Source organism: Arvicola amphibius, chromosome 7, assembly GCF_903992535.2.
Source record: "Arvicola amphibius chromosome 7, mArvAmp1.2, whole genome shotgun sequence".
In the NCBI taxonomy this organism is placed as follows: domain Eukaryota; kingdom Metazoa; phylum Chordata; class Mammalia; order Rodentia; family Cricetidae; genus Arvicola; species Arvicola amphibius.
The window spans coordinates 91,526,323-91,650,292 of NC_052053.1; the positions used below are offsets into that span (position 1 = coordinate 91,526,323).

Genomic DNA, 123,970 nt, shown 5'->3' on the forward strand with positions numbered 1-123,970 from the left:
TCGGAACTCCAAAACAAAGGTCAGCAAGCTATTCCCTTAAAGGACCAGCCACTTATAGTCCCTAGACTGGTCCAGTGGTCAGGACATTTTCCTTCCTCATTCTTTCCAGCATAAAAGAAATCCATCAGTAGCAATTCCATGGAATAAGGGCACAACAGAGGTGCCTGAGTCCCTCCCTCCTGCCTGGACCGTGAGTCTGTGCTTATGCACCGCATGTCCTCAGTATGGGACTGAAGTGTTTGCTGAACCTCCTGTCCAGGAGCAGTGCCGGGCTGCGTCAGCCGGCAGGAATGCCGAGGAGGAGAAAGGGATGCTGGCCAGCCTCTGTTCCCAGAAACCACGCCTGCTCTTCTGCTATCTGGCTTCCTTGACTTCCTTCCCCGTGGACATCCTCCTCCCCCTTCGCCAGATGCAGGAGCCCCAGGACAGTGCTGGAGGTGGTGGCCTTCTCCTCTGTCAGGTCCCCCTTCAAAGGGTCACAGAAGGAAGCTGCCAACTCGTCCTCCGGTCGTCCGGTGCAGTATTCTGGTCCCTGCAGGAACCGCTGTCCAGGCTGACCCCAATCTGTTTCGGTGAACTTTCTAGAGAGAAAGGTTGTCGCCATTAAGTGTCTGGAAACACATAAACAGTCGGTCTCTTTGTGATGGGAGCCTAAAATAACCGGGTGACCTGATTTTCACCCTCTGTTGAGAGCAGAGATACCGTTGAGGGTGGAGAGACCCGGTCCTCTGTTTCCTGGTGACAATGTTTTCTACTCTGGACCCAATTCTTTTCCTTCCTCTTTATCGTTGTTCTTCCTTATTCCTCGATCAAATCTTTTGAAGGGGCTGGAAAGGAAGCTGGGCTGGTGGAGGACCTCTTAGACATTTTATGAACACACACACACACACGCACGCGCACACACACACACACACACACACACACACACCGAAAGAAAGAGAAAGAGGGAGGAGAGAGAAAGGGAGGGGGGGAGAGAGAAATGCCAGAAGCAGGAGGATCAGAAAGTTCAGGGGTTATCCGTGGCTACATAGCAATATTCAACCTGGGCTATAGTGAAATCGTGTTTCAAAAGAGATTGAAATTGTCCCATTAGAGTGAACTTGTAGGGTTGCTGGGGTCTGTGATTCTAAGCCTTTGAAAACAGAGGCAGGAGGCAGAATTTGAGGCCAGCCTGTTTTTTTAAAAAAATGAGGAATTTCCCATCCAAGTCGGTCCACTATTCTGCCTTATTCAATAGAGAATAGGGGACACTTTGGGAGGTCTTTTCCCAGATGCCTGCCTTTCTCTTAAGAAATTCCTAGGTTTTGCCGGGCAGTGACGGCGCACACCTTTAATCCTAGCACTCAAGAGACCAGAGGCAGATGGTTCCTTGTGAGTTCGAGGCTGGCCTGGTCTACAGAGCAAGTTCCAGGTCAGCCAGAACTACACAGAGAAAACATGTCTCAAACAAAAACAAAAACAAAACAAGAAAAAGAAATTCCTAGGCTAGTTGGGGCTCCCCTGTAATCCACACACTAGGGAAACTAAATCGAGATTTTTGAATTAGAAGCCAGCTGGGCTTCATAGCAAGACCTTATCCCAATGTATACACAAACAACAAACACTTAAAAATCTTTACACACACCTGACGTGGGCCTTTCACAGCCGTGTTTACGTGTGTACTTTTGCTCCAGGGCCTTGTTCATTGGGTCTGGGTGTAGATGACTCAAAGCCAGATCTTCATATTCTCTTTTCCAGGTTTTGAAATGAGGTTCCTGTAGTCCTTGTAGACCTAACTGTCTAGGACACAGGAAATGCTCTGCCATTGGAGAGCTGGGTAGATGGAAGCAGAGAGAGCGTTGAAGACCTGATGCAGTTCTCAGACTGTAGGGTGAGGTTGGAGGAGCAGCAGCACCCGGCAGCAGGACAGCTCTCCAGATCCTGTTCTCTCGGTTCAGGAAAAGCGGCTCTTGGGTCCCTTGGGACTCACACTGAGCATGGCATACATCTGCCTGAATTGAGATGTGTTTGAGGGACAATAAGGGACAACCTAGTCGGGCAGTGGTGGCTCAGCACTCAGGAGATAGAGGTAGGAGGATCTCTGTGAGTTTGAGGCCCACCTGGTCTACAGAGGGATTCTAGGACAGTCAGAGCTACACAGAGAAACCCTGTTTGAGAGAGAGAGAGAGAGAGAGAGAGAGAGAGAGAGAGAGAGAGAACCTAAATGGTAGTGGTGGCTTACAGCCCCCGGACAAGTTGTTTCCTCAGGAAGGATGGAAGAGGTAGAGCAGGGCTTGCTCACTTCAGCTGTGTCGCTGAGGACCAAGGCTCTTTCTATCAGTTGGCATTCAACATGCTGATTTATCATGGTGCTTGTTGTCTCGTGGTCACAGTATAGCTCCCATGGCTCCAGACATCTTGTCCTCCCATCACAGCATCAAGGAAGCAGGGAAGGAGCCAGAAGGAAAGGGGCTTAGTCTTTGTTAATAAAGACAAATCTCTCCTACAGGCCTTGCACAGGGCCTGCTGTGTCTAGATCCGGGTCGCTGACACCATACAAGGAAGGACGGAAAGGTGAAGGTGTGGCAAAGGTGAATTGGATTTCTGTTATTACCTTAGCCCAGTTATGAATCATGACTGGCAAGACTCTGCTCTGAGATCAAGGGTTTCCTCCCTGTACCCAAACAGAATAAGGAAGGGAAGGGAAGGAAAGTGGGTGTTGGGGTGTGTGTGTGTGTGTGGCATTACTAGGAATACAGTACCCGCCACATCTTCACCAAACTTTCTGTTCCACTAAAGCTAACTTAGCTGTCTGCTTTTGGTGCTTGTCACCAGAAGACTCTTGAGTAAGATGCTAAAGGTGAACATCTTCCTAAAGTTGTGTGCACCTGCACCTCCAGTTTCTCTGCTATGACTTAAGAATGAGGCTAGCTTTCGTCCATAAGCTCAGAGCCAGGCTGGTCACGACAGTGAGACTTTATTTCCTTTTTAAAACGGGCAGGGAAGCTCACATTATATCTCCAGTGATTGGGAGGTAGGGGTGGGAGGATCAGGAGTTCCAGGCCAGTGTGGTCTACAAGAGATCCTATCTTAAAGGGGGATGGAGAGGAAAGGGAGAAAGAGGAAAGAGAAAGGGAAAAGATAAGCCAGGTGTGGTGGCACACACCTTTGATCCCAGCACTGGGGAGGCAGAGGCAAAAGGATCTCTGTGAGTTCGAGACCAGCCTGGCTGGCCTACAAAGAGAGTTCCAGGAAAAGTCAGGGCTGTTTCATAGAGAAACCCTGTCTCAAAAAAATAAAAATAGAAAGAAAGGAAGGAAGGGAGGGAGGGAGAAAGAAAGGGAGGGAGGAAGAGGGGGAAAAGGGAGGGAGGAAGGAAGAAAGGGAAAATGGAGTGGAGTGAAGAGCTGAGGCTGGGGAATAGCTTAGCCAGTAGATCAAACCCTGGGTTTGGTCCCCGGCATTGCAGAAACCACAGATGTGCAAACGTGTGAGCTCTTCATTTGGGAAGTAGGATGAACAGAAGCTCAAGGGCATCTTTGTCTACTTAGCAGTCTGGGGCCAGCTTCAAATGTCTGAGACTCTGATCCCTAAGGGATGTGGAGGAAGCCAGGTAAATAGGTGGGAGGAAATGCATCCTTCCCTACGACTCAGTTTATCTAATCTTCAGGTCTCAGCTCCACACCGTCTCTTCTTATAGGTTGAGGGGGTCCTGATCTATGAGCATAGATGCCCACCAGGGAAGGGTGACGTCAAGGGTTCAACTTGGGGAGCCTTTCTTCCTCTCCACCAGGACAGTGGGAAAGCATCATACAGATACAGATTCAAGCTTTCTGTAGGTCAGTTGCCCCCGGACTGGAGCAGAGGTCTATGGTTGTCCATCATATTCGAGCCACATCCTTTGGGTCACATCAGAACGTCGTAAAGGTTAGATGTTTTCAGCTGACTTTACTTATTGTATTAGAGTAGTTCAAGAAATGACTGTGCAGAGTGTCTACTAAAGCCTTGGGCTCTGGTTTTTTTTTTTTCCTCCACCGACGGCCAGTGTTTGAGTCTCTGTCACCTATTAATCTTTTAAGAGACCCAGTGTCCTCATTATCAAGGTCACACATGCAGAAAGTGAATGAGAGGTTAACAGTGCTTGCAGAGAAGACCCAAGTTCTATTCCCATAACCATACCAGCCACCTAACGACCCATATAAGTCCAGCTTTAGGGGATCCGACACCCTTTCCTGGTCTCCCTTCACACCTGCACACAAGTGCGAACACACACACACACACACACACACACACATACACACGTAAAAATAAAAATCTTTTTTTTAAGTGAATAGACCAACAGTTCTAAAAAAAAAAATCATGGTTATCTCACTTCCTTTCTCCCTTCCGCCTTCATTCACTCCCCTGACTCCAACAAGATTTCACATGGAGCCACGCTGCCTGTGAGCCTCCTGCCTCGACTTCCCTACTGTTGTGATTACAGATGTAATTACAGATGCAATAAATGTAAACAGACAAAACTAGTCCCGAAGAGGGCATGGTATACTTATAATCTCAGCACTCAGGAGATGGACACGGGCCGATCAGCAATTCAAGCAATTCCTCCTCTACAGAGCTACCCCAGGCTAGAAAGAGACTCAATCTTAGGACAAGTACACAAAAAGCAGTGTTGTTTTAAGGTTAAAAACAGCCTATTCATTATCAATGAACAGGACGTGTGTGTGTGTGTGTGTGTGTGTGTGTGTGTGTGTGTGTGTGGTAGCTTAGATTTATTTTCTTTATTAAGAACTTTCCAGCCGGGCGGTGGTGGCGCACGCCTTTAATCCCAGCACTCGGGAGGCAGAGGCAGGCGGATCTCTGAGTTCGAGGCCAGCCTGGTCTACAAGAGCTAGTTCCAGGACAGGCTCCAAAGCCATAGAGAAACCCTGTCTCGAAAAAAAATAAATAAATAAAAAAAAGAACTTTCCAGAGGGGCCTGGAGAGATGGCTCAGCAGTTAAGAGCACTGACTGCTCTAGCAGAGGACCTGGGTTCGATTCCCAGCACCCACACAGTAACACACAGGCTCATGTAACTCCTGTTTCTCAGGATCTGATGCCCTCTTCTGACCTCCACAGGGATGAGGCACACACAGCAAGAAGACATACATGAAGGCAAAACATTGATCCAATAAAAATAAAGATAGAAAAAAATTAAAAAGAACTTAATATACCATAAAACACATAGTATAGAATGCAGTGTTTTTCAGTATACTTAGAGTTTCCCAACCATCACCGTAATTTAATATAAAACAGCCTCATCCAAACACTGGACACACTAACAGTCATTCCCTGTCCTACCTCCCTCTTCCTTGGTACCCCCCCCCCCATACTCTAGTCTCACCTAGGTCAATGAAACCACTCCTGTGCCTTCTGTCTTGGCCACTTTTAGAAGCATCTGCATTTCCTTGTGTGTGTCTTCTTGGACTAGCCCAAAGCTTCAGAGTTTCTTGTATCCCATATCATGATCAGTATCTCACTCCTTCTCATTGCTGAATAATATTATTTTATGAACAACTCTTTTTAATCGACTCATCAGTTGATAAACATTCAAGCTGTGTCTCCAAATTAACTGTTGTGATTATGAATATCTGTATACATGTTCCTGTGTTGATGTAGTTAGTCAGTTTCTCCTGGGTAGAGATGGAGGAACCAAATAGCAAGATTATATGATGGCTCTGTTTCACCTTTTAAGGAGTTGGACAACTATTTCCCAAAGTTGCTGCTGCATTTTATATTCTCAACAACAACATACAGGGTTCCAATTGTTCCATATTTCACCAAAGTTGTTACTGTCTGTCTCTGTTTTAGCCATCCTAACGTGTTTGAAGCAGCATCTTATCGTGTTGCATGTTATCCATTTGTCTGTCTGTTTCTTTTGTGGAGTTTTTTGTTTGTTTTAGTGAGAGAGTCTTATTACACAGCCCAGGCTGTTGTGAGTTCACAATCCTTCTGCCTCAGCCTCAGTGCAGGAATTACAGGCATTCACCACCATGCCTGGAAGTCCTTTATTTGACCTTCTCTTTTTAATTGCCCTGGCTAGAAGTTGCAGCTCAAATGTTGAATACAAGTGGTGACAGGTGACCATCCTATCATGTTTGTGATCTTGGGGGGCAAAATCCAGACTTTCACCACTAGAGTAATTCCAGCTGTATGTGTTTTTTAAATGTCCCTTTAGGGATTGAGGGAACTCTGGCTTTTCCTACTATGTCTGATGTTTTATCATAAAAAAGTTAGATTTTGCCAAAAGCTTTTTAATGTCTATTAAAATGATTATATGGCTTTTGTACTTTATTAGTATGTTGTACTTGTTAATTGTTTTAGTTATTAAAGTGAGCTTGTAGTTCCCCTGTTATTAGGTTTTAATTGCACTTATAAATAGTTGCATCATTAAAACAGGGGGAATACTTAAAAGTAGAAAGCCAATTATCCACAACAGGACCTCAAGATTTTGTGGGTTTCAGGACAGCCAGGACGACACTGAGAAACCCTGACTCAAAACAAAACAAAGAGAGAGAGAGGGGAGAGAGAGAGAGAGAGAGAGAGAGAGAGAGAGAGAGAGAGAGAGAGAGAAATAATTCCACTATAGATCAGGCATAGTAATTTATGTTGATAATCCCAGTGCTCAGGAAGCTGAGGCAGGAGGATTTTGAGTTCCAGTCTAACCTGAGCGGCATAGTGAGGCTGTCTCAAAGCAACAAAATGTAGCAATCCCACATGAGCACATGACAATTGAATGTGTGTTGGTTAATTTGGGCTGTCAAATTTGATTAAGAAACACTCAGAGGTCTGGGAGATGGCTCAGTAGGTAGAGCACTTGCTGTATAAGCATGGGGGGTTGAGTTCAATACCTGTCTTCCCCAACAAGTCAAGTCTGCCATATCTGTAACCCCGCTTCAAGATGCAGAGATAGACTGGCCTACGAGCTAACAGGGCACCTAGCCCAGCCAAAAGGGCAAGCTTCAGGTTCAGTGAGATAGACTATCTGGGAATGAAGAGAAGGTGGAAGAGAACATCTTTCTGTGACTTCCACACAAGTGCGCACAGGCACATGGGTACACAGGCATATCCAGACTCCCATGTAACTACACAGACATGCACCACTAACACCATCCCCATACACATGCAACCACCTAGGGGATAATAATAGCCCACCGTGGACACAAGTAATATACATATATCAAAATTCATCAAGTTATGTATCTGAATATTTGCAGTTCTCCTAAGACCTCTTTTTTAGGGGGGAAGGGATTCGAGACAGGGTTTCTCAGTAGCTATGGAGACTATCCTGGAACTCACTCTGTAGACCAGGCTGGCCTTGAACTCACAGAGATCCACCTGCTTCTGCCTCCTGAGTGCTGGGATTAAATGTGTGTGCCACCAACACCCAACTTCATTAGACCTCTTAACTGCTAAGCCATCTCTCCAGTCCCTCATTAGACTTCAATAGTATTATTAAAGAGATTTTGATGAACTGGGGATATAGCTCAGTAGATTCCCCCCCCCCCCGCCACACACACACACACACACACACACACACACACACCAGCATACACAGAGACTGAGTTCTATCCCTAGCACTGCATAAACTGGGTGTGGTGGTTTATGGTTGTAATCCCAGCATTTGGAGAAGAGACAGGAGAAAGAAACATTCAAGGTCATCCTTGACTACATAGTGAGTTTGAGAGCAACCTGAGCTACATTACACCCTCTCCCATTCAAAACAAAAGAGGATTCTGCTGAATGAGTATAATAGTTGCGTGCTTCCAGTCCCAGTTTCACACATGCGCGTGCGCACACACACACACACACACACACAGGTACACACACACTTCAATCTACCTTTTTTGGTACAGCCGAGCTGGCATGTTTAACGCACACTGCAGGCACCGTCCAATCACAGCATCCTCTCCACCTCTCAGTGAGTCCCTATCCTGTTGTTATTTCCTCCTTATTAAAACAGTTCCCATTGGAGACAGGCAGGAGACTTTCCAGAAGGTAGTAAAACTTACAAAGCTCAGGGAACTGAGAAATTTTTTACTAGATTCACAAGGCCCCTTTCAAAAGATTGTACCAGCCGTGGGCTGTTGGTAAGGGAGGAAGCTGTCCCGTGGTACTGCGGGTCAGGTGTGTGGGGGTAACTTCCCTGGGTTGTCACCCATGCTGGGCTGGGCTTTTTGTGACTCAGCTGCCTTGAGTCACCTTATGCTTCTGTGTGTCACTCCAGTAAACCCACTGTTCACTAAGTTAGTCTTGACAGTATTTGCTCATTTGGCTGGTGCTTGGTGTCCTGTCTAGAGAATAGGCTCTCATTTACAGCTTTCCTGGAAATGTCACTCAATAGCTGTTGGACCCACTTCCTGGTGTTGGCTTTCCCAGGTGGTTTTCCTGTGGGAGCCAAATGGCTGTGGTCCATGCCAGCCTCACATTTACCTGCCACACCTCTCAGTGCGAACAGGTTTCTTTCCCTGAGCCATGAGTGAGTCAACCATACCCCTGCTCTGTACCTGAGCCATTCTCAACTCATCTTTAACACCTGACTCCTAAGCAGAGACGCAAGAATGAGGCATACTAGGGAGAAAACGCTCAGAGTGGTCAGTGTGGGAAAGGTTGGTTCGGTGAAATAAAGTGGTCTTCTTGAACTCAATGATTAAGCTTTAGGAGCTGTTAAGATGTAAGAGTGTACCATGCTGGAAATATGAGAAGCTCAAGGGCTTTTAAGAGTATTTGTGTGTGTGTGTGTGTGTGTATGCGCGCGCGCGCGCGCATGTGCATGTGCCATGGAGCATTTGTAGAGGCCAGAGAACAACTTGTGGGAGTCAGTTCTCTCTACCCACGTGCATCCTGGGGACGGAACTCAGAGCTGGCAGTAAATGCCTAGCCCTGTTGAACCACGTCATGCTGTGGAATATTAGCTGAAGATGTGTTTCATTTGTTTATGCTGTGGAATATTTGTTTAATGCTGCAAAGATGTCTTGTGTGCTTTTATGTTGCATACGTTTAACTCTGTGAAGCAGTCTTACTTTGCCTGTCTAAAACACCTGATTGGTCTAGTAAAGAGCTGAATGGCCAATAGCTAGGCAGGAGAGAGGGATAGATGGGACTGCCAGGAAGAGAGAATAAATAGAACAGAGAGGACGGGAGGAGCGAGAAAAGGAAGAGAGGAGGATGCCGGGGGCCAACTACACACCACACATCCAGCCAGGAGTAAGAAGGAAAGAAAGGCATATATAGAAAAAGATAAAAGCCCAAAGGTAAAAGGTAGACAGGATAATTTAAGTTTAAAAAAGTTGGCTAACTGGGCAGTGGTGGCACACATCTTTAATCCCAGCACTCGGGAGGCAGAGGCAGGCAGATCTCTGTAAGTTTGAGGCCAGCCTGGTCTAGAGAGCAAGCTCCTCGACAGACTCCAAAGCTACAGAGAAACCACATCTTGGGAAAAAAAAATAAGTGATGAGAAACGGCACCTTGGCCTTTAAACTACTGTTCATGGCCATTTTTTATTGCTCTACTTGTTCAGTTTTTGAGTCAGAACCTTGTGTTACTTAGGCAGACCCTGAAGATTCCTCAAAGTCCTGAGGGATCTGCCTCCACCTCCCTGTTCCTGAGATCACAGGCCTGGCTAGCTATGCGTCTCTCACAGAAAAATTCCATCATCCGAGGAAATACACAGAGCACATTACCTAGAAAGAACATTCCTTCCTTGTGGCTTTCCTTTTTTTCCAAGGGAGGAAAGATTTGTTCTGTCTCATTGTGAGTATAGGCCATCTTGTCAGTATGGTAGCTGACAGCTCAGGGATAGGGACAGAAGCACAGGAAGCCAGCTCATGTCTCTGTGGATCTGGAAGCAGAGAGAAGCTATATGGCTTCTTGTTGTTTTTAATCTAAAAGCATTTTTGGGATACCCTATTGACATTTATTTCACATATATAATATATAAATATATTACAACGTATGTACATTTTAGTTTATTTTTCGAGACAGGGTTTCTCTGTGTTGCTTTGGAGTCAGTCCTGGAACTAGCTCTTGTAGACCAGGCTGGCCTCAAACTCACAGAGATCTGCCTGCCTCTGCCTCCCGAGTGCTGGGATTAAAGGCGTGCGCCACCACCGCCCGGCTACATGTTAGTTTTTTTTTTTTGTTTTTTTTTTTTTTTTTTTGGTTTTTCGAGACAGGGTTTCTCTGTGGCTTTGGAGCCTGTCCTGGAACTAGCTCTTGTAGACCAGGCTGGTCTCGAACTCACAGAGATCCGCCTGCCTCTGCCTCCCGAGTGCTGGGATTAAAGGCGTGCGCCACCACCGCCCGGCTACATGTTAGTTTAAAAAGTTTTTCTATGCTGGGAATTGAATCCAAGGCCTCTTGTATGCTAAATGCCTGAGTTGCGTGCCCACCTCTCTGGCACTTTAAATTGACAGCATATGGTATTCTTGGAACAAGTATGGTTGTATATGAGTCCTCTGTCGCTATTAATGCTATTTTAAAAGATTTGTTTATTTTTATAGGTTGCCTGCGTGCATGTATATGTAGCACAAGCATTGGTTGTTCCCTTGTGGGTCAGAAGAGGGTGGAGGATCCCCTGGGACTGAAGTTGCAGATAGTTGTGAGCTGTCCTGTAGGCACTGGGAACTGAATCCAGGTCCTCTGCGAGAGTAACAAGTTCTCCTAAGGATCCATCTCTTCAGCTCCTATCAGTACCTTTTTCACAGAATGAATTCTCAGTGTATCCTTTCAGTATTTCCGTCCCTCATGCAATCACACCCACAGCAGACGTCTACTGATTGCTTTAGGATAGTGATTTGTTAAAAATGATGGTATCAGCTACTTTAGCAAATTAAATAAATGCAGATAGTTACCATACAGCGAACTTAGAGGGTATTTTTAAGATTTGGACAAGAAACAGTCTATAACTAGTGCTGTCTGTAACAGCAATAAAAAATTGCTGAGCATCTCCTAGGCATCCCTACTGCCTGCCTCTTACTATACGCCTATCTCCAACATGGTCAGTATAATGGCTACCTGTTGTTTGCACCAATACAGCATTCTTTTTTGTGACATTGCCCCTCACTCATCTCTTTCAATTTGGAAACCACTGGCCTCAAAATCGTGGTATAGGTATAGGTACAAAACTTAGATGGATGCTGAGAACATTCTGTTCCAGAAACATAGGTGGACATGTTGTGTCTTTCCACAAGGGCGAAAGTTATTGAATAATAATAAACTCATAAGCTACAATGGTTTCATTGGCTTCCATCAACCACATGGTCTTAATTTCTCTTGATAGTCGGGTGTTAGCAGACACAAGTTCTTCTATTCCAATCTTTTTTTAAAAAAATTCATTTATTTTTGTTTTATGTGCATTGGTGTTTTGCCTGCATGCATGTTAGTGTGACCATGTCACAGATCTTGGAGTTACATACAGTTGTTCTGGAGGTGCTGGGAATTGAACTCAGGTCCTCTGGAGGAACAGTCTGCGCTCTTAACTGCTGAGTTATCTCTCCAGTCCTTTCATTCATTCTTTCTTTCTTTCTTTTCTTTTGTTTATTTTTATTTTTATTTTTTTGAGACAAAGTTTCTCTGTAGCTTTGGAGCCTGTCCTGGAACTAGCTCTTGTAGACCAGGCTGGCCTTGAACTCACAGAGATCCGCCTGCTTCTGCCTCCAGAGTGTTGGGATTAAAGGCGTGCGCCACCACTGTCCGGCTCCAGCCTCCTCCTTTCTATTTCAATCTTTTATTATTATTATGTTTACAGTATTCTGTCTACTTGTTTGCCACATTACAGATGGTTGTGAGCCACCATGTGGTTGCTGGGAATTGAACTCAGGACCTTAGGAAGAACAGGCAATGCTCTTAACCACTGAGCCATCTCTCCAGCCCTCTATTCCGATCTTAATTACTAATATTGGTGCCCAGATCAAATATTGAATGGTAACCACACACACACACACACACACACACACACAGGCTACAGAGTGACTGTAATAGAGTTAAATAGGCCGTGATGGATTTCAAGTAGTTCAAAGAGGTAGAGGGAAAGATGCAAAGAGACTCACTGCAGCGGTGATGCTGAGGTCTTGGCAGGAAAGCTGCTGGAGGTACACAGTGTTGCTGTACCACCATCGAGTTAAGCCTGGACCACACGCTTCAGTGGAGCTGCAGAGGCACGGGACTGACAGAATCAAGGTGCGGGACCGGCTCCAGATACACAGATGGATGAATGACCGCAGGTCAAGTAAGCCTCATCAAGCAGAGGAAACTGCAGAGAGCGGAGGCCCCAAGGATAGTCAGGAACTCACCAGCGTGCTTCCGCGTGCAGGTGCCCCTGCCTGTTTATTCCAGGTCCAGTCTTAGCACAGAAAGGAAAGTTGTTTTTCTTTGCTTTTGATGCTGGGTTGGAACCCAGAGTCTCCACATGCTAGACAAGCGCTCTCACACTGAGCTAGGAACAGCAACTTCCGGTCGGTTTTGAGGCGATTCTAACGAAAGCGGCCTTTCCAGGGGCCATGCCAAACCAAAACAACTGGAAGGGAGCCTGTGTTCATTAACCTTTGCCAACTTAACACAAACTAGAGTCACCTGAGGTGCTCCATCAGACGTCAGGCATGCCTCGTGGGACGTTTTCTTGATAATGATTATGAGGAAATGCCAGCCTACTGTGGGGTGTGCCCCTCCAGTGCAAACACTCCGGGGCTGTGAAAAAAGCAAGCTGAGCCAGCCATGGGGAGCAAGTCAGTATGTAGAGTTCTTACATGGGCTCGGTTTCAGTTCCTGCCTACAGTGCTTTTCTGCCTTGATTTCCTCTCCTGGCTTCCTTCAGAAATGGACTGTTACCTAAAAGTGTGAAGAGGAAATAAACCCTTCCCTCCTCAAGTTGGTTTTGGTCAGTTTTTTTTTTTTTAACTATAGCAAGAGAAAGTACCTATATAAGATGCCAAACCAAGGGTAGGAACATATTCCCAGGGCCATTATAAGAGCACCTGGATCCAGTCTGGTGAGATGAGCCAATAATGAATCTCTCCTATGCTTAATCCAAATTGAATCCAGTTTCAAAAGTCACTACTCTGAATCTCTGGAGCCAGAAGCAAAAGTCCACTTCCTGAAGCTGATCTCAGATGGTTGCAACATTTAGCTGGCTGAGTGCCCACAGGAAGCCCAGGGTGGCAGCTTGGGGTGTGGTGGTTGGATAGGAAGCTCTGAGGTGCATCAACAGCAAAGAAACACAGGAGCAGAGACCTGCCACTGGGACAAGCTCTGGCTCATTCCCAGAGCACATCTCTTACCTCAGAATTTCTATTGTCAATGCTTTATACGGCACAGACTAAAATCGCTCTCCTGCATGCTCAGTGGGCACCCTCTAGGTGTGTAATCAGGAACCATTTATCCCTCCTAAAGTCTCATATTTACATGCAATTGTTGGACCCTAGCATCCAAACACTGAGGAGGAGTTGCCCCCAGAGACCACCTCTCACACCACAGTCGATGTAAAAGCATGAGGATTTTATTAATTCTGTCATGACAGGGTCGCCCAGCATTCAGGAAGCCGAGAGACCTCAAATAGCTGGCACAGGCTACTTTTAAAGGAGGGTTGTTCTTTGACTATTATGATTGGCTTATTCGAAAGGGCTATTACCAATAATTGGCTGAAGAGCTGTTGCCAGATCAGATGAGGTAAGAGGTCATTTTGACCGTGTTTCCCAGGGGACTGAATCAAAACATACGTATATGGGTAATTGTTCAGGAACTGAGTACGTGCATGTGTAGCTGTTAGGTCCTTGGTTCCCAGGAGAGGAGGGGAAGCACTATGGCACAGAGGCTGAGAGGATTCACAATTGTCAGAAATGGCTTCAAAATTGTCTTAAAGTCTTACATTTCCTCCTCTTATTTGGTCAAATATCTCAATCTTGAGATATTAGTAAATTTGGAGAACTAATTGGATCTGTACACAGAAATTAACAAACCAATGTTGTAGGCCCATCATAGGACACCAGGTCCTTTCATCCTGGGACTTGGGAGAGTTAGGTTTGCCCCCAATCACAGGGCATATATGGTTGAAACTGCCAGATGAGGCTATTTACAACTTGCAGGGTGAACAGAATCCCTATGTCTTTTTTTTTAGATCATTTTTCAGTGGAAGTGATTGTGATTTCAGATTTTTCTGGTGTGGTACGGTGAGAGACTAAGTCCTTTTTGCTAACCCCCAACCAGGAGCCATTGACACTGGTTTTACATCCCCAGGCAGTGTAATAGAATACTTTAGCCCCTCCCCCTAGACAAATATATCATTCAGAATATTTGCATGCAGGATAAGAGTTTCCAGGGGTTTGCTCAGTATCCTTCCAAGAGTCTTTTGCTAAAACACACAGGTCAAAAGTTAGCTGGGGGAACCAGGTATCCAGGGGATGAACTCCAGTGGCTAGCCTTAAGGCTTGTGCAGTCTCAAAGTTAGTCAGGGTCCAGGTTAAGTCCTGAGGTATAAACATCAGGGCAAAGATCAGCAAGCCTGGCAGAATCAGGCCTCCTTGAGAGGATTTTGGGTACGCTGAAGCTTTTATTTGGATGGTCCTGGGTCGTCCTATGGAGGTGCAGGCTTGAGGTGAGATGTGTGGATCCAGGCTGCAATACTGTCCACTTTGAGGGCAGTAGGTGTAGGGTCCCTTCCAGCGAGGTTCAAGGTTCTGGGACCGGTGTCTCCAAATGTACACAGAATCGCCAACCTGGAACGGGTGTGAGATTTCCGGGTGCCTGGGCTGGTGTTGGGAGGTGCCGGCAGAGAAGCTTAAGGGAAAGTAGCTTAGTCCAGCGGGCAGCAGCAGGGATAGCTAGGGCCCCTTTAGGAGGGTCTAATCTGGCCAGCAGCAGCAGGCCCTGGTCAGATAGTACTAGGTTCTCTATCTTAATGGTGAAGGTGGCACCTAAATCTTGCTGCTGTATTCTGTTTGAGAAATACCATCGCATGCCCCAAGTCCTTCCCGACACCCATGGAGACAGTCCTGCTGCTCGCCCCTGGGAGACAAGTGGGGGAGATGTCACAGGTCCCTGTGCTCCACATGGAGCATTGTTTTGGGGAAGTATAAGTGGCATCTGTGTTCTGGACCCCTACACCCGAATATTTCCTCCAGGGGAAAATCTTCTGCCAGCCTCCAGGGGCAGCTGTGGGGGATATGCATCTCGGATATCCCAGGAGGCTAGCCCTGCTACTAGTTGACAGGAATCAGGGGTGAGGGCAGGGGTATCAAAGCAAGGGCTTGAGGAGGCATGGATTGCAGGTATGAGCAGGCAGCTGCTGTTCTGGCTGTGGGGTGTTGCAGCTTTTCTCATGTCCCTCCTGATATACCCCAGGGGTCAATTCTGGAATGAATGTGAGATTTCCAGGTGTCAGGGTGGCCAGGGGTCTCTATGCCTGGGCTTGGAGGTCTGGAGAGCCTTCAACCGCACCTGCAGATCGGGTTTGTGAGCAAATGGGTCAGGAGGGGCCTTAGGAAGCCAAGCGGGGAGGTCCCCCATATTGGATCTCATAGGGGGTTAGTCCAAGCTGAGACGGGGTGTTTCCCACACAGAACAGGACTAGGGGGAGGAGCTGTACCCAGTCTTTGGTGCCAGTTCTTAAGGCTAATTAGTTTTTTTCAGACCCGCCAATCAGAATCTGGCAATAAAAATGGAGCTGCTCCCTACCAGCTGGAGTATTGAAGTCCCATTTGGGCCAAGTCAGAGGGAAGGTGTCCCATCCTCTATCTCGTTCTGTGATTGAGTTGGCCTGCTGTCAGCTCCTGGGACATTCTTTTGAGCTTCAAAGAGAACTCACTGTTTTTCCTCTGTGGTTAGGAGCACCTGTAAGAGCTGCTGACAATCATCCCAAGTGGGCTGATGGGTAACCAGAACAGATTCTATAAGCCCAGTTCTGAGAGCACGCCTTTAATCCCAGCACTCGGGAGGCAGAGGCAGGCGGATCTCTGTGAGTTCGAGGCCAGCCTGGTCTACAAGAGCTAGTTCCAGGACAGGCTCTAAAAAAAAAGCTGCAGAGAAACCCTGTCTCGAAAAACCAAAAAAAAAAAAAAAAAAAAAAAAAGATTAGAGGCAGAAAAAGGCGGTATTGTAATTGGCCTACTACTGAGCGAAGGGGAAATGCTTGGGAGGTCACTTTCTCCCTAGCGGACATCCCTCCCCTGTCCCAGTATAGACACTGAGTACTGAAGTTTTCAGGGCTAGGGCCTGACCAGCGGGGCTCCTCAGGAACGAAGTGCTTCCTCGGGGGGGGGGGGGGGGGGGGGGGGGGGGGGGGGGGGGAGGGAGAAGTCTGCCATGCTGGGCTGGATATCAGGAAGAACCGGAGGTGCCTCTGGATTCTGGGTTTCTTTCGCTCCTGTACAGGAAAGAGAGAAGACAAAAGGCTCGGGGAGGGGCTGCCATCGCCTCCTCCAGAGGCTGGGCTGCTTTCGGAATCAGGGGAACTGATGATGGCCAGGGGGCCGGTGCCAGGTTCTGAATTCCTGCAAGTGGATTTTAACAAAGACAAACCAACATAAAAAAAATCACAAAAACACAAAGAGACAGACACAAACTCAAAACCAGAAGCTGGCGCTCTCACCACCACTCTGGTGCAGAACTGAAAATACACAAGGACAAAAAGACAGACATAGACTCAAAATCAGAAGCTGCGCGGCAGCAGATCCAAAAATACAGATGGAGGATCTGGAGAGCTGTTGCCAGATCAGATGAGGTAAGAGGTCATTTTGACCGCGTTCCCAGGGGACTGAATCAAAACATACGTATGCGGGTAATTGTTCAGGAACTGAGTACGTGCGTGTGTAGGGTTCAGAATTGTCAGAGATGGCTTCAGAATTGTCTTAAAGTCTTAGACAATCATTTCTTCACATAGCCCAGTGGTGCTAATGACACATATAGGGAGACCAGAAGAAGGCCAATGATGCTTGTCCTGCTTCAGGAGATGCAAATATGGTACTGAGAGTGGAGTCTGACATCTAGGGAGGACATTAGTCTCTTTCCTTGGCTTATTATATTAGGGTAGGGATAATGGAAAGGGAAAAGGCCAGCCCATCCCTTCCAAATCAAGTCTGAAGACAGGCACGGTGTTGTATCCCTGTAATCTCAGCAGTTGGGGAGGCAGAAGGGTCAGGAGGTCAAGGTCATCTTTGACTATAAAAATCTAGGGTTATCAAGTGAATTCAAGACCTGATTGGGCTGCATAACACAGCATTTAAAACAAACAAATAAATAAATAAAAGGCTAAGGTGATGTCTCAGTCTACTAGCAAGTGTGACAAACCGAGTTCTTTCTTCAGAATTCTCTCAGCTTTTCAGCGCAGTGCTGAGTTTTTGTAATGCCAACACTGGGAAGCCAGACACAGGAGGACTCGTGAGGTTCAGTAGCCAGCCCACCTAGCCTAATTGATGACCTCCAGTCCCCTGTCTTGCTGGGCATGACGGCACATGCTTTAATTCTACTATTCAGGAGACAGAGGCAAGCAGATCTCCGTGAGTTCAAGGCCAGCCTCGTCTACAGAGTTCCAGGACAGTCAGGGCTACAGAGAAAAACCCGGTCTTTAAAGCAAAGCAAAGCAAAACAAAACAAACAAACAAAAAAAGAAAGACCCTATCTTAAAGGAGAAGGACAGTGTTCCTGAGGATGACACCCAAAGTTACCCTCTGACCTCCATATACATGTACACCAGCACACACATGAACACACACACACACACACACACACACACACACACACACACACAAAATACCCTGAAAGTTTCCTGAGAGTAGAAACCTTGCTCTTCCTGCCTACCATTGTGACACCTAACACAATAGCTAACAAAACATTATTTATTGATGAATGGATGGCCAAATGGAGAAATGAATGAACAAAGCATGGAGGACCTGGGAAGGAAGTGCTATATACGCTCTTAACGCCAAGATGGCCTCCCAGCTCTGAACTTCCCATCTTTGTGTTTTTATTTTGTTTTATACAGAAGCAGCTGACTTCAAAAAGGCTCCTTTCTGTCCTGTGAGTCTTTTGCGGTCTCACTGATGAGGCAGGATAGAAAGACAGGGAAAGCTAAGGGACGTGAGGAAGGGAAAAAAGACCTTGCTCTGGAACCTAATTGGTTCTTGTTGATGGACAGTTAAGATAGAATTGCCTGTAGAGATAATGCAGATTTTCCTAAAGCCACCTCAAGGTATTAAAAACAGCAAAGAGGGGAGGTATGGGTGGAGGGGAGGGGAGGGAAGGGGGAGAAGGAGGGGAGAGAAAGGGGAGAAGGAGGGGAGGGAGAGGGGAGGAGGAGGGAAGGAGATGGAAATTTTTAAATATAAAAAAAAAATAAACCATGAGGAAAAAAAAAAAATCAAAAAAAAAAAAAAAAAGAAAAATACAAAATTTTAAAAGTGCAAAAAAAAAAAAATAAAAAATAAAAACAGCAAAGAGCTCTGTTCTGAATATTTGTAACCCTGAATCTGCCTGTATTAGCATTCTCCTTACCCCTAAATTTAGACAGTATACCTCATTAGACCGCAAAATAAAATTATTTTTTTTAATTTATTTTTATCGTGGTGTGCATGTGTATATGCGTGTGCATGCTTGAAGGTGTGCAAGTATGTTCTCACACCATGCACATGCAGGTGCCTGTGGAAGTAAGAGAAGGCGCTGAATCCCTGGGCCTGGAGTCAATCCCCAGCTCCGTGAAGTCCGTGTGTTCCACTTCATACACGTAGGAATTGAGTCATAGAGAGTTAGACTGCTAAGTCACAAGGTTTGTGAGTGCTGGAGCTGGGTCTTCAATCCTCCTGGATTTGACAACAGAGTTCGTGTTTGTGATCACTCACTCTTTGAGAATTCCAAAGCCATGTGACACAGGCCGGCTGATCTTATAGGGGTGATGCGCTTCCAGGAAAGCTTCACAGCTGAAGTGACTCGAGCCATCTTGGAAGACAAGGAGAGCTGAGTTCTGGTACCGAGCATGAGACTTTGCATATAAGTTCTATAAAATGAGGAGCAGGAGGTAGCTTGTGGATCTGGAAGGGACAATTTTCCTGCTTTTGTGGAGTCCAGGGTGTTTCCCACTGAAGAGTCCTTTTTGGGATTTAGCAACGGCCTATTGAGTAATCACATCCTTTGTGTATTATATCATGTACACACAACAGTCTAGCAAGCGATGAAGTGCAGGAATTAACCTGAGATGATGAGGCAATGAGGGCTGTGTGTGTGACTCCTTCAAGGCCACAAGAGGTGAGTAAGTGGCAGAACAAGATAAGGAGCTGGTGGTGTCCTGTGCTTAGGAAGAAGGGACAGGCTCTTCCCAGGATCCAGGCTCTGTTCTGCCCAGCTTGGCACATGTGCTGCTGTGGGTCCTTCCCTCCGGAACAAACTCCCCTGTACATTCAGAAACAGTTTTATGTCCCACCCACCCTTCAAGGTCCAGCTAATTGCACACCTTTCGTCCAAGCCTTTTCCACATTCTCTCAGCTCCCTACCTAAGTGTCAATCAAATGTCTTAGCTCTTCTTTCAACCAGATTTCTGCCTTGAATACCTCCACTGCCTGTGGTAATTTGATTTGTTACTGTCATCCAATGTCCCACTTTGAAATTCCTATTGCCTATTTCTTCTTCTCCTTCTTCAAAAGTTTTCCCTTTTATTTTAATGTCATCTTAAGATTTTCCTTTACAATGGTATATCCTTTGAAAACAAATTTTAAATTTTTGTTTATTTATTTGAGACAGAGTTGCTCTGTGTAACATCCCTGGAACTCATTCTGTAGACCAGGCTGACCTTGAACTCACAGAGATCCGCCTGTCTCTGCCTCCTGAGTGCTGAGATTAAAGGTGTGCACCATCTCCATCACCACCCAGCAAAGAATTATTTTTTTTATTTTATATGTCTGAGTGTTTTGCCTGCATACATGTCTTTGCAGGGCATCAGATCACCTATATAGATTCTTATGATCAGTCAGTGGGTTCAGGTACTCAAATCCACATCTCTTGGAAGAGCAGCCAATGCTCTTCAATACTGAACCATCTCTCCAGCCCCATATCTTGTTTCTCAGTGGAGTGTAAGCTTCATGAGGCAGACACTTCTTTGTGGGTGGGTGTGTGGCATGACAGTCAGATGTCAACGTTCGGGTGTCTTCCTCACTCATTCTCCACTTTATTTTTGAGACAGAGTCTTTGACTGAACTTGGAGCTCCCCAATTCAGTTAGCCTGGCTGCCAGATACCTCTAGGAATCCTCCTGGCTCCATGTCATGAGCACTGGGAGTTTAACGAGATGCTCAGAATCCGAGCTTAACTCCTCATGTTTTCCTGGCAGTCTTCCGTTGATTGAGTCATCCCCACCCCCTCATATTTAAGGCAGGGACTCATATATCCCAGGCTGACCTGGAGCTGGTTTATAGCCAAAGGTTGTCTTGAACTCCTGATACTCCTACCTCCACCTCATGAGTGCTGGCATTATATCCATGCATTTCCATGCTTCACTTAAAGGCATACAGAGCTTTAAAAGAAAAAAAACTTTAAAAAAAGATGTATTATTCTATGTGTCTGAGTGTTTTGCCTGCACATATGTATGTGGACCAAGTTCATGCCTGTTGCCCTCAGAAATCAATGTAAGACTTTAAATCCTCTGACACTCTGAGCCACTATATGGGTGCTGGGAACCAAATCCAGGTCCTCTGTATAAGCATTAAGTGCTCTTAAGTGCTGAATCCTCTCTCCAGGCCTCATATAGTTCTTTCTGATTACCGTATTCACTTTGGGATCAGAATGCTTGTGACTCGAAAGTAGTTCTGTGCTCTCTCCACTTTCTGTTAGACTGGTCCTCTCCTAATTCGAGCAAAACAAATACCTTGCCAACTCATTTCTAAAAGCTCCAGGGGAGTAGGAGCTGTGTGATGTTGGGGTTCACATAGATGCGTTCAGCAATTAATAATAACCAGCACTTAATGAACACTTACTAATTGCTAGGTCCTGCACAAAATACATCACATACATTAACTCATTAGATTCTCTTATGGCAACTATTATTATCCCCCAGAGCAGAAGAAGACACATAGAGGTCACTCAGCTAGTAGGTGAGGCAGCAAGAATTCAAACCAAGAGTGAGTCATACTCTTAATCATGACACTAAAAATTTATGGGTAACTAAAGTTCTCTGTAATGTAGAACGATTTCCTTTCTTTTGCTACTGGTCTGGATTAGGTATTTTGATAGGTGCACAACGCTTTACTAATGTAATACTTGCAAATGAGTCCATTAAGCAGGAAGAATTTTAAAAAGAAGTTGACTCATGAAGTAGTGAACTCCTCAAATTTCAGTTCCGGTTATCAGATCTGAAAAGAGTACAGGTCTCCCGACTTTCAAGGAAAGTCTTCAGAGGAAACTGTATAGGGGAAACCCGGATAGAAACAAGCGATGCGCACTTGAGACGTCTGCGTAGCGCTCTGTGAGGAACGGTGAGAGACAGTCAAAAGGGTTATTCTATTAACACCCACAGAGGAATTTGCTAATGAAGTAAGGGAGCTGCCTGTCTTGGGCTTGGATTCAATCCGAGAACCTCTAGGGAGAAAGGGCACAGAGGGCAACCACCACCTGTGCAGGAGAACCGGGAACCGGCTCTGGAGATGGGGTCAGCCCATGTTTCTTCCTCCACACGCTAATTGGCTACTTCTTTCCGGGCTCCGCCTCCTCCTCAGTCTGGACCATTAGGCAGCAAAGCTCCACTTACGACCTGTCTAGGACTCCAATCAAGTGCCCAGCTCTCTAGTTCCTCCGAAGAAGCCCCCTTGACGCTAGCAAGCCGCTTTTCTCTCGCCCTTGATTGGCCAGAAGCAGCATGAGGTCCGCCTCCCTAGCCTTTGGATTGGTCAGACTCTATCAGGCTCCGCCCCGTGGTCCCTCCGGGTGCCCGGCTTCAGCGAGCCTGGTCTTCTCCGCTGGCCCCGCCCTCGCGTGACGGCCGGACCGGGAATTGGCAGCGGCGCTGCAGCCATTTCCGGTTTCGGGGAGGTGGGTGCGGTGTGGAGCGGGAGTTGGCGCCGCAGCCGCCTCCAGAGCTTGCCGTGCTACCGGGTGCTGCCGGGACGATGCGGCCGGAGCCTGGCGGCTGCTGCTGCCGCCGTCCACTGCGGGCGAACGGCTGCGTGAAGAACGGGGAGGTGAGGAACGGGTACGTGAAGAGCAGCACCGCCACTGTCGCGGCTGCCGGCCAGGTACGACGGGACCGAGAAGCCGGGCGGGGCCGGGGCGATGGGCCGGGACCCCGCGAGCCGAAGCCCGGGCCAGGCCGGGGCGGACGGGCAGCCGCGCGGGAGGCTCTCAGCGGCCGGCTGGCGGCTGGGCGCGGCTCAGGTGCGCTGGCGCCCGGGACCCGGCATTGACTGGGCCTCCACCTGAACGCGAGGGAGACTCAAGGGCAGCGCGGGACTCAACAACCATGTGGGGCTTCCCAGTTATGCCGCTTCTCCAGTTATTCGAGGCTCCCCATTTCTATCCGGCTACCCAAGCCTTGCGGGCCTCCGCCTCCCCAGCGATGTGGCGCTCCCAACCATGCAGGACTCTCCAGGTCTACCTGGCTTCTTAGATGTGCGGGGTTCCCGAGTTCTGCCCGACTCCCCAGTCTCGGCTGGGCTCCCCAACACGCGGGACTCCCTAAGTCTGCCCGGCTCCTGAGCTGTGTGAAGCTCCCCAGCATTTGCTGTTCTGAAGGGCCCTCCCGGTCCCTGGAAGCTGGGCTTCCTCTCCTAGTCCCGATCCTGCAAGCAGTGCAGGCCTCTCCCACTGGGAAGCAGAGGAACGCCCTCGGAGCCCGGCGGTACCTTCTCTAGGGTTCCTTCTCGGGTCCCCTCAAGTACATGCTTCCTGTAGTGTCTTGCAGCCCCGACAGGAAGAGTTAGGAAAGTTAGGCAGTACGGTTGTGGAAGTTCACCCAGGCAGCCTCTTCCTACCCCATTCTGAACTTCCTTTACCAGGAAAACCTTGACTGTGGACCCCCCTACCCCTCTCCCCGGGTGTCTTAAAAGTTGTCCTGTTGTGCGATTGGTGAGACCCCATCCCACCATCCAGGTTAGATTAGGTGGCCCCTTTCACCAAGCAATAGAGCTATGGAAGAGGGCATTGCTTAATCCACTGGTAAGTTGTCATGAGTCCTTGTACTAATTAACTGAAGTTGAATCATCAACCGTATTCATGCAGTTCTAAAATACCTTACAGAGTTCTGAATTCCTGACAGCATTTTGTTTATGTGTGTGTTTATTTTGAGACATGGTTTCTCTGTGTAACAGTCATGACTGGCCTGTGTTGTAGACCAGGCTGGCCTCGAACTCATAGAGATTCTCCAGCCTCTGCCTCCCAAGTGCTGGGATTAATACCGTGTGCCAACAGGCCTGGTTTTCCTGACAGTGTTTTTTTAAACTAGCCTTTCATTTATGTCTACTGACTCCTCTACTGAAATATGTTTCTAAGATGAGCTTCTTCAAGAGATGCAAGATGTAACGTTGCTGGAAGAGAGTGCTGAGATGATTTTGACTTTAACACTTATAAGTCTTGTGCAGATACCAGGAAGAAGAGTTTTAAACCCCTTAGCAGGAGTGAGTGTGATTATTGCAGTTTTGATAGGATGATGACCTTGCTTTGGCAGTAACATAGATACTAACCTGTCCCCTGAATCAGTATTGGTGACAGGCCTGTTAACCCTGTGCCGTGGAAGGGTTTTCTCCACGTAGAGATGGGTTATTGAGACGGTGGGGAAGTGCGGAGGCTTAGGATAGGAGTGCATAGGAAAGACTTGACCTCCCTTGAATGTATAAGGTGTTAAGATTCAAAAGATTGGTTTCCAAAAAATGACTATGGTAGAGAGGGTGTGATAAAAGTCCCATTTGTGGTCCAGGATTGGTGTCGCTGGCCTTTCAACCCAGCACTCAGGAAGCAGAAGCAGGTGGATCTTTGTGAGTTCAAGCCAAGCCTAGTCTGCATAGTGAGTTTGAGGACAGTTGTGAGCCATGGAAAAATTCTCTGTTTTCACTAACAGTGTAAGGTAGCTAATGAGACAGCACTGTAGTGATATAGAATGTATCAGAGAAATTGAACCTTGGAGATAGAAAATAATGGGTAAACTGGTGAGGAAAAAGGAAGTCCAGACCAAGCCAGCTATGTGTTAGAGACGCTTTCTGTCTGAATGTTCCTTTCAGTCACTAGATATTCTGACTAAATAGTAAATCAAGTTCTGACCTCCTGGAATCCCAACAATTTAGCATTTGTAGGCATGGTATTTCTTCAGAGACTACCAACTATTAAGATGGAGAAATACCAAGTTATTAAAATGAAATATAAAAATCTGTGACTGTAGCAGGGTGTGGTGGCAAACACCTGTAATCCTAGCACTTGGGAAGGAAGCTGGGGCTAGAAGGAGGAATGTTCAAAGCCAGTCTGGATTTATATACAGTTAACTCAGGGTCCCCCCATCCCCCAAAAAGTTTGTGCTTGTTACATATGGCTGGTTCTTTTTTGTTTGTTTTTAATTCATTTTTTTGTGCATTGGTGTGAAGGTGTCAGATCCCCAGAAACTGGAGTTACACACAGTTGTGAGCTGCCATGTGGGTGCTGGGAATTGAACCAGGGTCATCTGGAAGAACAGCCAGTGCTCTTAACCACTGAGCCATTTCTCTTGCCCCAATTACTGGCTTTTTAAACCTACTTTATCGAACATTTTCACTCAAGGCTCAGTGGTATTTGGAAGAATGTTCTAATGGAATGTTCTAAGGGGTGCAATATCCTTACTAGAAAACTATTTTTCACAAATAATTCTAAAGCTGGTATTTCATTTGTGAGGAATAAGAGCTCTAAGTTTATGAGACGAGAATGTCCTAAAATAGTTTCGAAGTTGGTTGTGTTGAGTTAAATGTATGGGCTCTAACCCCCTACCTATCTTTCCTTGTATCCTGGGGGTGGGAAGGGTATTGGGAAATACTGCCAATTCTGTCTGAAAAGACACAGTAAGATACTAGGTATATAAGGGTCATGCTTTCACTAAAATACTAAATATCACATGGCTGGAATGTAAATTGTTTCCTTGCCTGTCTTAATGTTGCTTTTTAATGGACTGGAGAGAAATAGAAACTTGTAGACTTTCTGCAAGTTTGCACAACGGGAAGCGGCTACTTCTGATGTTTGTATTCACTCAACCTTCTGATGTTTGTATTCACTCAACCGGGTTTGCAGCGACTCCTGAGTTTGATAAGTAGGTAATGTGGTGAGGAAGTATTACGAAACAGAGGTTACTACTGTTCAGTGATGATGGCAGAGGAGAGTTACAGTTGAACAATAAGCAATTAGTTTCCTCTCGCCATTAAAGAAGGGGGAGGAGTGTCAGCCTTTATTGAAGGTGTGGAGGGTGACTTGTGGCCTGAGAACTATCTGGCTGCATTAAAATTGGGAAGAACCTTCAGGATGTCTTTGTAATTCAGTGTTTATCTCTTTGCACGATTTTCTTAAAACCAGTTTCTGTGTTTTGGGTTCTTGGTTTGTTTTGCGGTAACAGTTGATTAATAAGCAAATGATGATTGTGCATGTTATCACATTTAAAAAAAGACCTGTTCTGTATAAAAGTTTAGATTTGGCCTCAGATTTTGGTTTTGTTTTATTTTTCAAGTTAGGGTTTCTCTGTGTATCTTTGGAGCCTGTCCTGGAACTCACTCTGTAGACCAGGCCGGCCTCAAACTCACAGAGATCCCCGTGCCTCTGCCTCCCTAGTGCTGGGATTAAAGGTGTGCACCACAAGGCCTGTCAGATTCTCCTTTTTTTTAAACCAATATGAGCCAGTATGAAAGAAGAGAAAGGATACTGTTATTGAGACAGCTTTGAACCTAGCTTTCTTCCATTTGGGAGTAGTTTTGATGAGAAATTAAGAAGGATAAATGACTTCTAATTGCCAGAATCAGTAAAATTCAACCAGAAGGGAGCATTAGGGCCTAAGTTATGTTAAATAAAAGTCAAGCATAGTGGAAACAAGTGTAATGTGAGAAGGAGATCCACAGATAACTAAGGAAGGGTGGTTTACTCCCAGCTTTTGTTTCCACTGAAGGGAAACAGTGATTGGGGATTGATTATGAGATAGTAGGAACCGGAATAGTAGTAATAACCATTATACATCCCGGATTTGGCAGAATAAGACAACTTAGGCTCTAGGCATTGCAGAAGTAATGTGGTAACCACAGAAACCTTGAGACAAGTTTTTGTTTCAAATGCATTTTGCCCCAAGGGGAAGAACATTTGGTTTTTGTTAGCTGGATCCAATCATTTGTGGGACTCATCTCTTTAATAAGAATTTTTAGGCTGGGCTCTGGTAGTTTACACGTTTAATTCCAGCTCTGAGGGGTGTGGGGAGGCAGAGACAGGTTATCTCTGTGAGTTTGAGGCCAGCCTGGTCTACATAGTGAGTTCTAGAACAACCAGAGCTACACAGAGAAACCCTGTTTTGAAAAACAAAACAAACAACAGAAAAAAAGAATTCTTAAGAAATCATAAACCATTTGGTTCCTAAGATAGTATTTAAAATGAGTGTTCAAGGAGGACAGACTTGCCGATTTGTTAGGTGGGCTCAGGTACACTAGAAGCTTGTCACCCTCTAAGCAAGAGAGCTAAATTGGCTGATTCAGTTATTGAAAGAAGCAGTGTTTATTGGTAGAATAGGCAATTGAGAGGGACGGGTAGAGGCAGTGTTTGCATGCAGAATGGTTGTTCCTTGATTAAGTAGATGGTTTGTGCTACAAATCACTTGCCTCCTGAGTAGTTTCTAAGAAGCTTCTATAATTTGTGATTTGTGCATATTAGGAAAGCCCTTTGCTCTTGACCTGCTTAATCTCAGACATTTAATTTTACATTTCTTATCTTTAATACTATTTTTAATACCCTTAATGAAGTTAAGGCTATTTTTCTTTTTAAAAAAATTCTTACTCTTGGTTGTAGAAATGGTGCACATTCACTGTAAGAGCTTAAAGCATTGAAACTATTGTTTTCTGTCTAAGTTCTTAAAAGTCAATTGATAGAAAAATGCAAAAATTGTATCTATGTAATGTTCTGATAAATGTATACATATGTAAATTGTGTTTAAGTCATGTTAAACATGCCTATCTCTTGAGTATTTTTTGCTTTTTGAGACAGGGTTTCTCTGTAGTTTTGAAGCCTGTCCTGGAACTTGCTCTTGTAGACCAGGCTAGCCTCAAAACTCACAGAGATCCGCCTGCCTCTGCCTCCTAAGTGCTGGGATAAAAGGTGTTTGCCACCACCGCCCAGCTTCCTCCTGTTTCTAAATGCTGGAATCACATATAGCACCATTATACTGGGACTCTAACCTGGGGCTTCATGCATTTTAGGCAAGTACCCTACCAAATGAGCCATGTCCCTAGCCCAAATGTGATGATTTTGAATCAGTTTAAATAAGCCTCCCCCCCCCCATTTGAAAACCCTAAAGCAAACATTTGAGATTTTACTGTTTATATTATGTGCCTGCATGTAGTTAGAGTTCAGGAGATGTTATTTGAAGCTATGGCACTTACAGGGTATATAGAAGATGAGAAGATGTCCTTAAGCTAGAATAGGAGATACCAAGGTCATTAAACTTAACAATCATAGTGCTTCTTGGAAAAGATACACACAGGGTTGAAGAGCAGGCCTGCGAAACACAGTTGGGAGGAAGTGGTTCGAGAAAAAAACCAGATACATAGTGGCTGTTTCATTAAGGAGGGTAAGCAATGTTTTCAGACAGTGAAAACGTATGAATAATAATAGTAGCAGAGAGGACTGGGGTGTGGTGCAGTTGTAGAGTGCTTGCCTAGCATGCACAAAGCCCTGGCTCTATCACTAGAACTGCAGGAGTGGGGGCAAAAGGCCAAAGAAGTTTAAGGTTCATAGTGAGTTTGAACGTGAACTACGTAAGACCCCATCACAAGAAAAAAGAAAACTGCACCATTTACAGAGTACCTACTGGAGGACCGATAGGAGAAATGTGTAATGCTGTCTTTGTGGTGTAGCACTGACCTTACAAGCATAATCTCACAGCATCTGCAACAGCCTGCACTAGGCCTTCACAGGCCAGTCATGATGGATAGGGAGGGGTTCAGGGTCCTTCATCTTCTATGGAACTATTGGCTTTTGATGGATTCTGAGGAAGGAATAGTTATTGACTTCGACTGTGTGCAAAACGCAGAAGCTAAACCTGTTACCACACAACTATCCTGGTTAAAATTCAAAGTGTTACAAAAGACATAAATGGAAAAAGGACCTGTAGGGAGAAGAAGTGTAAAACGGGAGGAAAGAGAAGCTGGAAGATGAGATTAAATAGAGCGAATGTACTATATACACGTATGAAACTGTCAAAGAATAAACTTAGTTTAGTTTAAAAAAATGAAATGTCTTTCTAGATAAATAGTATCCCCATTTGCAGATAAGACTAAAGTCCAGACATCTAAGTTACTGAGTTTGGAAGAGTCTTGGCTGTATTTAGTTTTTCTGACTCTACCATAGCATTAAATTCAGAATTCATTAGTAGGAGCTAGACAGATGGCTCAGCTGTTAAAGAGTACTGGCTACTCTTCCAGAGGATCTCAGGTTCGATTCTCAGTACCCACATGACAGTTCAGTATCCATTCGTAGACTTGGGGGCATTAAATTGGATAACTAAAGATGATAATTGATTTCATCTCATGAGAATTGGTTAAAAGGGGATGGGTGGTAGTTGAAGCCATGGAGTTGGTAAAGTGTGTAAAAGAGGGCATGAAGCTAGAAGAGGAGAGATCACAGATAACAATACTAGAGAGCCATAATGCCTCTCAGATGACACACATCCATGCATCACACATGGAGTTTTGAATGTGCAAGAACACAGTTGGAAGGAAGAGGTATGAGATGAGCCCATGGAAACGGAGGCTGGCCTTTTCTTGGAATTTGACTGAAGTGCACTAGCCTCTCCTACTGCATGCCACGCATAGTAGAGAGAATAGTGTGAGCCTTTGTGTGAACATGCAGCTGTGCCAAAGCTGGCCATGTTTTTTCAACAGGAAACATTTGCAAAATTGTGACCATATCTCCTTTTATCAGATAAAATCCCTAATATTAGGCAGTATCTTAACTATCATGTGAAATGGATTGAGATTAGCTTCCAGGGCTTACTGGAAAACATCATTTGACATGATTTTTATGTATTCTACTGTAAACCCACAACAGAAGCCTTCAGCTTTTCATGGATGGAAGGTGTCCATTGAGATTCCTGACAGAGCAGTTTTAGGGGCCCCGTCCATGGCGGTGAAAGCATACGGAGCAGTTCATGCAGGCAGGAGTGCCTGGTAGGATCGTGCTGACCTTGTGGTGGTGGACCAGGAAGCAGACAGAGCTCAAGGTCAGGCTGTAACCTTCAAGGCCTGCTCCCATGAGTGATTGCAGCCAGCTTGGGACCACGAGTTCAACCGCAGTATGATTTTTTTTTTAAGCTATACATTTTTCTTCTCTCCCTTCCCGTCCTCTCCCCTTCCCCTCTACTCTCTCCTGTGACCCCCCCACACTCCCAGTTTACTCGGGAGATCATGTCTTTTTCTCCTTCCTATGTAGATCCATGTATTTCTCAACAGTATGATCTTGTGGCGACTGTCCTGACTTCCACTGTAGCAGTTTCTGCTTCAGTCAGGCATGAGCACTCCAGGCTCAGGCAGGAGGCTGAACAAAGGCAACCAACCCTGCCACATACCTTGCTCTCTGTCTCAGCTGTACACATCCCTAACATGTGCTGATCCCGTCATGCCACCCTCTTTGCTCGGCCCTTCCCTTGGCACAGGCTAGTTGACTGTAGCTGCATGTGCCCATTTTCTTGTCTAGAACACCTTTTGATGTGTGGGGTGGACTCCTAAGGCCACATCTGTGAGTTGACCATAAGGAATCCAACTACCCTCTCACCGAGTTTGAGTTTCTGATGAGAGTCTGAAAGGTGACTGACTGCCACGAGAGAAGGTTAGGAGAGCTCTGCTCCTGAGGCCCGGGGGTGGGGGGGTGGGAGTGAGGGGGTGGGGGGCTTGCTGTGTTTGCCTTTCAGAGTTGTTTATCCTCCTCGTTGTCTCCCTTACTGCACACCACCATCCTTTCAATAGGTTGCCTTTTCATGTAGTTTAGCTGGAGCTGTCTTTGTTCCTCAACTGAAATGTGACAAGTACAATTTCCCTATAAGTTCAATTACAATTTTCTGAACTGTTGTTTGGTATATATTGGGATAGTGTAACCTTTAAATGCTTTAGGGCTTCAAGGTGTATGTGAGCATGTGTGCTAGTTTTTGTTTTTGTCAACTTGACCCAAAACTAGAGTTACCTGGGAGGAGGGAACCTCAGTTGAGAAAACGCCTCCATCAGATTGACCTGTAGGCTTGTAAGTGTGGCATTTTCTTGATTGTTGATGGCTGTGGGAGGACTCAGGTCACTGTGGGTGATGCCATTATTGGGCAGGTGGTCCTAGGAAGAATAAGAAAGGTGAGCCTGAAAGCAAGCAAGTAAGCAGGTTTTTTTTTATGGTTTCTCTCTCTGCTTCTTCTTGAGTTCCTGCCCTGACTTCACTCAGTGATGCCCTGTGATTAACACATATAAGTCAAATAAACAGTTTTCTTTCCAATTTGTTTTTGTTCAGCATTTACCACAGCAATAGCAAAATAATTAGAATACATACTATATTTGAGGAATCAGACTTTACTCACCTGATATAACTACCAGTTTGCTGCTTTGTCCATAACGTAGGTAAAGATAGATACCCTCAAAACTCCATAAGACCACAAATCAAAATTCTGTAACTGCCTACTGTTTGTCAAATTATGGGGAACAAATTTAAAACCACCCTAAGCAAGGCTAACTCTTCTATGATAAAGTCACAAAACAAAAAAGAAGCAATAGATTATTTAATACAGACTTTCAGGAAAATTGACTGTTTAAGGACAAAGAAGTCTAGTTAGGGCTTTTCTCGATGCCATGTTGTGGCAGGACTACTCACTGCTCTACTATGAATTCTCCCTGTTTTCGTGTTAGTCATCAGATCGTAGGTTCTCAGTGTCACATGGCAACCCAGACCAGTCATGCAGTTAGGGGACGCCCACGTGTTAACCTCTGGCCAGCGGGAAGTGGTCAAAGCGAAGTGCACGCATCCTCCTTTATCTTCTCTCTGCCTCTCTGTGGACTGCTTGCAGATGTAATTGCAGAAGAAGCAGCCTGTTAAAAAAGGCGCGAGGACAGGTTTTATGGTTGCTGGAATTAGAACTAGACCTTTATGATTGCAAAGCAAATGTTTTAAAACCAAGCTACGTTGCAGTCCTTTGTGCTTATTTTTTTAACTTTCTCAAAGCTGCAAAAGTCCTTTGTCCCCCACCCCCATCCCTCAGACAGGGTTTCTCTGTGTAGCCTTGGAGTTTGTTCTGGCACTCACTCAGTAAACCAGGCTGACCTTGAACTCAGATCCACCTGCTTCTGAGTGCCGGGATTAAAGGCTGCACCGCTACCGCGCCCAGGTCCAAGTACTGATAGTAAAGGAATGGACCTGAGCCTCTGCTGAAGACCACTGGGTCGGTGGACTACCATAGCTACTATAGCTGGGGTCTGAGTTGATGTCTGTGGCCCATGATACCACCAAAGCCACACAGATGCCCAGGGTCTAGGCCACAACTTGTAGCCATGTTGGTGTCTGGGGCCATGATGTCATCTGGGCCCTTCTGCTGCCTAGGGCCATTTCTCGGTAAGTGTTCCTGCAGCAGCCAGGGTCTGAATTGATGTCTGTATCTCCTGTTACCACCAAGGGCTGTGCAAATGCCCAGGATCTGGTCTGCCACAGGGCCATGATGACTTCTGAACCCAAGCTGCCACAGAGGGTTATGTCTAAGGTTTGTGTTCCTGCTGTAGTTAGGGTCTGTGTTGATGTCATGGCCTGTGTTACCATAGGAACTATGTGTGTTCAAATTCGAAGGCCGTGCTGAGCCTGCCTGTCCCTTACTGGCCCTAGGATAGCTGGTTCTGCTGCTCTGTAGCAGGAAAGTTTGCCCTGCCCCTCATGGGAGAGCTGCGGGGTGGGAGGGGGAGGGGAAGCATGGCCTGGAAGAACTGGTTCTGCCCCTCATCTGACCACCTGAGGGGGTGATCCCAATGGCTCAGGCTGACCAGGTGAGTAGCTCAGTTACCACCCAGACCCACATCCTGGGCCTTAGGTTGGCCCACCCTAACATCTACTCTATATATGACTTGCTGGAGCTTGTGAAGGGACTGGTCCTTTGGAATCCAGGGCAACAGTAGGATATCCTAGAGGAGTTCCGGTGAGGGTCCAGTGAGGATGGTGTGCCAGAGGCCTTTACCAGACCACTGACTCATTGCAATGAACATTTTTCGAATGGGGCCGATGGACAAAGGGTATACTGTGTAAGATATAGAATAACAGGATGACACCTGATATCAACCTCTATCTGCACATCCATGCACATGCCCCATTGCACATGCATACACTAGTCACACATACATACACACACATGCATGTGCAGGGAAAATTTTAACCTTTACTTAGTGGCTTGTGCTTTGATTTTAGGGAAATTGTTATATACTTCAAGATCATAAATTTTTAAAACATGCTACAATTTAATTTTTGGATTTACATTTGGATATTTAATAATCTAGTGTTGATTTTATAGTATGTTATTAGGTAGGTATCTATTTATTATTTTAATTTAATTAATGTATTTGTTTTGAGACATAGTCTCTATGTAGTTGTGGCTATCCTGGAACTTACTATGTAGACTAGACTGGACTCAAACACAGAGAATCTGTCTTCTAAGTGGTAGGATAAAAGGTGTGAGCCTCCATTCCTGGACCAGGGGGTCTACTTTTTATTTATTTGCACATACCAAACTATTTCAATTCATAGAAAAGCAGTCTATTCTTCAGTAATTTGAAATGCCACCTCTATCACTGATGCAATTTTGTATTCACAGTGCTCTTTTACGGAGTTTTCTGTTCTCTTCTATTTCCCCGTTGTTTAATTAAAATCCCATGCTCACATCACCGTAGATCTTCAGTCACTCTGTCTGGCGTGATTCCACCTGTGCCTTTATCTTCAAAATCACCTCTGTCTTCTTGGTGGTTTGCTTCCCGACATTTTGGAGCCAATTTGTTCAGAAAGATTAGGGTTTTCAGTAGAACAGTCATGTCAGACAGTCTGTTTGACAGCTAGTTTGGGGAGCACTTTTCAGTCTGTTGCCCTAACTGTTCTGTTGCTGTGAAGAGACACCCACAATGAAGGCAACTCTTAAAAGAAAGCATTTAATTGGAAGGTTTCTTTCAGAGTAGTCATTGTCATGGTGGGAAGCAGACAGGGATGGTTGTTAAAGCCAGAGTTTTACATCCTGATATACAGGCAGCAGGCAGAGACAGACACTGAGTCTGGCATGGGCTTCTGAAACCTCAGAGCCCACCTGCAGTGGCACACCTTCTCCAACAAGGCCACACCTCCTAATCCCTCCAAGCAGTTTATCAGCTGGGGACTAAGCATGCAAATAATGTGAAATAAGGTGGGGTTCATTCTCATCCAAACCACACACACACAAAGTCCGATGTTACAGACTTATTCTAATTACAGGAAAATCAAGGGCCTACCTAATTTTCATAATTTCTCTGCCTATCAAAGAGACTGTTGTGGAAACACACTCAGAGCATGACATATACCTTGTATGATTTGCATGGAGCTCCTGGCTCTTCATCTAGTACATGTGGTGTGCAGTAGGGAGAGACATGTGGTATGCAGTAGGGAGAGGGTAATCCCAAGGAAAGATCATTTCAGCAGTCCTAATTTTAAAGAACATTAGAAATGTGTGGGATTCCCTTACTGCAGAAGGCATGATAACAACAGTTCCTGGATTGCTGAAGAGAAACAGGTAGCTCATATTGGACATTAGGTTTATCTATTTTACTTTGTTACATGTGGGAAGGTGTGTGTTTGTGCATGTGATGCAGAGGCAAGAGAATACCAGGTATTTTTCCTCAGGTGTTGCTTTATTATTTTATATTATTATTACATATTTATTACCAACATCATTATTTGAGACAAGGTCATACTATGCATCCTTGACTAGCCTGCAGTTTACCACGTAGATTAGAATGGCCTCGAATCACAGAGGTCCTCCACCTCTGGCTCCCGAGTACTGGGATTAAAGGCGTGCACCACCACTGCCCGGCTCAACTTAAGTTTTTGAGAGAGGGTCTCCTACTGGCCTGGAGCTTACTAAGTAGGCTGTCCCGTGAACCCCAGGGATCCACCTGTCTCTTCCTCCCTAGCACTGAGATCAGAAGTAATACTGCCCTCCTTGGCTTTTATGTGAGTGCTGGAGCTGGAACTGAAGTTCTCCCCCCAGCAACTGGACCTAAAGACTTAAAAATAGTATAAAGCATCCACTAGGTGCTCAGACTCTGACCTCCTAGCATGCAACTGGCATGCATTCATTTGCTTGATGACATTGTACTTACATGAGCTTGTATTCATAACAGAAATGTATGCCTTGATTTCCCCAATAATTATTTTGCTATTTGAGCAAAATATGGTTAACTCTGCATCCTTTCATGGGATTCTTGAAAACCTACTCAGAGTCAGTTCGTCTTTCTAAGTCATTTTACAGTATAATTAAATATTGCTTGTTTTTTCCTGAGACCAAAGACAATTCCATACTTTAGGATTTTTTTTTTGTAAAGGACATATAAGGATAGTTGGCAGAATTTTAATAATGTTGTAGACTAGATACTAGTACTGTATCAATTATCTGATTTTTTATTATATAATACAATGTCCTTTTATTGTTGTTGTTATTGTTGTTGATTTGTTTTAAACAGGGTCTCTCTGAAGTAAGTCTTGGCTGTTCTGTATGCCAGGCAAGCCTTCAGCTCAGAGAGATCCTCTGCCTCCCACGTCCAGGAATTAAACATGTGCAACATCATACCGGCAGTTCTTGTTTTTAATAAATAATGCCCTCAGGGCTGGAGAGATGGTTCAGTGGTTACGAGCACTGACTGCTCTTCCAGAGGACCCAGGTTCAACTCCCAGCACCCACATGGCAGCTCATAACTGTCTGTAACTCCAGTTGCAGGAAACCTGACACCTATGGCAAAACACCAATGTATATAAAATGAAAATAAATAAATAAATAATGCCCTCAAATATTAAAAGGTAACAATAACTGTAGTTGATTCAGAGATGGCTCAGAAAGAGAATTTTTTGTCTCCTTATCTCTGTTCTCCTCCCCTCCTCTCTCCACCCCTTATATTTCTCAAACTCTCTGCTCCTATGCTGTATTCTCCAACTTTCTCTCTCTTTCCCTCCACTATTCTTCCTCTCTCTTTCCTTCCTTAAAGAACACACACACACATTCACTATTTTTTTCTTGAGTCAATGAATCCCTTTAATTTTAGCCCATGGCTCTAAACATCTGAACTCCACAAGACTTGTGAAATACACTACAGCCTCTACAGCCTTCTCTCCTGACCGTCTTCATCTTCAGAAGCACTGGTTTCCCGTTTTCTCTTTTTTCATGGTCACTGGGGTTAATCTCATTTCTAAGTAATGTACTTAATTTACTATGTCTTGACTTTTCAGCAGTGGGCATTACTTGAGGAAGGGTTTCATTCTTGGAAGAGTTTTTTTTTAAGACTGGCAAGAAGCTTGCTGTGACTGGCACAAAGAACTCAGGAGCTAAAAGGCAGAAATGTCAGCCACACAAGGCTACAGACTTAGTCGGGTACCATGATGGTGACTTGAGACTTATAAAGACAGTGACACTTGAACAAGGGAGTGTTGTGATTGCATTTGTTTGGGCATGGTTATTGGTCTATCGGGAGAGCCCACGGGATGTGGGGACCAGATAGCAAGAAGGATATTGAAATAGTTTAAAAAAAAAGTTTTGAGGGGTAGAATATGCTGGTCTCTTGTACCAGGCTGTCGAATTTTCACTTCTGTGTGTTTGCATACTGTCCCTGTCAACATTTTCAGCATCCCCCACCCCCGCCAAATACCCTGATGCCAACGGCTGTGGTGGCACAGACCTGTGACCCTAGCTAGCACTTGGGATGTGGAGACAGGATCTCCACATTATGTAGTGATTTCCAGACCTGCCTGGGCTGCATGAGACCCTGTCTCAAAAGACAAAAGCAAAACACACTCCCTGGTGCCAAACAAGAAGGTCTGGAACCAACTCTGGGTGGAGGCCAAAAACTAAGGTGGAGCTAAAGATGACTGCAAACTTGGGAGACAGGGTCGACTGGGTGGTGATGCTGGTGACCAAAAGAGGTAATGAATAGGGAGGATCGGGTTTGGGAGAGGGAGGGAGGGATTGGGTGGGAAGGTACGTTCAGTGTTAGTTTTGTTGAGTTTGAGATGCCATGGGATTCAAAAGATGGAGGCAAATGGAAATGTAGAGTTGTGGGGAGTAAATTGGGACTGCAGCGCAGATCTGTTTGCCCCAGCCTCCAAGGCCTATTGAGAACTAATAAGCCTCTTTCCCAGGATAGCAGCTACAAATGAATGCGTCCAACACAAAAAGATGATAAACTTGCCTAAAATGTTGATTATTTCTGTTGTTTTGTTACAAGGTTGGTTGTTTGTTTTTGAGACAGGATATCACTCTATATAGCTGGCTGGCCTGGAACTCACAGAGATCTGCCCGCCTTTTGACATATATCACATTCTGAAGTCATGTTGCTTGGTTTTTTAAGTGTGACCTTTGTAGATCACAGCATTGTGTTGCAATATCAAAAGGTTGGAGATTCTGATGGCTAGTCAAATGGCCTGAGTTATGGTAGTCATAGCTTTTTTAAAAAATCTAAATAGTGAATAGAATCAGAAACAAAATTCAAGTAAAAACTCAGTAATAGTATTGACTAGAAAAAGAGACAAGAATCAAACTGGCTGAGTGAGGTGGTACATACCTGTAATCCCAGAGTTTAGGAGGTGGAGCAGAAAGGTTAGGGGTTTCAAGGCCTTCCTCAGGCATATAGTGAGGGTGAGTCTAGCTGGGCTAATAAAGCTCTGTACAAACAAACTAACAAGAAACTAACAAGCCTCAGAATGGCTTAGAAGATGCTGTGGAGTTGTCCATTCTCTCTTCTACCTACTTTGCTTCTCTTTAAATTTTTATTTAATGTATATGGGTGTTTTGCCTGCATATATAGTGTGTTTACCATGGTTTGTGCCTAGTGTCTTCAAGGGCCGGAAGAGGGTGTCAGATCCCCTGGGGCTAAACTGAACAGACAGTTTGAACCTCTGTGTGGGTGCTGGAAATGTGATAAACTCAGGTTGTCTAGAAGAGCTGACCAGTGCTCTTAACCACTGAGATAGTGACCTTACCAGCCTTACCACCACCTTACGTCTCTTTCTAGTCAGTTTTAGCATATACATATGTGCGTGCGTGCGTGTATCTTTTGAATACATCTTTCCATTATTGCTTTGGTTTAAGGTACCTTTTCTTTTTCATTTTGTCTTTTAATTTTATGTGTATTGGTGTTTTGTCTGCATGTGTATATGTGCACCACTTGTTGGTCTGCTGCCTGCAGAGGCCAGAACAGGTCATTGGATCCCCTAGAATTGGAGCTACAGACAGTTGTGAGCTGCCATGCAGGTGGTGAGAATCAAACCCAGGTCCTCTGGAAGAGCAGCCATTGCTCTTAACACTGAGCCACCTCTCCAGCCTTTTCAGCTGCATCATGAATATGGTTGCTTGACAGCAAAAAGGCTATGGACAAAATAGCGTGCTTGATTTTTTTTCTTTCCCTTTGTCTTGCAGTGTGTTTTATGTTTGTGTGTTTGTAGTGTTGACTAGGGAGGAAAGTCTTTTTGTTTTGTTTTCTTTTGCATTTCCTTGATCAGTGACAGTCCTGTTGAAGCAAATGCACCTTGGTGTTCATTGGAATTCGGGAATCTTCTCTTGACTAATACTATCAGCAGCACATTTTTGTGTGCTTATAATTGTGACGGGAGGGCATGAGATGCTAGAATTTCCATGTGTGTACCTGCAGAGGCCAGGGTTGATGTTAGTATCTTTCTTACTACTCACTTTTTTGTTTGTTTATGTGTGGCTTTTTGAGATGGGGTTTCTCTGTGTATCCTAGCTGTCCTGGCACTCTTTTTTGTCCGAGACCGAGTTTCTCTGTGGCTTTGGAGCCTTGTCCTGGTATTCTGTAGACCAGGCTGGCCTCGAACTCGGAGATCCACCTGCCTTGCCTCCCAAGTGCTGGGATTAATTAGTGTGCCACCACTGCCTGGCTGTAAATTCCTATTTGTATTTAAGTTATACCTTTAATCAGGAATGCCTGGCAGAGCAAGAGAGGACCTTTTTGAGTCCTTTGATAATTCTCTACTATAGTAATTCATATGACAGGAATCCTGTACATTGCTTTTATGATCATGTGCTCTTAGTAGTTTTGATTGATTGCCCTAACTACAGCCCAATGTCCTTAGTTCTTTCCTCAGGGCTTTCTTCTGTAAAATATGATTTCCATTAAAATTAACCAAACAGTAAAATGTTTTAGTCATTGAAATCAAAAGTATCTTTGTGTTTGTATATTAAAACTCAAGTGCTGCCAGGCATAGTGGCACATATCTGTAATCCCAGCACTCAAAAGCTGAGACAGAAGGTTTATAAGTTTGAAGCTGTCTAGGTGACATAATGCAACCCTGTCTCCATAAAAAAAATAAAACAACAACAACAAACATCTGAAATGATAAAATAAGGGATAAGCTGTAGAAGTTTGGGAATGTATACTTAGATCAAAATAAAGAGAGTCAGGATCAATTCCTGACAGCTGCTGGTGTTCTTAACAGTTGGCCTTCCTAAGTTAAATATCACCTTCTTTGTTATTTATTTCTTCTCCCCCCCCCCCAAGAGGGTGTGTGTGTGTGTGTGTGTGTGTGTGTGTGTGTGTGTGTGTGTGTGTGTGTGTGTGTGTGTGTCTGGAACTAGATCTGTATATCAGGCTGGTGGTTCTGCCTGTTTCTGCCTCCCTAGTACTGGGATTAAAGGTGTATGCTACCACTGCCAGGCTTTATTCTTTAATTAATTAATTTTATTTAGTGTGTGTGTTTAGGGGTCTTAGGGAAGCCTTATCTACCTATCCAGAGTACCTCCATTGAAAGGTTTTTTTTAGGATTATTTTACAGAGTTCTTGGTTTTTGCAAGGCTCTTCATAATCTTTAGTTTTGGTTGGTGTTCCTACCCTTTTCTTTCCCCATCCTCTTCTCATACCCTGTTTAAGGAATTCTTTTCTCATGGCTGTATTACAGGTATTATTGTGGGCACCTATGTGCTACATACAGCTCATGAGTGGGAGCCAGGACAGTTTATGGGAGCTCATCATGTGGGTCCTAGGGATTGACCTTTAGCTGCTGAGCTCCCCACAGCCTCCTTTTACTTTCATGTGTGCATTATCACTGAGGAAAGTTAATAGGCACCTGTTGCAGCCTTGTGCCAGTAGTCATTTGATACTACAGCTGTGTGGCTTTAAGAATGACTGGTATGGCCAGGCGGTGGTTGTGCACATCTTTAATTTCAGCACTCAGAAGCAGAGACAAGTGGATCTCTGAGTTCAAGGCCAGTCTGGTCTACAGAGCTAGTTCCAGGACAGCCAAGACTACATAGAAACCCTGTCTTGAAATACAAATCAAAAAAACAAACAAACAAAAGGATAGCTGGTAGTAAAAAATTTACTTTGTTTTGAGACAGGGTTTCTCTGTAGTTTTGGAGCCTGTCCTGGAACTAGCTCTTGTAGACCAGGCTGGCCTCAAACTCACAGCAATCCACCTGCCTCTGCGTCCCAAGTGCTAGGATTAAAGGTGTGTGCCACCACTGCCTGGCTAGCCTGTCTCTTTTTATATATTTTCATTTTCTTTATTAGAACAAATATGTTCCCTGAGATAATAGTGTTTGGAATCTGAGAAAAATCAATTATAAGATCAGTGTTGATTCTGATAGTTGATTCTGTCTCTTTTCCTACCTCTCCCCCTTTCATTGTTCATAAGTGATTTTTAAATCATTTCTCTTGAAAATAAGCATGGCCTTAGCATTTTCATTGGCCTGTTACTTAATTCTCAAGGTATATTGTTCTACAGATCTCTCAGGACTTGGATTTTAAGTAGAAAATTTTTTTCTTGCTGTGGTTTAACAAACAATTTTAATTGCTCTCTTAGATTCATCATGTTACAGAAAATGGAGGACTTTATAAAAGACCGTTTAATGAAGTTTTTGAAGAAACACCCATGCTGGTTGCCGTGCTCACATATGTGGGGTATGGCGTGCTCACGCTCTTTGGATATCTTCGAGATTTCTTGAGGCATTGGAGAATTGAAAAATGCCACCATGCCACAGAAAGAGAAGAACAAAAGGTAATTGTCAGGGAGTCTTTGGTTCTGCTAAATAGAATCCGTTCATGGAAGTGTTGTCATTTTCACAGTTTCCCCCTCCCCCAAGTGGAAATTTGTGCACATGGAGTTAAACTTTGAGACAGGAGGATTGCTGTGACTTTGAGACCAGCCTGGGGTACAAAGTAAGACTCTTGTCTCAAAACAAAGCAGACACCAAATAACAACTGTAACAAACCTTTGTGAGAATACTCCACAAAGAAAGCTGAAGACAGCGTTGAAGGCTGGAGAGTGACTCGGAGGCTCAGAGCACTTGTTCTTAAAGAGAGCTGAATTCAGCTCCCAGCATCCCCATGGGAGCTCACAGCTGCACCTTCTGTTCCGCACACAAACATGCAGGCAAAATACTCGTGTACATAAAGTAAACATCGAAGACAAAATCAGAGCAAACTATTTAACTTTTTTTTTTTCCTTTTTGAGACAGGGTTTCTCTGTAACCTGGCTGGAACTCACTCTTTAGACCAGGCTGGCCTCTAGAGATCCACCTGCCTGACTTTTCCTGAATGCTGGAATTAAAGGCATGCACTACCACTCCCATGCAACATTGAACTTTATTTTAACTTAACCACATTACTAGAGCTTATTGAAGCTGACAACAGTATCCTTATTTCATAGATTAGAAAGCTAACAATCACAAGCAGTGTGTCTAAAAATCGCCTAGTTTTATAGTATATATGGTGCAGAAGGAATGTTCATCCTTCTCTCTGGATCCTACATTGTGTTTAAAATGTTTATAATGCAGAGACTGGATTCTCTTGGACACATTGGACATAGTTGTCCAGTTCACAGGTCAATGCCTGTCCCCAAACAAACATGTCCCCAAGCTAAATGTGGCAAATGCTCTTGTTTTAGTAAATAGAGGGGTAGTGACTGTTTCCAAGAGGAAGATCAGATTCAGTTCAGGCCACTCTTAGAATATTCTTATACCTTTATAGCTTTTTACAGTGCACATGTGTTACCTATTCCTAATAAACACTCAGCATTGAAAGTTTTTTTTAATTTATTCTTTGAGAAGTCATACAATGTGTTCTGATTGTATCCACCACAATCCCCAAATATTTCCCTTCTAGTCATTCTCCCTGCGTCCCTCCCCACTTTATTTATTTTAAATATTCCACTCCATCCCATTAGTGCTGCTTGTGTGTGCCTGAGTGTGGGGCATCTACTGGAGCATGGCAACCCGCTAGATGCTGACTGAGCTATTCCCTAGCCCCTGGCATTGGCTTTTTATTCTTTACATTGTTCTTTGTGGACTTGGAGGGAGTCAGATACAGGGTGGTGAGATCATCTCCGAATGAGCATCCAGTTAAAAAAAAAAAAAAAAAAAAAAGAGTACTCTTCGAAAAAGCAGGAAAGAGAGGCATGGTGGCTCATGTCTATAGTGCCAGCTCTTGGTAGGCCAAGTCAGGAGCATTGCTGTTGAGTTCAAATTGTGAGTTTCAGGCCAACCTTCATCTTTAGGTGAGTACTTTCAGTCCTGTCTCTAAACTGATAACTGGCCAATTTCTCAGTGACTGGACGAGAGTCCTCTGTAAAAACAGTATACTTTCTTAACTGAGCCATCTCTCCAGCCCTGTTTCTGCTACTTGAGGTTCTATCTTAAAGTTATCTTCTCTAGTAAAAAAAATAGTGCCCAAATAAAAATTGACAGTACAGAGTTTTTTTGCAGTATCCTGTACTTGGAATGCATTATTGTGTCGATTATTGTTGCACATTTTGAAATCTTTGGGAACTGAGTATCTGCCAGCATCAAGATATTTATTATTTCATGTATGGCCTTCACGGCTAAGTAGATTAGGGTTCAGAAGTACTTTGGTCTTTTCCAAATGGGTAGCTGTTTTAGTACCTTCAGACAAAGTAGATTTTTGTTTGTTTTGTTTTGTTGGGTTTGTTTGTTTGTTTGTTTTTGTTTTTTTAGACGGCTTCTCTGTGTAGTCCTGTCCATCCTGGAACTTATTCTGTAGACCATGCTAGCCTCTGTCTCAGAGATGCACCTGCCTCTGTCTCCCAAGTACTGGTATTAAAGGCATGTGCCACTACCACCAAACTAGAGAGTTACAGTTATAGTTTACAGTTTTAGGATTAATTTTATTTGTATTTCTGTGTATCTCTGTGTATGTATGCTCTGTGTGTGTAGTGGCCAGAAGTGGGTGGCAGATTCCTGGAGTTAGAGAACAAGAATGCCCTTTAAGCAGAGTACATCTTTCTATATATTTTTATTTTTCAATTTTTTAAAGATTCATTTCTTTTATGTGTATGGGTGTTTTGCCTGCATACTATGTTTGTATATCATGTTTGCAGAGCCCTCAGAGGCCAGAAAAGGACATGGAATTCTTTGGAACTGCTGTCAGCTGCCATGCGAATGCAGGAAAACAAACCCAGGTCCTCTGGAAGAGCAGCTAGTAGTCTTAACTCCTGAACCATTACAGCCCTCAGTTGTTGGTTTTTAATTTTTTGAGACGGTCTCACTATATTGCTCTGGATGTAGACCACGCTGCTGTCCTCAGACTCAGTAATCTGCCTGTCTCTGTCTGCTTTTAATAGATTTTTATCTTTTCCACTCTATTTCAAAGATTTAAATAAACATGAAAGCTATTTCATGATTCCAGTGGTTTTATGCATTCTTCTTTTATTCTCTTTACCAAAAGTCAAGGATAAATAAGACTCTAAATTGTCTTGTTGTCAACCTGTTTCAGGGCATGTTATCTCAACATCAAAGCAATGTTATTTGCCTCAAATGTATTTGTCTCTTGATAAGTTGAAATTTGTACCCTAGTGTGTCCTTCACTGTGATTAAAAGAACTTTAGACAGACAGCTTCAGAGGAAGAGCAGTTTATGGAGGCTCAGTTATCGAAGAGCTTTGTAGGTCTGTGCTTATGAACCTTCAGTGAGGCATGATGGCGTGCCCAGGGTGGAGCAAAGGTGCCCACCTAATGGCAGCCAGAAAGTAGAGGAAGAACTGAGGCCAGGGTCTCACCATCCCAAGGGCACATCCCCATTACCCTAATGTGAGGTTCTGTGTGCTGAAGGTTCACAGCCTCCCACTCAGGCTGCTATGGACCTTTCAGAGACTTTTGGTCCAAACCATAATGCCTGGACTCTAAAATTAGATGGAAATTGATGGGTTAAAAGTGTCACTGAGGATTTTTCTTGTTGTACCTGTAGCTTTACTTCTAGTGGCTGCAGTCTGGAGTGAGCGCTGCTAGGGTTTCCAGCTCCGCCCTCTTACCTGCTGGGTGGTCAACAGCATTGTTTAAATTTTATTCTTTTTAATCTACAGATACAGACAACTTATTTATTAAATATTTCTCAACTAGAGATTATAGAGAATGTGTTGGTATAGTTGAAAGTGCCATATTGTAGGCCACTGAAGTAGAGGGGGAACCAGATGTTTATAGCATTCCAGAGCACTGGATTGGGTGTCAGAGTCTCTTCCCCCAGCTAAGAAGCCACGCCAGATTTGGAAACTGCTCTTGCCACGAATATCAGGCTGTGGAATGTGGAAGCTGACTGGTGTTGCCAGTGTGAGGATCTGCTGTGGATCTGTGTGCAGGTTACCTGATGTAAGAAGAAAAGCAGTGGCCCAGCCTTAGAGATCTTCCCTGTACCGTCACATCACTTCCATAGCCCGTCTCAGGAGTGCCTGCCTGCCCGCCTGTCTCATAGTGAGAAGCAGTGTGGCCTTGGGACCAGGGTCATAGTTTGGAATTAAAAAATCCACATCACATCTGGCTATGGCTCAAGCTGGTTCCTTAACAGAAAAAAAAAATTCTACCTTTCTGAAGGTCAGAGAAACAACATCTTTTGTAAGAGGGTAAAGAGATATTCAGGTATGTAAAAAAGCATGTATATGTAAAGCAATTGGCAGGTACCCTAGTGTATTATAAATAATAGATAGGAGTTCTTGCTGCTTTTATGATTATTTATCTTTCCACCTCATCGTCATTTAACAATGTGTAGACCCCTTTGTTGGGACAGAACTGCACATTATGGACATGAATAGTTGGAAAGTTCTATCTCAAAGTGGTTGCGCCCATTTTTCCCCCTGTGAGTATAAGGAAGGCCTGCATAGACACTACACTAGGCGAGATCTCTGTTTTAAACAATGTAGCATGTTTTCTCAAAGACTCCCCTTAAATAAACCACTGCAGGATATTTAGTGACTATTTAATAAGGTGACCTCAGATTACTTTTGGTAGTGTTTATGGTGACCCCTAGTTAGCAAGTCCATGAATCTGAGTTTTCCTCTTGAGTAAAGGAATCTCTCTTAACTGAAGAGCTGCAAGCCTAACATATAGGCAGGTATCAAGAAGATACTGGTTCTTTCTATTTATTGTACTAGTGAGGAATTGTAGGCAGAACATCCATGAAGAATACATTCTTAGAGGCTGCTTGGACTTATCTATACTGATTAGAAACTCTTCCCCATCCGTGGACCGGGTTCCTTTCATAGTACATACTTTGTCTTACCAGGCATCAGCTATGTTTGTGTACCTGTTTGCCGGGCAGAGACGTGCCCCTTTACCATATCCCTCATGCCCAGTTGGTGCCTGGAAGGAACTACTCTGTAAATGTTTGTTTAGTGACGGATCATCGTGACTATAGGTCCACCCTGACTATCATTCCACAGTGGCTGGGCTAGGAGGAGGGAAGGGCAGGGAAATAAATGGTGACGTGGGGTAGAAATGATAGGATTTCATTATTTGAAGAGAGATCAACCCACTTTGTTCTTTAATGTATCTTGAAAGTCTGTCAAAGAATTCAGCAACATGGTGAATAATTGAATGAAAAAATAAGTCCTCATTTTAAAATCTTTTAAATTACATCTATTTGTTTATGGGGTGGTGTGTTCCGCATGTGTATGGAGGTCAGAGAAAAACATGCAGGAGTCAGTTCTCCCCTTCCATGTAAGTTCTGAGGTAGTCAGACTTCACAGCAGGTGCCTTTACCTACTAAGCCATCTTGCTGAACCAAGTCCCCTACTTTAACCTTAGTCCTAGAATATTAAAGGTACAAGATTTTTCAGATAATAGACAACCTGATTGTCTGGAATTGAGGTGCCCATAGCAATTTCTCTTCTGGGCTAAGCTTTATGGAATCTAGTTAGCTGCCCTTAGATCTGCTTCCGTATTTAACCGCCACTAAAGCTGACACTTTAGAACTAGGTAGGGGGTCAAGAAAAACTAAATTTGGCCTAAATGCTGTTGTGCCCACTGCTATTGGACCTGACATCCCTTGCTCTATCCATTGAAGCTCTGCCATGCTCTAGCCTACAGCCCTTTTCCTGTCTTGGCTTTTGGTTACCCTTCTGGTATCTGAACCAGCCTCAGAGGGATTGTTTTGCCTTTTCCATGCTGATATTTTTTTCTCATTTTTTTATTAAAGATTTCCATCTCCTTCCCTCCTCCTCCCCCTTCTCTCCCCTCCCTTCCACCCATACCCCCACTCCCTCCCTCTCCAGGCCAAAGAGCCATCAGGGTTCCCTTCACTATGTTAAGTCCAAGGTCCTCCCAACTCCCCCTAAGTCCAGGAAGGTGAGCAACCAAGCTGACAAGGCTCACAGTGAGCCCGTCCATGCTGAAGAGTCCAAGCCCATCGCCGTTGTCCTTGGTTTCTCAGTCCCCCTCCACCGTCAGCCACATTCAGAGAGTCCGGTTTGGTCGCCTGTTCCATCAGTCCCATTCCAACTGGACTTGGTGGTCTCCTGTTAGTTCTTTCCCACTGTCTCAATGGGTGAACGCACTCCTCACGGTCCTGACTTCTTTGCTCATGATCTCCCTCCTTTTGCTCCTCATCAGGACCTTGGGAGCTCAGTCCGGTGCTCCAATGTGGGTCCATGCTGATATATTTAAAACATTCCTTTTTGTTGCTAATAAAAATATGCCTGTGAGAGAACAGTTGCTTAAAGTATTTAGAGTTCATACTTGAACATTAATATGTGATGTTTAGAAAACAGCTGAAAAAAAAAACTGTTTAAAATAGCTGATTAGAGTTAGAAAGGATCTTCAGATTTGCAAGACACAATGCCCTCTTTACATTTAATGTTTTCGTCGGACAAAAAAACGTGTAAATACATGTGTCTATCAGTGCTGGTGAGATGGCTCAGTGTGGAAGGCACTTGTCTTGCAAGCCTAGAGACCTGAATTGGATCCAGAGAATTCATGTTAAGGTGTTTAGAGAGAACCAACTCCAAGAAGCTGTCTTCTGGCCTCCATACATGCTGTGGCATGCATATCCACAATACACATATGAGCGCATGCATGTATACACACTAATATCTAATAAGAGTGAGCCGAGATGATCAGTACTGTGGTTTTACTAGCAGAGGCTAGGGACTGGAATGTACGTGGCTCAGTTAATAATAGAGGGATTGCCTCCCACCACCACATGGGCATACTGTTATCTCAGTACTTCGGAGGGAGACAGCCAGAGTCATCTTTGGCTACATAATGAATTTGAGACCTGTCTCCAAAACAACAAAACGTGCTGTTACTCTAGTCATTGTGAAGACTACTACTGCGTGTGTGTGTGTGTGTGTGTGTGTGTGTGCGCGCACTCTCGTATATCCATGCATATGTACATGCTTTTGGAAATAAATACATGGTAAATAATAGTCAAAATAGTTAGAATTTGATTATCTCTGTCCCTACTTTTGCTTAGCTGGTATCCTTGATGGAAGGGGAAACTGAAAGGGAACAGGTTTATTAAATGATTACCTTCCAGTTGTGACACATTATTATTATTATTATTTATTATTATTATTATTATTATTATTACTATATTTTAAAAATATGTATGAGTCCTTTTCCTGCAAATTTCTTTGAGCCATGTTCAGAGGGCATTGGAGCTCCTAGAATTGGAGTTACAGACTCCAATTTCTGTTACAGTGACTGCTGGGAACTACCTCGGATCCTTGCAAAATCATCAAATGCTTTAAACTGCTGAGCCATCTCTCCAGCCCCAGTATTCTTTATTTTCTTAAAGCAGTGATAGAGATGGTAGGATGCGAGGTGGTTTATTTTGCCTTAAGAAAAAGGTGACTGCCGGGCGGCGGTGGTGCACGCCTTTAATCCCAGCACTCGGGAGGCAGAGGCAGACGGATCTCTGTGAGTTCGAGGCCAGCCTGGTCTACAAGAGCTAGCTCCAGGATAGGCTCCAAAGCTACAGAGAAACCCTGTCTCAAAAAACCAAAAAAAAAAAGAAAAAGAAAAAGGTGAATATTAGAAGGTCTTATGAGAGAGCTGGTCTGTTCTTCACGTTCAAAGAATTCTCCTAAGTTGCCTGAAGAGATGATATCTACTTAGAGGTTCAGCTAAGTCTTAGGCACTTTAGAGTCCAAGTCGATGAAAGATTATTTTAGAATTTATATAAAATCTTTTTAATGTGAAGCATATGGTTTTAAAAATGTTTTTGATAGGTTTACTTAACAGATTAATGTAGTTTGACAACAAGCCCAGACCTGATGGCTGCAAGTTCAGTGATGAGCTGATTACAGTAAAGCACACTTCCACTTTCTTTCTGTGTAGTTGACCCTTTAACTTGGAGAGTAGAGAGTTGAAGTAGGGTCTGCTGTGAACTGATCACGATTCCAGGAAGGGTTCATACTGACATGGGAATAGCACTGTGCATTCATTTTGGCTCTATCGCAACTTAATTTTTTTCTTGTAACTTAACTTTTTACAGACTTAAATTCTAGTTTACTCTTAAAGAAAAGGGAGGCTAAAATTTGTGGGGTTGGGAGTCCATGTTCAGAATGTACTTGTTTGTTTTCAGATAGGGTCTCATGTGTAGCTCTGGTTGTCCTGGAACTTGCTGCTCAAACTCAAAAATCTACCTGCCACTGCCTCTAGAGGATTATTTGTTCGTTTTGTTTTGAATTCTGTGTATATGTGTGCTTTGTATAGGTATATGCATGCCAGTACAGAGGCTTGGATCCCCTGAAGCTGGGGTTACAGGCGGTTGTGAGCTGCCTAATATGGGTGCTGGAACAAGCCATCTCTCCTGCCCAGAATGTACATTCTTAACTCCTGTCTAATGGGGAAAATCCAAGGCCAAAGACTGACTTACTCTACTGAATATGTTAGTAGTTTTTTTTTTTAAATCTTTTGGTGTGGGTGGGTTTGATTTTAATCCTTGAGCATATACAGAGGATAAAAAAAAAAGTCTTAATCTGGGCTGGAGAGATAGCTCAGAGGTTAAGAGCACTGACTGCTCTTCCAGAGGTCCTGAGTTCAATTCCCAGCAACCACATGGTGGCTCACAGCCATACAGATCTATAATGAGATCTGGTACCCTCTTCTGGCATGCAAGCATACATGGAAGGAATGTTGTATACATAATAAATAAATAAATCTTTTTAAAAAAATTTTAATCTTAGAAGTATTTTTGTGTTTTTCTCCTTTTCAACTGGGATTAAAACGTTTTTCTGGCATCTTCCCCTGCCTTATTATGTGCGAAGCACGTGGGAGGGCAGTTTTTTCCAGTTTGCTAGGAAGGGAAACTATTCAATGGCAGAATTATATGACCAGGTTTTATTTCTATGGGTCCAACTTTAAAGCAGTTAGTTCTAAATTCATGTGTTTAGTTCTTTGAAATCATGAAATAATAGGCCAAACACCAACACTAAGTGACTTTTACCTGATCAAAAAGACTTGAAATAAACGTAGAATCAATGCCTTTCCAAATGTATTTTTGATATGTCAGTTAATTAAATATGTACTCCTGAGATATGAAAAGAAAAATTGTGAGACTTTTCTTTAAGTAAATCAGTTAAATTTTTACTGTTTCCCTATTTGTTGGCAGGACTTTGTGTCATTGTATCAGGATTTTGAAAACTTCTATACAAGAAACCTCTACATGAGGATAAGAGACAACTGGAACCGACCTATTTGTAGTGTGCCTGGAGCCAGGGTGGATATTATGGAGAGACAGTCCCATGACTACAACTGGTCGTTCAAGTGAGTCATTTTAGAAATCATTTCTTACCAACAGAAGAATTTGGGTATTCTCTCAAAGTAAAAGCAGCAGCTGAAGATACAATATGATTACTTTCCTGGCAATGCTGTCCTTGTTCTTGGAATACTTTTTGGAGGGAGTGCAGGGATGCTGGGCAAGGGCTGCACCAGTGAGCTACACACACCTCAGCCCTCATTGAACTCAAGGGCTGCACCAGTGAGCTACACACACCTCAGCTCTCATTGAACTCAAGGGCTTTTTTCTGTTTCATTCAGTTCTTTTGTTTTTATTTTGTTGTTTGTTCTGTTTTGGTTTTTGGTTTTTTTGAGACAAGGTTTCTCCATGTAGCCCTGGCTGTCCTGCAAATAGAATAGGTTAGCCTCAAACTCAGGCATTCACCTGTCCCTGCCTCCTAAGTGCTGGGATTAAAGGTGCGTGCCACCACCATCACTGTCCAACATTGTTTATTTTTTGAAACAGGATCTCATTATGTATCTATGGCTGTCCTGAAATTCACTTTGTAGACCAGGTTGGTGTCAAACTCACTTTTTCTTTTAAGATTTATTTATTATGTATATATATATTTATTTTATAAATATATGTATATATATTTATTTATATATATGTATAAATATTATGTATATGTATATATATATTTATATATATTTATTATGTATATATCTGCCTGCATGTAGTCCTGCAGGCCAGAAGAAGGCACCAGGTCTCATTATAGATGGCTGTGAGCTACCATATGGTTGCTGAGAATTGAACTCAGGACTTCTGGAAGAACAGCCAGTGCTCTTAAGCTCTGAGTCGTCTCTACAGCCCTCAAACTCACTTTTTAATACACAAAAATGGTTCATATGTTTTATATATATATATTTTCTAACATACTGGCAACGTCTTGCCTATGTGTATGTTCACTGTAAGTTCATTGTTTGTAGTGGCTAATGCCCACATAGTATTCCACAGTGTAGGTGTGCCATCCCTAGCCATCTTATGCTATTAAGTCTCAGATCCCAGGCACTTAAAGATTCAGCACTTTACCTCTACCGTCAGTCATCTGGACCATGACGTCCTTACCGACTGAGCTTCCGTTATAGGGGGACCATCACCCATCCCTGGGCCTGTGGGAGGACAGTGGCTCCTAAAGGATCCTTGTGTGTGTGTGCTCACATGTGGAATTGCTGAATCAAAGCATATGTAATTTTCAGTGAATAAGTAGTACCAAATTGCCCTCCAGAAGAAAATATTGAATAAAGGCTAGTTTATAGGAATGTTCTAAGCCAGCGTTGGCTATCACACTGTATATAATTTTATCACTGTTAATAAATTAACATTTTTTAAAAATAATTTTTATTCTTTGACAATTTCATGCTTGTGCTTGTTAGATTTTGTTGTACCTTTCTTCTCCCCTGTTAGTAATGAGTCTGTGCTCCTTTTCTACAGATAGTGTCCTCTGTTTCTCTGTATAGTGCTTTTGTGTTACCAGTGTATTATGTCACCCTTAAGTATTAGGCATGCTGTGAGTATCATTAAGTTTTATACTATTGAAACACAGGTACACAGGGAATATAATTAAAGGTGTTATAAACATGGGTTCCTACAACTATCTTGGATTTGCGAGGAACACTGGATCATGTCAGGAAGCAGCTGCTGAAGTTCTCAAGGAGTATGGAGCTGGAGTGTGCAGCACTCGCCAAGAGATTGGTAAGTATGAGCTCAGGGTGAGTTAGGTCACATACACACTTAGTTTTCAAGTGATGGATAATTTTAATATTTGCAATATTTGATGGATAATTTTAATATATGCAGTGTGCTGCATATACATAATGTCCATAGCAAAGTTTTGTATTTGTTTCATTTATGACTTTGTTGGATTTTATTGTTTCGTAACTCTTAGAAGTGCCACTTATTGCATAGGAACTCTCAAAACTAATGTGCTTTCATACTGGCAAGCTAGGGCTGATAATCTGTAGATACTCAGTAAGTGTAAACTGTTGTTACAAATCTGTAAAATGTGAAAGAGTAACTATCTTTTAAATTTTTTTTATTTTATGTGCATTGGTATTTGGCCTGCATGTGTGTCTGCATAAGGGTATCAGATCCCTTGAAACTGTACTTATAGACAGCTGTGAGCTGCCATGTTGGTGCTTGGACTTGAACCCAGGTCCTCTGGAAGAGCAGCCAGTGCTCTTTTCTGTTGTTGTTGTTGTTTTGTTTTGTTTTAAGATAGGATTTTTCTGTAGCTTTGACTGTCCCAGAATGTGCTCTATAGGCCAGGTTAGCCTTGAACTCAGAGATCTGCCTGCATCTGCCTTCTGAGTACAGGAATTAAAGGAGTATACTGCCACCCCAATGTAATAACCCACTGAGTCTCCAGTGCTAGAGGAGCCTCAGAGTGTAGCATAGTTCTTATTGATGTTAATAATAAAAACCCAGAGTCAGATATAAGGCTGAAGATCAGAGAAGCAGAGCAGCCAACCACTAGAGCATTCATTCTTACCCCTACCAATGCTCAGACTGCATCCTCAGGCTTCATTGAGCCCCTGTCTCCTCCCACCTTATCTTCCTCTCTCCACCCAGCCATATCACTCCTGTCTCCACCTGACTCCCAAGTACTGAGATCACCTTTGTGTGAGCTCTTTTTCTCTTTGAGACTGGATCAATTTTGTGTAGCCCAGGATTGCCCTGAACTAACAGAGATCTATCTGTCTGTCTCCCAAGTCCTGAGATTAGAGGTGTGTGCCACCACTGCCTGGCTTCTAGTGGCTTAGCTCTGCACTCTGATCTTCAGGCAAGCTTTATTTGTTAAAATACAAACAAAATATCACTGCTGAAGAGGTTTGAGAAGCATGTTCTTTTTACCGTAGTTCTCTGTATACTCTGTCTCCTGCTTTAGTCTGAACCATTGCTCTCAGGACTGTTTTACAATTACATTCTGGTATTTCTTTATTTGGGGTGAGAGGAGCCATTTTAGGAATTTTGTTCCTATGTCCAATTTGGATTCCTTATTCCCTGTTCCTTCCTCTCAGTAACAGATCCCTCATTGGTAGAGCTTATTGTCTAGTGCCCTCCTGGGTGTGCAGGGAATTGAAATATGGTATCAGAAACTGTCTTTTATGTCATATTGCTCGGCTAGTCATTCTGGCACTACCACATGCAAGGTTGAAAATATCTTGTGAGGAGTGGGGCCAGTCAAGTATGATGCTATTATGGTTCATAGCGTTTTTATGTAATTCCTTCTCCCCAGATTTCTAACTAGAAAGACTTTGTTGTTTAGAAACCTTTGATGGGGATAAATAATACATAAACATGGTTAGTAATTCCCAAAGTACCCAAAGGCATGCAATGAAAAATCTACATGCTGCATGTGGTTCAGCCATGTAGTTCCCCTTCCTGCAAAAATGGATTCTGCTGTTGTTTTTCTGGGCCTTTGTTTGTTTTGCGTATTCTTGGGCACCTTAAAAAATTTAATATTTTTAGTTAACATGCAAAAAAATGGCTTTCACTCTTACATTTTAATACATACACACATGCACACATGTGCTTTTACATTGTTGATGTTTGTACCCCCAGTAGCATCCTTACTTTACCCCAACTCCTTCCATCCACTCCTTCCCCTAAAGCCCCATTGTGCTTTCATATGATAGTTTGTTTAAATTTATAATCTACATATGAGAAAACGTTTTTTCCTCCCTTTTTTAAGACCTCATTTCTTTTGAGTGTATCAGGAAATCCAGTTTTACCTTGTTGTGCTCTCCCTCACAGGCTCTGCTGTCTTGCTGCTTATAAATTGAAGACTCATATTCTTTGATTTCGTGATAATCTCCTGAACATTTTCTTAGTTACTGCTTTTGAAAAATATGTGCAGACTCTTAGTATTTATCTCCTAATTGTTTTCCTTTCCTGTTTTCCGTTCTTTCATCTTTTTTCTTTTGCTACTGAGAAACTGAGTGGGCAGATCTGTCTATAAACTTGCCCTTCCTCACCATTTACAGCCTGGCAGTACGTATACTCACTTCAGTATCTGAAGCCCAGAAGTTCTAAATGATGTTCTTTTACTGTGTGGGCGAAAGAAGGCAGAATTACTGGGTTGCTTGTGCTAGGCTTAGAAGGGACAGTGTGTTACTTTCTGTCTCTTGTCTTAAAAGCTTTATTAAGGTATAATTTATATTGGCCGGGTGATGGTGGTACACGCCTTTAATCCTAGCACTCAGAAGGCAGAGGCAGGCAGATCTTTTTTATTTCGAGTCCAGCCTGGTCTACAAGAACTAGTTCCAGGACAGGCTGCAAAGCTATAGCAAAACTCTGTTTCGGGAAAAAAAAAAAAATATATATATATATATATATATATATGTGTGTATGTATGTATGTATGTATGTATATATGTATATAAATAATTTATATGATGTATGATTTGTCCATTTGAAGAGTATACTTCTTTTAGGATTGTTTGCAGAGATGACAGTTGTTGCTACAGTTCAAATTTTAGAATATTTTCATTCCCTCTAGCAGAGCTGCCTGACCCCCTAGCATTCACTGGCAGCCAGTGGTCTGCAGTCTTTATTTGCCCCTTTGGACATTTCGTATACATGGACTCATGTAACATTGCGGCCTTTCACGTGTGGCTTCTTTCACTTAGCGCATATTCACAAGATTGCCTATGTGTAGTATGCATTAGTACTTTATAGACTGCATCAGCATGCCAATCTACTTTGTGACTAAGTAACAACCCATTGTGTGTGTATACCAATCACATCGTGTTTATCTCTGCTGGACATTTGGTTTATTTCTTTTTGGCTTTAAGAATATATTTGTGAAATAACGTTTTCATTTCTCTTGTGTATATACTTAGGTGTGGTATTGCTAAATCACATGGTAATTTATGATTAGCGTTTTTAGCTGCTTCCCAGAACAGCTTCACTATTGTATAGTCCCATCAGCGCTGGGAGTTCATGGTTTTGGGGGCTTGGTATTAAGAGGAAGGGGGTAAGGTATGCTTAGTCTTGCAGATATATACCCAGGCTAGTCTTGAATTTGAGATCCTCCTACAAGTCCTGGGGTTACAGAGGTGTTCTGCCATTCCTGGCTTTGTGTGTTTTATATATCGTGTTTGTAGCCCAGCCTTAACCATTTCCTGCCTTGATTGTTGGTGCCTCTCACTTTAAGCTTCTCTGGAGTTCATGTGGTGAGTGTGCTCCTCTCTCATCAACTCATCATCTACTTGGTAAGGACATAGATTTAACCTTGTCTCTCTCAAAGTTCCCAGCTCTGTTGGCTTCCTAGGACTACTATAACAAAGAATGAGAAATAGGGGATTGTGGAGGCTAGAAGTATGAGATCAAGGTGTTGGCAAGGCCAGGCTAACTCTGACAGCACCTTACTGTTCCCTAGCCTGTGGTCTCATGGCTGTCTTCCTGTGTGTCAGACATTGTCATCTTCTGTGCCTCCTCTGTATATGTCTGTTTGTCCAGGACTTTATTTTATCTTGATTATTTTTGTGAAGACTTTCCAAAGTGGCTGTATTCTGAAGGAAAGGAGCTGGAGTGTTGTCTTGGTTTGGTTCTGGAGGCCGACTCTGGTCTTTGGACGTGCTGTGTGCGTCTGTCCCATCACAGAGCTGCCTCCTCAGCCCCTCAGGATATCTTTAGTGAAACACAGTTTACCCTTTTACATTACCCATGCTTGTATTTCTCATGTTTCACTAATTGTGCTAAGGATTACAAGTATTCATAAATGGAGTATGTGTGTTACTTTTAAGTTCCACCTTTAAAGTAAGTTTTGTAGCTGAAGCTTGAGAAATCACAGGTCAGTGGTGTGGGCGAGAGAGCTACACACTGATCAGGCACAGTGAGCCCTGTGTATCTTTATGGCACTGTGAACTTTGTAAAGTACCAGCATGTTATCTTGATCTTTATAACAACATCTTGAGATAGATAAGGGATTATTTATTGGTGGTGCTCAGCTGATGAATACTTGTTAAAGTCTTAATGATACATAGCATTCAAGATCAACAATCTCTTTTTTTTCAGTCTTGATTCTTTGTGCAAATCATTCAGTTGTTAGGGATTCGAAAGCCACTGTAGTTGTCATAGTACAAACTTAACAATTATTTGAAAGTGAGAATAGGGGGATGGAGAGATGGCTCAGGGGTTAAGAGCATTGCCTGCTCTTCCAAAGGTCCTGAGTTCAATTCCCAGCAACCACATGGTGGCTCACAACCATCTGTAATGAGATCTGGTGCCCTCTTCTGACCTGCAGGCATACATGTACACAGGATATTAAATACATACATACATACATACATACATACAAAAGAAAGTGAGAATAGGTGTGCTCCATGTGGTTTCAAGTGAGCCATTATACCTGAGGATGGGTGGTGTAATGGGCACAGCTGGCTAGCAGCGCTGCTGATAACTTCTGCTGTTTAGCTCCTTACCCTCTATGTATTCTCTCTTTGCAACAGGCCAGTTACACTGTTTTGCATGACCGGTGACTTCAAAAATGTAGACACAAACTTGTTAGATCGTAGACCTGAGACTAGAACATGAAAACATTGAGTTAGTAGTCTTCCTTTTTCTCCAGAGCTTCTAAATCTGAATGTATCAGCTGTTGTGTTTTTACAGCTGTTGCTGTTTATAGTGTCAGCCTCTTGATGAACTGAGTTGGAAAACGTTACAACATGTGGATTGATTTGTTTTTATTTATTTATAGGTGTTTTTTTTTTGTTTTTTTGTTTGTTTTTTATTGAGACAGGGTTTCTCTGGGTAACAGCTCTAGCTGTCCTGGAACTCACTTTGTAGACCAGGCTGGCCTTGAACTTACAGAGATCTGCCTGCATCTGGCGTGCACCACCATCACCCTGCTAAAAATATTTTGATTTTATTTGTGTGCATGCATGCGTATGTGTGGTATAGGTCAGAGGACAACTCTCAGGAGTTGGTTCTCCCATATACCATGTTTGTTTGAGGGATTGAGCTCAGGTGGTCAGGTTTGGCAGCAAGTGTACAAACTAATCCATCTTGCTGGTCCAGTTTTCTCTTAATAAATTAGTAATTTTAAAATTGAGTATGATACTGATTTCATTAATTGACTTCTTCATACAGGAAACCTGGACAAGCATGAAGAACTAGAGAAACTGGTAGCAAGGTTCTTGGGCGTGGAAGCTGCTATGACCTATGGCATGGGATTTGCCACAAATTCAATGAACATTCCTGCTCTTGTTGGCAAAGTAAGATGGCATCATTTGTGGCAGTTCTCTTATACATATGTTCTTTTGTTTTGATAAACACATCCAGATCCAGTTGCCCTATTACTAACATTAGGCTAAGCACAGTTTACAATGATAGATACTCTATCACAGATTTTTTTGGCAAGTATATCTTGCAGAACCAGTACCAGTTGGAGTTTTCCTCCTAGAACCCTTCCCTCTTCCTGTACAATTTTGAAAGAATTCTGATGAAAATAAATGCCAAAAGATTAAAAGTATGAAAGAAAGGTTTAATTCAGAAAGTTAATAGTTTTACCTAAGTATAAAAATAAGAAAATGTACCGGGCAGTGTGGCGCATGCCTTTAATCCCAGCACTCAGAGGCAGAGGCAGGTGGATCTCTGAGTTTGAGGCTAGCCTGGTCTACAGAGTGAGTTTCTGGACAGGCTCCAAAGCAACAGAGAAACCTTATCTTGGAAAAAAACAAAACAAAACAAAAAACAGAAAGAAAGTGCATTTACCTTGATACATAGGTAAATTTTATATAAAAGTAATGTGTGTGTCTGTATCTCTGCATGTCCATTCTGTGGTTGAACTTGTTACAGCTAAAGTAAGGAGAGGTAAAATGCTTTCTAAATGTCACTACCCAGCACTGTCAGCTCAAAAAGAACCCCTGAGGTTGTTTTCTCCTTTGTTTGTTTTACATCTTAGCATGGATGTTTAGGCACATTGATAGACGCAGTGGATTGCCTCAGACTTGGGTTTTGCTCATCTGCTGATTACACGGTCAAACTTACCCATGACTGTGAACATGTCACATTACTTTACTGGTCCTCAGGGTTTCCTTTGTAAATGGTTAGTGTGACTCTAATTCAGCTGTAACTGATTCTCTAAGGAACAGATGGAACAAACAGTAAACAAATTGCAATGCAAGAGATTTAAACCCAGTTGTATTGATATCACAAAAATGTAACTGGTTTATTTGTACATTGAAGTAGAAGACAGACCTTCTCAGATGAGATCAAACTACTAAGTTTCCTAATATTAAATGAACCTATTTGAAATGCAAAGATCGGAGCATTAAAAGTAAGAAGATGAAGATGGCACAGTAGCATGTACCTACTGTCCTTGCCCCTTGGGGGCCTGAAGCGAGAGGACTTTTCAAGTCCAGGGATTTGAGATCAACGTAGAGTTCAGATGTGGGGACTGTGTCAGAAATAAATAATGTCTGGGATATAGCTTGGTGGTTGAATGCTTGCTTATCATGTACATGGTCCTGGGTTTGATCTTTCACCTTCAAGGGGAAAAAAAAATGAAAAAGTTGCACACTAATGAAAAATTTGAAGTTACTGTATTGATAAAAGCATATTTCAGACCAAGGAATATTGTAAAGATGAAGAATATGCTATAATGCAAAAGAGTTGATTAATCAAGATGTGTTAGGAAGCTGAAGCAGAAGCTGATGAAACTCACTGGAGGGTAGAGAAACAGAGCTGCAGTTAGTCATTAGCAATGGGTACCAACAGAGAATGGTATCAACAAGAATCAGCATGGGTACAGAACACTGGCAAAACAGTTTCAGCTTGCTAACCTTCTAGATGCCTACCAAACACTTCCCAACAACAGCAGAGTATTTACCAGAATAAGTACATTGTACTTTGGGGTTTAAATAAGTTTTAATATGTTTGAAAATACTAAAATTATTAAAGTATGTTCTTTGGCCACAGTACAGTTTAATCAAATCATTCACACAGATTTTGGAAGTTAAATCAAAACTGAAAAAACAAGGCAAAATAAAAAATGTTGATGAAATGTATCATCATAAATCAGTAAAGCACTATACACATAGACATGTATAACACTAAATGTACTTGGAGTGTATGTGCCTTCCTCCTGAGTTACATACTTAGTTTATTTTAAATGCTGTTTTTGGTGAGGGGGGGAGAAAGAAAAGCTGTTCTATCTTAAGAAATCATAAAAAGAGGGCTAGAGAGGGTTCAGTGGTTAAGAGTACTTGCTGGCTTCTGTTTGATTCCCAGCACTTACATGGTTTCCCACATCATGACTCCTGACTCCAATTCCAGGGGCCTAATGTACTCAACTGACTGACTCTGCAGGCAGCAGGCATGCCTGTGGTACATATACATACATGTGGACCAAATTCTCAGACACATAAAATAAATCTAAAGTTAAAATTTCAGAATAAGAGCAAACTATGCCCAACTAAGTAAACAGGAAATAGACAATAGCAACAGATACAGAATCAGTGAATTTCAGGGGAAAGCAATGAACTGAAGTTAGTTCTCTGAGAAATAAATAAAACGGCCAACTCTAACTAGACGCATCAGGATAATAAGAGAGGAGGCAGGAATGAAAGAAAGGGCTTCTTTGTAAATCCTGTGGACTTAAAGGATAAGAAGGAAGTCTTAGGATACAGTGTGTTCAGCAGCTCGTATGGCATGGACAAGTTCTTTGAAAGACATAGTATGTTTCTTTCCATTGGTTACAACACACTGCCATCCTTTGTTTTGGCAGCATAAACCTGAAATTCTGACCTGGATTTTCTTAGGGTTTTGACACTAGAAGGTTAAGTGACCTCACTTTGCATCTTCCCATATGCTCATGAACACTAGGAAATCATCATTTAGACTTAGATTTCTCTTGTACTCACATGAAAGGGGCTACCTTCCAGATTAGTCTCCCAAATTATAGTTGAAATTGTAGTGACTATTACTTGATCTCTTAAGGATGGTAATTCTTTGAATTCGATCCTGAATCTCTGTAAGTTGCTTGATTGTTCATCTTAAAGGCTGGTAGGACACATGATCTAAAATGTGGAGTTTTGTGTTGAGTCTCTTGTGCCTGTGCTTAGATGAGAATGATTTTCCTTTGTAAATTGAAGGTAATATAATACCTATTTCATGTGTTATAACAAAATAATGCCTTAAAATCCCTTAACAAACTACATATGCACTTAGATGTCACCTCCTAATATTTCATATTCATTTTATTTTTGAACCAATTATATAATAGAACCTCACAGTAGACTACAAGAAAAAAAGCCAGACTGATAACCTAAAAAATGTTGACTTAAAGGGTCTGAAAAACAACCTTGCAAATTTTGCATGAAAAATAAATTATCTGGAAAGAGAAGGAAGTTGGGAGGATGCTTTTAAAGTACACTAGACTAGAGCCTTGCAAGCTAAGTACAGGCTTACAAAAGAGCAGTCCTACCGCTCTTCTCCCAGTGATTTCAATTTAGACTTAGAGAAGAGCTGCAGAGGGCGTGGAGTCCCTCCATGGCCTTCACCCATCTTCCCTTTAGTAGCATCTTACCAGTGCAGCATCTCCCAAAGCTGGGAGGTTAACTGTGACACAGTACACTGACGAATGCAAAGCCTAGTTCATGTCTGCGGTTAATCGTTTCCAGTCTCTCTGTGCCTCTGGCTTCCCTTGAGGCGCCATCTTCATTTAACTGTAGCCCCTAATCTTTTCTAGTGTACTTCCTGACTCCCACGTACTGGGTGTCCCTTATTTTGTATGACGTCTCTCAGCTTGAGTGGTCAACTGGTGGCATATGTTATGGAGAAGGACACTACAGAGGTGACATTGACCTCAGGATGTTGCATGAGATACATGGTGCCAGTATATGTTACTAGCGATATAAATAAATGTGGCTACTTGGTTAAGATATCAAGCCAAACTTTCTACTGTAACTTCTTACTATTCCCTTTGTAGTTACCAATTACCATGATAGAGAAACTTCGGGACTATGTAACTGATATTTTTTATTAAACTCTCATACACTAATTTTAGTGTGGCTATGCATTGCCAGTGACAGTCAATTGCTTTGGTATTCTTAGAGTGAATTTTCTCATTCTTTATTCGTGGAGTTTTGTGGAAGAGTTGTTGCTTCTCCTCTATATCAGTATGGACTCCTGAATATCCTATTATTTGTGTAAAAACCCAACATTAGTACCTTTTTATGTTTTTACTTTTCAGAGTTTTTTGAGGCAGAGTTTTTCTGTGTAGCCCTGGCTCTCCTGGATCTTACTATGTAGACCAGGATGGCCTCAAACTCAGAGATAGGTCTGCCTCTGCCTCCCGAGTATTGGAATTAAAGGCATGCAGCACTATTCCCAGCTATGAATATAATTTTTTATTGCTTAAGTTGTTTTTGTTTGGGCCATTGGGGTATTTTGAGATGATTTTCATATGGAAATTTGCTTATTTATTTACTCATTCATTTGTTTGTTTGTTATAGTGTCAAGGATCCAACCCAGGGCCTTGTACATGCCAGGCAAATGTTCTCTACCACTGAGCCTTTAACACTCAGCCCCTGTTGAGGCCAATTTTAAAAGGCAAAAACTTGTTTGTTTTTTGTTTGTTTGTTTGTTTTTTATTTTAGCAGGATCCTATGAAAGATGGAAGGGTAAGAAATAAACCACCAAGAATGTCAGGCTTTTTCTCTCCTTAATTTATGTGTTAAAGTATATTGGGGATTTTAAGAGGCTAGACCACAGCCTTCATACTATGTGATTTTGGGGCTTATAAATGGGTTCTTCCCTGAACTGAGATATGTTCATAGTGAAGGGAAAAGAACTATTTCTACAGCTGCCATTTCTCACAAAATGATAGATACATTAAAATGCTCTCAAATCATAGATATCAGAACCTTTTAAAGACTGCTGGATTTTAGCTGTAGCTAAGAACATGTTGCTATGTATTGGATATTTAAATTGACAGGATTAAGAAACTATTGCATGTAGGCTGGGATTCTGCATATGCTTCTAAAGCATCTCTGAAAACTGTTATCAGGGACATTTGTTAGTGTCTTACCTTCCTGTGCTTGTGACTTTACAGGGTTGTCTGATTCTGAGTGATGAACTGAACCATGCATCACTGGTTCTAGGAGCCAGGCTGTCAGGAGCAACCATTCGAATCTTCAAACACAACAGTGAGTTATTCTAGGCTTTGCCACTGGCTTTACTGTCTGATGACAAAGTTATGATAGTAATAGGAAGTAAAGGCAGCTGAAGTAGAAGATTTAAAATGTTCTTCTGGTCCAGTCTTTTCAAAAGACATTTTCTTTAATGAAATGAAAGCAGAATATGGTGGCACGTGATTTGAGGCCAGCTTGAATATGTGTGTGTAGCTCTATATCTGTCTATCCATCCATGAATGAATAGAACATATGGCGATGGGATTCCTTTTTGCAATTTTACTGCCTTCCCTTGATTTGATTTTTAGGTTTTCCATCTCTCCTTTCCTTGTTAGTAAATCTCCGTTGAGATGCATTTGCTGGATACATAGCATGTCTTGTCATGACACTAGGAGTAAATAAGATTAGTGGAGAGATGTGGCTAGTTAAGCAACAGCTAAATACAATACAACGGCTGGGACCAGCAGGTGAAGAGTTAGCTGCACAAGCTGTGTGGTGTGAGTTCAATCCCTGGAACCTGTCCGTGTAAAAGAGAACTGACTTCAAAAGTTGTTTTCTTGCTCTACAACTTGTGCTACAGCCTTCCTCACCTCTCATCACACACAGGCACAAGACACACACATACATACTCTTACAAGTTTGGGGCTGGAAAGGTAGCTCAGTGGTTAAAGAATGTGCACAACTTTTACAGAGGATCTTGAGTTTGGTTTCCAGCACCCTTTTAAGACTATAAGGTGTCTGCCACATGGGTGTAAAAACCTGAGTTCTGATCCCCAGTACTGATATAAAAAGATGGGGCATGTCACCTCATGCCTATAATCTCAGCACTGGGAGGTAGAGACAGTAAGATCTTTGGGGCTAGGAGCTAGAAGTTCAGGAAAGACCATGTCTTAAAAAATAAGGTGGAGTGTGATTGAGGAAGACACTTGGCATCAACCTCTTGCCTCTGCAAATACCTATATTTGCATGTGTATCTGCACATGTATGTTTATGCATAAGTTTATACACATATACCGCACACATACATATATACACATGTTCAGGAAAAAACAGACAAATGTTCTGTACAGTAAAAACAAAGATGGTAGAGAATGGTGTCGTCAAGCTAAAACTTGTTCCCTAAGTGGAAATACCTTTGTGCAGTTTTTAAAATGCATAAATCATATTTTTAAAAAATTAAAGTGCACAAATCATAATCTTAAAATTATTTATATAAAAACTTATAAAAATCATATTTTATAATTTAAAATATATATATAGGGATAAAGATTATCCAGCTGTATTTAAAATATCTCTTGCCAAAATGTATGTATGCAGATGAAATTGTAAAATAATATATAAATATTAGGTCTGTATCTCAGGAAGGAAGGATTGGATGACAGTAACTTATTTCTTATTTTCTTTTTTCTTTTTATCTTAAGTAAAACGTTCTACAGTGAGACTGGAAGTGTTTTGTATGTGATTGAGACCTTTCATTGTTGTTGTGAAGCTTATGGTTATTGCAACCTTCTTGTCCATACCTGTGACTCTTCCCTATGCTTAAATGTGATGTGTCCAGATACACCATAGCTGTTTGTCTCCTCTGTTTTTTCTTAAATCCTTTTTGAACTTTTAGCTAAAAGCAGCACTGCACTAAGATATTTCCATGATCGTCTGATTAGTGTTGAGCACCCTCAGAGTGCTCATGAAAAAGGGTGTGCTTTTTTGGGGGGGGGTTTCAAGAGAGGGTTTCTCTGTGTAGCTATGGAGTCTGTCCTGGAACTCGCTCTGTAGACCAGGCTGGCCTTGAACTCACAGAGATCCACATGCCTCTCTCTGCCTTCTAAGTGCTGGGATTTGGATTAAAGGCATGCACTACCACCACCCAGCAGGTATGTTTTTAATACCTTTCCAAATAACAAATGTGACATTGGCCACTTGTACCCACTGGCCAACATGGTCTATTATGTACCATTTTAAATCTTTCTGAACCTATTAAGGGTACAGTTTTGGGGTTTTATTTTATTTTTTAGGTATAGAGTGGGTTTTTTTATGCAGCTATTGTATTTGTAGCTATTTCTTGATAATCCGTTTAATTTCAAGCTAATATCTTTTTATTGATTTTAGGAGCTTTTTGTATTGTCCTTTTATGTGACTCTTTTTATTTAAATGTCTTGTTATTTTGACTCATCAAATTTTTTTTTAACTTTTAGGTTGTATTTAATGCTTCTTCAGTAAAGGGGGTCTATTCTCTCACATTTTCCTTTAGGAGTTTTGTGGCATGTTTAAACTTTAATTTACATGGTCTATGATGGAAGAGAGATGGAAATAGTTTCCCTAAGTATGTAATCTGCCCAAGTGTTCTTGCTATAGATATTTCCCTTTGTCTAAAGTTTGTAGACCTTTCCCACGGTTGTTGCTCGCTTGCTTTTTGAGACAGGGTCTTATTATGTAGCCTGGCTAGCCTGGAACACCGTCTGTCTAGACTGTCTTTGACTTTACAAGCATTCTCCTTTTTTTTTTAAATATTTATTTATTTATTATGTATACAATATTCTTTCTGACCAGACCTCATAACAGATGGTTGTAAGCCACCGTGTGGTTGCTGGGAATTGAAATCAGGACCTTTGGAAGAGCAGGCAATGCTCTTAACCACTAAGCCATCTCTCCAGCCCCAAGCATTCTCCTTTTCAACCTCCTGTTCGCTAGGATTGCAGCCATGTACTGCCACATTCAGTTTATTTTTCCTGTGATCTTCCTTTTGTCTGAAATGTTGAACCACTGTTTCCTTTCTGTCTCCTTTCTGTATATAAACATAGGAAACAGCCACAGTGAGTGCACTTACTTGTCTCCTGCTCTGGGCTGTCAAGCAGTACGCTGATTGCTGTGCTGCAAATACTGAAAGGTGTGGCACAGTCATGACCTTTGCTCATCCTGCTGTGTGTTTTTATCACATTATTTCCTTTTCCTATCAAAGTTCAATTATAAGAAAGACAAAGTCATGCAATTTTGACCCTTTCTTTCAGTGATAAGCAGTAAAGAACACAGAATTAAAGTTTATAGTGTAGGGCCTCTCACTTACATGACATATTCCTCACATTTAATGTTGCTTAGATTTTAGGGAGAATTTTTTTAAATGTCATTCAAAACAAATATTTTAAGTATAAAGTCTATAGACATTTGAGAGGAAAACTATGGTCCTTATTAATGATAGCCCCAAATATGCTGTCTTTCAGCAATGCAGCTAATGGAGTGAACGTGGGACGCTCTCAGCTGAGTGTTCTTGTAGGAGGCTGCCTGTTTGTTCCCAGCTGCCCAGACCCGAAATAATCACTCAGAAACTATATTAATTTAAATCACTGCTTGGCCATCACTTAAGCATGCTAGCTAGCTCTTACATCTAGAATTAACCCATTTCCATTATTTTATATTTCATTATGAGGTTTGTGGCCTACTGGTAAGGTTCTAGCTGGCAGCTTAATACTTTCCACTCTGCCTCCACCTTCTTCCTCCCAGCATTCAGTTTAGTTTTCTCCGTCTATTCTGTCCTGCGTAGGCCCAAAACAGCTTCTTTATTCATTAACCAATATGCAGCGCATATACAGAAGGACCTCCCACACCAGAGTGCCAAGCTGACTTATGCATGTCCCAGACTGGCATATTTTTAACCAGTTGTTTAATAAGCAGCTATTGAATGCATCCTGGGTAAAAGAAAATAGATCATGCACTTTGAAGTTTGTTCTCCATGTTTATTTTTTATTTTTAAAGATATATTTATTTTGTTTTATGTGTGAGTGTTTTGCCTGCATGTACGTGCTTGCTTGGTGCTCACAGAGGTCAGAAGAGGGCATTGGATCCCCTGGAACTAGACGTGTGGGTGGTTATGAATACCCTGTGGATACTAGGACTCAAACCTGGGTCCTCTCCAAGAGCAACAAGTGCTTTAAAACGTTGAGCAGTCTCTCTAGGTCCATGCATATTTGCTTTTTAGAAGGAACATATATTTGGGGTGATTTACATACTCTTGTTTTGTCTTTATACATTTATTTCTGAATGAATCACTTAAAGATGAAGTTTGATTTTAAAAACACAAAAAAGCTAATTCAGAGGCAGAGATTTTCTATCTAACCATCTAAAGCAATCAAATACCAGTCATTTAATCTTGTTGATTACATTGACCATTTGTCACATTTAGATGTCAGTTAATGAAGCAATACCTTAACATCTTTTCTGCTCAGCTCTAATTATGCTAATGTCTTTTGCTATCTGAGACACTTCTAAATAAGAAATGTATATTCTCATTTTTCTGATACTGTTAGAAAAAAAACACTTGGGGACTGAATTCTTTCTTTGTGCCATAGATATGCAAAGCTTGGAGAAGCTTTTGAAAGATGCCATTGTTTATGGTCAGCCTCGGACAAGAAGGCCCTGGAAGAAAATCCTAATCCTTGTGGAAGGCATATATAGGTACTCTTGCTCTACTGTGCTTGCCTATGGCCTCAGCCTATAAAGTCATGTACGCTCTCAGCTGAAGGACTCCCTAGACTAGTCCACTCTGGAGACTAAGGAGACAGTGCTCATGACTTGTTAAAAATACCTGGGAACAGGAGGCACTGAGCCCAAAGGTCTTTAAGTCTGTATGGTACACAGCTTTCAGATCCTCCTTCTATCAAAGTTATTTTTCAACCGTTTATGAAAAGCTTATACATAAAAGATTCTAACTTATCAAAAACAAATGACAAAGCTAGAAGTGGTGGTCCATACCTATAACTCCAGCACTCACAGCGCTGAGACAGGTGAACCCAGAGTACATGGCAAGACCTTACCACAGTGGTTGTGCTCTAGCGTACATGAGACCCTGGGTTCGATCTCTAGCACCACAAAACTAACATCAAAATAACTAAAAATATATTACTTTTTGTTATTTTATGAGATACGGTCTCATGTAGCCCACACTGACCTTAAACTCCTAATTCTGTTTCTGCCTCTGCCTCTTGGGTGCTAGGATTTATAGGCATATGCCCCCATACCAGGCTGTATTTTAATTTTAAGATTTTTTTCTTTTGTTAATTTGGACAACCTATCCTTGATTTCTATTGCTGTGATATAGACCATGACTAAAACAACTTTGATAAAAAAGACATATCCTAGGCCACAGTCCACTGAAGGAATCCCTGGGCAGGAACTCAAGGCATGCACAATGAATACAAAGTCTAATGTTGCTTGTAATTGCAAGCTTTAGAAGACACTTGTTGGGGAGATGTGGCCCAGTGGTAAAATGCTTTCTTAGCATATGCAAGGCCCCAGCTTTAATCCCTAGCCCCACAAAAGCAAACAGAAATAATCTGCTGTAACTTTAATTCTTTCTGTTTTGAAATAAAATCAGTTACAGTGCGGCACTTATTTTGAGAAGTCAACCTCCTGTTTCCTGTCAAGTCAGTATACCGCATAACTTAGTTTTAAACCAGAGGTGGAATTTTCAGATTTATTTTGAAAAGCAATAACCTCAAAGCATTAAACATAGCAACTGGCCAGTTGCTAATTTTGAGAGTTATAAAGTCTCAGTGTTTGTGTTTTTTTTAACCCTGTTTTGCCAGCATGGAAGGGTCTATTGTTCGCCTTCCTGAAGTGATTGCTCTCAAGAAGAAGTACAAGGCGTACTTGTATCTGGATGAGGCACACAGCATTGGGGCCCTTGGCCCTTCGGGGCGAGGTGTGGTAGACTACTTTGGCCTGGATCCCGAGGATGTAGATGTTATGATGGGAACATTCACAAAGAGCTTCGGTGCTTCAGGAGGATACATTGGAGGCAAGAAGGTAAAGCAGGCCTTTAGATGGCCAATTAGAGATCAAGAAAGGCTGTTGATTTGGAAGCTGTCTAGCTGGTGGGTCCTATGGGGCTCTCCTGAATGGGCTGTGGCTCATGTTCTAGTGCTGGTGGACTTCCTCCTTCAGCCTGGGGAGTGACTCTGATGTCGCTTGCTGGGCTGAAGGCTGGTTCTGTTCATTGTTTGTTGTGTGCTCTTTGGAGCTTCTTTCTAAACTACATTCTGGTCTGAGATATAGAGCACTCTTTTGTAAGAGAGCACACAGTGGTGCTTCCTGTTTGCCACAGTCTTCTGTTGGGTTTAAGCTGTGCTCACACTTTCAAAGGGTTGTTATGGGAGCCAACAAAAATGGAAGATCGGAATGCACAAACAAAAAGAGACGGTTTTGTTAGCTGTAATACACTGTAAAGCATTTTTTTAAAACTTTAAAATTATGTATGAGCTCTAAGGCAGTTAAGAATCCATACAAAATCATGAACACTTATCTGCATTTGAATGTGTTTTACTTTGTAAGACCTAGGGGAAAGCATTTTCGACTTTTTGGTTTCCTTATCAGTAAAAATAAATAAAGGGGGGATTTGTAATGTGATACTGGCTTAAAAATGACATGTGTCTGTGCCGCAACACAGATGCATTTTGTAGACATGTTAGCCGAAGTCAATCACAAAAGGCCGTATGATAGGTTGGTTTTCTTTTCTTTTGTATGTGTGTTTATCTAGAATAGGTATGGAAGCAGAATGTAGATTAGTAGTTGCCATGGGTTGAGAAGATGGGGAAATGGAAAGTAACTGTTGATGGATAGGATGTTGCCTTGTTGGGTTATGAAAATGTTCTAAAATTAGGTAATGGTAAGGGCTGCACCCCTCTGACTATGCCAAAATCCACTGACTTGTACACTTACAGAGGTGACTCTGGTGGAATGTGGCCTATATTTCCATAAAGCTATGACTTAGAAAAGAACTTGGGTCAGGCCTGTAGTTGCATAGTAAAGAACTGGCCTGGCATGTGTTCTGACCTCAGTTTGATTCTCAGACAGAAAGAAAAGAAAAATTTGTTGTAATACCATTAAGAAATGTATGCCAAGCATCACACTAGTAAGTGCTCATAAACACTCTGAATGTCTTCTTAAAACTGAACGGGAGCCTTAAAGAACAGTCACTCTGAGTGTATGAAGTGTTGCTGTCGTCCTTGACCAGAGCGTGCCCTACCCTAACGGGAAAGCCCAGGGCTACCACCTTGCCTGACGAGAGAGGGAACTATATTTGCCTCTGCTGCCAACAGACACATGTTCAGCAATAACTCACAACAGTAGCAAAAGCAAGGACATTTTTTATTAATCTTTTTAAAAAGTTAACATAAAATTGTAGCTAGAGGAACCTGAAGGTTTTTTTTTTGTTCTTTTTTTTTTTTTTTTTTTTTTGGTTTTTCGAGACGGTTTCTCTGTAGCTTTGGAGCCTGTCCTGGAACTAGCTCTTGTAGACCAGGCTGGCCTCGAACTCACAGAGATCTGCCTGCCTCTGCCTCCCGAGTGCTGGGATTAAAGGCGTGCGCCACCGCCTCCGGGCAAACCTGAAGTTTTGTAACAAAACTCCAACAACCCACAGAAGCATGCATAGGAAAACAGATTTACTTTAATTAGTTTTCTGTGATTGTCGGTTGTTCACTAGACTCATGCTGATAGAAGCTAAATATTTTTTGAAGGGACATGGAAACTACTGGGGGTTTGGTTCAGACAGCAGTACAGCATAGACCAGGAATCTGAGGGTCCTTGTTTCACCCAGGTCATAAGCAAAACGCCTTGGAAGGATATGTAGTGCTAATAGTGGCACAAACCAACAAGCAAGAAGCAAGAAATCTGTGTATTCATTGAAAATAGCTTGTTTATCTGTAAGAAATGCTTTGTTTTGAAGGCATGTGGTATCAAGTTTCCCCTCTTGATGATCACATTAAGTTTTACTCAATTCAGAAAGTTTCATGAAACCTTCTTGTCAGGAGCACCTACATCCAGAATTTCATAGTACAGTTTTCTCAATTGGATTATGGGCTGCATAAGTTCTGACACATTTACTTGTACGCTTTGTGTTCACCAGAGTTAGGCGATCAGAGGAAACACTGGAAATTCTGATGAGTGGGATGGACTCAGAAGTTATGGACCTATCTGCATGAAAGTCACACAGTAGAGAGGAATCTGACCTAATGCCAGGTTCTGTTCTTCCATAGCGTTACATTGTTCAATACGGGTGGATAGAATGAATTAGACAAGTCAGGTCAGCCCAGAAGCAGAACCTTAGTTAGACTTTGTGGGGTGATCTGATCAAGAAGTCGTGGAAGAAGTCGTTAGTCAGAAAAATGTGTGACCATCTTAATTGTTTTTGTTTCTTCAAGACATGGTTTTCTCTGTAGCCCTGGCTGTCCTGGAACTCACACTGTAGACTTCTCACTTCTCAGAGAGCCATCTGCCTCTGCCTCCTGAGTGCTGGGTTTAAGGCTTGGGCCACTGTCCAGTGTCAGTGTTCTCTTCTATGTTTAGGTGTCTGTGCCACTCTTATTGTGAATTGAAGTGTGTGTAGAAAAGCCATTTACTGTACAAAACATCGCATAATACTTGTGAGCACTTCAGTTTGAATTGTGCAGGTGTATTTCTGCAGGCATTGTCCATAGTCCTCACAAAACACTTCCACTCTTGCCAGCCATTGGCCTCAGTCTAACAACCTGGAATTGTTCAGGTAAATTCTGGTAGAGTTGTACATACTCTATGTTGTATGACTTTTCCTGGGAAGACTTGAACAAATGTCTGTTCACTCCAGATTGGACACTGGTGACAAAATGAAGACATTGATAATTGATTGCCTTTAGAAAGACCCATTTTCAGTTGCTTCTAATCAGGTGTGATAGCTGTCATTATTAATTTTTACCTTTTTGTTAATGAGACAAAGCTTACTTTAGAAGTTAATTGGTAAATAAGATATATTGCTATGAATTAAAGGATAATAAATCATATAGGGTATCATTTAAGAATTGATATGACATATTTTGCTTTGAGGTACAATTTTGAGAGTTTTAGAAGCAACAGGCTATTTTACTATTTATTTGTTTTTAGTATATATGCTACTGATCACCCCTCTTTAATTAGGACATTGTCTCACTTTGTAGCCCATACTAGCTTTAGACTTGCCATCTTCCTGCCTCATCGTCCAGAGATTAGGGTGATAGGCATGTGCCATCACACAACAGATTCTTGTGCATATTTTATTTTTAAAGATTTAATCTGGGCAGTAGAGGTGCATGACTTTAATCCCAGTACTTAGGAGGCAGAAGCAGACAACCTGTTTGAGGCCACAACCTGTTTTACAGATTAAATTCCAGGACAGAGAAACCGTGTATTGGAAAAACAAAACAAAATAAAACAAAACAAAAGATTTAAATGAGAATCGAGAGAGTGACTTAGCAGCTGAGAGTACCTGTTGTTCCTGGAGAGGATCTGGGTTCAGTTCCCAGCACCCACATAATTGGTTTCCAGCCATCTTTAATTCCAATTCCAGAATGTGTAAGCTTCTCACACATACTTGTTACACATACACATGTGCAGGCAAAAACCTCATATACATAAAATAAGCCTTAATTAAAGGCTTAAATGATAGTAAAAGGTACAGGAAAGCAATGGAAACTTATATAAAATCAGTTGTGGGCTTTTTTAATCATCCTGACAAGGGTGATTAAAATGTATTTTACTCAGTGGTAATATTCTAATGAAAGACATATTGAAGTTCTGCCAATTTATGTATCAATTTGTGAATCTCCTTCCAAAGAATATGGGAGGGGCGGAATACTACAGATTGAACTGAAGAACCCCACACCTGCCTAGTGTTTTCTACACCACTGAGTGATACACTCCCAGCCCAGGAAAATTGTTATTTGGGAATACAAAGACGGACTATAAATGTATAGGATGAGATACAAATGCACTTAGAAGTAAATTATTATACCTCAAAAAGTAATTCAGCACTCTTAATTCATAACATTAAATGATATGTTCTTTGAATTTAGAGTGATCCTTTAAAAATGAATTTGAAAACTAAAACCCAAGACTTTGCTGTTTCTGACATCTTTGTTGGCCAGTTGTGAGCTTTGATGGTGTTAGTTGACCTTGAGTCTGTTTAGCGCCCTGTTGCAGGCTTTTGAATGAAAGAGCCCAGTAGCACCTAGAAGGAAGGTACTTGCATAACTGTGTGCTCAGGACCTGCCTCTAAATATCTGCCTCTGCTTCCGCAGGCACTGATAGACTACCTGCGCACACATTCTCACAGTGCTGTGTACGCCACGTCGATGTCACCACCTGTGATGGAGCAGATCATCACCTCCATGAAGTGTATTATGGGGCAGGATGGCACCAGCCTTGGTAGGTCTTTGGCTTAGTAAAAATTTAGCAGCCAACTGTGTTCTTTGGTTGAGATTTTTTTTCTAAATAAGGAGTCAGGCTTCCAATGGGCCCACTGTTAGGCTTTGGTTTCCATAAACACTTTTAAGTGTGTTAAAGACACGCCTTGAGAACTATACTGGCTCCCTCCTGTGGAATTTTTGTTTGTTTGTTTATTTTGAGACAGGGTCTCTCTTTGTAGCTCTGGCTGTCTTGGAACTCTGTGTAGACCAGGCTGCCTTGAATTCACAGCCTCTGCCTCCCAAGTGCTGGGGTTAGAGGTGTACACCCCCACTGCCATGCCTGATTTACATGTGATGAGACTTTTTCTTGCTGTCCTACAGTGCTTTTAATTTAGAACATTTGCCTTCAGGGTCTCACTTAATCACATCTTTTTATGTGAAAATGTAATCACTACATAGTAATGTGTGTATCATCAATAGCATATTTCCAGAGTAAATGTCCTTGATTTAAAACCTTTTTAAGGGGGCTAGAGAGATGGCTCAGAGGCTAAGAGCACTGGCTGCTCTTCCAGAGGACCTGAGTTCAATTCCCAACAACTACATGGTGGTTCACAACCATCTATAATGAGATCTGGTGCCCTCTTCTGACATGTAGGCATACATGCCAACAGCACATTGTATGCATAACCAATAAATTTAAAAAAATTTCAAATGAGATGTGCATTCAGAAGAGCTGCAGTTACTTAAATGTATTTGAAATGAACAATAAAAGATGTTGCCTGGTTTACTAATTTGTATCACCAGAGGGCAGTGTTGGCCAGTCACTGTGAAAGAAGGGTCATTTGTTTTTGCTGTTTTCACTTTTAAAGGTCTTTTCAGGGGTGGGGCATGTGACACAAGTCTGTAATTCTGGCACTTGGGAGGTGGAGACAAGAAAATTAATCGTCTAAGGTCATCCTCAGCTATATATTTTGAGGCATAGCTCATAAACAAAAACAAAGTAAAAATGTTTTTCTACTAGCAGTATGACAGCAACTTGATTTAACTTGCTCTCTTGCTGCTTCTAAGGCATTGTGGCTCTGACAGATTTCACATCCTCAGCCGTGGTTTCTCCACTCTAATACATGGTTCTATAGATGGGCTACAGCCTGCATTAGAAACAGTTAAGTAGGGTAGCTGGTTTTGACTAAGACTTTTCTAAAGTCAAAACTGATTTTATATTTGTTCCCATCTGTCAGTGATCTTGTTATCTCTATGGAGAGACTTTTGGAAATAATGTTGTCAGCTTCAGTTTTATGAATTTGCCTGTTCAAGAAAAAAGTTTATTAATTGTGCTCCACAGTATCTGGGACCAGCTTAGAAGGTTCCAGTGCTAGAAAGACTGAGCTGAATGGGGACGGGGATCGTCTGTCAGCCTCTTCTGACCGTTGGAAGGCTTGCCGTGCTTGCTGTGGTAACGAAACTTTTAAGTGATTTAGTTGACTCTAAGCCTACTATCCTGAGCCTTCCTTGCACAGCACCAGAGTTGATGTCAGCGGGGCATTAGTCTGAGGAGGAGGAGGAGGCTGTGGAGAGCATATGTGTCACATTCCTCAGAAGACTTGGCACTGTCTGCTTCAGCACACCTTGTGGCATGTAGAAATTCCCATGAAGATGCAGGAGCCTCAGTGCAAAGGCAGTCTTTACATTCAGAGGAAATGCCGTGCTAAGGCCTGTTGACCCTGGTGCTTGCACAAGTGGGAAGAGTGTATATTGTAAAGTGTCATTCGAAAATTCAAGTTACCACAGGCTGGTGGGTGAAAAAAGTGAGCGCCTAGGAAGTCCCGGCAAGTCCACCAGACACTTGGAAAGCTAGCCTGTCCTTCGTGCATCGCTGACCATATCCTGTGGTGGACTCTAGCTCCAATATCTTCTTATTAAAGTAAAATATTTAGAAAAATCAACTAAGAGATTTAAAAAAAACTTTTCCAGAACTGCACTTGAATGTAAAATAATATAGTGCTTTCTATACAGTGCATTGCTTGTGTAGTTGAATGCTACCAGTATGACTAAGTCAGAGGTAAAGTAAACTCCAAAAGTACACGTAACGAGGAGCTTTTACAATGATCGCAGAAGTCACTTTACATACAGAAAAGAAACACTACGGTCTGCATTTAGTTTCTAAAGAACCTAGATAAATATCTTACTACTGTAAAAGAGACTTGAGTAGGTTGAAGTTTAATTAAAATTAGGCTTGACCTGTTTGAATTAATCCAGTAAAAGACTTGCTAATGAGGTGTTAAATGATCCAGAGAACTGTCAACAACTAATTTAGGAGTAGACACTACCCTGTCTTTGAGAAGCATCAGCTTGATCCTGAGGAGAGCTGTATGCTACTCAGAACTGACAGCTTTTGACATTTCCCCAACACTGCCTTCCAAGTCCAGGAGTGTCTGCCTTCTGCTTTTTCCTTTAGTATTGTACTTTAATGGAGTTTGTTTAGAAACTCGGCCAGATCAGTGAAGAGAGGGGATAATGAGCAGAGAGCAGTGATTAGGAAGAAGGGAAAGGGCAGAGTGCGTTTCCTGGGGTGGTCGTCCTTTCCTAGAGCGTTTGAGCAGCTTTCCCGGCTGCGCCCGAGGCCTGTGACTTAATGCCTACAGCACCGCTGTCAGCGAGCATTCCCTGCTCTGTGCTCCAGGTCTTTAAAAACTGCCCTGCAGCTTGGCAGGGTAAGATTCCTGGAGATCCCAGAGTCGAAACATTCTCCTTTGTTCACCTTGTTCCTCTCTTAATTCCCTCTGTCCCTCCCTCTAAACAACCTCCTTCCACACCGCATCCCCAGTAAAAGATATTTGAGGCCAATTCAGATCTAACATGCTTAATCAAACTTAAGTGAGCTTTTTCTTTGTGGAGCCTCTTACAAATTACTATAAATGAAATAAAAATTTCTTTTATAAATTAGTTGCTTTATTGTCTAACACAAAAGGCCTTTTAACCAATGGCTTAAGCTTTTTAAAATCAGAAAGCATTAAGACCACTTTACAGGTGGGGAAATTTGAGCTCACATGTGGGGCAAGTTCTTTCTGTATCTTGTTTCCAAATAGGATGTGGCTTTCCTCGGTCCATCTGCTTCTACTTCTGATTATAGTCAGTGTTTTATTAAAGCAGGCTGTTTTGTGGCCTCTTGCTAATTTTCTCATTTTGTTCAGCTAATTTTCCACAAAACACCTGAATTTCCTAGTGAATGGTCATGCTGACAATGGCAGCCACTGGGGCATTTGACTGCCTGTCTCCACTCTGTGACTCAGCAAGCTCTTTACCACCCCACCGTTACCCCCTCCCCCTCCCCCGCTCAGAAGCAGTTCAGCCCCTCAAAAGCCTTTCGGGGATGTGAACTGTGTGTGCTTCCTTCTCCCACTCTCATCTCTTTTTTCAAAATCCAAATGCAAATAAAAGTTTTTTACAATAAGAACCTTCTTTTTGTGTCCTGTTGCAGTCAGTTTGAAGCTGGCTATTGAGATGCCCACAAGCATCAGGCTGGAAGCTAGGCCTTGAACAGATGTCCACTTGGCCATTAAATGGAACATTGTTCTTAGAACCTAAGAAAGGCGTTTAGGTTCCCTGGGGTGGGAAAGGAGCCCCAAACCAGAGGCCCCTCATTTGGAGATGTGGTTGCATGCTACGGCGAGGCTCAGGTCTTAAATTTTTAGAGATTAAAATAGATAGATTTCCTTAGTTCTATTTTAATTTTTTGGGTTGGTTTATTTTTATAGTCAGATTTATTTTAAAGATTTTTCTCTGCAATTTTTATGTCTGTTTATTTGAGCTGGGACATTAGTCTTTTATCCTCACCATCCTGGATTTGTGGCCTCTGTGGCTTAGTCTGTATTGAAGAACATATGTAACTCTGTACACCACAACACGATTAGTCTGTATTGAAGAACATATCTAACTTTGTACACCACAACACGATTGGCATTGCTTCTTTCCCCCGGAATTGTTTCTGAGGGTTTTGTCTAGAAGAGTTGGTGATATCAGTCCTTCAGCTTTAAGACGGTTGCTGCTCAGCGACTTAGTAAGTATATTCCAGTAACAAGACAGGGGGCCAGTTATCCTCTGACAGCTCCCCAACGAGAGATGAGAATATGCCAAAGAGTTGGTTTTATCTTTAGTGCTTCCTGTGGACTTTCTAGTTACCTAAATGTTTGATTTGTATGTTCCTGTCATCTACCTTAACAGTGTAATGAAATGTTAAAGAAGAAGGCCTGTCAGTGATGCTTTTACTTTAAAAGTTTTTTCATCCCAGGGCCTTGTACATAGTAAGCCAGCTCTCTGCCTGAGCTCCACCTCTTCCTCCATAGTGCTTCTTTAATACAGTAGAGCAATTCTATTCAAGAGGGACTGTACAGGTGCCGAGACTGACAGCCACAGTGAGGTCTTGTCCTAGGAGGAGCAATTAATTGAGTTCAGTTCTCACTTCAACCAGGAAATACAGGGATTTGTTGTCAGTGGAGAGAAAATATCAGGGTATGGGTGCTCTTACCTTTAGAGTCTTTGCTGAAGGCAAACAGGGCAATAAAATACCATGTTCAGGGGATTTTCTCTAATATGATTTGCAGGATTGTCCGTCTTCGACCAATCTGGACTCCTCAAAGACAGGGGAATCTAATGTGTGATTTGGTCAAAAAAGTCTTGGGAGAGGTTGGTGTTAGTGTGAGGAGAGAGTCTTCATCAGTGTCAGAAGGACCTTCCAAAAGTAAACTCTGAGAACTTCATCAGAGACATCTTAAGGTGGTAGTGCCTGACCTTGTTCATACCCAGGAAAGCTTAAAAACCAGCACAGGAGCACCCCCTGTACCGCCAGTGTGAGCCAGGTGCGTGCCTGTAATCACAGGAGGATTGGAAATTCAAGGCTGGCCTAGGCGAGGTGGGGCCCTGTCTCCCCACTCCCCACGAAAAGGATTCTCCTCAAACCACTGGTAATTATTGTCACCAGGCTCCTAGCATTTTGAAAACAAACTAGAAGACAAACTAGCATTTAAAGGACTTAACTTGTTATTTATGTAGATTTTAAAGCTTGTTTACATCAGAGAGCACCAAAGCTAAATCTACCCACAAGAAAAAGGGAGGCAAGAAGTGTGATGTTTGGCGATAAAGCCAAGCTGCCAGTTTTCATCATCTTCAGAGATCTAACTGCCTAGGACCCTGACCCCTGACATCTGGACTGGGAAGTTAGAATTCAGCTAGGGAGGGAGAATTGAGGCTTTAGACTCGAGGTCAGGATTGGGGGTACTGCTTGGAATTTATTTTTTTGTTTTCCCTTCCCCATTTTGACTACACATACATACATACATACATACATCCCCAAGACAAGGTTTTTCTGTAGCTTTGGAGCCTGTCCTGGAACTAGCTCTTGTAGACCAGGCTGGCCTCGAACTCACAGAGATCCGCCTGCCTCTGCCTCCTGAGTGCTGGGATTAAAGGCGTGTGCCACCACCCCCAACTTCAAAATCGCAAAGTCTTTAGAAATAACATACAGGTAGCCTTGACCAATAAATGTTTTCCTTAATGTTCATTTTTTATCAGTTTGTAAACTAACTTACTACCTTGTTATCTGACTCAAATTACCAACTTAAAACCAAGCAGGCCTTTTCCAGCAATTGCCCTTATTTGCTACCCTCTGGGTCTGGAGGTGGATGCCTGACCACACTGTACACAGTAGATTCCTCATCTCTTTGGTTCTGTCTAAAGTAGTTGTGTTATCTATATTCCAGCTCCGTCAGAGGATAGAATAGTCTTTAGACAAACTAAGACCGTCCTGGACTAGGGAAGTAACTGAGTTGTAGAATGCTTGCCTAACATGCTAAAAGATTCTGAGTCCAAGGGGAGGGAGGAGAGAAGTGGGGAGAGGGACTCAATCCTGAATGAGTTGGCACCCTTTAAAATTTGGTTCTTTATTTTTTTTTCAAAGGCGCTTGGCCTCTTTTCTTCCTTTTGTTCATGTCCTGTGTTACTGACTGTGCATTGGCAGCCCTTCTGCTAAACTCTTGATTATATTGAATCAACAACGCTAAGCCCTTGCCCCTGCTGCTTGTTGCACATCCTGTGGCAGTCCTCAGGAAATCCTATTTTTTGGCATTGAAACGAATTAAAGGATTAAGCCACTACAAGGGAGGGGGGTGATAAACTCTGCTTGTTGGAGAAATATACCGGCCTGTGTTAGCTAAGCTGCTCTCGTTCTTATATGGAGATGGAGCGCCAAGGAGCTGCTTTGATGTCTTTTAGTCTGGCTGTGACTCTAGCTGGGCACTTTGATGCTCGTTCGCCAGTCTAGCAAAATGGGGGTTCAGAGTTGACGAACCTGACTCCTATTCCTTTGCTCCAGCTCGCTTGTTTCCTAGAAGCCTTTTCACCTGTCCTTTACAAGGTGCTTCTTTGAGGTTATTAGAAGCCTGGCGAAGGTGCATTTGTTTCTTTTCCTTGGGACTCTTAATTGGCTAACAAAGATTTTGTTTTCCTGATGCCATTTTTAGGAATTTAAGGGGAATATGTTAGTTTATCTTGCATTTTAGTTAACATTTATTTTGGTTTTGTCTTTTATGGGGTTTTGACATAGGTTTTCCATCTTTAACTGAGTTAGTTAGAAAACCAGCAGAACAGATTTCAGCTACCAGTGCAAGTTGGTGTTTTAAGCCTCATTCGTTCTTTTTTCCTTTACATGTTCTGTCACCTTCTCAGGTCCAGTCACTACTGGACAATATTTTTAGATCTGATGATCTGGATTTCAGTCTAAGTCTGCATCCTTAAAGGCCAAGTGAGTTATGTGCTCACTGTCTTCCCAACTCTCCTCCCTCCCTAGACACTAATGGGGCTCTTTGCACACCCTGTGGGGGTACTTGTGACAGTTTAGAATCTGCTGATCCAGAAAGTTTGTGAAGTTTTATTCCTGTTTTATACAATTCATAGCTAAAATATCCAAATGTGAAAATTGTGGAGTAGATTACTTAAAGTTTAGTCTTTATATTTTTCTAGTGACATGGAAATGAACTTCAGCCTAATAGTGAGATTCATAAGATGGGCAGCGGTTATACTAACAAATGCTAAATGTTTGCCATCACTGCAGAAAGGATTTTAGAGAGTTTTTGATATTTTTGTTTTTCTGCTTGCCTTCAGTTTTTAATGCCCCCTCCCACACACACATGTTCTTGTAAGAATAGAATCAGAGGATGGCCACACTGGTTTGGAACAGTCCTGACAGTCCTGGAACTCCCTATGTAGACGAGGGTGACTTCAAACTCACAGAGCTCCACCTGCCTCTGCCTCCTGCACCCATTTGTTTTTGTTGTTCTAGATTTTGCCACAGTTTGGGGGAGTATGTTGTTGTTATTGTTTTGGTTTTTGATTGTTTTTTGTATGTAATATGTACCCTTCAGTGTTTCCTATCAGTACTCATCAATGATAGGGTCTCTTCCTTGGATGTCTAAAGAGTTGGGGTGTTTATTTGTTTTGTTGACCCAGGGTCTCTACACAACCCTGTCTGTCCTGGAACTAGTTATAGAGACCAGACTGGCCCCAAACTCACAAAGATCCGCTTGTTCCTGCCTCTAGAGTACTAGGTTTAAAGGCATATGCCACCATGCATGGCTTAGAGAGCCAGTCTTTGTTTTGTTGTGGTTGATCAAGGATGAAAGGAGTACTTGGCCCATTTTATATTTGATATGGACAGGGTATTTTGTTTGAGGGGTTTGGGAGGTGATTGTGTTTTGTTTTTGTTTTTAAAGACAGAATCTGTGTATGTGTATACCTCAGCCTCCTGAGTACTAGGATTAGAGGTCTGTTCTACATACCCAGTGGAACAGGGTTTTCTTATTCCTGTAATGAAAACGACTTAGATGAGTCTTAAGATTTAGTACTGGTTTTTGGTTTTTTTGTTTGTTTGTTTGTTTGTTTTGGGGGGGGTTGGTTTTGGTTTTTTTTTTTTTTTTTTTTTTTTTTTTTTTTTTTTTTTGGTTTTTTGAGACAGGGTTTCCCTGTAGTTTCTAGAGCCTGTCCTGGAACTAGCTCTTGTAGACCAGGCTGGCCTCGAACTCAGAGATCCGCCTGCCTTTGCCTCCCGAGTGCTGGGATTAAAGGCGTGCACCACCACAGCCCGGCTAGTACTGTTTTTGATAAGTGTTTGATTTTCAAATGAGTATGATGGGGCTTGGGGCCATTTGTCAGGAAAAGCAGAAAGGGGTGATAGAAAACAAGGTGTTTGCCAGCAAATGGTGGAAAGAAAAGCAACCCTCACTGGCAACCAGCTCTTAAAAATTTGTAAAGCAACTAACAAGAAACAATGGGTTACCATATCTCTCTATTTATGCAGTATTGAGAATGAACTCAAGGCATAGTAATACATACTAAAAAATGTTTTTTAATATTCAAAGGGAATCAACATTGTAACAGACCAACCCTCTACTGGGTAATGTCAGGTCCTGTGCACATGCAATGCAGGAACAGTACTAAGCTCTTCTTTCAGCATGATGACAAGTCTAAATCCCCAGGGTTTTGCCAGCTTATCCTTATATGTAGTTCAAGTTCTATTGCTACATGAATGTGAACATATACAGAACATTTCAAAATCAGAGCGTAAATCAGAACATAAGAAACCACCTACATATTTGCACAGATGAACACAAATTCCACACCCGTAAGGATTTTATTACTTCATTAGTCTTTTACGGTCATTAATTAGAAAGTTCCAAAGTTTAGTTCATTTTCTGCATCACTAGATTGATCCCAGAGTGTCATAAGCTGAAAGATCAAAGAAGTAAAGCAGCAGCCACTAGAGAGACTTCTTACCTCTACTGAATCCTCAGACCGAATAGGGTTGAGCTCCTGTCTTCTCCTGCCTTATATTCCTCTCTCTGCCTAGCCATATCACTTCCTGTCTCTACTTGCCTAGTGCTGGGATCAAAGGTATGAGCTCTGTTTTTCTTTTTGACTAGTTAAATCTCCAGTAGCCCAGTGTGGCCTTGAATTCCTCATCTTCCTACTGCTACCTTGTGTTAGAATTAAGGTGTGTGCTACCACTGCCTTGCCTCTATTGTTAACTAGTGGCTTAGCTCTGCACTTAATCTCTAGGCAAGCTTTATTTGTTGGAGTACAAACAAAATATCACCTTTCCTGTTTTTTGTCCAAAAAAAAGAAGATTATAACTAATGCAGGAAACAATATATACAATAAGTACAATAACTATATACAATATATACAGGCTATAAAAACATCAACAATGTCTAATTCATTAACAATTGACAAATTCAGAGAAAATCCTTCACTTTCTATTCTTACTTGCATTACAAAACCTATATTTTTATGCCTCTCAACCTTATACACTTTACATTCTTTAGTGAATTTTTTTTCTGAATCTAGTAACAAGGAAAACTATAACTATAAAGTCTTCAACTCCATCGGAGACCCAAGAAGGAAATAATATTACCTGAGTAAGCAGGAAGTGCAAGCAAGCGACTCCCAAAAAAATATAACAATTGATAGTTGACTGCCTGGACAGTCACCCAAGGTTCCTCTGCAACATCTTCTACCTACAGGCCTACCATACCTGGCAGACTTTCCTGTGAGGCAGGATATTCTGAAGGGTTGTTCTACCTTGTTTTGTCAAAGTTCGGCAGTCACTTTCTTTTTGTCCTGCTTGTCCAATTTGGATAGCACACTGTCATCAGTTGAGGCAAACACACTTTCTTGCCCAGTGGCTAACTTTTGCACAGAGAAAGTAAACACCCTGTGGAGTTTCTTTGGTGCCCATCATCTTCTCTGAAGTAGATTGGTGCTGCCAGGAGCAGACATGTCTCATTGTCTTATTAAGACATCTTAAATGCCATATTCTGTAGATCTCTGAAGTGTTTGAAGACCACCTGTATACCTAAAATATATGTTTGACCTTGAGAACATACCTAACATGACTACAAGTTCGATTGTAATAGATGACTAACTACTAACCTGAATTTCCTTGTTATCCTAAATAGCTGATAATAATAAGGGCTAAAAATCAGTATTACATTGTTAAATGAGTTGCATAGGCACAATACATTGAACAAGGTTAGAAATGTATGTACGTATGTTCTAACAAAAATAATCTTAAATTTGTATCAATATACAAAAATCCATATCAATGTAAATTATGTAAAACTAATAGTTGTTTTTTTGGTTTAAAAGTAAATTCAATAATCTACCCTTATCCTACTACACTCTTCCTCTGTGACTGGCTGGGTGACTGGCCCCTAGTGTCCTTTCTCCTTGTTCTCTTCTTGCTCTTTCTGTTTATCCTCTCTGCCTGCCAGCCCCTCCAGTCCTTTCTCCTGCCTCACTGTTGGCTGTTCCACTCTTTATTAGACCATGGGATTTTAGACAGGCAAAGAATCATAGCTTCACAGAGTTAAACAAATGCAGCATAAACAAAAATAAAACACCTGGGGGCTGGAGAGATGGCTCAGAGGTTAAGAGCATTGCCTGCTCTTCCAAAGGTCCTGAGTTCAATTCCCTGCAGCCACATGGTGGCTCACAACCATCTGTAATGGGGCCTGCTGGCATACACACAGAATATTGTATACATAATAAATAAATAAATAAACAAACAAACAAATAAATAAATAAATATTTTAAAACAAAAACAAAACACCTTAAAATAATATTCTACAACACTTTGCTATGCTCTTTTTTTCTTCTATCTTTGAGTCTACTCTATGCATAGCTCTTGGTGTAATCCTGATCTGAGATTCATCTTCCCCAATTCAGCTTCAAGGAGGTATTTATCCTTGCTGAGGAAGTAAGCCCATGCTGGCAGATTTGGTCTATTTTATTGGGGGGGGGGGTTGTCTAGAACATTTTCTGGCACACAGTAAGTACTGGAGTATATTGTTTTTAATAACATTTTATGTGCATTTGTGTGTGCCATAGTACCCATGTGGAGGTTAGAAACCTACTTTTGAGAGTAAATTCTCTCCTGCCATGTGGGTTCTGTCATAGAACTCAGGTCACCAGACCTGGTAGCAAGCACCTTTATGTGGTGAACATCTCATCAGCCTCAGGATGTTTTCCAAATGTTTTTGCTTCCCTGTCACACAGCATCTCCTCTATGTTCTGAGTATTCTTGGTAAGAGTCTTAACTCTTAAGTGATGATCTTAAAGTCGGATTCTCAATAGGTAGCCTAGACTGGCTTTGAACTCACTGTCTTGTCACTCAGTCTCCTTAATGTCGGCATTACAGGCTTTCACCACCATTCCTGGCTTGAGCACTTTTTCTGTAGTTGATGTTATTTAATTTGATGACATATTTTTATTATATGGGGTAAGTAGTCTGAAGAAGAACATATTCATTGTTTTATTGAACCTTTTATAAATGCAAATGTTTATGTGTAAAAGAGTTATTAACAAGTGTAGTGAGAATCAACATTAGTTAGTTTTCTCAAAGTGCTAGAAAAATCCCAGAGATTGGGTGTTTGTTACTTTTGGTGTCTAAATGTTCAATTGCCTGGCCCTGTTACCTTCCTTTGAAGAGATATTTTGGAAAATGATTTCCTGAGTAAGTAAAGCCAAGAATCTCAGCGATTCTTGCATGTAGAAAGAATGTCATGTTTACCTGCCTATTCCTGCCTTTTATTTAATAAGTTCAGGACTACTAAGTCCTGGACTCCCTACCTAGGTGTCTCTGCTCAGCTTTATCATTTTAAAACAGTGTTTAAATAATCGAATTCTGGTATTCCTGAGAAATTACTATATTGCCCATATTGCCATATTTAATATTTAGATAGCAGAGTCCAGCCATCCTAGAGAGCATTTCTTCTACAAAACTGTTTCAGGCGAACTCCAGAGTTTTCTTTTAAGCTGTTAAATCCCCAGTTGACCTTTTTATTGAACACAGAAACTTTTCTGTGCCTTAGTAGTGTAGAAGTGTCTTTGAATCTTTTCTTTGCTGAGTGGCTTGTGTTCTGCTGCACCCACATCTTTTCAGTCGTGCTGACCCAGCAGTCCCCTAAAAGGCCGTCAGAGCCTTATTTGTATTAAGTTACTGGGTCTTTATGCTAACCTTCCTTCAACTTCTCTCTTGGCAAAATTTGTAGAAGAAACACATAGTAGTAAAATAGGCTGTTGTGGGAATGGAAGTAGACAGGCGAACAGATAGAAAATAAATACTTTTATAGACAGTATCATCTGATCTGTATATCATTCATAGAATTGTTTAGAAAGAGAAAAGGGAAAGAAAGGAAGGGCTGGTCTCAGGACAAGAGCTTTAAGTCTCAAGTGCTTTTTTTATACAAATTCTTGGACCATCCAATGCCAAAACCCCACTTTCGGGTTTTGTCTTAAGCAACAAAGGCTAAGAGTGCCAAGCCCACCCCTGTAACACTCAGAGGTTTCTGTTTTGTTAAGGTGTGTCTTGTTTGTTTGCTGTTTATAAAAGAATGGTTACTAAATAATAGCTGGCTATGATTAAGATTATGAGCAGAGAGATCAGAGTATTATTAGCCTCAATCCCAGCTTTAGGTAAATTATCAAGTATTTGGCTGTTAATAATTGTATTACAGTGCTGATACTCGTGTAGTAAAGTGCACAGATTTTAGGTTGTCCCTGAGTCAATATCATGTAATTCCCATCCAGGTCACAGTGTGCCGCTTCTTACCCCATTCCTCCTTGCTGTTTTTTTTTTTTTCTTTCTGAGACAGGGTTTCTCTGTAGACCAGTCTGGCAATGGATTCAGAGATTTGCCTGCCTCTGCCTCCCGAGTGCTGGGATTAAAGGTTTGTGCCACTACATCCAGCTCAGAGATCTTACTTCTGACTCAAAGACATGTTCTTGGTTATGGTATATATTACATTAAAAAACTAAACTAAAAATCTCTGCTGTTGACCCCTGGGTGTGCCTGTTAAAGCAGGATTATAGTTAGGAACCAAATTACTTTGCTAGCCCCCACTTTATACATAGACTCTTGGAAAGTTTATAGCTGTCTGTTGTAGGCAGTGTCTGTCCAGGAGGGCTTAGAAGTTCCTGTGAATGGGATACAGATCTCTGTACATAGGTCTCACTGAGAGTCTGTAACTATCTTTATAGGCACTGTCTGTATAGGAGGGCCTAGAAATTTTAATGAGTTCTGAAATAGACCTTCCTCATGACTGAAGATGACATGGTGAAAGTCCAAAGAAACCAGGAGTATCACTGTTTATAAAAAAAAAATTTTTTTTTTAATGAGTAGAATACAGTTGACACAGCTTCAAGATCTTGGGGCCTGGAAGGTATCTGAGTAGGTAAAACAGGTAGACTGCAAGACCAACTAAGAGGCCAATGCCAGCATTTCTGTGGTGGGATTGCCCTGAATCAGATAGAAGACCAAAAATGATTCTGGACACTTGTCCTCTCCCCCACCACACACACACACCAGTTGTTTATTTAAAAAACAAGAATAACTACAAGATTAATTTGACAATGGTTACTAAAGATAGTCTTCTGGGGCTGGGATATTTAACCTGTGTGAGGTCCTAGGACTGAATTTCTAGCTTCAATTCCAGCTTTCCTCCTGCTGCCTCTGAATCAGGATGTAAAGCTCTCAGCTACTGTTCCAGGAGCATGCCTGCATGCATGCCCTCTTCCTCATTCCCTGCATTGGTGATAAAGGACTAATCTGAAACTGTAAGCAAGCCCCCAATTAAATACTTTTTTTAGCCAGGTATGGTAACACAGGCTTTTAACCTCGGTGCTTGGGAGGCAGAGGCAGGCAGATCTCTCTGAGTTTGAGGCCAACCTGGTCTACATAGTGAGTTTCAGGACATTCAGGGCTATGTAGAGAGACCCGTAGGTATAATTTTCTGTTCCACCCGCCAGTTCCCAAATAACGACACAGAGACTCGTTATTAGTTGTAAATGTTTTGCTAATAGCTTGGGCTGGTTACTACCTAATTCTTACAATCTAAACTAGCCCATATTTCCTATCTCTATTCTACCTCGTGACTCTATACCTTTCTTCAGCACAGCATGTTTTATCTTGTTTCTCCCTGGAGATTCCACCATCTCCATCCCAGTACTCTCCCTGTCCACAAGTCCCACCTAACCTCTTCCTGCCTAAATATTGGCCATTTAGCTCTGTATTAAACCAATGAGAACAACACATTTTCACGGTATACAGAAAGATTATTCCACAACAGAGACCCTGTCTCAAAAATAAAAAACAACAGCAACTTTCTTTTGTCAGAGTAACCTTGGTCATAGTATACTTTCATAGTAATAAAAACTCTTTAAGACTCCAGGCGATTGTGGTGTACAACCTTAATCCCAGCACACTTGGGAGGCAAAGGCAGGCGGATTTCTGTGAATTTGAGTCCAGCCTGGTCTACATAGAGAGTTCCATAACAGCCAGAGCTGTTACGCAAAGAAACCCTGTCTCGAAAAACAAAACAAACAAACAAAAGTCCTGGTAGATAAAAAGAAAACAAAGAAAATGGTTATCTTTTTCTTCTATTCCTTAGTATTTGGTTTTTGTTTTTTTAGGCAAAGAATGTGTACAACAGTTGGCTGAGAACACCAGGTATTTCAGGAGACGCCTGAAAGAAATGGGATTCATCATCTATGGCAATGAAGACTCCCCGGTGGTGCCTTTGATGCTCTACATGCCGGCTAAAATTGGGTACCTTTTGGGAAAGGCCACAAACTGGTCTGTCATTAGACAGAAAGATATGTTGGGGTGGAGCGGGGAGAAGTTGGCATTCCTGTGTTGCTACATGGGCAGGATTTTGTTTTCCTTACTTGCTTTTTTTAAAGACGATCTCACTGTGTAGCCCTGGCTGGCCAGGAAGTCACTATATATAGATCAGACTTCCTTGCGCATTGGCCTGCCTCTGCCTCTCAGGCGCTGAGATTAAAGGTACACACCACCACACCTGCCATGTTTTATTCCCAAGTATTGTGAACAGATTAAGGGAAGATAAAACACAAAGCAAAATTTGGTAAACAAAGATAACCCATTAGAATTCATTATTTAGTCAGGATTCTGCTGTGGAGTAAGGCACAAGACAGCTGTGGTGACCTTGTTGTATAAGCGCTGTGGAGTTTGGGGGACCTGCTGGCCTACAGAGCGTCAGAAGCAGCCTGTCCTGCTTTCCCAAGTAGGGAAAGAGGGGAAAAAAGGAGGAATTCCTGGCCTAGGGGGCCAGTTCCAGTCAGTTACTCCCGCTGTACCTATCACAAGTCCTCTTTCCTCACAGTCTCAAAACTTACTGTTTTTTAACACAGGTTTGTTTGAAATCTTAACCACTGTTACATTTCAGGGACCTGTAGCAGACTTTATCAGAATTGATCTTTGCCAGTTACATTCTTTCACCTTTGTGAAGGAATGACTGTCAGAGGACTGGAAAAGCAGAGATTTTAGAATCATCAAAAATTGGGCCAGCAGCCAGGTGGTGGTGGTGTGAGCCTTTAATCCCAGCAGGGGAGGCAGAGGCAGGTGAGTCTCCATGAGTTGAAGGCCAGCCTGATCTACACAGCAAGTTCTAGGACAGCCAGGGTTGTTACACAGAGAAACCCTGGTTTTTTTAGGGGGGGCAGGGAGGCTGAGCAGGGGCAGGCATCAAGCTAGTAAGACTTTGTACTTTCTGCTATTTATACTTCTTGGTTTCTTTTGTTGTTGTTTTGTTTTTTTAGGCAGGACTTCTATATTTTGCCCTGGTTAGTTCTCTGTGTTGCCATAGAATTAGTTCTGTAGACCAGGCTAGGATCAAACTCAGATCCACCTACCTCTGCCTTTTAAAGTTGTGTGCCACCGTGTCTGGCTACATTTCTTGGTTTTCCTTTTGTAGTGCCTTTGGGCGGGAGATGCTGAAGCGGAACATTGGTGTAGTTGTGGTGGGATTTCCTGCTACCCCAATCATTGAGTCCAGAGCCAGATTTTGCCTGTCAGCAGCTCATACCAAAGAAATACTTGATACAGTAAGTACCTTGGAATCAATACGGCACATACTTAAAGGGGCTGTATATCAGATGGTAACAGTCACTTGATGTTCTGAAGCATCTAGGATTTTTTATGTGTATGAGTATTTTATCTGTATGCTCTGTGTGTGTGCGTGTGTGTGTGTGTGTGTGTGTGTGTGTGTGTGTGTGCCACATGCACGCTTGGTGCCATGGATCTCCAGGAACTTGAGGTACAGGCAGTTGTGAGCTGTCATGTGGGTGCTGGAAATTGAACCCATTGCTCCTAACCACTGAGCCACTTCTCAGCCCTGAGCACCTGGTGAGACAGGACAGACAGTATTATCTTAAATGACTATTTCAAAGTAGTTGCCGAATCTTTAATATCACCCACAAATCCAGTACCAGAGTTCTGGAGAACTGTCCAGCTTCCTGTTTTGGTTTGTGACAGGGTCTTGCTGAGCAGCCCAGGTTTCCCCTGACCTATAACAGTGTCCACACTAGAGATCCTCCTGTCTCAGCCTCCTGGCTGCTGGGATTATAGTTGTGGGGTACCTTACTCTATCAGCATCCATCCACTTGTGCTGTGTCTCTCTCATGGTACAGTCTAAAGCAGGACAGGTCTTCTCTCCAGCTGTTTCTAATTTAAACTTTCTCATTCGATGTTACTCTTAAAAAGCATTCCTTTCCTATGCTTTCTTTTCTCCTTGTGCGGCTGCTGTGTGTTGATCACAGCTCCACTCAAAAGGAACCTTGCTGGTTATTCCCACAGCAGCCTAAGATACCCCGCCAAGCAAGTTCTTTATGCTGGTAATGGTTTCATTGTGGGTTGATTGGGAGAGAGGTGATATTATGCCTTTTTTTTTTTTGAGACAGGCTGGTCTCCTACTCACAGAAACATGTCTGTTTTTGTCTCCTGAGTAGTGAAATTACAGACATGTGCCATTATACGTGGCTAAGCTCTACTAATCTGAAGGAATAATTTAATTGAAGTTTGGGGTTTGTTTGCTTTTTTGTTTTGTTTTTGTTTTTTAACAATAGGGTTTCTCTGTGTAACAGCTTGGCTGTTCTGGAATGTATTCAGTAGACCAGGCTGGCATCGAAACAGAATTTTGCCTGCTTCTGCCTTCTGAGTGCTTAGCTTAAAGGTGTGTGCCACCATGCCCAGCTAATGGTTTCTGTTTCTTAGCATATCTAATTATACTTTTTTTAAGGATTTATTTATTCATTGATTATGTATAGTGTTCTGTCTGCATATATGCCTACTCACCAGAAGAGGGCATCAGATCTTATTAGGGGTGGTTGTGAGCCACCATGTGGTTGCTGGGAATTGAATTCAGACCTCTGGAAGAATAGCCAGTGCATTTAACCTCTGAGCCATCTCTACAGCCCTATACTTCTATTGCTTAACAGCTGAAAACTTTTGACTATTTCCATCTATAGCTACAAAATGAAATTTCTCTCACTAAAAATATATTCCTGAGCTGGGTATAAAGATGCATTCCTTTAGTAATCCCAGCGTTTAGTAGGTTGAAGCAAGAGGGTTGGAAGTTTGAAACCAGCCTAAGATACAAACAAAACTTTCTCAAACAAATAATTTTTTTAGTTAGAGCACCTTATTAGTGATTGATCTTCATTCTTTAAGTGATCAATACAATACTCTAGTATTGTGAACTGTAGGTAGGATTATAAGTACATCTTCCCCCTTTCTCTTTTCTAGTTCCAGTATCTCCCATGTACCACTGCCCTTGCTCTCATTCAAATTCGTGGCCTCTTTGTTATGTGTGTGTTTGTAAATATATAATACAATTTGCTCAGTCTGTATAACATTACTTATATGATTGTTTCAGGGCTGACTGTTTGGTATTAAGTAAAAACTTGGTGTTCTCTTCACAGAGAAGGGCTATTTCTTCCACTTGACAGTCCCTGTTTGTCTGTAGCTCTTCGTGTAGAGATGAGACCTTGTAAACGTTCCCCTCCCGTGTTAACATGTCTATTGGTATTTAGGACAAGTTTAGGCAGTCATGTTGGTAAGACTTGGGTCTAGCTTCTGAGATTTCTAAGAGACGCAGTCTCACAGTAAGCTTCCTGTTCTGATTCTTACAACACTCCAGCCCCTTGAGCAGTGATCCCTGAGCCTTAGAGCAGGAGTTGTGTTACAGATGTTATCAGCTTGGACTGGGCTTCAGACCCTGCATTTTGCTGTGATTTTCTGTCATGGTCTCTGTCTGCTGCAAAGAGAAGTTTCCTTGTTGAGGGTGAGATCTACACTTAACCATGGGTATACAGATAAATTTGTCTATATTATTGTTAGGAACTATGCTGTCTTAGTAAAGTAGTGGTCAAGGTTCCTCTCCAAGGCTCATGACTTTACCATGGGAAATTGGCTAATTTTCCAATATCAGGCATGATTGTCCTCTTGTGTTGAAAATGAAATCTGGAAGACTCATATTTGTCAATTACAAATCTAATTACACCCTATAGTAGCTAAAGCAGAATACCAGCACAAGGATTGCAGTTAGACTAGAGGCTTGGAATGAGAGCTGAGGAATTAGCCTAAGCGTCTGGTCAGCTGATTGTTGACAGGGCACCGGGGGTAGGCAGTAGCAAAAGGAGGTTTCTAAAGCAAGCAGTGCCAGCATGGATGCCCAGTGAAGCTGCAACCCTGCAGCATGGACAGACCTGCAAGCTGTGCTAACTGAAAGAAGCTAGACACAGCTGTGACTTAGGATTCCACTCATAAGAAGTGCCCATAGTGGCAACTCTGCCTTGTCAGAGAATACATTGGTGGTTGAGAGAGCTCAGAGGGAAAGCAGGGGTGCAGAGCAGTAAACGTACTGAGTGTAGGAGCTAATCAGGAGACAGAGAGACCCTGTCTTGAAGAGCCAAGAAAGATGAGAGACTGAGACTTTCTACTCTTAGTGAAATGATGGAAATTTCACCTGCTGGGATTCTACTAGAAGCACTGAGTTATGTCCAGAAAAAAGTTGGATTTTGTAGAATGTGGGTCATATTTCAGTAGTTATTTTTCCACATAATGGGAAGAACAGTAGCGTCAGCTGTGGGAGGGCAGCCGTGTTGACCTGTTTCCTCATTTGGTCTGTACTGAATGTGTTTTTCTCTTAGGAGGTCATCCTATGTCTTGAGCAGGGGTCACTGTAATTATTTGCTAAAAAATGGTACCATATAATGGTTCTTTATTCCTAACCAAATAACCTCACTAAGGGCCAACAGTTTCTATTAGAAGTTTGTTTTTTATGTAGATTAAACTTACCTGGGGTTGTGAATGTTGGCATATGCCCATAGTCCTAGGTGCCCAGAAGTCTGAGGCAGGAAGATCACTTGAGCTCAGGACTTTCAGATCAGCTTGGGAAGTTTATTGAAATTCCACATCAAATAATAAAAAACATTCAAAAAGCCTTGTGTGAAGCACTTGCTGTGAGAACAGAGCTCTTCCCCTCATCCCCTTGGGCACTGTGAGCTTGTTTGCTCACTGACTGTTCCTGACCACTTTCCTTTTATATTGATGGGGGAAAAATGAGGTGCTCCTGAAGTCACAGTTCGTAAATATCCTTTCCTTTGCATTCTGAGTCACGTACCCTTCAGTTTCAAATGTATAAATCCTCTGTCAGAGTCAAGGAAATAAATGGGCTCCCCCCGTCTGAAGTTCAAAGTCGATTGTCTGTGTGGAGTCTTCAGTTAAGCCTGGCTTCAGAGGTTCTTGTTCTGATAGCACAGTGAAGTCTGACGCTTACTCTTTATATTTTTCATATCTTGGAATAAAAAACAGGCAAACTCAACTTTATGCTGGTAAACCGTTCTAAAATATACATTTCAAAAAACATTTTATTACAATTTTTATTTAGTGTGCTTTTGAGTGTGGGTATGGGTTCAAACATGCCATAACTTGAAGATGGAGGTCAAAGGGCAAGTTGTAGGAGTTGGTTCTTTCCACTACGTGGGTCCTAGGGGTTGGTCTCAGGTTGTGAGGCTTTGTGGAAGACGCCTTTACCAGATGAGCCCCTCACTGACCCACGGTGTGTGTTTTCATACAGAATTATAGATGTGATCCTGGCAGGAAGCCTGTCCCTTTCCTACCGAGCACATTACACTTAGAAGAATTGTGGCCTTTGTAGTGCATGCTTGGGTACCCGTGCCCATCCGATGGCCAGGCCTGAGCTCTTGCTCTGATGCTGTTATCTAGCTTCAGCTGGGTACAACCTTTCCTGAATGCTCGAATTCACTGTGTCCCACCGAGATAACCGTACCACTGTGGTCATTCCAGGAAAGTGTTGGGCATGCTTTCATCCTGCTTGTCCTGGCTGACCCCCGTCTTGTGTGTTTTAGGCTTTAAAGGAGATAGATGAAGTCGGGGACCTGCTGCAGCTGAAGTACTCACGACGCCGGTTGGTGCCTCTGTTGGACAGGCCCTTTGATGAGACTACCTATGAGGAGACAGAAGACTGAGCCTTTTTGGTGCTCCCTAGAGGGGGAATCTCCCTCCCAGGACAGCGTGTGGCCTTTCTGAGCCAGTTCCAGGAACCACACTTCAGTGACCACCTCATGTGAAAGACATTTCTGAAACTACTGAAGGTGGCCACCTCCACTCCAGATGGCATTTTGTAAATAGTAAAAAAACAAACTGCTTCACATTCTTCCTTTGTTTGCTAAGTCTCACCTTTATATACACATAAATGATTACTTTGCCCATTAAAAAATGTTTTATTTTATAACTATTCTACTTGTGAAATCACACTGACCCTTGCCTATGCCTTACCACACAGGCATTCCCCGTTCCAGCCACCTCATGGACTTGGATCCATCAAGACTTACTCTGGCCCTGGCTCTTCAGCCTTGAGACTCACTGGCCCTCCCCCTAGGGAGCAAGTGCCTTCTGCTGACTTCTCGTCCAGGTCTCAGAAGTCGCCCCCCGCCCCATAACCCTTATTTAACCAGTCAAGTTAATCAACCAAAGCATCTGTCTTTAGTCTTCAGTGTTAACAATGCCAAGAAGCTTATTATGTGACCCCCCCCCCCCCCACACACACACACACAAGGCCTCCCTAGACTGCTCTTACTCTGTTGTGGTGGTGGTGGTCACCAGATAGTTTATTCATTAGTAGATATTTCTTCATATAGTCATAGACTGAAGATGTATCCAGAGTTTGGGTTCTTCCCCACATCTAACCCTAATGCTTCCCACCTCCAGAGTTATGACAGCCTGTGGCTGGTTCTGGGTCCAGTAGGATTTGACATGGTAAAGGAGAGTGTTGGTCAGGCCTTTGCCCATTCTGCATCATCATCAGTGGTGTAACTTTTCCTTGTAGATGCTGACCCACTTGAACAGTGCTCTTCCAAATGCCAGTTCTTCTACGCTTGACGTCCTAAGACGACCCTAACCCAGCATCTGGGGCTGGCTTCTCTTGAGCTTCTGTTGTGTATTTTTTTCCTTTGAGGAATTTCTGATCAAATACCTCTTTCCTAAACTGGAACAGCTTCTGTTGTTCTGTCGCTACCAGGTCAGGGATTTCATCCAGAGCTTTGTGCTACTTGACCAAAGAACACATCTGAAGAGCACCATTTGGAGTTAGTACTTTTTTCTTCCAACCAAAGCGTAGTTGAAGAGAACTTTTGTCTCTATTGTAATGAAGATGAATTTGTCTTTTAGTAGTGATCAAGTCTAGGGAACGATTGAGAACAGAATGAAAAGAACTGTATAAAAGTATATTCTATATGTCATTCTTTAAAATTATTCTTTTTGTTGGTAAAGATGCCCCAACTAGGACCTTCTTGTCTGCTGCAGTATGTGGAAGAGAAAGCAGAAGCCGTGCTGTTGATGAAGCTCTGTTCTCATCCCTCTTGAGATCTGTGAGCTTTCAGCCCAGGAGATGGTCTGAGGTTGTATGTGACTTTCTTAAAGAATAGAAATGGAGCTTGGTGATGGCATCACATGCCTTTAGTCCCAGCACTTGGGAGGCAGAGGCAGGTGGATCTCTGTGAGTTCGAGGCCAGGCTGGTGTACAGAGTGAGTTCAAGGACAGCCAGAGCTGTTACACAGAGAAACCCTGTCTCAACCCACCCATCCCCCCCAAAAAAAGGAATAATAAAATGGGGTGAATAAGCTGGGTGTGGTAGCGTGTGCCTTTAATCTTAGAACTTGGGAGGCAGAAGCAGGCGGATCTTTGTGAGCTTGAGGACAACCAGGGCCGCATAGTGAAACCTGTCTCAAAATAAGGAAAAAAAAAAAAAAAAGAAAGAAAAATGGTAAATAAAAGAACCACAGAAAGAGACAACTACATTTATAAAAAAGATTTCGTAATGAAGTCTTGTAAAGCTCAAAACATCTTGCTCACTTTCCCCCTGTAGAATCCCACTGGAATACCAAGTATAGTTACTTTAATGATGTAGACATAGGGCTTGTAAAAGTAACAAACTTTAAGCGATGAACGTGTCTTTTAGCAAAGTCACTTTAAAGTGTTCTTGACAGGCATTTAAATTTTTATGTGTGTATCATTTGGTGCAAAGTTTACTTTGAAGAGAGAAAACTCGTGTGATCTACCTATGATCTCTACATTCTAGAGGACAAAATGGTATATGCACATTATATGTGACTGGTTGTTCATAACTCTGTTGTAGAAATCTCCCATCCAGTCATGTCATAGATTATTATCCAAATTTGGGGCAATACAAGGGTATGTTAGTCCAGCATTTGAGAATCTTAAAGAAGATTCAAACATGTAAGTCAGCTGCCACCAGCAGACCTGACTGCTGATTGGTCTGCAAGGCGCGTGCAGCTCATCCTAGCGCTTTGCGTCCTGCCTTTCATTACCCTTGTCCTTACTCATTTCATGCCTGTAAGACCCACTACAGCCAACCAGAATTATGCATGAGGGAGATGACCCAAGGGGCAAGGGCAGTGAGCATCTCCCCTCTGCAGTATCCCTGTTTAAGGGATCCAGCCCTCTTCAGTTCTTCATGCTCTTCAACTCTTCTGGTCTAGGCAAGGTTCAAAATCAGCTTCTTCTTCGAATTCTCCGGCCTCATTTCTGCCCCACGCTCTCTCGTTGGCTGAAAGGTGAGCATCCTCATAGTGATTGCCTCCGATCTTTCCCTCGCCCTCTCTGTATCTTCTGCTTCAGAGAGGACTGACGGTGTGCTGCAGGGTTTGGGGAGCTGCAGTGTAGACAGCCTGCCCCTTGCATGCACTTCAGTGATCGGCAGGGGACTTTTTCTATCTTTATTAGTTGAGGGCATCTACATCTGAGTGTCCATGACTGGCAGGGTGTGGCCGGATTACCTGGTATGTAATATACCCAGCAAAAAGTGGGCGGGATAAACAACTGACTTAGATCTTCCCACTTTTTGGACAAAGTATCTACTACCAACTCCATTTTTTCCAACTTGATGAATCTGCCCAATGGTTTGTAGTATTTTTGACAAAACCCCATAGAAAATAACAGCCGGTCTCCTGTGTAATATGATTGCTATGGGTCAGGTATGGTGCTCATCTGTAGCCCCACATTCGGGACAGAAGCAAGAGGACCCGGTAAAGCTCTGGGGGTGAGGGGTGGATTGATATGACTGAGTGCCGGAATACTGTTCTAGGTAAAAACTACCTGGGTGTTCCTGTCACTTTGCTTCAAATGTGGGGTTAGAAGAAGATGGAGAATGGTGTTCTTTCTGACTGCCCTGTGCCTGTGATGATCAGGAACTGTGGAGTACTTCCCACAGGTAAAATCACCTTAACCTGGGGCTATGAAGAGAGAGGTTCATAAAAAATGAGGATTCTGCTTGGCGGTTTATCAGAGAATCTTTAGCCCCCATCCCACCCACCACCCAGTTCCAGAGCCTATGGATGAGCCGTTACCTGTAAGCTCCATGCCCAGCAGGCATCTTAATCCATTAAGCCGGTCAATCAAAATACCTTCCATGTGAAGAAAAGCATGTCCTTCCTCCCCTCTGTCTTATCCACATGAAATGTGTGCTTGGGCTCGTAGCCAGCTGCTGTGTCCAGCCAGATAGCCAACTCAGAGCGCAGAGAAATGCTAAGGCCTTCCAGTGATCACTTCCCTTGCCTTGCCTATAAAATGGGAGTTATCGGTGACTTGTGTTTTCCATGCAGCTTTTTGCTGTAGAGTGAAGTGTTTCTAGGAAGGAAACACAAGGAGCCAATTTAAGCCCTTAATGAAAATGACCGTTTTCATCTTTGCTGAGTCTGGAGGCTTTACGTTCACAGTTCACCCTTGGGAGCAGCGTGGGGGTTGGGGAGACGTGGGCAAGATTTTGTTCACTATGATATGGGCTTGCATTGTCACTACCTGGTGCGACGGAAGGAAGCGTGGCTCTCACCCTGCAGTCACTGTTTTTAATGAAGCAATACCTAACACTGTTTTTGGAACAGTCGAGGTAGGTGGAATGGAAGGTGCCTGCAAGAGCGGCACCCCCATGTGCTGCTGCTCTCCCCGGGTCAACTCAAAGTCTAGCCCAGGTCCCAGGTTTCCTGTACAGATCCTGACTGGTGTAGGCCTTTCAAGTGAGTGGCGATTGCACCACCAAGTGAGGTGGAGTAATGACTTACCTTCCCCCTTATCCTTGTACCTCAGGATTGATTTAGCCAGTAGTTGGAACTGAGAACTTCCTTATTGGGTCTTTCTTCACAGGACATAGAAGCCTTTTGTATGAGCTTAGCCTGCATGCTCATAGTCTTGATGATCCCTCTCTGTACAAAGGCAGCTAGCAGTAAGGGATGGGGGAGAGGAGAGCAGGTGTGAGGGCTGAATTAGGATGTTCCTGTTGATCCATGTGTTCCCGCTGGCCGAGTTACTGTAAGCTGGAGCCTTTCCATTGCTGCAATGTTCTTACCACCTGGGGATGTAGGGTTCTCTTGAATTTTAGTAATGTCTTACACATGTCACTCGCCTGTAGCCTTCTGCCTTCTTGCCAGATCATGATTTTTTATTTCATTTTGTATCGGATGACTGTGAAGCTATACATAGTAGGTTGTGGAGGGTATCCGTTTTCAGAGTACATGTTAAGAATTAAAGGGGACCTACTTGAGATGAATCATCCCACAAATATTGTTTTGCCCTAATAAAATATTCAGAAATAGACACCTGCCTTTATTCATTCAGCCAATAAATATCGGGCATTAACCTCAATGCCAGCAAGTGCAAGTGCACTGGGCATTAACAGCAGTGGAAAGACAGATGTGGACAAGTGTGTGAACACCGTTTTACAGACTGCTAAGGCTTGCACAGAGAACCCAAAAGGGATAATAGAAATGGGTAACAGAGAAGACTTGTCTGAGGAAGTGGAAAGTCTGATAGGTTTCAGTAACAGAAGTCGGGAAGCAGAGGTGGGAAGATCATTGCAAGTTTGGTGGGGGACCACAGGGCAAGGCTAGAGAGGCCAGGACAGCTATGCTTCTTTGCAGGTGAGGGGAGGCATTCACTTTTCCTGTGGAGAAACCAGTGAAAAGTTCATTTTGTTCTTTCATATTTGGAAGAGGGGCATGTATCTGTGTGAGCCTAGCCAGTTCGCATGTGGTCAGAGGGCAATTTGTAGACCCATTTCTCTACTGTGGGGGGTCGCGGGACTGAACTCAGTATATCTGGTTTGGTGGCAAAGTGTCTTTACCAACTGAACCATCTTACTGGCTAGAAAAATATGGAGATTGGAAATAGATAGCAGGCTTTTTTGTGAACGCTGACAAGTTGATAAAATTTATATGTAAATACAAAGGACCTAAGAATAGTCCGCAGTTTTGAAAAATGGCTTATACTGCCTGAAGCCATTCTTTAACATTGTAAGTAGTATTCTTGGCTTTAGGGTGCCTGTAGGTCACTAAACTCAGCAGAGTCCAGAAACAGACTCGTGTAGTGTGGTCACTTGATTTTCTTTCTCCTTTTCTCTTTTTTATTTTGTTTTGTTTTCGAGACAGGGTTTCTCTGTGTAGCCCTGGAACTTGCTCTGTAGACCAGGCTGACCTTGAACTCAGAGATCCACCTGCCTCCCTAGTACGGGGATTAAAGGCGCGCACCACCACTGCCCAGCTTCAGCAAAAGATCCAAAGTACCTCAATGCAGAAAATGCAAGTACTGCAACTAGTGGCAATGGAGTCACTAAACGCCTGTATGGGGCAGGAGGATGATCTTTAACCTCCATATACAATAATTAAATTAGGTGGTAGATCTAAATATGAGAAAATGACAGGGCTAGGGCACTTGTCTCTGAAGTGTGAGCGCCAGCGTTCAGGTCCCCATCACCCACCATCTTGTCTAGCTAGCTAGATGACCTGTGAGCTCCATGTTCAGAGAAAGACCCCACCTCGGTAAATAAAATGAGAGCAGCCGACCTCCTCACATGCAATGTGCACACCACACAGATACACACATGCAAAGAATTTCTCTTCAATAAAGTCAACAAGTTCACTAAAAGTGGCCTGAGGTGGCTAAGAGCACTAGCTGTTCTCCCTGAGGACTCGGGGCCAACCCCCAGCACCCTCATGACAGCTCATAACCGTGACTGCAGTTCCAAGGGACCCAGTGCCTGGCCACTGTGGGCGAGCATGCATGTGGCACACAGACATGTATGCAGGCAAAACAACCATACATATAAAGTTAGTTATTTTTTATTTTTGTTTTTCAAGACAGAGTTTCCTCTATGTAGCCCAGGCCGTTCTAGAACTTGCCCTGTAGACCAGGGTGCTCTCGAACTCAGATCCACCTGGCTCTGCCTCCATAGTGCTGGGATGAAAGGATTCATCACCACTTTCCATCTTATTACATTAAATGTTTTAAAAATGTAGGTAAAACAAAATATTTGATCAAACACTTGTCGAAAAAATCTGGCAAGGGGTGTGGTGGCACATGCCTGTAATCCCAGCATTAGCATTCAAACAACAAAAAATGCTAACCCATTAAAAAATGTTCATCGTTACTATCAAAATGCTTAAATAAAAACAGTAAGACACCCTCCTGCATACAAAATGGCCAACACTGGAAGAATTACAATAGTCAATGGGCATAGATACGGAGTAACTGGGGCTGTCTTAACTGGTGGGGACCATCTAAAGCAAGATGACCATTTTCTGTTTTGCAGCCAATGAGGTGTTTGTTTATCCATGAAAAAATAAAACATGTCCACACAGAACTTGACCATTCATAGCTACTCTACTCATAGCAGCCCCAAACTGAAAACAACTCGTGAAACATCGTGTTAAGTGGATACACAAATTGCAATGTGCCCAAATAATAGCAATAGGTACGACCTAGCCATGTAAGTGAACAAATCACTGATGTCTATAAAATGGATGTCTCTCTCAGAAACATGTTCAAGGAAGCCTACCCAAGAGAATATATCATATGATTTTATTGATAAGTCCTAGAAAAAGGCAAATGGTAGTACCGTATCATAAACTGTTGCCAGGAGACAAGATTATGGGATGGTGATTATACAAAGAGATTGTGAAAAGATCATCTTCAAAACAACAACAAAAGCATAAAAATCGTGATTTTCTTAGAGAAATAAAAATGAATGCAAAAGAGTCTAACTCGTTAATGAAGAAATAAGATCTAGAAGAACAGAAATTTACAGATGAGCAGTATTAGAAATAAAAGTGCAAATGAAGGTAGAACTGGTTTCGTCCACACTTCAGGTAGACATCGCCTCAACACTTATGAAATGGGACAGAATTTACATTCCGGTAGACAAGAGTCACTTTGTTTACTGTTGATAACTACAAATGTGTCAACATAGCTCGAAAACAATGACAGACTCATGGGATCATGAGAAGAATGGCAGGGATGCACTGCTGCGGACAGTGCAGGGTTCTCATGACTTTGTCGTCCCCCCCTCAAATTCTCATGCAACTTTTTATCTTCATACAGCTCTAGAAAGAAGTCAGAATCATGGGAAGGTTCTAATCTTAGCTACGATGGTCACATGAATGCATATGTTTAAAAAATGTAATTATTAGCCAGGCAGTGGTGGCTCAGGCCTTTAATCCCAGCACTTGGGAGGCAGAGGCAGGCGGATCTCTGAGTTCGAGGCCAGCCTGGTCTACAAGAGCTAGTTCCAGGACAGGCTCCAAAGCTACAGAGAAACCTTGTCTCAAAAAACCAAAAATATATGTGTGTATGCGTATGTATGTATGTGTATATGTGTATATATTCTGTTTATTGTGGGTGTGGATGCAACACACACCTGCATGCATATTGCACAGGGCATGGGTTGATATCAGAGGACAACGTGTGAGGGTTGGTTTTCTCCCTCCACTATCTGGATTCCAAGGATGGAGCCCAGGTGGTTGACAGCAGGGGCCTCTATCAGCCGGGCCATCTCACTGGCCCATGTGAATCTATACATTTCTTAAAATTCACTGGGCTGTACAGTTAAAATAGATATACATATTATTTTAAATTTTATGTTTGCCTGCCTGTATGTCTGTGCACCATGTGCATGCCTAGTGCCCACTGGAGTTCAGAAGTGGGTGTCAGATTCCCTAAAACTGGACTTCCAGGTGGTGGCTGGATCAGTTACTTTTCCATTGCTGTGATGTGATAAAACACCATGACCAAAGGCAACTTCTAGAAGAGTTCATTCGGGGCTTACAGTTCCCGAGGGATAGGAGTCCATCACCATCTTGACTGGGCGAAGAGCAGAAAACAGGCAGACCTGGTGCTAGATCAGTGGCTGAGAGATCACATCCCAGTCCACAAACAGGAAGCAGAGAGCACGCTGGGAATGCCTTGAGTCTTTTGAAACCTCAACCCTACCCTAAAGTGACACACCTCCTCCAACAAGCCACACCTCCTAATTCTTCCCAAATAGTTCCACCCACTGAGGGCCAACTATTCAAACATATGCGCTTATGGGGAACATTCTCATTCAAACCACTGTAGACCCAGGTATAGTGGCCTATGCCTTTAATCCCAGCACTAGAGAAAGAGAACAGGTAGGTGGGTCTCTGTGAGTTCCAGGACAGCCAAAGCTACATAATGAGATTCTGTGGGTGGGGGGGGGGGGAATCAAACCACTACAGTTGTGGGTGCAGGTAAGGCCATCTCTCCAGCCCCTAAACATGGATATATTTTATTATGTGTTAACTGTGTCTCGATGAAATATCAGAAAAGATATCAGTTTCATGACAGTCAGAAGTGGGAGCAGTGTGGGAACGGGAGTGGGTAGAGCAGGACCCCTTTCAGACAGACCAATCCAGGAGTGGGACTTGAGGTGAAGTAGCAGTTACTGACATGGAGACAGCTATGAATGAATGAATGAATGAACGAATGAATGAATAAATGAATGGTAAATGAACGAATAAACGAACAAACAAGCTCATTATCTTCAAAGTCACATTTAACCTGGTAGAAAGCTTCAAAAGCATGGCTAACAGGCTAAATACTGGGGTAGACGTAAAACTAGTTAAACCAAACTTGTTTCACGCCTTGCCTTCAGCCTAGTAAACACAGTTTGATTTAGAAGATGCTCAGAGGCTAGCATTCTGTTGGCTAGCATTTGAGTATTCACCATGTACCAGGCAAGTATCTTCCTAGGTGGACCATGCGAAATCGCCAGTATCCAAACCCTTTGACCCGACTTAAGACCCAGACTGTCACCCATGCGTCACACCTTCAACGACCTGCAGTGTCTGCTGCTGTGAAGAACGAGAGGAACTTCAAAAACCCCCCCCCCCAAAAAAAAAAAAAAAAAAAAAAAAACAACTCAACGCAGCTCTGAGAATTTCACTCTGCTTCAGCCACTCCTGAACGCAGCTGGACTTACTGGTCATCTCAGGAATTCGAGTTACTTAGAGGTCGCTCCGTGACCTGCTGTGAGACCCAACCCGAGGGTCTGGCAGAAGGGGCTGGGCCATCCCAGTGGTCAGCGACACCAGCTTCAGGACAGATCCTCTGACCCCTGCGTTCAAGCCTTCCCCACCCCGCCCGCTGTCCTGGGACCATAGCTTGCTTGTGTGGTCTCCCGGTTCTGAAAGGAACTGCGATCAGGGACCGCAGCTGGGAGAGTTTCTCGCCCGAGGCATCTTGCCAAGCCTCGTCGCAAACCTACCTGGCTGCACGCACACCTCTGCCTAGGTTCCAAAGACTCCCGCCGTTCGCCGCAGCTGCAAGCGAGCCCCGGGCTACTTCAGGTGGCCGTCGCCGCGCCGTCGGGGAGCGCTAATGTGGCGCCGCAGCCTCCCCGCCCCTCAGCAGTGGTCGCGCGGGGCCGCACAGCGCCGGGCGGCAACTTCCCCGGGACAGGAATTCGCTTGGGGCCGCGACGGCGACAGCGGCGGGGACTGAGGGCGGGGAGGCCGCCAGATCAAAGGAGCCGCCCGCGGGGCCCGGACGAGTCCCCGAGCGCCGAGGGGCCCCTGGAGGGGGGGGACACCAGGGCCACTGACCTCGCTCGCGGACCCGGGATCACCGGCCGCGCGCTCCCGAGCGCCCCCGCGCCCCCGAGCGCGCGCGCCCCCGCCGCTCCTGGCTGGGTCCCCGCGCAGCCCGGGCCGGGCCTGCGCCGCTGCGCGAACGCGCTCCCGAGATTGGCGGCTCCGGTAGAGCAGCCGCGCGGAGAGACGATGCGGCCACCGCCCGTGCGAGCGCGGCTCCCGCGCGCCCTGATGCTGCTGGCTGCGCTCCTGGCCACCGGCCGAGGGCTACCCCTGAGGAAGCGGGGTCCCGGGCCCCACGGCCACTCGAGGATGCTGGAGGTGAGAGATGATTGGGACTGGAGGGGCATTGAGGGCTGGATGCCTCGGGGAGACAGGGTTTCTCGGTGTAGCCCTGGCTGTCCTGGAACCAGGCTGGTTTCGAACTTAGAGATTCACCAGTGATGTCCAGGTGCACTGAGCCTACCGGAGTTTACACGCCCCACACGTGCCCGGGAGCCCTGGCGGCGCGTAACGTCCAGGCTGCGGAGGAGAAAGTTGACTTTGGTCCCTGCTCTGCAGTGGCCCGGCTTCCTGGGTCCTATGGACCCTTTCCTAACTCTGAGCAAACTTCACCCGCAGCCACATCGCCCTGAGAAGTCGTGCAGGGTGGAGAGGGGGCCTCCGGAGTGCTAAGCTCAGCTCTGTGGAGGGGTGGCCTGGGGCTACCGAGGTGGGCCAGGTGATCCCCTGCAGAAGCCCTTAATTTTTTTTTTTTAATATTGTTAGGCTACCTTGGTCGCTCTTTCTCTCTCTCTCTCTCTCTCTCTCTCTCTCTCTCTCTCTCTCTCTCTCTCTCTCTCTCTCTCTCTCTCTCTCTCTTTCTCTCTCTCTCTCAGATTTATTTATTCATGTATTTTATGTGTATGAGTGTTCTGTCTTCATGAACACCAGAAGAAGGAATCTGATCCCTTTACAGATGGTTGTGAGCCACAGTGTACAGGTCCTGGGGATAGAACTCGGGACCTCTGAAAGAGCAGTCAAGAGCTCTTCACCACTGAGACATCTCTACAATCCCAGCCCCTTAATTCTAATCAGCCAGGGATTGCGCTTTCCACTGAGAGTTGAGGAAGGCTGAGGTAATCAAGGCCTTTGCACCTTAGTGGGTGTGAGCCATCAGCCCAACATTTCCACAAGGACCATGGGTCTTAAGATAGAAGAACAGGTGAAAGAGCGCTGGCTGTGTTAGGAACGCCAGTCGGTAGGTCATGCTCTTTCAGCTCTGCGGTCCTGCCGGATGCTCTTCTCTTAGAGTTTCAGTGGGCGTTCTTCATCCCTGTTTCCTTGGAGGCTTAGCTGGCTCATTCTTGCCCTGAGCTGTGTTCTGGAGGGAGACCCTCATTTCTAAGACCTGAATGGAGGGGCCAGGACCCGTGGGAAACAGGAGATGCTGACCGCAAGACTTGGGCTGGAGTTTGAACCATATACTTTGAGAGCCCAGCCTATAGGAGCCCTTTAGAGGCTGGGAACCCTCCCTCAACTTTATGCCCTATGGCCCTGAAGTATCACAAACCATTGTTATCTCTGAGAGTTTTTTCTTGTCAGGTAAATCATGGGGTTGGTAGAAAAGCTGTAGTCTGTCATTCTGGGGCCTGGAATGTGTTTTCCTGGGGTAGCTGCCCTAAGCTTTGCAGGATGTCTACCTACCACTGTTCCTAGGCAGTGGTCACCGCTGTCAAATGTTCCCGGGACATACACATCTACCTGGCCATTGTTGAGAAACGCAGGGATTTCTGAGCTCAGTGTGCCATTGAACACCTGTAATTCTAGCGCTCAGGATCCTGAAGCGGGAGGCTCACATGTTTGAGGCCAATATGTGGTATATAAAGTCTCTGGCTAGTCTGAGCGAGACATTTGTAAAAAAAAGAAAGAAATCAAAACAATGAGATAACTAGAAACAGCAGCCATAGCAACAACAACAAAACAAACAAACAAACAAACAAAAAACCCAGAGACTTTTGGTCAGTCTCACTACTAACCAGAGGATGATAGTGATCAAATGGAATTGGCTTGGTAGGGCCTGGTGACATGGGCTTGTAAACCCAGCCCTGAGGGGGTTTAGGCATGAAAATAAGAAGCTCAAGTTTAATTTAGCTACATGCCAAGTTCAAGGCCAGCCTGGCCATGTGAGACCCTGTCTCAAAATAGAATAAAACTAAAATAAAAAATAAATTGGCCTTATTTCTGTTCTCTTGGCATCAGTAGTTCTTATTTTAACTTGTCACTCATGCTGTAATTATTTTTGTATGTTTTAGTGTGAGAGGATGCATTACTTTAGAGTCAGAAATGTATCCTTAGGCCCAGGATAGAACTTGGCAATTCTCTGAAAAACACCTAAACACACCTAGGCATGGCAGCACACACCTGTAATCCCAGCACTCAGGGGGCAGAGACAGGCAGTCTTCTGTGAGTTCCAGGGCAGCCTGGGCTACAATAGTGAGAACCTGTCTCAAATTAAAAAAAAAATCACAAAAATAAATAATTAAAAAGTGAAAAGGGGGCTACATCATCTCCATGAACACATCGGTGTGTGTTTCTATAATTAAAAGGATAAAAGGCGTGCCCAACCACCACCCAGCTAAAATTTCTAATGTCAAGTCAAGGATCCTATTGAGAAAATGCAGACAGCTATCCGTGGGACCTGGATTCACCCAATCCACTGGCTCCTTAGTGAGTCTACATGACTAAACCCAGAAGGTGTAATCCCACAACTTGGGAAGCTGAGGCAGGAGAATCATGAACTGAATATCATTTCTAGCTATGTCACAAGGTCCAGTCTACAGGAAAAATCAGATCAGAGAGGTGTTAAACACAGGTGGAACAAGGCCAGCCACGAGGAGATGTTCCAGGAAGGTCGGCACATCTTTACATGGCACGTCCCATGCTGCTTATCTGATGTTGGCCAGATGTTGCAGTGCCAGATGTTGCCGAATTGTCGCCTGAGAGAAACACATCCCACCCCATGCCTGCATCATTTTATTCTGTTTGGTGTGGTTATTTGGGGGTGGGAGGTGGCCTGCTTTTTTGAGACAGGCTCTTACACTAAAGTCTAGGCCAGCCTGGAACTCACTATGTAGCTCAGGCTGGCCTAGAACTGATGACAGGTCCTGCCGCAGCCTCTTGACTGCTGGGACTACAGATGTGTGCCACCTGGCTCCCCTGGCCATTGTTGAGAAATCCCACTTCAAAGGCCTCAAAGCCAGATGTGGTTGAATACCCCTGTAATCCCAACAACAAAAAGAATCAGGGACTTTGTAAACCGACTGTGTAGCCTTCGACTCCAGCAGGCCTGACGCTGAGCTTCAGTTTACCTCCAAAGTAAAATGGGTTCAAGACTCCATTCTGTGAACTGGAGTGTTGAGTAAGAAAACTTTGGACTCAAAGATACAATCATTCGACCGTTCTGAAGGGCGGGGCCAGTGTGTTGGATGCTAGGCAGGCACAGTATGAAGCAGCTTTGCCTCCTGGCCCATTGAGATACAAATGCCACCCAGACACCCACTGAGGCTGGCCTCTCTTGTGTATTGTTTTATTCTCATGTAGGGAGGAAGAAACAGATAGTGGGCCCAGTAACTAGTCCAGGCCTCCTAGTGTGTGGGGAGCCAGGATTTCAGACTCAACTTTATGCCCCTGGGCACCTCACCCTGGCACCCTAGCAAGGTGTGAGAGGAACAGGGGACAGGGTGGTTGGTGCTAGATTAAAGCAAAAGAGAAATGGGGACAACTCTCCTGGGCTCAGGCCTTGAGGTTCCACGACGCAGGTTCCAGAAGTTCGCCCAGCAGCCCGGAGCTTGTCACTTTGAAGGGCTAGGCTGGCAGAGAGCTGAGTGCAGAGGAAGGACCTTGGGAGTCCTGACAAACCTGCAGGGTCATGCACCTGGCAGGCTTCTTAGCCAGCACCCACACTCCTTATGCATCGCAGGAAAGCAGGCCCAGATGACAGAGAGGGAAGGGGTTTGGAAGGGCTCTGGTGTTGGGTGGGCAGCTTTGGTAGTGCAGGTGTTTTCCTAGGGGTGGACCTTCTGTGCTTGGGGCCTGACTGTCTGTCTAGTCCAGGAGGGAGCTACATGTGGCCATTGTAATACCAGGCCTAGGGCTTGTCTTAGCGGCCTCCTCCTGCAGCTGCCCACCTCCCTGGGCCTCCTTGTCCCTCCAGATCTCTCTCTCTCTCTCTCTCTCTCTCTCTCTCTCTCTCTCTCTCTCTCTCTCTCTCTCTCTCTCTCTCTCTCTCTCTCTCTCTCTCTGGAACAAAGAAGAGTTGGTTAAGGGAAAGGAGGCGGCAGGGGCCTGGATCTCAGCTGTCTGATTTCAGTTGCTTCCTCCCCTCTCCCCTCTCTTTCAAGGGTCAAAAGCAGAAAAGCAGGCCTGGGGATGTGGCTCCTCTGGTAGAGTTCTTGCCTAGTATGCACAAACCCCTAGATTTCATCCTCAGCACTGTATCAAGGATCAGACCTGGGGATGCAGACATGTAATTCTAGGACTCTGGAAGCAGAAGAGTCTGGAGGTGCAAAAATTCGAGATCATTTTTTTTTTTTTTTTACTACATATTGAATCGGAGGTTTGCCTAGACTACGTGAGACCCCTCTCTTCAAACAATAACAACAGCAACAACAACAGTTATTATTACAGTGACCCAAAAGGATAAGACATAGAAAAGGAGGATGTGTCCTGGTGTCATTCAGCACTAGAGAGCCACAGGCGGCACACCAGAGGTACAGTCCCTGTCTGGAGTTGGCAAGGCACTAAGGTTCAGAGGGCAGCCCCCTGCCTGACTAATGCCTCAGATGCCACGCCCCAGCCTTGGCTTGGTAAAGACAGTTACTTCACCTCTCTGATCACTGAACCAAGGGTGATGTTAGGACTGCCCAAAGGGTAGCTATGGGGATGGAGAGACACAGTCACACAGTCCAGGTAGTCTCCCAGCAGGCCTGGTTACAGAGCTGTGGGCCCTTGGAATCTCACATCAGCAAGAGCATCGCAAGTGGGCCCTGGACGGCACACCGTGAGGCCTGGCTTGTACTGGGGACAGAGCCCTGTGCCAGCAGTGCCCTTGTGATGCCTGAGGAGCTCTGAGGTCCCCACTGGGTGCCAGGGTGGGTAGGAGAACAGTCTGTACTAATCAGGAGGAGAGAAGAGGGGAGAAATCCAGTCCCATGCCCCTACTCATGGCCCCATGACTCAGTGTCCAGACCTTCTGCGAGGCCAGAACAACAGAGTATACAGTCAAGACTGTGTGCATGAATCTCAGAAGCTGGGCTTCAGGAGGGGCAACAGCAGCCTACACCTGCGACCAGATTCTGGTATGGGACAGGGCACAGGGGAAATGGAAATAGGCCAATGGGCAGGTTTGGCCCTGTGGTGGGGAAGCCCTTGGGTCAGTACTGCTTGGTCAAGTTAAGGAGTGTGTGTGTATGTATATGTGTGTGTGTGTGTGTGTGTGTGTGTGTGTGTGTGTGTGTAGTGTATGTATATAGTGTGTGTGTGGTATGTCTGTGTGTAGTGTATGAGAGAGAGAGAGAGAAAGAGAGCATGTAACAGAGGCAGAAAGAGAAAGGTTTGACAGTGTCTACCGAGAAAATGGAGCAGTGTATTTTGAACATGTTCTATGAGAGCCATATGGGAACTTAGCAGATAAGGGAGGTGGTCTTGTGAGGAAGGACAGGTGATTCATTTGTCTATTGACTGTTTATTTGTTGAGACAGGGTCTCACTCATGATGTAGTCCAGGCTAGCCTTAGCCTTGAGCCCTTGGTCCTCTTATCCCTGTCTCCCACATGCTGGGATTACAGGTGTGCACCATCACACCTGGCTATAGACTGATAGTCTTTATTTTTTTAAAATACTTATTTATTTATTATGTATACAATATTACCTCTGCATGTATGTCTGCAGGCCAGAAGAGGGCACCAGACCTCATTACGGATGGTTGTGAGCCACCATTTGGTTGCCGGGAATTGAACTCAGGACCTTTGGAAGAGCAGGCAGTGCTCTTAACCACTGAGCCATCTCTCCAGCCCGACTGATAGTCTTTAAAAATTATTCTAAAGCCGGGCAGTGGTGGCACACACCTTTATTCCCAGTTCAAGGCCAGCCTGGTCTACAAGAACAAGCTAGTTCTGGGAAAGGCTCCAAAGCTACAGAGAAACCCTGTCACAAAAACAAAACAAAAGCACAAAATAGTAATAGTTATTATTATTGTTTTATTTGCAATTCTCAGTGTGTGAGTATGTACACATGATTACAGATGCTCTTGAAGGCCAGATAGAATCCTCTGGAATGGAGTTACAGATGGTTATGAGCTGCTTTACATGAGTGCTGGGAACCAAGCTTGGTCATCTCTTCAGCCCCCTGAGCAGATATTCTTACACGAGTCTCAGAGTGTGCGAGCACATCCACCCCAGGGTCTATATCAGCAGCATCGGTGCGAGTGCCCACTCAGACTCAATCAAGATATAAAGGGTCAGACAGTGGCGCTCGCTTTTAACCCCAGCACTCGGGAGGCAAAGACAGGTGGATCTCTGAGTTCAAGGACAGCCTGGTCTACAGAGTGAGTTCCAGGACAACAAGGGCTATGACACAGAGAAACTCTGTCAAAAAGCAAACAAACAAGCAAAGATATAAAGGACTGTTGGTTTTCATTAAACTCAGTAGCTGCCCCGTAAGCAACTGCTGTCCTCATCGGCCACTCCACAGCTACTAGAAGCGGTTAGGAATTCTGTTCCCTCATGCACCAGCTCTATCACAGCCACTAAAGGGAGCTCTATCTAGATCTCTTCCCTCTATAGAACCTAGGATTCAAAGTTTGAGGTGAAATTCTGCTCGATCAGAGAGAGAATTCTGTATAACAAGTAGCTAACTTTTATTTATTTATTTACTTATTTATTTATTCACTTTGGTTTTTCGAGACAGGGTTTCTCTGTAGCTTTTGGAGACTGTCCTGGAACTAGCTCTTGTAGACCAGGCTGGCCTCAAACTCACAGAGAAATGCCTGCCTCTGCCTCCCTCTTCACCCCGCCCCCAACAGTTTCCCAGGGACTGCTTTCCAGAGTAAGAGGCTCAGGAAAGAGTATTCCAAGGAGGAAGGGCAGCCTGAGCATCTGGGACCGAAGGCCTGGGCTTCCCATGGCTTTAGTTGTCCTCAGGAGCTGGGTGGGCCTGGGCTTCCCATGGCTTTAGTTGTCCTCAGGAGCTGGGTGGAGATGGTAAGTAGGATGAGAAGGAATGTTCTGCTTGCCTTCAGGACAGCAGGGTCTGGGTTAGCCTCTCGATGAAGGTGCAAAGGTCAGAGTTCAGATCAGGATTTTTTTAAATTACTTTGGGGGGGGGTTGGAGAGATGGCTCAGAGGTTAAGAACATTGCCTGCTCTTCCAAAGGTCCTGAGTTCAATTCCCAGCAATCACATGGTGGCTCACAACCATCCGTAATGAGGTCTGGTGCCCTCTTCTGGCCTGTAGGCATACACACAGACAGAATATTGTATACTAAATAAATAAATAAATAAATAAATAAATAAATAAATAAATAAATATTTTTAAAAAATTAATTACTTTAGTGGTCTCTTCTGACCTGGGGAATTCTCTCTGCCTAGCTGCAGTTTTGGCCTCTAGCCACTAGGTGCCACTAGAAACCCCAGGCCATGAGGACAGTCACTCATCTTTCCAGACTTTGCCACTTCACCACCTCCAACTTGTGACAAGGGCATCCAGAACAGTCACCAAAGCCACCCACAACTGCCCGTCTGTGACGGGGGCAGCAGCAGAGTGGAAACTCTGGGCAAAGGGTCAGGACCATCGGGGCTGTGGAGCTGGAAACAAACCCCCGAGAAATGCTTTCCTTTGTAAAAGTTGCCTTGGTCAAGATGTCTCTTCACAGCAGAAGAGCAGTCATGGAGACAGGCACTCTGGCAGCAGCTGGTGGAGGACAGACTGGCCGACAGTCAAAGTGAGCAGGCTGAAAAGAGGCGCAAGGTAGCCGGGCGGTGGTGGCGCACACCTTTAATCCCAGCACTCGGGAGGCAGAGGCAGGCGGATCTCTGTGAGTTCGAGGCCAGCCTGGTCTACAAGAGCTAGTTCCAGGACAGGCTCCAAAGCCACAGAGAAACCCTGTCTCGAAAAATCAAAAAAAAAAAAAAAGAGGCGCAAGGCCCAACAGACAAGCTGCCAAGGAATTTGCTGAGGGCAGGGCCAGGTGTCTGGGTTATGCTGAGGGGAATGAGCAGGCCTGCTGCCTATGCCCCAGTATGACCAGGTCTTCCTTGGGAATCTTCCTGCTCTGGGGGGCGGGGGGCAGTGCATGTAGAGCAGGTAGAGGCAAGGGTCCGGGTGAAGGACTAGAACAGCAGTTTGGAGCTACCACCGTGGGTAGCTGTTTCTTCTTTCTGGGCCGCCTCATCTATGTAAGATGAGTAAATGCATTTAGCTGGGCTGTGTCATCCATCCCTGCCTCTTGAAGCCTCTGCTGTCAGAAGCTTTGTGGGCTGACAAGATGCTCAGTAGGTAAAACGGCATTGGGGTCAACCCTGGAGCCCACATGGAAGAAGAGAACCCACTCCTGAAAATGTACTTTCTGTTCTTCATATGGATACTAGAGCATTCTGTGTGTGTGTGTGTGTGTGTGTGTGTGTGTTTAGGTGTCTTTCTCAGGGTGAGTTACACACTCACTCACTCATACACACACACACAAACACAGAGAGAGAGAGAGAGAGAGAGGGAGGGAGGGAGGGAGGGAGGGAGGGAGAGCACTTTGTGAACATAGTCTATTTTCTGCTTGACTGTGCCTCAGTCTATCCCCTAGGGCCCTTAAAACTTTCCGAACACGTACTCCAGATGCTTTCTGTCACAGGCGAGTGTATGGTACAGCCAGGCCCAGGTTCCTGCGTCCTTAGCCCAGTCCCTTCTGTGTAATACACTCTGACCTTAGTCACCCCCCCTTTCCTCTTTCTTTCCCCAGGCCTCGCCTGCCCCAGATCCTGGCTCTACCCAAGATAAGGAGGTAACACTGGAATTTGCTGGAGACCATCTGCAAGCAGAACCGTGTTACCCTGGGTGTCAGACCCTTCCTGAGCCAGCAGCTCTGACTCTGGGTACAGCCACACCTCCTGAGACCCTAGAACACACACCCCTGCTGTTGGAGCTGAAGAAGCTGCCAGGATTGGCCAACACGGACTTGAGTGCCCCAAACCCCAATATCCAGGTGAGCATATAAAAGGTCTAGGGGACCCCTGGAGTGGTACCAGGCTGGCGACTGAGCCTCATCCTCATTCTTCTGTGGCTGAGTGGAGACAGTAAACTTCTCGTGCGGTGTGGGAAGAGCATCCTCGTCAAAACAACATCTCTTGGCTCCTGAGCCTTGACCCTGGATGTAGCAGGGGACAAATCCAGCAACCTGCTAGGGCTAGTTTGAGGGCTAGGAACACGGATACCAGACACCCTGCTCCTGATGCTGCCAAGGTCTTGGAATGTGATGGAGACTTGCTGGAATGGCCTACAGGGGTGACCCCCTCTTGGCCCCCAAACCCTACTGCATGCAAGAGAAGGATTCAGTTCAGAATGGGGGGCAGGGTGCTGGAGCATGGAAAAGCCCTCAGAAGGGTGTTCCAGGAAAGCCAGGCAGAAATCGAGCCTTGTCCTATACTCCCTGTCCTGACTCTTTAAGAATAGTGGGTGTGCCTCTTTGTGTAGCAGAATACGTTGACCAAAACAAAGAGTGTAAAAGTGCAAAACATTCTCTAATTGTCTTAAGTCTATCTGTCTTCCTGTATTAAAATAGCATGTGCACAGGTATACACAAAGATCACAAGTGTTCCTGCTGGTGATGGTTTTTTTAGTGTGTATAGCAGATGAATTTTTTTTTTTTTTTTTTTTTTTTTTTTGGTTTTTCGAGACAGGGTTTCTCTGTAGCTTTGGAGTCTGTCCTGGAATTAGCTCTTGTAGCCCAGGCTGGCCTCAGACTCACAGAGATCCGCCTGCCTCTGCCTCCTGAGTGTTGGGATTAAAGGCGTGCGCCACCACTCCCCAGCGAAGATGATTTTTTTTTAATAATTTTTTTCCTTTGGTTTTTCAAGACATATTCTCTCTATGTAGTCCTGGCTGTCCTGGGACTCACTCTGTAGACCAGTTGGCTGGGCTCAAACTCAGAGATCTGCCTGCCTCTGCTTCCCGACTGCTGGGATTAAAGGCATACACCACCACAGCTCATTTTCTTCTTTGTATTTTTACTGTTTCTCTCCTATTATTTGAAAAGTACCTGATAAGAATGTTTTTAAAGTTCTCATTCATGGCAGTGTTTAGGTTTTTGTTTGTTTATTTACTTGTTTATTTCTGTGGTTGGTACAGTTGGAACACTCCGGACGCTAGCCTGGGGATGTGACGCAGGGTGTCTCATCTGCAGTCCTGCTCTGGACCTTTTTGGCCCCTGAGACCAGGTAGAATTCCAAACAGCTTCTCTTAAACTAGTGGGCCTGGCACCTGCTGGATTCACTCCAGCGCCTCTACACCTAGATGATTCTGACACGCAGGATGTCCGACCCAATGCCCTTTGCTCCCTGAGAGGCCAAGGTCAGGCAGAAAGACAGCAGGCTTGGTGGCAAGGATGGGCCTTGGCATCTGGGTCCAACCGGTCTCCTCTTTGGAGTCCTATGCTGAGCCTGCCTGTCTGGCATAAGTCTGTCTTTCCCATAGGTGACCATCGAGGTGGTGCAGGACCCCCAGGCTGAGGTAGAGATGGACTTGCCTTCTGAACCTAGAAGTCTCTGGCCTCTGCGCCTTTCTGGCTGGCTGCCCACCAGGGAGCTCTTCTGGCCCCTCTTCTGGGGCTATCAGGAAGGTGAAGAAGGAGGCGCCAGCCTCAGAGACACGGCCCCAGGGGAAGTAGGGGAGGAAGAAGAGAAGGGTTATGCTACAGAGTACGGTGATGCTGAGGACCAGGAGGGCAGTGAAGAAGACCAGGAGGAGGAGCCTTGGTCCAGTGGGGACACAGACAAGTGGGACTATGGCTGGTTGGGTCCTCAGGACCAGGACTTCAAGGAACCAGACAGTTATGGTGAGTGTCCTGGCTGGGCCTCCTCAGCTGCTGCCCTGCTAGGTCCTGAGTGGGAATGAGTTGGAGCACGCACGTGCACGTGCATGTGTGTGTGTATGTGTGTGTGTGTGAAGTTTCCAGGCCAGTAGAACTGGTTAGCCCAGCAGCCTAGGCCTATGCAGGTACTATTGAAAACCCCAAAGTGACATTGCTAGAATTAAATATTTTTCCCTCCAACATTTGAACAACAGCCCTGAGCTCCTCTAAGTAAATGTTACTTAATAGCATAAATATTCACATTTCAGTTTCCAAAAAAAAAAAAAAAAAACTGAAAAATACTCTTAAGTTACACCACTTACAGCGAATCTCATTCTGAGATTGTGAGCTTGACTGCTGGCCTTGCTGCTTGGCCGCTGAGTGTCCCCAGGCCAGTCAGTTTACCTCTCTGTGTCTCAGCTCTGTCCTCTCTGAAACAGGACGTCATATGTCTACATGGCATGGGGTCGGTAAGAGTAAATCAGCAAGCTTATATCCAGTCAGGTATGATCGTACACAACCAGAACCCTAGCACTCAGGAGTCTGAGGCAGGAGACTGAGAGAGGCTAACCTGGGCTACGCAGCAAGTTCCAGGCCTGCCTGAGCTACCTGAAGATCTTGTCTCAAAAAATAAAACAGCTGGGCTGTTGAGATCGCTCAACGGGGGGAAAGCACTTATGGAAAAAAGCCAGGGGACAGTTGTGTGCGCCTTTCATCCCAGCACTCGGCAAGCAGAGGCGGGTTGATCTTTGGGAGTTCAAGGCCAGTCGGATTTACAGAGTGAGTTCCAGGACAGCCAGGGCTACACAGAAAAACTGTGAAACTGTGTTTGGGAAACAAACCAACAAAAGAACCAAAAACCAACCAACCAAACAAGCAAACCAGAAGCCAGCTGAATGGCAGCCCACCTATATTCCCAGGATGTCAGAGGCAGACAGGCATCCCCAGCAGTAGCTGATGGGCCCGTCTAGCTGTCTGGCAAGCTAAGGTACAAAAGTTATTTAAAAAAAAAAAAAAAAAGACACCCCATGTCAACCTTGGGTCTACCCACATACGTACACACATACCCGCCCCCGGAACCATGTGTACCTCCACATATATGAGCACACAAGCACTCATGCGGCACACATACATATACCAAAAATATGTCCATAGAGTGTCAGTCTGTGATCACGAACTCCCTGGCTCTCCTTCCACCTCCCACTGGGGTGGCCATGAGTGCTCTTCAGGTTGTCCTTCCCAGTGCACTGGGTAAACAGCCTCCCGCACTCCCCGGAAGCCCCGGGGTCTTGTTATCACACTGCTGAGATGCCAGGGATTAAGACTAAATCCTGACAAGCTCTTCCCGGTTTCCTAAACTGATGTAAACAGAGCTTTCAGGAGTCTCAGCTTTTCTCCCATCCCTGCCGTCCGGCTCTGGGTGCCAGCTGGCCTGAGGCCTTGGGATCTAGAGAGAAGAGTGTGCCAGAACTGTGGAGTTCCACACCTGGACGCAGATACAGGCCCGGGCCCGGGTGTTTGCTTTCTCTCAGATAAAGAAAGGGAATCAGAAGAATCTTTAATAATCCCAGACCTAGGAAAGTATTGCCACCCTCGATTTCTGACTCCAACTTCTCTCTGTTATTATTTGAGACAGAGTAACCTGAGGCCCAGACTAACTTTAAAATTAATAAACAGTTAGGGGTAATCTTGGATTTCTTACCTTTCTTCCCCCTGTGTCCTCCCTGCTGGGATGGCATGCATTCGCTACCAACCTGGTGCTGGGGATGGAACCCAGGGCTTTACTCTTGCTAGACAAACACTATCATATCCACTGCTCTTTCTTGGTTCTGATGGACATAAAAATATTAGCTCAGAAAGGTACGGGGCTTGCCTAAGGTCACACTGATAGTGGGCCTGGTGGCTTCTCGTCCCAAGTACCCCTGTGTTGACACAGTGGGTGGTTGGCGTTTGTTCTGTCTGTCTGTATAGGACCCCCTGATGCATTGCACAGGTGTTCACTGCATAAGGACATCTAACTGAGGGAATAGGCGGGGCCGGAATCCAGTTATGCCCCATCTGTTGGCGTTGGCCCGGGATAAAGGGATGCCTTTTGTGAATTTGCGCTAGTGAACCCTGGGGCTGAGTGCACTCATCCTGGCCCCTTACTTCAACTCAGACTATGAACCTCAGGAGGAGTGGAGCACCTGGTCTCCCTGCAGTGGAAGCTGCACCAGCGGCAACCAGCAGAGAACTCGTCCCTGCGGCTACGCCTGTACTGCCACAGAGTCCCGGGTCTGCGACCTGCCCCCCTGTCCTGGTGAGATGAGCTCCAGCCCCTGCCCAGGAGTAGCTAACGTGGCTCACACTGTGAGCTCGGTTCCCTGAGAATATGAAACTGGGATGCTTGTAGAAATAGGAGGGATGGACTTTGGAGAGGGTATGGGAAGCTCACGAATGAATATGGTGGTCCTGTCCCAGGCCTGTCCCTGATGCTGTGGGCACCAAGAGCCTAGTGAGGGCTGGGCTTCCCTATCAGGAGCACAAAGGTGCCCTGGGGCGCCACCAGCCTGGCCTCCTCTCTTCCCAAAGGCACCGAAGACGAGCACACCTTGGGCTTTCCCAGTGAGGGGTGGCAGCCCCTAGCCCACAATGCTACGGATATGCTTGATCCAGGTTAGTGGCTAGACCTTGTTGTTGGTCCCTGGGGAGCCTCTCTCTCGGGAGGATGGGGCATCCCTGGATAGCAGGAATCACTAAGCACATCTTCCTATGGGAGAGATTGTAGTCAAATATCCTTGCCAAGCTCCAGGTTCCTAACAGGAAGGGGGTCTTGATGGTAACCCCAGAGCTAGGAGATGCTGGGGGTAAGGGGAAAAGGGGGCTTCTACTTCTACTCCTGGTTATTCTTTGGAAGCTCCTGGCAGACTCTGCTAGGGAGGGATCTGTCAGAATGAGCCAGGGTTCCAGCATCCAGGATTGCTCCACAAGGCCAGCAGGACATTGGCCAGGCTTTGGCAGCATGCTCCCTGTTGGTGTTCCTGGGCCTCACCTGCACCCCAAAGGCATGGCTCATGAGTCTAAGTTCTACAACATGAAATGGAAGCTTCCTGAACCTGTGTCATGTACCTGGGCCTACAACAAAGGCTGAGCCTTCCTGGAGGAGGCCTGGCATCTGTCCTCAGAGAGGTCAGGTCTCATGCAGGACACGTGGCTTACATGGGCACAGCACGACAAAATGCAGTGTGAAGGTCTGAGAGCCAAAAGGAAAGGGTCGCTTTTTCTGTGGGGCCAGACTCAGAGGTTATGTTTTGCTAGGGAGAGAGGGGAAGAGGCCACAGAGGTAGGGAGTCACAGGAAGCTCAGAAACGCTGAGCGACTCACCAAAGGCCCATGCGCTAAGACAGGCAGTTAGTTAATCATCTGGGTGGTGGTGACATACACCTTTAATTCTAGCACTCGGAAGGCAGAGGCTGGCAGATTTCTGAGGTTGAGGCCAGCCTAGTCTACAGAGCAAGTTCCAGGGTAGCCAGGGCTACAAGGAGAAACCCTCTCTGGAAAAACCACCACCAACAAACAAACAAATGAAGGAGGAGGAAGAATTATTGAGCAGCAGGTGGAAGCAAGCAGATTAGTTCAAGGCTAGCCTTGGCTACAGGAGACCTTGTTGAAAGAAGGAAGGGAAGGAGGGAGGGAGGGAGGGAAGGAGGGAGGAAGGAAGTGAGGGAAAGGAGAGGAGAACAGACTAGTAAAAACAATGAAATGTTTTCTGATTAAAAAATTGCCCTGGCTGTTCCAGGCCAGCCAGAGCTATTACACAGAGAAACCCTGTTTCAAACAAACAAACAAAACAAAACAAAACCCTGTTTTTGAGTTAGAGAGATGGCTCAACTGTTTTGTTTTTGTTTGTTGGTTTGGTTGGTTTTTCGAGGCATGGTTTCTCTGTAGCTTTGAAACCTGTCCTGGAACTAGCTCTGTAGACCAGGCTGGCCTCGAACTCACAGAGATCCTCCTGCCTCTGCCTCCCGAGTGCTGGGATTAAAGAAGTACGCCGCTACCACCCAGCAAGATAGCTCAACTGTTAAAAGCACTGGCTGCTTTTCCAGAGAACCGAGGTTCTGTTTCCAGCACCTACAAGGGGGCTTCAGTCTCAGAGGATCTGACATATTCTTCTGTCCTCCATGAGCTCTGCACATACGTGATACACAGATGTAGGCAAACACCCATGCACATACAACAAAAAATGAAAGAAAACAAAACTGTCATCCTTGGTTGGAGATGTACTCAGCTGGTAGAAAGTTTACCTAGCACTCACTGAGCCCAGGTTCAATCCCAGCAGGGGCATAAACTGTGCTTGGCAGTGCATGCCTGCAGCCTTGGCACTGCGGATATGGAGACAGGAGGAGCAGAAGCTCAGAGTCATCCTCAGCTCTATCGCAAGCCTGGGCCAGCTTAGAATATGAGACTCTTCCTGGAAGAACAAAAACAAAAACTTATTCCTATCACATCCCCACTTAGCCCAGATCCCTCCCATGATTCCAAGATCTTTCTAAAGGCATCCAAAGGGGACTGCCAGCCCAAAGCTAGTGTCCCTCTGAGCCATGGCTTCCTACATCAAGTGCCTGTATGGTGTGGAGTGTCCCTTTTCTGCTCTCTGTCTTTCTTGAGTCCCTCTGTTTCTGACCCACAGGCCCTCCTGAGCCATGCCTTTGCCCCTGCTAGGGGCTTGGACTTCCTACCCAGGGACTGACCTGGATCAGTCTCCTGGTCTCCTGGTCTGGCAGGCAGCTCTAATCAGCACTCTCCTGTGCCTCCTTACCCTCTGCAGATGTGGACAGCTGTGAGAAGTGGCTGAATTGCAAGAGCGACTTCCTAGCCAAGTACCTGAGCCAAGTGCTCCAGGACCTGCCCAGCTGCCCGTGCGCATACCCTCTGGAGGCTGTGTACAGTGCCGTGAGCCTGCAGGATGAACGGCGGGGCCGCAGCTTCCAGTGGCGGGATGCCAGTGGCCCACGGGAGCGCCTGGACATCTACCAGCCCACTGCACGCTTCTGCCTTCGCTCTGTGCTGTCAGGCGAGAGCAGCACGCTGGCGGCCCAGCACTGCTGTTATGACGAAGGTAGCCGCTTGCTGACCCGAGGCAAGGGGGCTGGAGCTCCAGACCTAGTCAGCACTGACTTTTCACCCGAGTTGCACTTCAAGGTCGATACGCTGCCCTGGATCCTATGTAAGGGGGACTGGAGTCGCTACCACACCGTCCGCCCCCCCAACAATGGCCGGGCCTGCGCAGACAACCCACCGGAGGAAGAGTACCTGGCCCAGTTGCAGGAGGCCAAAGAGTACTGAAGAGGGATTAGAGAATGGTCCTTCTGCCTATTACCCCGTCTCTGCCCTCACTGGGCAAGTGTTAGGGTTCATTTGAGAGGCCATCTGGCATGCAAAACCCCTCTTGTGACCCTGAGTCAGGAAAGCCCACGTATCTCAAGGACTGGTGAGAGGTTGGAGGGTGGGTCAGGGTTAGGGCCACTGGGATGGGTGGGGACTGTGTCTGTGTCTGAAGGGGGAGGAACTGACCTAGTCTGGCCTCAGGGCCCTTTCCCCTTTCTTGCAGAACTGGGCCCTTCTGCCTCTCTCTCTGCTCAGGATTGAGACAAGATGGTCCAGACGCACCCAAGTTCCCAGAGTCTGTTGTGAATTCCTCAGATACCCCACCCAATGGCTGGTTGAGGAAGAGCATGGTGGGGGAGGGTAAGAAAGGTCAGTCCTTTCATCTGGCCCTACAGCTGCCCTTTGCTGGCCTGGCAGAACCAGGGTGACCACCCTCTTTGTCTATGGGTGCCACACAGCCTCGTCTACCCAGTCCCATGCTGTGAGGTCATCAGGGGGCTTGACAGGACAGCTGAGCTGAGGGGGCATTGATTTGAGGCAGGGAACCACCAGCTGTTTCTGGTCCCTCTCCTTGGTTCAGTCCCCTGGTGGGAGGAATGTGCAGAAGCCAGGTGTGGGATGAGCTCAGAGCTAGGGGTGGGTTCAGGAGGGTTTTAGTGCCTGTAGTGGTTGCTAAACCAGGAATGTGACAGGGCACACAGTCCCAGTGTTCGATGTGAGCCCTTTTGTGGTGTCGGTACCCATACCAGTGGCCCCCTTACAGTTCCCACACGGCGCCGTTAGAAGCCCTGGAATTGGACTTGGAGTCGGAAGACGCACACCTATGCCGCTTCCCAACCACTTCTTATCCCCAGACAGTCACACTTCTCTGTCTTCTCTGGAGCTGAAATGGTGAAGACCCAATGTTTTGTCTCCATTCCTAAATTCTCCAAAAAGGATGCAGGGGGCTTGAGTTCCAGCCCTCCACAGCTATCCAGACACTGTCCTGGGACACTCAGCAATAAAGCACTTTATTTTCATGCACTGTTTGATAAAGGACTTGGGGCCTGGCAGGATGGAGGGCATAGAGGGCACAGAGGCCCTTGCTTATCACCCAGGTCAAGCTCCCATTGGCTGGGTTTGTGATCACCAAGCCCCCAGCCAGCCTTTCCTTTTCCTAAAGCGGCCTTTGGGGTTCCCTGAATGCAGAGACTAGACTCTAACTATTAGTTATCCCGGCTCACACCCAGGAAGGGCCACCTTCGAGCCTGTCTAGAAGCTGGCTAGTCCCAGAGGCACAGAACTCCAAATTTGGGATATAAAGGTAAACTACATTTACTCTATAGGGAAGTGGCACCAAGTCTCCAAGGGATGGGCATGGCGGGGCAGGGGATCCAGCGTGAAAGGAGAGGTGCATATGTGCTTTCCCTTAGCCTGCACCCTTACCAGACACCCCACGGTCATCCCTGACATTTGGGGGAAGGGCAGAGTATGGCAGGGTTTATCTCATTCTGGATCTAAACAACAGTCTAAATCTGTTCCGGTGCAAATAGAATATTAGCGGTCGGAACAGAGGATCTCGGGTCATCAGGTAGGAGCCAGGCTCACTCCTTTTCTGTTCTTTTGTTTTGTTTTTTGAAACAGGGCTTCTCTGTAGCTTTGGAGCCTGTCCAGGAACTAGCTCTTGTAGACCAGGTTGGCCTCAAATTCACAAAAATCCGCCTGCCTCTGCCTCTCGAGTTCTGGGATTAAAGGTGTGTGCCACCACCACTTGGCTTCCTTTTCTGTTTTAAGGAGTTCAGTGTGTGTCTATAATCCTAGCCCTTGTGAAGCTGACAGGGAGGTTATGAGTTTGTTGTTGTTGTTTGTTTGTTTGGTAGGTTGATTTGTTTGCTTTTTGGTTTTTTGAGACAGGGTTTCTCTGTGTAGCCCTGGCTGTTCTGGAACTCATGCTGTAGACTAGGCTGGCCTTGAACTCACAGAGATCTGCTTGGCTCTGCCTCTTGAGTGCTGGGATTAAAGGTGTTTGTCACCACCAGGCTGGGTTATAAATTTTATTTTAATTTTTTAACTTTTTTGGGGGGGGAGGAGTTGAGAAAGGATTTCTCTGTCCTGGGAACTCACTTTGTAGACCAGGCTGGTCTTGAACTCACAGAGATTTGCCTGTCTCTGCCTCCCGAGTGCTGGAATTAAAGGCATGTGCCACCACCGCCTGGCTCTGGGTTATGAATTTTAGACTATATCCCTGTCTGTATATACATCAGAGTAACTTATCAACTGTCTGCCAGCTTGAATAGATCCAGGAGGTAGAGATAGTAACTCCTCGTGTTCTGATAAAATTCTCCCCTTGGGGACCAAGGGCAAGTCCACCCTGGAGAAGGTAGACTGCTGTTGGTCATCTAAGAGCACGAAAGGACTGGCGGGCAGGTGTGCCTGTGCTGAGAGGGCCTTTCTCCACTCTGCCCAAGGTCCTTCTGCAGCAAAGTGTGGCTAACAGGTCTAGAAATGCTGGGAGCAGGCTGGGGGTGGGGGGTTGGCAGAGCAGCTGAAAATATGGGTGGCCGGGAGGGTAGCTTGGGTTATATATAGAGACTCAGTCCCCCCCAAAAAATAAAAACCAAAACAATAGATCCTGGGGATGTAGCTTAGTGGTAGGGCACCTGCCTAGCGTGCATGAAACCCTGGATTCAAACCCCAGTAGCAAACACACAAGGCTCATGACCATTTGTTTGTCTCAGACTTGGGTCTTCCTGGCTTGCCCAGGCCGGCCTTCAGCTCCTGAGCTCAAGTGGTCCTCCTCTTCCAGCCTGTGCGTAGCTGGGGCCGCAGGCACATCGGCCACCTTCTGCTCATTTTAATTAGGTTTTAGCGGACACTTTAAAAAACAAAGTAGAAACATCCCAGCGTCTCTCCACAGGCACAGTCAATTCCGTTTTCTAGTAGAATTTTTATCTCGGCACTTAACACATCATCAACATTTAATCAGTTCTCGGGTGGTTGTCTATGGGACTCTGAATGCCACGCTAAATGGCTGCCACGCTAAGTCCCAAAGAAAGGAAAGAGAGGTTGTTGGGAGGCTTGCAGGGGGAGTAACCCGTCCGCTATGAATTAAGTGTTTATTTAAGCTCTGCAGAGGAGAAAGAGACCCTGTGCAGGTGGCTACAGGCTTAGGGAACACCTGTGCAGGGAAAAAAGCACCAATGGCGATAGAGTCACTGAACCTCTCAAAGGACAGTTTAGGAGAGGCTAGGGTCAGTTCCAGGAGGCCTTGAAATCAGAGAAGGCCCTTCCTGGCCGGCTCAGCCTCAAGTCACACACCTTTCTGCCTCAGCCAGCTGTGCGCCCAGCAAGACCACCAACTCCGTGAATACCTCTACTGAGTAGCCCCAGCCACGGAGCTACTTTTGTTCTCGCTTCTCTCTGTGGTTTGCTTCACGCAGGCCCCGAGGCTGGGCAAGGCAGATGAAGTTGGAAAACGCCAGCAGCACGGAAGTAGGCTGCTTCAAAGCTTGCCGAAGACCGGACGTGCTTCTCGCTTCCTCTACTACAGGTAGATTTTCATGTTTGGAATGCTTCTAAAAATGTCACCCTAACCCTAGATTTATTTAAGACATGAAAGCATAAATGTGTGGGCCACATTATCTACACTTAAGAAGTCAAAAGAATCTCTATAAAGTTGAAGTCTGAGATTCTGTATTGAACGGGTACCCCCAGGTGACCCTTAGGTATGGAAAGCCATTGTTCTGGGGACTGCAATTTGAACTAAACCAGTATGTCATAGTATCAGTTTTGTTTGTTTTGAGACAGGGTTTGTGTAGCTCTGGCTGTCCTGGAACTCCCTCTGTAGACCAGGCTGGCCTTACAAAGAGTTCTGCCTCTGCCTTCTGTGTGCTGGGATTGAAGGTGTGTGCCACCACCAACTGGCCCATAGTATTAATTTTGATTTAAGGGAAAGTATCCGAGGTTGAGCGTGAGTCCAGAAGTCAGCAGACATTGGTGTTGCCAAGTGCATCCTTGTTTAGTTAGTTTTTAAAGACAGGGTCCCTTCTGTAGCTAGCTCAGGTTAACCTTAGGTACTTACTCTCTACACAGACCTGAGACCAGCGTGGCCAGGGCTTGTAATGGTTGATCCTTCTGCCTCTGCCTCCTGAGAGCTGCAATTGTAAGTACACACCATCACACCCCACCTCATGCCTTGTGTGGTCTCACAAGGTACTTGTTTTAGCCCCCCGCTTTTCTTTCTTTTTTTTTTTCGAGACAGGGTTTCTCTGTAGCTTTGGAGCCTGTCCTGGAACTAGCTCTTGTAGACCAGGCTGGCCTCGAACTCAGAGATCCGCCTGCCTCTGCCTCCTGAGTGCTGGGATTAAAGGCATGCGCCACCACTGACTGGCTTTAGGTCCATTTTTATAGACAAGGACATTTGCCATGTTGACTAGGAAAAGTCCATGGTTTTATTTTTGACTGTGGAAATCTTGGGATCAGAAGGCTGTTTCCTGTGACAGTGGCTGACTGGGGCTATGTCACCCGACAGGCACACTGGTGTCATCAACGCTTCACATCTTTCTCTACTGAGAGACAGAGGTGGCAGGTGGCGGGGCTCCAGCTTTTTGTTATATTAGAAAGGGCTCACTTCAGGAGGAGGTGGCGCACACCTTTAATCCCAGTTCTTGGAAGGCAGAGGACCAGCCTGGTCTAGAGTGTAATGAGTTCTAGGACAGCCAGGACTGTACTGTTTCAGAGAAACCCTGTCTCAAAAAACGAACAAAACAAAACAAAATGGACTCACTGACTTAAGGTGGGGTCCAAGGTCTCTGTCTATTGTCTTCTGCGCCCCTTGCAGGTGGATGGAGTAACAAAAGCGGGCAATCGTAGTCTAACTCTTATCTGCGAAAATCAGGATGATCTGATCTTAGCTGTAAGATTTTGCCGAGTCATACAGGATTAGTTTGCAGGCCTGCCACCTCTGTCTCTCAGTAGAGAAAGATGTGAAGCGTTGATGACACCAGTGTGCCTGTCGGGTGACATAGCCCCAGTCAGCCACTGTCACAGGAAACAGCCTTCTGATCCCAAGATTTCCACAGTCAAAAATAAAACCATGGACTTTTCCTAGTCAACATGGCAAATGTCCTTGTCTATAAAAATGGACCTAAAGCCAGTCAGTGGTGGTGCATGCCTTTAATCCCAGCACTGACTTAGAGCACGGATTCATGCTGGATTCACGCTGAGTCACGCTGGACTGTGGGTAAGCTGGGGTAGGCTTGCCTAGCAGGGACTGCCTGCTCAGTTCACGTGGACCCCACTAGAAAGGACTCCCAGCACTTGGCCTGGAGCTCAGTACACCTATACTCCCAAAAGGACACAGGTATCTTCCTCTTTTTGGGGTGAAATACTAAGAGGCCTGGGACTTTCTACTCGAGGAGGGGTATTTAACATCCTGGATACAGCGGA

The 123,970-nt window shown here is 44.2% G+C and overlaps 2 protein-coding genes across 2 annotated transcripts; both read left to right on the forward strand.

The window, feature by feature from the left end:
* Positions 1-21,977: 21,977 nt before the first annotated feature.
* On the forward strand, positions 21,978-92,418 carry Sptlc2 (serine palmitoyltransferase long chain base subunit 2). Its single transcript, XM_038337339.2, has 12 exons — positions 21,978-22,220; positions 40,231-40,425; positions 49,265-49,419; positions 50,979-51,127; positions 56,527-56,651; positions 61,493-61,586; positions 65,912-66,017; positions 67,148-67,367; positions 71,651-71,777; positions 86,276-86,411; positions 87,580-87,709; positions 92,036-92,418. The coding sequence occupies exons 1-12, from the start codon at positions 22,095-22,097 to the stop codon at positions 92,153-92,155; spliced, it is 1,683 nt and encodes a 560-aa protein (XP_038193267.1). The 5' UTR covers positions 21,978-22,094; the 3' UTR covers positions 92,156-92,418.
* A 9,854-nt stretch (positions 92,419-102,272) lies between these two features.
* Ism2 (isthmin 2) lies at positions 102,273-118,501 on the forward strand. Its single transcript, XM_038338233.1, has 6 exons — positions 102,273-102,404; positions 111,071-111,313; positions 112,801-113,161; positions 115,335-115,475; positions 115,748-115,831; positions 117,984-118,501. The coding sequence occupies exons 1-6, from the start codon at positions 102,273-102,275 to the stop codon at positions 118,499-118,501; spliced, it is 1,479 nt and encodes a 492-aa protein (XP_038194161.1).
* Positions 118,502-123,970: the final 5,469 nt, after the last annotated feature.

Bases quoted from the DNA above. Each gene is read 5' to 3' on its own strand.
- Sptlc2 (XM_038337339.2), top strand. From the start codon at position 22,095: ATGCGGCCGGAGCCTGGCGGCTGCTGCTGCCGCCGTCCACTGCGGGCG. The intron at 49,420-50,978 runs GTGAGTCATTTT...ATTGAAACACAG, and splicing joins GACTACAACTGGTCGTTCAA to GTACACAGGGAATATAATTA. The intron at 61,587-65,911 runs GTGAGTTATTCT...TTTGTGCCATAG, and splicing joins TCGAATCTTCAAACACAACA to ATATGCAAAGCTTGGAGAAG.
- Ism2 (XM_038338233.1), top strand. From the start codon at position 102,273: ATGCGGCCACCGCCCGTGCGAGCGCGGCTCCCGCGCGCCCTGATGCTG. The intron at 113,162-115,334 runs GTGAGTGTCCTG...ACTTCAACTCAG, and splicing joins CAAGGAACCAGACAGTTATG to ACTATGAACCTCAGGAGGAG. The intron at 115,476-115,747 runs GTGAGATGAGCT...CTCTTCCCAAAG, and splicing joins CGACCTGCCCCCCTGTCCTG to GCACCGAAGACGAGCACACC.